The sequence below is a fragment of the Gorilla gorilla genome, chromosome 21 (genome assembly GCF_029281585.2).
Source record: "Gorilla gorilla gorilla isolate KB3781 chromosome 21, NHGRI_mGorGor1-v2.1_pri, whole genome shotgun sequence".
In the NCBI taxonomy this organism is placed as follows: Eukaryota; Metazoa; Chordata; class Mammalia; order Primates; family Hominidae; genus Gorilla; species Gorilla gorilla.
In genome coordinates, this window is record NC_073245.2 from 43,852,821 (window position 1) to 43,975,808 (window position 122,988).

General features: G+C 48.2%; 2 protein-coding genes and 1 long non-coding RNA gene across 19 annotated transcripts; 2 read left to right on the plus strand and 1 right to left on the minus strand.

Moving 5' to 3' along the window:
• The first annotated feature begins 20,218 nt into the window (after positions 1–20,218).
• Positions 20,219–27,409, plus strand: COX4I2 (cytochrome c oxidase subunit 4I2). Of its 3 annotated transcripts, none has more exons than XM_004061950.4 (5): positions 20,219–20,293; positions 21,349–21,430; positions 22,265–22,429; positions 25,743–25,874; positions 27,150–27,409. In XM_004061950.4, exons 2-5 carry the CDS (start codon positions 21,349–21,351, stop codon positions 27,284–27,286), a joined length of 516 nt encoding a protein of 171 aa, XP_004061998.4. In that variant the 5' UTR covers positions 20,219–20,293; the 3' UTR covers positions 27,287–27,409. The 3 variants fall into 3 exon arrangements, with proteins under 3 accessions (XP_004061998.4, XP_055229236.2, XP_055229235.2); XM_055373261.2 differs by lacking the exons at positions 20,219–20,293; positions 21,349–21,430 and adding exons at positions 21,441–21,611; positions 26,678–26,730 and having other exon boundaries at positions 27,150–27,224; XM_055373260.2 differs by lacking the exons at positions 20,219–20,293; positions 21,349–21,430 and adding an exon at positions 21,451–21,611.
• A 19,315-nt stretch (positions 27,410–46,724) lies between these two features.
• On the minus strand, positions 46,725–106,796 carry BCL2L1 (BCL2 like 1). 15 transcript variants are annotated; one of them, XM_004061954.4, is made up of 3 exons: positions 106,524–106,796; positions 104,445–105,120; positions 46,725–48,365 (listed from the first exon to the last, which is right to left on the minus strand). In XM_004061954.4, exons 2-3 carry the CDS (start codon positions 105,006–105,008, stop codon positions 48,228–48,230), a joined length of 702 nt encoding a protein of 233 aa, XP_004062002.1. In that variant the 5' UTR covers positions 105,009–105,120; positions 106,524–106,796; the 3' UTR covers positions 46,725–48,227. The 15 variants fall into 15 exon arrangements, with proteins under 15 accessions (XP_004062002.1, XP_063558272.1, XP_004062001.1 ...); XM_063702202.1 differs by having other exon boundaries at positions 104,634–105,120; positions 106,653–106,762; XM_004061953.5 differs by having other exon boundaries at positions 106,653–106,762.
• Positions 62,022–69,221, plus strand: LOC134757780 (uncharacterized). The gene is made up of 3 exons (XR_010132273.1): positions 62,022–62,160; positions 68,713–68,891; positions 69,115–69,221. It is a non-coding gene; the product is annotated as an uncharacterized lncRNA (long non-coding RNA).
• Positions 106,797–122,988: the final 16,192 nt, after the last annotated feature.

A 122,988-nucleotide genomic window follows, 5' to 3' on the forward strand; every position in this document is an offset into this window, starting at 1 on the left:
TGGCTAATTTTTTTTTCTTTTCATTTTTGTAGAAATGGGGTCACACTTTGTTGTCCAGGCTAGTCTCAAATTCCTGGGCTCAAGCAATCCTTCCAAGTAGGGCCTCTCAGAGTGCTCAAGTGATCCTCCCACCTCAGCCTCCCAAGTAGCTGGGACTACAGGTGCACGCCACCATGCCCAGCTAATTTTTGTATTTTTTGTTTCACCATGTTGCCCAAGCTGGTCTCAAACTCCTGGGCTCAATTGATCCACCTGGCTCAGCCTCCCAAAGTGCTGGGATTACAGCACCATTTCACTGTGATCTACTGGTTCAAGCAGTCACAGAAGCCCTCTCAGGTTCAAAAGGGAGGAGACATACACCCCCCTTTTGACAGGAAGAATGTCAAAAATTTGAGGCCATTAAGAAATAAAATGGCCAGGTGCAGTGGCTCACGCCTGTAATCCCAGCACTTTGGGAGGCCAAGGCAGGCGGATCACCTGAGGTCGGGAGTTTGAGACCAGCCTGACCAACATGGAGAAACCGCGTCTCTACTAAAAAAAATACAAAAAAATTAGCCGGACATGGTGGCACATGCCTGTAATCCCAGCTCTTCTGGAGGCTGAGGCAGGAGAATCGCTTGAACCCGGGAGGCGGAGGTTTCGGTGAGCCAAGATGGCGCCATCGCACTCCAGCCTGGGCAACAGGAGCGAAACTTTGTCTCAAAAAGAAAAAAAACAAAAAACAAAAAACAAAGAAAGAAAAGAAAAGAAACTAAGCCGGGGTGCCAGGGTGCATCTGTAGTCCCAGCTACTTTGGAGGCTGAGGGGACAGGACCACCTGAGCCTGAGCCCAGGAGTGGGTAACATAATGAGACCCTGTCTCTAATTATAAAACAAACAAACAAACAAAAACTGTCAGGCCGGGCGCGGTGGCTCACGCCTGTAATCCCAGCACTTTGGGAGGCCGAGGCGGGCGGATCACGAGGTCAGGAGATCGAGACCATCCTGGCTAACACGGTGAAACCCCGTCTCTACTAAAAATACAAAAAAAAATTAGCCGGGCGTGGTAGTGGGCGCCTGTAGTCCCAGCTACTCGGGAGGCTGAGGCAGGAGAATGGCGTGAACCCGGGAGGTGGAGCTTGCAGTGAGCCGAGATCGCGCCACTGCACTCCAGCCTGGGCGACAAAGCAAGACTCCGTCTCAAAAAAAAAAAAAAAAAAAAAAAAAAAAAAAAAAAACTGTCATGAGGATAATAAGCTATTCTAAGTGCAGTGTGTTCAGAGAGGTTCAGTTCCTTGCCCGGAGGACAATTACAGATGTGAATGGTGATAAAGAAGGAAACAACAACAAAAAACAGGTTGAAAGGAGATGGGGGCTGGCTGTGATGGCTCATGCCTTTAATAGCAGCACTTTGGGAGGCCGAGGTGGGTGGATCACCTGAGGTCAGGGGTTGGAGACCAGCCTGGCCAACATGGTGAAACCCCATCTCTACTAAAAATACAAAAAAACTTAGCCGGCTGGGCGCGTGGCTCACACCTGTAAAAATACAAAAAACTTAGCCGGGAATGGTGGCAAACATCTGTAATCCCAGCTACTCAGGAGGCTGAGGCAGGAGAATCGCTTGAACCCAGGAGGGGGAGGTTGCAGTGAGCCAAGATCGTGCCACTGCACTCCAGCCTGGGTGACAAAAGCAAAACTCTGTCTCCAAAAAAAAAAAAAAAAATTAGCCAGGCATGGTGGTGCATGCCTGTAATCCCGGCTAATTGGGAGGCTGAGGTAGGAGAATTGCTTGAACCTGGGAAGGTGGAGGTTGCAGTGAACTGAGATCATGCCATTGCACTCCATCTTGGGCTACAGGGTGAGACTCTGAGTCAAAAAAAAAAAAAAAAAAAAACAGGGAACAGAAGAATTATTCAACTATGCTCCACCTTAATCCCTGACCCACAGAATCTGTGAGATATAGTAAAACGGTTGTTGTTTTAAGCCACTAAATTTTGGGGTAATTTATGGAGCATTTGTTATGGTAATTTGTTGTAGCCAGAACCATCGTGTTTATTTGATTGCTTACCATGTTTTCTGTCTCTGGAATGGGTGCTCCATGAACTGCTGTGTTCTCTGCCATGTGCTCACTGTGCAGCCCAGAGCCTGGCACATAGTTGGTGCTTAATAAATATTTGCTGAATAAATGAGAGAGTGGATGAATAGATGTATGCCCACCACACTCAGGTTCAACTCCGTTCATCCAGCTGGGTAGAGTTTCTGGGATAATCCTGCATATGCCTTGACATTGGGAAGAGGGGCACTCAGGCACCTGCCATCCCCTGGCAGCCTCGTCCCCAGCCCTGGAAGGGGGTACTGAGAGTGGCTTTGGTCACCAAAACCTATTGTTGCATGAGGGCTCAGTTAGTGCCTACCTGCCATGACCTCCCTTTTCTGTTCCAACCTCCAGACTTTGCACAAATGACTTCCAGTGATGTCTTCCAAGCCTCATTTTTCTGAATTCACCTCCTCCAGAAAGCTGGTCTAGTTTGGAAACTCTCTCGGGCTCCCTTCCTGACCTCCAGAGACAACCCTCCTCTCTCTTGTTGACTACAGACAATTGCAGGGATTGCTTTAGGATCATTCCCACCCAGAGCCCCCAGGTGCCCCACATGGCCACCTCCCACCCTGCACAATTCAGTCCCCTAGCAGTGACATTCCCAAACCAAAATACCTGCTATGTGTCAAATCCTGTGCTGGGTGTTTTGCTGTCAGTATCTCGGTTCAACACACCTCCACAACTCAGTGAGGTCAGATCCATGATTGTCCCATTTTATGAATGAGAAAGGTGAGGCTCCAAGAGGAAAAACTAGTTCCAGGTACCTGGCTGGCAAGTGCTCTTCTAGGATCCAGTTCATCATCATCATCATCATCATCATCATCATCATGACTATAACTTACTAAGCACTGACAGTGAAGATAATGATCTACCAAAGGATGCCCAATTCAAGGGGTTAAACTTCAAGCAGAAAAAGGATATTTTCATAGTTTCAAAGTATCTCCCTAAGTATATTTAATAACTACACAGAGTAAAATAATTTTTTTTTTGAGATGGAGTCTCACTTTATCACCCAGGATGGAGTGCAGTGGTGCAATCTCAGCTCACCACAACCTCCACCTCCCGGGTTCAAGCAATTCTCCTGCTTCAGCCTCCCCAGTAGCTGGGATTACAGGTGCACGCCACCACGCCCAGCTAATTTTTGTGTTTTTAGTAGAGACGGGGTTTCACCACGTTGGCCAGGCTGGTCTTGAACTCCTGACCTCGTGATCCACCCGCCTCGGCCTCCCAAAGTACTGGGATTACAGGCCTGAGCCATCGCACCCGGCCTAAAATAATAATTTTACAGTGGAGAAGTCCAGTACATACTGCCCTAGATAACTGATCAAGGTTAACATTGGTGGTCATACATGTCAACATCAGGGCCTCTGCAAGGATGCACTGAGAAAGGCATGACACCACTTCTGTGACATTTTCCCCATAATTCATGACTTCAATTTGATCACAAGAAAATCTCAGACAAATCCAACTTGAAAGACATTCTACCAAGCAGCTGAATAGGACTCTTCAAAAGTGTCAAGGTCACTAAAAAGAAGGAAAGACCGAGGAACTGTCACAGATTGAAAAAGACTGCTGGTGCCGGGTGTGGTGGCTCACACCTGTAATCCCAGCACTTTGAGAGCCTGAGCAGGAGGATTGCTTGAGCTCAGGAGTTTGAGACCAGTCTGGGCAACATGGTGAAACCCTGTCTCTACAAAAAAATACAAGAAATTAGCTGGGTGTGGTGGGCTCACTCCTGTAGTCCGGGCTACTCAGAAGGCTGAGGTGGGAGGATCGCTGGAGCCTGGGGGGCGGAGGTTGCAATGAGCTGAGATCATGCCACTACACTCCTGCCTGGGCCATAGAGTGAGACTCTGTCTGAAAAGAAAAAACAAGAAAAGAAAAATCTGGTTTAGGCCGGGCAGGGTGGCTCATGCCTGTGATCCCAGCACTTTGGGAGGCCAAGGCGGGCAGATCGTGAGGTCAGGAGATCCAGACCATCCTGGCTAACATGGTGAAACCCCGTCTCTACTAAAAAAAAAAAAAAAAAAATTAGCCGGGCGTGGTGGCGGGCGCCTGTAGTCCCAGCTACTTGGGAGGCTGAGGCAGGAGAATGGCTTGAACCTGGGAGGTGGAGCTTGCAGTGAGCCAAGATTGCACCACTGCACTCCATCCTGGGCAACAGTGCAAGACTCCGTCTAAAAAAAACAAAGAAAAAAAAAGATCCTGGTTTGGATCCCAGAATAGAAAAAGGACATAAGTAGGAAAACAGATGAAATCGAAAAACTTCTGTACTTTAGTTCATAGTAATGTACCAAGGTTAATTTCTTAGTTTTGATAAATGTTCTGTCACTGTTTGAGATGTTGACAGAAGGGGAAGCCAGGTGAAGGGTATACAGGAACTCCCTGTACTATTTTTACATCTTCTGTAAGACTAAAATTATCTCAAAAGGAAAAAAGACATTAAAATAAAAGAGAAAGGCTGGGTGTGGTGGCTCACGCCTGTAATCCCAGCACTTTTCGAGGCCAAAGCATGAGGATTGCTTGATCCCAGGAGTTTAAGACCAGCCTGGGCAACATAGTGAGGTCTTGTCTCAAAAAAAGTAAAAAAATTAGCTGAGCATGGTGACACAAGCCTGTACTCCCAGATACTTGGGAGGCTAAAGTGGAAGGATCGTTTGAGCCCAGGAGGTTGAGGCTACAGTGAACCATGATCACACACCACTGCACTCCAGCTGAGACCCTGTTCCCCACCCCCCGAAAAAAAAGAGAGAGAGAATGGAGGCTAAAGTGGAGTAAGACTACCATAGCCCTCTCTCCCACTGATTACAACAAAAAACTCTGGACAGCCTGGGCACGGTGGCTCACGCCTGTAATCCCAGCACTTTGGGAGGCCAAGGAAGGTGGATCACTAGAGGTCAGGAGTTCGAGATCAGCCTGGTCAACACGGCGAAACACTGTCTCTACTAAAAATACAAAAATTAGCTGGGCATGGTGGCGGGCACCTGTAATCCCAGCTACTTGGGAGGCTGAAGCAGAAGAATCACTTGAACCCAGGAGGCAGAGGGTGCAGTGAGCCAAGTTCATGCCACTGCACTCCAGCCTAGGCTGCGGAGCGAGCCTCCATCTAAAAAAGAAAAAAGAAAACAAAAAACAAAAAACAAACTCTGGACAAATAGAGAAAGCAACTACTTAAGGAGGACCTCTGAAAAGTAAACAATAGAAAATAGATTGGCATAGGAAGTCAACATTTGAAGAACAGCCAGCATGGCAGTGGAAAGTTTCCTGGTGAATTTTCTTTCTGTATTTTCTGGCCTTGACCCAAAGGACTCTGAATCAGGAAACTGTGTTTGACACCAGCAGCAAAAACCTTCAAAATAAAGTTTAATATTCTGGCCAGAGAACCAGGAAAACGCGCCCCTGTTAGCCAGACAGTGTGAGGAAAATTTTGAGTATTTTGTTGTTGTTGTTTAAATTATTATGAATATTATTATTATTGAGACAGGGTCTGACTCTGTCACCTAAGCTGGAGTGCAGTGGTGCAGTAACAGCTCACTGCAGCCTCCACCTCCCTGGTTCAAGCAATCCTCCCACCTCAGCCTCCCAAGTAGCTGGGACTACAGGTGCATGCCACCATGCCTGGCTAATTTTTTTTGTATTTTTCTTTTTTTGAGATGCAGTCTCGCTCTGTCACCCAGGCTGGAGTGCAGTGGAGTGATCTCGGCTTGCTGCAAGCTTCGCCTCCCAGGTTCACGCCATTCTCCTGCCTCGGCCTCCCGAGTAGCTGGGACTACAGGTGCCCGCCACCACGCCCGGCTAATTTTTTTGTATTTTTAGTAGAGATGGGGTTTCATCGTGTTAGCCAGGATGGTCTCGATCTCCTGGCCTCGTGATCCACCCGCCTTGGCCTCCCAAAGTGCTGGAATTACAGGCATGAGCCACCACGCTTGGCCTTTTTTTTTTTTTATTTTTATTTTTCATAGAGACAAGGTTTCATCATGCTGCCCAGGCTGATCTCAAACTCCTAGGCTCAAGCGATCCTCCCACTTCAGCCTCCCAAGGTGCTGAGATGATGGGTGCAAGGTGCTGAGATGATGGGTGCAAGCCACTGTGCCGGGTCTTTCACAGGCTTTTAACAGGACCCAGAGTCTCACAAGACAATATTTTATTTTATTTATTTATTTATTATTTATTACTTTTTTTGAGACAGAGTTTCACTCTTGTTGCTCAGGTTGGAGTGCAATGGCACGATCTTGACTCATTGCAACCTCCGCCTCCCAGGTTGAAGCCACTCTCCTGCCTCAGCCTCTGGAGTAGCTGAGATTACAGGCTGCCACCATCACACCCGGCTCATTTTTTGTGTTTTTAGTAGAGATGGGGTTTCACCATGCTGGCCAGGCTGGTCTCGACTCCTGACCTCAGGTGATCCACCCGCCTTGGCCTCCCAAATTGCTGTGATTACAGGCATGAACCACCACACCTGGCCACAAGACAATATTTTATTTTATTTATTTATTTATTTATTTTTATTATTATTTTTTTTTGAGACGGAGTTTTGCTGTTGTTGCCCAGTCTGGAGTGCAATGGCGCAATCTTGGCTCACCGCAACCTCCGCCTCCCAGGTTCAAGCGATTCTCCTGCCTCAGCCTCCTGAGTAGCTGGAATTACAGGCATGCACCACCACGCCCGGCTAATTTTGTATTTTTAGTAGAGACGGGGTTTCTCCATGTTGGTCAGGCTGGTCTCAAACTCCCAACCCCAGGTGATCTGCCCTCGGCCTTCCGAAGTGCTGGGATTACAGATGTGAGCCACCGCGCCCGGCCACCAGACAATATTTTAAATGCTCAGGATACAACACAAAGTTACTCAACAAGGAAAATCTCAACAAATCTCAAAGAAAAAACAATCAATAGATGCCAGCGCGCGCACACACACACACACACACACACATCCAGCCATTAGAATTGACATACAAGGCCAGGCATGGTGGTTTACGCCTGTAATCCCTGCACTCTGTGAGGCTGAGGTGGGAGGATCCTTTGAACCCAGGAGTTCAAGACCAACCTGGGTAATACAGGAGACCCTGTCTCTGCAAAAAAAATTTTTTTTTTTGAGACAGAGTCTTGCTCTGTCGCCTAGACTGGAGTGCAGTGGGGCAATCTTGGCTAACTGCAAGCTCCACTCCCGGGTTCACGCCATTCTGCCTCAGCCTCCCGAGTAGCTGGGACTACAGGCGCCCACCACCACACCTAGCTAATTTTTTTTGTATTTTAGTAGAGACGGGGTTTCACCATGTTAGCCAGGATGGTCTCGATCTCCTGACCTCGTGATCTGCACGCCTCGGCCTCCTAAAGTGCTGGGATTACAGGGGTGAGCCACCATGCCAGGCCAAAATATTTTATTTAATAAAATAAAAATTTTTTAAAAGTTGAAATGATTATATTAATAACAAGTAGATTTAGAACAAGAAAAAAATTATCAGAGAAAAAAGGGCATTATATGATGATTAAAGGGTTAATTCATCAAGAAGACATGACAATTCTGAATGTGTATGCGCTTATAAAGTTCCTAAATATATAATGCAAAAATGATCTAAAAAGGGAAATAAAGTCACCATTATACTTGCGGATATCAACTCTCTTCTTTCAGTAAATGATAAAACAGAAAATCAGCAAGGACTGGGCACGGTGGCTCATGTCTGTAATCCCAGCACTTTGGAAGGCTGCAGTGGGCAGATCACCTGAAGTCAGTAGTTTGAGACCAGGCTGGCCAACCTGGTGAGATGCTGTCTCTACTAAAAATACAAAAAATTAGCCGGGAATGGTGGTGCATGCCTGTAATCCCAGATCCCAGCTACTCGGGAGTCTGAGGCAGGAGAATGGCTTGAACCCGGGAGGTGGAGGTTGCGGTGAGCCGAGATTGTGCCATTGCACTCCAGCCTGGGCAAAAAGAGCGAAACTCCATCTCAAAAAAAAAAAAAAAAAGAAAAAAAGAAAAAAATCAGCAAGGACATAAAAGAGCTGAACAACACTATCAACCAATTTAATCAAATTGTTTTTTGTTTGCTTTTGAGACCAAGTCTCCCTCTGTTGCCCAGGCTGGAGTGCAGTGGCGCGATCTTGGTTCACTGCGACCTCCACCTCCCAGGTTCAAGCGATTCTCCTGCCTGTGCCACCACACCTGGCTAATTTTTGTATTTTTAAACTTTTGTTTGTTTGTTTGTTTTTGTTTTTGAGATGGAGTCTCGTTCTGTTACCCAGGCTGGAGAGCAGTGGCGAGATCTCAGCTCACTGCAATCTCTGCCTCCCGGGTTCAAGCGATGCTCCTGCCTCAGCCTCCCGAGTAGCTGGGATTACAGGCACCAGCCACCACACCCAGATAATGTTTGTATTTTTATTAGAGACAGGGTTTCACCATGTTGGCCAGGCTGGTCTCAAACTCCTGATCTCAGGTGATCCACCTGCCTCGACCTCCCAAAGTGCTGGGATTACAGGCGTGAGCCACCACACGTGGCTGATTTCTTGATTTCTAGTGTAATTCCATTATGATCAGAGAATGTATCACCTACATTTTTAAACATTTTTTAAATATAAAGGCCCATAATATGGTCTATCTTGGTGAATGTTCCAAGTGTACTTGAAAATAATGTTTTGTCTCTACTAAAATGCAAAAGTTAGCTGGGCGTGGTGCAGGGTGCCTGTAACCCCAGCCACTGGGGAGGCTGAGGCTCAAGAATCACTTGAACCAGGGAGGTGGAGGTTGCCGTGAGCCATGATAGCACCACTTCACTCCAGCCTGGGTGATAGAGGGAGACCCTATCTCAAATTAAAAAAAAAAAAAAGAACTGAAAAATATCTGGAAAACCCCTAAATATTTGGAAATGAAGCAACACACTTCTAAATAAATCATGGGCCAGAGAAGAAGTCTCAAGAGAAATTAGAAAATATATACATGTGTAGTTTTGTCTGTGTGCATGTGTGACGTAGTCTCGCTCTTTCACCCAGGGTGGAATGAAGTGGTATGATCTTGGCTCACTGCAACCTCTGCCCCTGGTTTCAAGAGATTCTCCTGCCTCAGCCTCCTGAGTAGCGGGGATTACAGGCGCTTGCCACTGCACCCAGCTAATTTTTGTATTTTTAGTAGAGACGGGGTTTTACCATATTGGCCAGGCTGATCTCGAACTCCTGACCTCAGGTGATTCGCCTGTCTTGGCCTCCCAAAGTGCCAGGATTACAGGCGTGAGCCACTGTGCCTGGCCAGAAAATATTTTAAACTGACTTAATGAAATAAAATTACAACATATTAAACTTCATAAAATAGAGCAGAGAGAACTTTCTACTTTTTTTTTTTGAGACCGAGTCTCACACTATCGCCCGGGCTGGAGTGCAATGGCACAATCTCCGCTCACTGCATCCTCCGCCTCCCAGGTTCACACTATTCTCCTGCCTCAGCCTCCTAAGTAGCTGGGATTACAGGCGACTGCCACCACACCCGGCTAATTCCTTTTTTTTTTTTTTTTTTTTTGAGATGGAGTGTCCCTCTGTCTCTCAGGCTGGAGTGCAGTGGCGGGATTTCGGCTCACTGCAAGCTCCGCCTCCCGGGTTCCCGCCATTCTCCTGCCTCAGCCTCCGGAGTAGCTGGGACTACAGGCGCCCGCCACCATGCCTGGCTAAATTTTTTTCATATTTTTTAGTAGAGACGGGGTTTCACCGTGTTAGCCAGGATGGTCTCGATCTCCTGACCTCATAATCCACCTGCCTCAGCCTCCCAAAGTGCTGGGATTACAGGCGTGAGCCACCACGCCCGGCCTGTACCTGGCTAATTTCTTGTATTTTTAGTAGAGATGGGGTTTCACTATGTTGGCCAGACTGGCCTCGAACTCCTGACCTTGTGATCTGCCTTTCTCGGCCCCGCAAAGTGTTGGGATTACAGGTGTGAGCCACCGTGCCCAGCCTCAAATTTTCTGGTATTAAATGGGTATATGAGAATAGAAGAGTCTTAAATCAATAGTACAAACTTCCACTTTCAGAAACTAGAAAAATAACAGCCAATTAAACCCAAAGCAAGGAGACAGAAAACAAAATAAACACCAGAAGTCAATGCTATTGGATATAGAAAAACAATAGAGAGAAAATAAATGAAACAAAAGCTTGTTCTTTAAAAAGATCAATATGCATATTAGTGGTCTCCTTCAAAAAAGGGGAAATCTGGACACAGAAGTAGACATAGAGGGAAGATGGCGTAAAGAGACAAGAGAGGACAGCCATCCATAGTCCAAGGAGAGAGGCCAGGAACACATCCTCCCTCACAGCCCTTAAAAGGAACCAATCCAGGGATCTAGAACTAGAAATACCATTTGACCCAGCCATCCCATTACTGGGTATATACCCAAAGGATTATAAATCATGCTGCTATAAAGACACATGCACACGTATGTTTATTGTGGCACTACTCACGATAGCAAAGACTTGGAACCAACCCAAATGTCCAACAATGATAGACTGGATTAAGAAAATGTGGTACATATAAACTATGGAATACTATGCAGCCATAAAAAATGATGAGTTCATGTCCTTTGTAGGGACATGGATGAAGCTGGAAACCATCATTCTGAGCAAACTATCACAAGGACAAAAAACCAAGCACCGCATGTTCTCACTCATAGGTGGGAACTGAACAATGAGAACACTTGGACACAAGAAGGGGAACATCACACACCAGGGCCTGTTGTGGGGTCGGGGGAGGGGGGAGGGATAGCATTAGGAGATATACCTAATGTAAATGACGAGTTAATTGGGTGCAGCACACCAACATGGCACATGTATGCATATGTAACAAACCTGCACGTTGTGCACATGTACCCTAAAACTACAAGTATAATAATAAAAAATATATATATATAAAAGGAACCAATCCTACCAACTCCTTGATTTTGTACTTCCAGCCTCCAGAATTGTGAGATAATACATTTCTGTCAGCCAGTCTCTAGTACTTTCTTACAGCAGTCCTAGCAAACTAATATAACTAATAAATGAATTTAGCAGGGTTGTAAAATATAAGGTCAATATACAAAAATCAATTGCATTTCTTTTTTTCTTTTTGAGATGGAGTCTTCTTTGTCATCCAGGCTAAAGTGCAGTGGCGCCATCTTGGCTCACTGCAACCTCTGCCTCCCAGGTTCAAGTGATTCTCAAGTCTCAACCTCCCAAGTAGCTGGGACTATAGTCATGCACCACCACGCCCAGTTAATTTTTGTATCTTTAGTAAAGATGGGGTTTTGCCATGTTGGCCAGGCTGGTCTCGAACTCCTGACCTCAAGTGAACTGCCTACCTCGGCCTCCCAAAGTGCTGGAATTATAGGAGTGATCCACTGTGTCCAGCTGCATTTCTATATAAAATCAATGAACAATTGGAAATTGATTTTTTTTTTATTTTTTAGAGACAGGGTCTTGCTATATTATCCAGGCTGGGCTCAAACTCCTGGGTTCAAGCAATCCTCCCACCTCAGCCTCCTGAGTAGTTACAGGCACGCACTACCACGCTTGGCTTGAAATTTTTCAAAAGTATGATTTACAATTGCACCAATAGGCCGAGTGCGGTGGCTCATGCCTGTAATCCTAGCACTTTTGGAGGCTGAGGCGGGTGGATCACCTGAGGTCAGAAGTTCAAGACCAGCCTGGCCAACATGGAGAAACACTGTCTCTACTAAAAATACAAAAAAAAAAAAAAAAAAAATTAGGCAGATGTGGTGGCATGTGCCTGTAATCCCAAATACTTGGGAGGCTGAGGCAGGAGAATCACTTGAACCCAGGAGGCAGAGGTTGCAGTGAACCGAGATCACACCACTTTACTCCAGCCTGGGCAAAAGAGTGAAACTCTGTCTCAAAAAAACAAAACAAAACAAAAACAAAGCAATTGCACCAATAAAAATTAAGTAGCGAGTATCAGTGTAACAGCCAGATCCTACTTCATCCCCGTGTAGAGGTGGAGGGACTGAGTGAACAGGCTTGGTGTGCAGAAGATGCAGGCCAGGCAAGCCTGTGCATAATTTTGGATAATGAAAAATACTAAGAGGAAAATAAATCTAGCCAGGTGCAGTGACTCACGCCTGGAGGCCTAGCACTTTGGGAGGCCGAGGCAGGCAGGTAGCTTGAGCTCAGGAGTTCAAGACCAGCCTGGGCAACATGGCAAAACTTCATCTCTACAAGAAATACAAAAATTTTTGCCAGGGATGGTGGCACACGCCTGTAGTCCCAGCTACTTGGAGGGCCTGAGGCAGGAAGATTGCTTGAACCCAGGAGGCTGAGGCTGCAGTGAGTCAAGATCCCACCATAGCACTCCAGTCTGGGTGACCATATGAGACCCTGTTTAAAAAAAAAAAAAGAAAAGAAATCTAAACTGCATAGGGGTCTTAGGGAAGGTCTCTCTGAGATGACATTTGAGCTGCAATTTGAAGGACAATGGTTGGGGTTTGGATGTCAATACATAACAACTTCTTCTTTGCCCAAGTTCTGACACAACAGAGAGCAGATGAGGAATCAGGTATATTGAAATCAAAATAACACTTCCTTACTGTTCCATTCACTGTTCCTGCATGACAAACCACCTACAAACCACCTGGTGTTTAGTGTGCAAAATAACTGATGCTCATGGTTTCTGTGGGCCAGGAGGTCAGAGAGGGCACAGCAGGGATGACTTGTCTCTGCCCCATGAAGTCTGGGACCTCAGCTGGAAAGACTCAATGGCTATGAGGGCCTTGATGGCTGGGGCTGGAATCATCTGGAGTTGTACATGTCTGGAAATGGATGCTGGCTGTAGGCTGGCACCTCAGCAGGGTCTTGAGCCAGCACATCTACACATGACTTCTCCATATGGTCTCTCCACCTGGGCTGGCTTGGCTCCCTCATAGCATGATGGCTGGGTTCCCAGAGAGAATGTCCCAACAGACCACGTGGCTTTTTTTTTTCTTCTTTTTTTGAGATGGAGTTGTGTTCTGTTGCCCAGGCTGGAGTGCAGTGGCACAATCTCAGCTCACTGCAACCTCTGCCTCCCAGGTTCAAGCAATTCTCTGCCTCAGCCTCCCGAGTAGCTGGGATTACAGGCGCCTGTCACCATGCCTGGGTAATTTTTTTTTTTTTTTTTTTTTTTTTTTTTTTGAGACAGAGTCTCGCTTGTTACCCAGGCTGCAGTGCAGTGGTGTGATCTCAGCTCACTGCAACCTCCGCCTCCCGGGTTCAAGCGATTCTCCTGCCTCAGGTTCCTGAGTAGTTGGGGTTACAGGCGCCCACCACCACGCCCGGCTAATTTTTGTATTTTTAGCAGAGACAGGGTTTCATCATGTTGGTCAGCCTGGTCTCGAACTCCTGATCTCAGGTTATCCACCTGCCTCGGCCTCCCAAAGTGCTGGGATTACAGGCATGAGCCACGGCATTGAGCCTATTTTTTTGTATTTTTAGCAGAGATGGGGTTTCACCATTTTGGCCAGGCTGGTCTTGAACTCCTGACCTCACAATCCACCCACCTCAGCCTCCCAAAGTGCTGGGATTACAGGCGTGAGCCACCCCACCCAGGCCCACATGGCATTTTTATGATCTAGAAGTCACATAGCAACTTTCACCATATTCTGCTGTTTAATGCTGTCACAAAGGTACATCCAGGCTGAAGGAAGGGGGACATAGATCCCACACTCAAGTGTCAAGGTCATAATTGTACAATGAGCATGTCGAATTGGAGATATTGATAGGCTATCTTCTTTGAAAATACAATTTGCCACAATTCCTGATAAACTAGTTTGTAAAGCATAGCTTTGGTCTGTGGGTGAGAGGCCGGGTGTGTTGCTCTGGTAGAGCTCTCTCAGATGGAACAGGTGAGTGGGAATAAGACTTGCCCTTGAGAGAAGAGCATTTCAGCAGAGGGAAGAGCAATTACAAAGGCCCTGTCATGGGCAAGGTGGGTGTGTTCTAGGAACTGAAGCCCAGTGTGGCTGGGGCATGGTGGGAGAGCAGGAGAGGCTGATGAAGAAGCTGTGTTTGGAAGGTTTGGTAGTGGGGACCTTGAACGTCAGGCTAAGGAGTTTATTGGGAAGCCAGCGGTGCCAAGAAAGGCTCAAGGATGCCATGAGGCTGTCCCCACATAGGCTGTCCCCACATCTGGGGGCCAAATACCCATGCCCATGTGCAGGAGCCAATTGTGTCTCAGAGAAGACAGAAGCCCTGGCCTCCAGGATGTGAAGGCACTAGTGCCTACCCCTAGGGCTGATGTGACACCTGCACTCCCAGATCTCACCACCTCAGCCCTTTTGCCAGGTTGGACCCCTCCCTCAGCCCCACTCCTCTAGTGTGTCTGCCCTGGTAGGGAGGAGGAGACGGCAATGGTATTAAGAGATCTGACCTGCCCCAGGAAGTTTCCATCTCTAGGCCACCTGTCCCGGTGAAATCTAGCCAAGGGCATTCATCTACCCCGATCATGCTATGGGTTCTGCGGCAGGCCAGGAAACCTGCCATTAGTGGCCATCCACCCCTATGGCAGTCCCAGCTCAACGTCAGTTTGTTTTTTTGAGACAGGATCTTGCTCTGTCACCCAGGCTGGAATGTAGTGGTGCAATCACAGCTCACTGCAGCCTCGACTTCCCAGGCTCAAGCACTCCTCCCACCTCAGCCTCCTTAGTTGGGACTGCAGGTGTGCGCCACCACATTCTGCTAATTTTTTGATTTTTTTTTTTTTTAATAGAGACAACGTCTCATCATTTTGCCCAGGCTGGTCTTGAACTACTGATCTCAAGCAATCCTCCCGCCTCAGCTTCCCAAAGTGCTGGGATTACAGGGGTGAGCCACCATGCCCAGCCCTCAGTGTTGGTTCTGGCCTGGCGTGTCTGTCCACGGTTTTAGAAGCGCTTGCTGGACGGTCCACCAGAGCTGCGGGTCTTCCCGCGACATCCTCCGAGCCTGAGCTGCTGCCGAGACACCCTCAGTGTTCGGTGATTCCCACAGCTCCGCAGAGCCTCCGCTCCCACGGGTGAGCTGGGTGGGCCTTGCTCTCCGCTCCTGGCCAGGGCCCTCGGCTCACTGACCACGCCCATCGGCTCGCTGGCTCTGCCCCCTTGGCGCCTGGTTCCCTTGCTGTTGCCTGGCCCCGCTCCTTGTGGTTAGCTCTGCCCACTCTCGCCTCTCCCCGCTCCTCCTGTACTAGACCTCCTCCCTGGGTTCAAGGGGCTCCCGGGCCTCCTGAAGGGCTGGGGGTCTGGGTCTGTGATGCTTTGTCCAGCTCCTCTTCCTATTTTCACCTTAGGGTCCTGCGTGAGGCCCAGCTCTTCCACAGTATCCCCTCTGGGCTGGCAGGCCGGAGGTGGGTCCTGTGTGATACCTAGAGCCTGGCTGGTGGGGGGATGCTGAGGCCATGGCTCAGGTCTTTGCATCTGGGCAGAATCTGGGGGCTCCCTGGAGCTGATCAAGTGAGCGTGGGCTGCCATCCCTCCTGCTGGCAGGTCTCAGCCTATCCCAGAGCTCTCGGCATGTCGGGCCTGTCACGACAAGTGGACTGAATGCCGTGTCCGGAGTCCCTTCCACCCTTGGACCCACCGCGGTTCCAGGAGAAGACCCTTATTCCTTGGCTCTGGGACCCCGAGTGGCCTGCCTTAAGGGACAGTCCGTCTCTTCCCAGGTTCAGGACCTCGAAAGGAGGCTCCGCAGTCGTCCTGCAGGCTATATTCACCGTGAGCTACTCAGGGCGGGCCTCCACCCCATGGCCCTCAGCCCGGGGCTGGGCTTCCCCCACAGATGTTCCTTATCACAGAATCACTCAACTTCTGGAGCCTGATGTTCCCACAGAGGCGGGGGCGGAAGAGGGCAGGGAAGAACAGAGGGTCACCTTTCCCAAATGCCTTCCCTTGGGAGACCCTGTGAAACTGAGGAGATGGGGGAAACTGAGGCCCAGAAATGGTTACGCTTGGCCAGAGTGGCTGTAGTAGAGCCATGCACAGACACAGGCCACTCACTCCAGTGCAGCCACCGCCCTCCCAGCCACCCTGAAAAAGGTCTGGCAAGACTCATGACCTTCCACCTGGCGCAGTGGCTCACGCCTATAATCCCAGGTCTTTGGGAGACCAAGGCAGGAGGATCCCTTGAGCTCAGGAGTTCAAGACTAACCTGGGCAACATAACAAGACCCTGTCTCTACAAAGCTTAAAAAAAAAAAAAAAAGACAAGGCATGCTCTCCTCCAGGTTCTTAAAGAAGGAGTGTCTTCCCCTGTCCTCTGTCCATAGGGCTATTCTGTAGAACATCCTGCTCAGCGACCGAGGTAAGGGGTGGTCCTTTTTTTTTTTTTTTTTTTTTTGGAAAGGGAGTCTCACTCTGTGGCCCAGGCTGCAGTGCAGTGGTGCGACTTCGGCTCACTGCAACCTCCGCCTCGCGGGTTCAAGCGATTCTCTTGCCTCAGCCTCCCAAGTAGCTGAGATTACAAGTGCCCCCCCACCACGCCCAGCTAATTTTTGTCTTTTTACTAGAGACGGGGTTTCGCCATGTTGGCCAGGCTGGTCTCGAGCTCCTGACGTCAGATGATCCACCCGCCTTGGTCTCCCAAAGTTCTGGGAGTACAGGCATGAACCACGGCGCCTGGCCAAGGTGATCCTTTTGGGGGTCTCTCACGTTTGGAATTACCTTGGTTGGGAAAGGGGAGGAGCAGCTCCCAGAGTGACCAGCAGAGGGCGTTGGGCCCAACATGGTCAGTTCTGGGAGCTGGACTCTTGGAACTCGGGAAGACTCCCAAGCTGCCTTCTCAAAGTTTTGTCTCTGGCAGCGTCTAGAATGGAGGTGATGTGCACTCTAGGGTCCGTCTAACACCTTCCCTTGAGCCCCTCGCCTTCTAGGCTCATCTGCCCCCAGGACTAAGCCCCCTCCCTTTATTGATTGATTGATTGATTGATTGATTGATTGAGACAGAGTCTCGCTGTGTCGCCCAGGCTGAAGTGCAGTGGTGCGATCTCGGGTCACTGCAACCTCCGCCTCAGCCTCCCTAGTAGCTGGTACTACAGGTATGTGCCACGACACTTGGCTAATTTTTGTATTTTTAGTAGAGACAGGTTTTCTTCATGTTGGCCAGGCTAATCTCGAACTTCTGACCTCCAGTGATCTGCCCGCCTTGGCCCCCCAAAGTGCTGAGATTACAGGCATGAGCCACCGTGTCTGGCCAGCCTTTAGAAACTGTCTGGAGCAGGCCCCTGTGGACTCACTAGGGTATAGGAACCCTGATGGAAGGCATGGGGGCTGGGCATACCCCATGGACCTAGAGCCAGGAGACCTGGAAAGCTCTGGTCTCCAGGCCACCGAGGGGACCCCCAGCCCTCTCCCATTCATCCACCATCCGTATACTAACAGTCCTGGGACACATTTACTGAACTTGTGCTCTGCTTCATTTGAACACATCACTCCTCTTCTTAACTTTGGTTGCCTCCCACCTTCATTTTATTTTATTTATTTATTTATTTATTTATTGAGACAGGGTCTCATTCTGTTGCCCAGGTTGGAGTGCAGTGGTGCAATCTCAGCTTACTGCAACCTCCACCTCCTGCCTCAGCCTCCTGAGCACCTGGGACTACAGGGGTGTGCCACCATGCCAGCTTAATCACCTTCTTTAAATAAAATCCAAGCTCCTCACTACCGCCTACAGGTCCTTCTCGGTGGTCCAGCCCACCTCTCCCTCCATCCAGCCTCCCCTTTAACCATGACACTCTGGCCAAGATGACCTCTCTTCTTTTGTTATTGTTTTTGTTGTTGCTTTGAGATGGAGTTTCGCTCTTGTTGCCCAGGCTGGAGTGCAATGGTGGGATCTCGGCTCACTGCAACCTCCGCCTCCCGGGTTCAAGCGATTCTCCTGCCTCAGCCTCCCGAGTAGCTGGGATTACAGACGTGCACCACCACACCTGGCCAATTTTTTTATTTTTAGTATAGACGGAGTTTCACCATGTTGGCCAGGCTGGTCTCAAACTCCTGACCTCAGGTGATCCATTCGCCTCGGCCTCCCAAAGTGCTGGGATTATAGGCATGAGCCACCACACCTGGCTGTCTCTTCTGTTCAGTTGTTGTTTTTTGTTTTTTTTTTTTTTTTGAGACGGAGTCTCGTTCTGTCGCCCAGGCTGGAGTGCAGTGGTGCAATCTTGGCTCACTGCAACCTCCACCTCCCGGGTTCAAGCGATTCTCCTGCCTCAGCCTCCCAAGTAGCTGGGACTACAGGCACATGCCACCACCCCTGGCTAATTTTTTGTATTTTTGGTAGAGATGGGGTTTCACCGTGTTAGCCAGGCTGGTCTCAATCTCCTGATCTTGTGATCCACCTGCCTTGGCCTCCCAAAGTGCTGGGATTACAGGCGTGAGCCACTGCACCTGGCCTGTCTCTTCTGTTTTTTGAACATGCTGTGTTTTCCTGCCTCTGGGTCTTTGCACAGGCCTTTTCCTCTGCCTAGAACGGAATTGTAAGCCCTGTGGGGGCAGGAACTATGTCTGGTTTTGTTTGGCTCTATAGCCCCCAACATTTATCCTGGTAAACAAGTATGCAATAAATGCCAGCTGAAACAGGTCTTTATAAGTTTTTTTTAATTTTTTTTTTTTTTTTTTTTTGAGGAGTCTCACTCTACCACCCAGGCTGGAGTGCAGTGGTGCGATCTTGGCTCACTGCAACGTCTGCCTCCCAGGTTCAAGCGATTATCCAGCCTCAGCCTCCCGAGTAGCTGGAATTATAGGTGTCCCCTGCCACACTCGGCTAATTTTTGTATTTTTAGTAGAGACGGGATTTCACCACGTTGGCCAGGGTGGTCTCAAACTCTTGACGTTAGGTGATCTGCCCGCCTCCGCCTCCCAGAGTGCTGGGATTACAGGCATGAGCCACCACGCCCAGCTTTATAAGTAATTCTTGAATAAGTGCGCCTGAGGCTTGTCCATTTTTTTTTTTTTTTTTGAGATGGAGTCTCGCTCTGTCACTAGGCTCGAGTGCAGTGGCATGATCTTGGTTCACTGCAACCTCTGCCTCGCGGGTTCAAGCCATTCTCCTGCCTCAGCCTCCTGAGTAGCTGGGACCACAGGCGCCTGCCACCATGCCTGGCTAATTTTGTTTGCATTTTTAGTAGAGACGGGGTTTCGCCGTGTTAGCCAGGATGGTCTCAATCTCCTGACCTCATGATCTGCCCGCCTTGGCCTCCCAAAGTGCTGGGAATTTTTTTTTTCTTTTTCTTTTTCTTTTTTTCTGAGACAGAGTCTTGTTCTGTTGCCCAGGCTGGAGTGCAGTGGCCTGATCTCGGCTCACTGCAACAGCCGCTTCCCAGGTTCAAGTGATTCTTCTGCCTCAGCCCTCTGTGAAGCTGGGACTATAGGTGCGCGCCACCACGCCCTGCTAACTTTTTTTTTTTTTTTTTTGAGATGGAGTCTCGCTCTGCTGCCCAGGCTAGAGTGCAGTAGCCGGATCTCGACTCACCGCAACCTCCGCCTCCCGGGTTCAAGCGATTCTCCTGCCTCAGCCTCCTGAGTAGCTGGGATTAAAGGTGCGTGCCACCACGCCCAGCTAATTTTTGTATTCTTAGTAGAGACGGGGTTTCACCATGTTGGCTAAGCTGTCTCAAACTCCTGACCTCGTGATCTGCCTGCCTTGGCCTCCCAAAGCGCTGAGATTACAGGCATGAGCCACCGCGCCCGCCCAATTTTTCTATTTTTAATAGAGAAGGTGTTTCGCCATGCTGGGCAGGCTGGTCTCAAACTCCTGACCTCAGGTGATCCTCCCGCCTCAGCCTCCCAAAGTGCTGGGATTACAGGCGTGAGCCACTGCTGGCCTAAAAGATGCTTCTGGAGTAGGAGGCATTGGGCCTGGCTGGAAGGTTTGCGTCTGCAAAGGCCTGAAGAGAACATCCCAGGTGGGAGAAACAGCAAGGAGGGGAGGTGTGGAGGAGGCAGGGAGACCCTGTTCTTGGGACTACTGTCTGCAGAGGGTCTCCAGAGGCAGGACCCCGGTAGGGACACTGATGCAGGAGTCGCTCTGCAGTGCCTCCCCCCAAGCTGTGGGCCGGGGTGCCCCCAGGGACGCAGGCTGTGCGCTCCCACGCCCTGCCGAAGCAGGACGTTCCCACGCTGGGGCGGTCCCGAGAAAGGCTGTGGGGCGGGCCGGGGGCGGGCGCCCGCACTCAGGTCCCTCCGCAGCGGGTTCTCAGTTGCTCGCTGGGCAGACCCAGGTCGCGCTCCCACTGCCGAGCCCGCGAGGTGAGTGAGTTGGGGGAGGACCCCGCTACCCAAGCCCGCGCGGGTCAGGGGCGCGGCTCGGTCTCCTGCCTTCGCCGCTGGGTCACGCCCCAGTGGTCCCTGTCTTAGAGGGTTGGGGGGCTTCTTGTAGGTTAGAGTTGAAGACTCCTGGGGAGTCTGCATATGTGTGCCATCTCTTTCCCCAAATATAGATTACATCCTCCCTCTCTTGATATGTGGAGCTCTCCCACCCACTAATCATAATCACTGGCCGGAGCCCCTCTTTTCCAGAAGTGTGGGCCGCCCCCTCCCACTTATCACCTGTAGTGTGCCCCCTCCCTCACTCTATTTGTTGGGTGCCCCTCTCTCTCCCTAGATGTGGGACTCCCCTTCTTTTCCCCAGATGTGTGTCTCCCTCCCTCTGACCCAGTAAGTCCCCATCCTCTAAAGCCCCTCCCCACCCCCATGGATGCCAAACCCTGAGTCTTCCCTGGGGGTGGGAGACTGGGCTCAGCCAGACCGGCTAAGCCCAGTCCCCCACCCCCAACCAGATCCAGCAGAGCAGGCCTGTGTGCACGTAGGCAGCCAATTAGGGGGGAAGGGGTGGGGGCCAGACCGTCTGTCTGTTCTGCCGGTGCAGGGGCCTCTGGCCCCTGCAGGGAAGAGAGACTCAAGACCTGCTCCCTCTCCACCTGGACCCCACCCAGCTTCCTCTGGGGAGCAAACAAGTGAGCGGGGTTCTCCAATCTGGCCAGACTGAGCTGGGGCTGGCACCAGAGCCCAAGCCCTCAGCCTCAAACTCTTCAGACCCTGGCCCAAGACTAGGCCTCCTCCCACTTCTCAGATGGTGAATTGAGGTCCCAAGAAGGGGCTCCAAAGGTCTAGGACCCCCATTGGCCCCCCGCTGGGGATATCAGACAAAATTAGAAGGGTCAAGGGCATGAGGGTGACCTTGAAACCCTGGGACACCCCTACCACTACCATACCAGTGGAAAAGGATTTTTCCATCTGGCCCTGCGGTTTGGGGGCAGAGGGTGATGTGGGGGCAGAACTCATCTATACCTTCACGCCCCCAGATGCTCCCCAGAGCTGCCTGGAGCTTGGTGCTGAGGAAAGGTGGAGGTGGAAGACGAGGGATGCACAGCTCAGAAGGCACCAGTGAGACCTGGACTCCTTCCTCCCTGCCTAACTCCAGAGATAGGGGCAGGGGTCCCCTCTGCAGGCTGCCCGCTTTGCCCTTCCATGCCACCCTGGGCCTGTTCCTACCACACTTCCCATGTTCCCATGATCCCACTCCTTGGTCCAAGGTCAAGTTTCTCCAGGAAATGGAGTGCGTGGGGTGAGCAGACAGTGGCCATCTCCATTCCAAGCTTCCTTAGGAGCCAGCCCCCAAGCCTCAGGCCCCTAGACCTTTTGTTCTGAGGTGGAGGATGCTGACAGAACCTTGGACCCTGATTCCTCCTTTCCAGACCCTAGTTTCAATGCTAGTAAGAAGAAAGAGACCTAAAGTAGGAGAGACTTCAGCCAGATAGCAGAAGGGCCTTGCTGACCCATGGAGAATAACAAAGACAACATTTATTGAGCCCTTACTAGTACCCCAAGCTATTATAAACCTCCTTTTTTTTTTTTTTTTTTTGAGATAGAGTCTTGCTCTGTCGCTCAGGCTAGAGTGTTCAGTGGCGCAATGTCGGCTCAATGCAACCTCCGCCTCCTGGGTTCAAACAATTCTGACTCAGCCTCCCGAGTAGCTGGGATTATAGGTGCCCACCACTGCGCCCGGCTAATTTTTGTATTTTTAGTAGAGGCGAGGTTTTACCATCTTGGCCAGGCTGGTCTCAAACTCCTGACCTCGTGATCCACCTGCCTCAGCCTCCCAAAATGCTAGGATTACAGGTGTGAGCCACCAAGCCCGGCCACCTTCTTTATTAATATAGTTAGAGATAGGGTGTCCCAGGGGCAGCCTGGACTCAGCTCCCTCCATTGTGTCTGCAGCCCGTGGTGGGGGGAAGATGTCCCCCTACACCAACTGCTGTGCCCAGCGCTACTACCCCATGCCAGAAGAGCCCTTCTGCACAGAACTCAACGCTGAGCAGCAGGCCCTGAAGGAGAAGGAGAAGGGAAGCTGGTCCCAGCTGACCCATGCCGAAAAGGTGGCCCGTAAGTGTCAGGGTGGGGCTGGCTGGAGAGAGTGGGTTGGGGGCTGACTTTGGAAAGAATGGCCTGTCAGGGATCAGAGGTCAGAGAGAGGCCCCCAAGACAGCCAGAAACCTCCAAACACCTGAGGGGTGAAGTTCATGCATTTGTTCGTTTCTTTATTCACTCACCTGTTTGTGCATAGCCTGATGTTAGGCAATGCTGGGGACATGAAGTGAATCACCTGGATAGTTCCTGCCCCCATGGTGCCCCCGGTCCCGTGGGGAAAACCAATACAGACTCCAATAATTGTAACACAGAACATGTGGCTAGGGTGAGGTGTGTTCAAGCACTGTGAGATGAAATCTTGGTGGACCTCCCAGAGGAGGGCACATTCCAGCTGGCCTTTAAGGGTGAAGAGGAGGGCACTGCCAGGGAGTGGGAACTGCATGGGGAAGGGTGTCAGAGCAGGAGACTGTGGAGGGCCCTGGAATTGAGTGATGTGGGGGAGATGGGACAGAGAGAGGCAGGTGAGGCGGTTGGGGAGGAGCCCTCTGACCCTGGGAGGCTGGAGGGATGTGTGTTCCCTTGTCATGTCCACCAGAGCATCCCTGAGCTGACCCTTTGAAATTTGGAGCACCTTATTCTCATTCCATGAATGGGAACACTCAGCCTGACCTCCAAGATTTCAAGGGATTCCTAGTGGGGAAAGGTTCATGCTTCTCACATTCATTCATTCAGTCAACATCTTATTTGGCACCTACTACAATACCATGCACTGGGAATGCAGCTGTGAGCCAGCCAGGCTCCGTTCCTGCCTGTGAGCTTGCATTTCCAGCCCTCTCTCAGCACCTTTACCCTTTCTGTCTCTCTCTCTTTCTCCACACACACACACACACACACACACACACACACACACACACACACACACATCTTGGTTTTTTCTTCATCCATTTCAGAAATTGACACTCTTGGGGGGAGAGGGGAGGAATAGCATTAGGAGATATACCTAATTCTAAATGACGAGTTAATGGGTGCAGCACACCAACATGGCACATGTATACATATGTAACAAACCACATGTACCCTAAAACTTAAAGTATAATAATAATAAAATTTAAAAAAAAGAGAAATTGACACTCTTTATCTGAGCATGGTGGCACATGCCTGTCGTCCCAGCTATTCGGGAGGCTGAGGCAGGAGGATCACTTGAGCCCAGGGGAGCTGAGGCTAGAGTGAGCTGTGATTGTGCTATGGCATTGCACTCCAGCCTGGGTAACAAAGTGAGACCCTGTCTGAAAAAAAAAAAAAAGAGAGAGAGAGAGAGAAAGAAATGATGGACATTCCCCAAGCAAGATGATAATGAGCACCATCCCTAATATGTCCTGCACGCTTACATGTAGCAGGCACCGCTGTGGCGTTAGGTGCTCTCGTTAGCTCACATTTGAGAGACTGAGGCTCAGTGGCGTGCAGTCACTTGCAGTGGTCGCACAGCTAGAGAGTGGTGGAGGCAAGATTTGAAACCACATAGACAGGCACCAGGGGTTTCACCCTTAGCTGCTATACCACATTAGCTACACTGAAGGTTTGGTGGGATGCTTGGGGAGTTGCAGTGTAACCTCACAGCTCAAACAACTTTTTTTTTTTATTCCTTTTTTTTGAGACAGGGTCTCTGTCACCCAGGCTGGAGTGCAGTGGCCCCATCTCGGCTCACTGAAATCTCTGCCTCCTGGGCTGAAGCGATCCTCCCACTTTGGCCTCCTGAGTAGCTGGGACTGCAGGCGGGCGCCACCACACCTGGCTATTTTTTTTTTTTCTATTTTTTTTGTAGAGACAGGGTTTCACCATGTTGGCCAGACTGGTCTCGAACTCCTGATCTCATGATCCACCCACCCCAGCCTCCCAAAGTGCTGGGATTACAGGGGTGAGCTACCATGCCCGGCTATTTATTTATTTATTTATATTTCTGTAGAGACAGAGCAGTCTCACTATGGTTGCTCAGGCTGGTCTTGAACTCCTGGGCTCAAGCAATTCTCCTGCCTCGGCCTCCCAAAGCACTGGGATTACAGGCATGAGCCATCATGCCAAGCCAAATGCCTTGAGTCTTGTCAGACCTCTTCCAGGGCAGGCAGGGGTGGCAGCACTGGAGTGCATGGCCTGTGTCTATGCATGGCTCTACCACAGCCACACTGAGTGGCCTCCACTGGTTGATTTCATTGTCTCAGCCTGAACCGCCCACCCAAGTATCTTCCCAAAACCTAAGACAGTTCCCTCTTCCCAAGGAATTCTGCTGCCAGCTTTGATTTTCCTTTAGATATTTATTTTCATATTTATTTAATGTACTGAGAAAGGATTACACACATAGGGTAATTTTTTTTTTTTTTTTTTTTTGAGACAGAGTCTTGCTCTGTCGCCTAGGCTGGAGTGCAGTGGCATGATCTCGGCTCACTGCAACCTCCGCCTCCCGGGTTCACGCCATTCTCCTGCCTCAGCCTCTCGAGTAGCTGGGACTACAGGTGCCCGCCACCACGCCTGGCTAATTTTTGTATTTTTAGTAGAGACGGGGTTTCACTGTGTTAGCCAGGATGGTCTCGATCTCCTGACCTTGTCATCCACCACCTCGGCCTCCCAAAGTGCTGGGATTACAGGCGTGAGCCACTGCGCCCGGACTTACCTTGCTAATTTTTACATTTTTTGTAGAGACAGGGTCTCGCTGTATTGCCTAGGATGGTCTCGAACTCTTGGACTCAAGCAATCCACCCATCTTGGTCTCCCAAAATTCTAGGATTACAGGCGTGAGCCACCAAGCCTGGCCCCCTCCCTAATTCTGTTAGAATGAAATCCAAACTCTTCTCCATGGATTCTAACAAGGTCCTGTGTGAACCGGCTCTGCCTCTCATTTGAGAGAGCCAGCCTCTCATTTGCTAAATTCTCTCTCTTTTGCTCATTTCACTCCAGCTACAGTGGTCCTCACTTCACACTTTCCCTACCCACTTCCTGCTTCAGGGTTTTTGCACTTCCTTCCAGTTTTCACCAACTTTCTCCCATTGATTTTTCAAACCTCAGCTCCAATGTCACCTCCTCTGAGACACCTTCCCTGGCCAGCCAACTGTTTGCCTGAAGCATTTGCCATTGTCTCCCCCTCTAAATTCCACAAGGGCAGGGATTTTCATCTGGCTCATTCACTGCTGTCAGCTGTTCCTGGTCATGCTGTGCATATAGTACGTGCTCAGTAAGAATTTGCTGAATGAACAGCATCTGCTGCAGGGAGGGGGAAGCCGGGATCACTTAGAGTGGACGCACCTGAGGCCCCTTCCCCACACCCAACTGCCTCCAGTGTACCGGCTCCAGTTCAATGAGACCTTTGCGGAGATGAACCGTCGCTCCAATGAGTGGAAGACAGTGATGGGTTGTGTCTTCTTCTTCATTGGATTCGCAGCTCTGGTGATTTGGTGGCAGCGGGTCTACGGTGAGTGGCAACACCTCATCTGGCTGCAGTCCTGGGCCATGCCCTTGTGGTCACGGCCACCAGACAGTTTCTTAAAGGAACCATGATGGCACTCATCTGAAGAGCTGAAAATTTCTGAAGAGGTGTAGGGTGAAGGACAGAGCATGGCTGTCTAGGTTTGAATGCAGGAACTTTACCTCTCTGGGCCTCAGTTTCGTCATCTCTAAAATGGGAATAGTAATGTTCCATCTCAGGGTACTTAAGAGGATTTTAATGAGAGAGGGCTGTAGGCCAGTGTTTGGCTCATAGTCATGAATGGTGTTGTAACTGATTGTTGTGTATGAACTGTGTGTTTTTCAGTGTATATATATACTGAACTTCTGCCTCCCCAGTTCAAATGATTCCCCTGCCTCAGCCTCCCGAGTAGCTGGGACTACAGGAGTGTGCCACCACGCCCGGCTAATTTTTGTATTTTTAGTAGAGACAGGGTTTCGCCATGTTGGCCAGGCTGGTCTCAAACTCCTGACCTCAAGTGATCCGCCTGCCTCGTCCTCCCAAAGTGCTGGGATTATAGGCATGAGCCACCGTGCCCGGTGGCCTGTCCCCATATTTTTAAAGTGAACACTCTTACCTACTTCCTACTCTCAACCCTCTTAGAAAGTAAAAGGAATTACCTACTTCCTACTCTCAACCCTCTTAGAAAGTAAAAGGAATTATTTCATCCTGGACCCTGCCCAGCAAGTGGGAACAAACTCAGTAATTATATAATTATAGTAGGTAACATGTATCAGGTGCTTAATATTTGTCTAACATTGTGCCAACAGCTTTGGAAATACTCAGTCCCCACAATCCTAGTGGATAGGACCTCTTTTGACAGGTAAGGAAACTGAGGCTCAGAGAGATGAAGTGACTTGTTGAAGGTCACAGGGCAAGGGAGTGGTAGAGCCGGGATTTGGATTCAGGCAGTCTTCAAATCAGTGATCTTATTACCACAGACCACAGAGGTAGGTGAGGCGACTGAGTTGTGAAGGACCTTGACCCAGCTCCCACAGTCCTTGGGGTCTAAGGCAAAGCTGGGATCAGAACCCAGAGGTGCCTGGGACGATGCTCTAGGAGAAAGTCTGGGGTGCGGGGCTAGACAGGGTGGAGTGAGCTCCTCAGTGCAAGATACTTCAACCCTGGAGTATCTTGTACCGTCAGCCTTGCGAGTGGCTGGGAGGCTACAGGGTGGCTGGAGACCCTGGCTGGTGTAGGAAGACTGGCAGGATCCTGATCCACCCCATGCACTCCCTGCAGTATTTCCTCCAAAGCCGATCACCTTGACAGACGAGTGGAAAGCCAAGCAGCTGCAGCGCATGCTGGACATGAAGGTGAATCCTGTGCAGGGCCTGGCCTCCCGCTGGGACTATGAGAAGAAGCAGTGGAAGAAGTGACTTGCATCCCCAGCTGTCTCCCTGCGGCTCCGCCCTGGCTGGGAGCCTCTGGCGGCCCCTCCCCTCCCCTGCCCTTAACCCCAGTAAAGCTCCAAAAAAAAATTTATTCTCTTCTGCCTCTCACCACCACTTCAGACTTTACTTGGCACCTAAAATTAGGCATTTTAACAGGTGAGGGGCAAGAAGGGCTCAGAACTCATCTAGTCAATGAGGGCTTCCTGGAGGAGTGGGGGCTACAGCCAAGGCTTAGGTGGGATTAGGAAAGGCAAGAAGAAGGGAAGGCATTCGGGGTGGAGCAAGTGGCTTAATCAAAGGTGAGGACACTCTTTTATTCAGCTAATTAACAAATACTTGGCCGGGTGTGGTGGCTCACTCCTGTAATCCCAGCACTTTGGGAGGCCAAGGAGGGCGGATCACTTGAGGTCAGGAGTTCAAGACCAGCCTGGCCAACATGGTGAAAGCCCCATCTCTACTAAAAATACAAAAAATTAGCCGGGCGTTGTGGTGGGCGCCTGTAGTCCCAGCTACTCAGGAGGCTGAGGCAGGAGAATGGCGTGATCCCGGGAGGCGGAGCTTGCAGTGAGCCGAGATCGTGCCACTGCACTCCAGCCTGGGCGACAGAGTGAGACTCCGTCTCAAAAAAAAAAAAAAAAATACAAAAATTAGCTGGGTGTGGTGGTGCATGCCTGTAGCCCCAGCTGCTCAGGAGCCTGAAGCAGGAGAATCACTTGAACTCAGGAGGCAGAGGTTGCAGTGAGCCGAGATCATAACATTGCACTGCAGCCTGGGCAACAGAGCGAGATTCCATCTCCAAAAAAAAAAAAAAAAAAAAAAAAAAACTTATTGAGCACCTACTGTGTGCCAGGTTCTAATCCAGGCCCTGGGGATGCAGCAGTGAACAAACAGGCAAAGACCTTGGCCTCATGGAGGAGACATTCCTCTATGCGGGGAGATAGAAAAGTGAATATATAAGTGCAATAATTTGTAGGTTACCTGGTAATAAGTGCCATGAAGAAACAAAACAAGGCAGCACGAGGGGACAGGATAAAGGGCATTGGGGGGTGGTAGGTAAAGGCCTCTAGGAAGAGGTAGTATTTCTTTTTTTTTCGGTAGGGTCTCACTCTGTCACCCGGGCTGGAGTGCAGTGGCATGATCATGGCTCTGTTCATCCTCGAATTCTCGAGCTCAGTTGATCCTCCCACCTCAACCTCCCAAGTAGTGGTACAGGTATGCACCACCATGCCCAGATAATTTTTTTTTTTTTTTTTTTGAGATGGAGTTTCACTCTTGTTGCCCAGGCTGGAGTGCAATCTGGGCTCACCGCAACCTCTACCTCCCGGGTTCAACTGATTCTCCTGCCTGCCTCAGCCTCGAGAGTAGCTGGGATTACAAGCATGTGCCACCACGCCCAGCTAATTTTGTATTTTTAGTAGAGACGGAGTTTCTCCGTGTTGGTCAGGCTGGTCTCGAACTCCCAACCTCAGGTGATCCACCTCCCTCGGCCTCCCAAAGTGCTGGGATTACAGGCGTGAGCCACCTCGCCTGGCCTAATTTTTTTTTTTTTTGAGACGGAGTCTCGCTCTGTCGCCCAGGTTGGAGTACAGTGGCGCGATCTCGGCTCACTGCAAGCTCCGCCTCCCGGGTTCACACCATTCTCCTGCCTTAGCCTCCCACGTAGCTGGGACTACAGGCGCCTGCCACCACGCCCGGCTACTTTTTTGTATTTTTAGTAGAAACGGGGTTTCACCGTGTTAGCCAGGATGGTCTCGATCTCCTGACCTCGTGATCTGCCCGCCTCGGCCTCCCAAAGTGCTGGGATTACAGGCGTGAGCCACGGTGCCTGGCCTAATTTTTTCTATTTTTAGTAGAGACAGGGTTTCACCATGCTGGCCAGGCTCGTCTTGAGCTCCTGACCTCATGATCTGCCCGCCTTGGCCTCCCAGAGTGCTGGGATTACAGGCATGAGCCACCACGCCTGGCCTTTTTTATTGGTAGAGACAGGGCTCCACTGTGTTGCCCAGGCTGGTCTCGAACTCCTGGCTTCAAGTGATCCTCCTGCCTCAGCCTCTCAAAGCGCTGGGGGATTTTATTCTAAGTGTGATGGGAAGCTGTGTCCATTTGGGTTCTTTGAGAAGCAAATGCCAAGAAGGAATTAACCATGTGAAGAGATTTATTGGGGGTGATGCTGTGAGAGATAAAGGAGAGAGGAAGCAGGAGTAGGTTGGGAGAATCTTCAGACTGCGGTGCAGATCTGACACCTGTGGAAGAAAAGAAGGGAAGAAAGGAGAATTACATAGGAACAGCCTCAGACTTCAGGGCCTCTGGATCATTCTGAGTCCCATCAGGAGACAGAAACCACAAAGCAATTTAAACGGGTTGTTTAATATAAAAAAATTATTAATCTTACACAGGAGAGTAACCATAAAGATGCGAAGGCCGGGTGTGGTGGCTCATGCCTGTAATCCCAGCACTTTGGGAGGCTGAGGTGGGCAGATCACCTGAGATCAGGAGTTGAAGACCAGCCTGGCCAACATGGAAACCCTGTCTCTACTAAAAATACAAAAATTAGCCGGGCATAGTGGCACACACCTGTAATCCCAGCTACTCAGGAGGCTGAGGCAGGAGAATTGCTTGAACCTGGGGGACGGAGGCTGCAATAAGCCAAGATTGTGCCACTGCACTCTAGCCTGAGCAACAGAGCAAGACCTTGTCTCAAAAATAAATAAATAAATAGGCAAAGGCCGAGCACAGTGGCTCACGCCTGTAATCCCAGCACTTTGGGAGGCCGCAGCGGGTGGATTACCTAAGTTGCGAGTTTGAGACCAGCCAGACCAACATGGAGAAACCCCGTCTTTACTAAAATTACAAAATTAGCCAGGCGTGGTGGCACATGCCTTTAATCCCAGCTACTCGGGAGGCTGAGGCAGGAGAATCACTTGAACCCGGGAGGTGAAGGTTGCAGTGAGCCAAGATCATGACATTGCACTCCAGTCTGGGCAACAAGAGGGAAACTCTGTCTCAAAAAAAAAAAAAAAAAAAAAAAAAGGCAAAGAGACCTTTAAAAGGTACCCAAGGAGAATCCCCAAAGAAAGATAAACTTGATAAACTTGGAAGGGGGTGCCCTCCCCAAGTGAGGCTCAGACCTCACTGGAGAAGGTGTGGTTGGTTGCAGCCCACTGGATGGCGAGAAGTTGGGTGGCTTGCCTACGGCCAAAGCTGGTCCATAGTCCCCTGGGTAAGCAGGAATAACCCTCAGAGGGCTAAGGGAGCTGAGACTGGTGGGCGGGTGGAATTGGGGCACATTTGCAGATGTGAGGCCTAAGGCTTGAGGCATCTGCATCAGGAGGATTGCTGGAAGATGGTCCCCGGGCCTGAAGCCTGCAATGTTGCTATAGGCTATGCACACTGGGCTCATGGCTGGGGCAGATCACCACTAAATGTCCTCACACACACTGCTAAGCAACCAAAAAACAGGAGCAAGAACAGCATGTGCACACACACACACACAAACCTCCTCTCCTCCTGAAAGTCTCTTCTAGCACTGACTACTTGCAAAGCTCAGCATCTCACTATCAAGGAGTTCAGTTCATCTCCAGTGTGCAGAGCAGAGTGCATTTGGAGCTGAGCAGTAATACATTGATAACTGGCCCAGCATCTTTCAGAAAGTCTTGGCTAGGCCAGTGGGAAGTCCCAGAGCAAGTAATGCCCACTAGAGGAGTCCTGTATTGGGCAAAATTAATGCATCCCTAGTGTATTAGTCAGGGTTCTCTAGAGGGATAGGACTAATAGGATAGATGTATATATGAAAGGGAGTTCATTAAGGAGAATTTATTCACACGATCACAACGGGAAGTCCCACTATAGGCCGTCGGCAAGCTGAGGAGAAGCCAGTCTGAGTCCCAAAACCTCAAAAGTAGGGAGGACGATAGTGCAGCCTTTAGTCTGGCTGAAGGCCTGAGAACCCCTGGCAAATCACTGGTGTAAGTCTAAGAGTCCAAAAGCTGAAGAACAAACTTGGAGTCTGATGTTCGAGGGCAGGAAGCACCCAGCATGGGAGAAAGATGAGGCCAGAAGACTCAGCCAGTCTAGTACTTCCACGTTCTTCTGTGTGATTATTTATTTATTTATTTATTTATTTATTTATTTAATTTGAGTCAGAGTCTCTCTCTGTCTCCCAGGCTGGAGTGCAGTGCCGTGATCTCAGCTCCCTGCAACCTCTGCCCCCTAGGTTCAAGCAATTCTCCTCTCTCAGCCTTCTGAGTAGCTAGGATTACAGGCATGGGCCACCAGCCTGGCTAAGTTTTGTATTTTTAGTAGAGACGGGGTTTCACCATGTTGGCCAGGCTGGTCTTGAACTTCTGACCTCAGGTGATCCACCCACTTTGGCCTCCTAAAGTGCTGGGATTACAAGCATGAACCACCACACCCGGCCCCTCTGTCTACTTTTAACCCGGCTGTGCTGGCAGCTGATTAGATGGTACCTACCCAGATTGAGGGTGAGACTGCCTCTCCCAGTCCACTGACTCAAACATTAATCTCCTTTGGCAACACCCTCGAAGACACACCCAGGAACAATACTTTGCATCCTTTAATCCAATCAAGTTGACACTCAATTTTTTTTTTTTTTTTTTTTTTTTTTGAGATGGAATCTCGCTCTGTCACTCAGGCTGGAATGCAATGGCGCGATCTCGGCTCACTGCAACCTCTGCCTCCTGGGTTCACGCCATTCTCCTGCCTCAGCCTCCTGAGTAGCTGGGACTACAGGCGCCCACCACCAAGCCTGGCTAATTTTTTGTATTTTTAGTGGAGACGGGGTTTCACTGTGTTAGCAGGATGGTCTCGATCTCCTGACCTCGTGATCCTCCCACCTCGGCCTCCCAAAGTGCCGGGACTACAGACATGAGCCACTGCACCCAGCTGACACTCAGTGTTAACCATCACACCTAGTAACTCCATTGTGCTCAGTCCCTGGTTGGGAGCGGCCCAGAAAGATCATGGCCTCAGCATGAACACTACAGCAGGTCTGAAAGTGTGGCAGCTGGAGGTGGTCACACAACTACCCTCTTCATAGCAGGTTCTCTTGAAGAGTCTGAGTAGCACATCTCCATAGATGCCCTAGGTGCCAAGGGAAGAATTTAGCAAAGCAGTTGCAACAACAGTCATTCAACCAACAAATACTTGTGCATTTTAACTTAATCAGCTCATTTATTTATTTATTTATTTATGTATGAGACAGAGTTTCTCTCTTGTCGCCCAGGCTGGAGTGCAGTGGTGCGATCTCGGCTCACTGCAAGCTCCGCCTCCCGGGTTGAAGCAGTTCTCCTGCCTCAGCCTCCCAAGTAGCTGGGATTACAGGTGCTCACCACCACACCTGGCTAATTTTTTGTATGTTTAGTAGAGATGGGGTTTCACTATGTTGGCCAGGCTGGTCTTGAACTCCTGACCTCGTGGTCCACCCGCCTTGGCCTCCCAAAATGCTGGGATTACAGGCGTGAGCCACTGTGTCCGGCTTAATCACCTCTTTTAAAAGGTCTTATCTCCAAATGCAGTCCCATTCTGAGGTGCTGGGGGTTAGAACATCCCCATATGAATTTGGGGGAGACACAATTGAGACCACAATAGTTGGGCTCAGGGCTAGGCACAGTGGCTCACGGCTGTAATCCCAGGATTTGGGAGGCTGAGCAGGGCAGATCACTTGAGGCCAGGAGTTCGAGACCAGCCCAGCCAACATGGAGAAACCCCATCTCTACTAAAAATACAAAAATTAGCTGGATGTGTTGGCGCACGCTCGTAATCCCAGCTACTTGGGAGGCTGAGACACAAGAATCGATTGAACACAGAGGTGGATGTTGCAGTAAACCGAGATTGTGCCACTCCAGCCTGGGCAATAGAGCGAGACTCTGTTTCAGGAAAAAAAAAAGTTGGACTGAAGTTTATTCTGTTTGTCTTTTTGTTCTGGGACCAGTGGACACCTAGGGCATGTTCTTCTCATGGCAGAAGTCTGAGACTTTGGCAGGGCAGAGGAATGGGTGGGGACACTCTTAAAGTCCAGGCCCAAAACAAGCACACACAAAACTGCACCACATTCCACTGGCCAAGGTATTCCAATTATGATTGCTGCATTACAAACCAACCTGAGACTGACTGGCATAAAACGATTATTTTACTATGTTCAGAGATTCTGTGAGTCAGGGATTTGGGCTGGGTATGGTGGAAACCACTTGCCTCTGCTCTAGAACATCTGGGGCCTCAGCTGGAAACACTCAAGGGCTGTGACCAGGATTGACTGGAGGTGTTTTCACTCACATATGTAGTACTTGATGCTGGGACCACAGCTGGACCTGAGATCAACTGGAACACCACTTTGTGGCTTCCCTCCACAGTCAATCTGTGTGGACTAGTTTGGTCTCCCTTAAAACATGGTAGCTGGAGGTCGGGTGAGGTGGCTTATGCCTATAATCCCAGCACTTTGGGAGGCTGAGGTAGGCAGATCATGACATCAATAGATCGAGACCATCCTGGCCAACACGGTGAAACCCTGTCTCTACTAAAATACAAAAATTAGCTGGGCATGGTGGCATGTGCCTGAAGTCCCAGCTACTCAGGAGGCTGAGGCAGGAGAATCACTTGAACCCGAGAGGCGGAGGTTGCAGTGAGCCAAGATTGTACCACTGCACACCAGCCTGGAGACAGAGTGAGACTCGGTCTCAAAAACAAAAACAGTGGCTGGGTCCCAAGAGAGCGAAGGGGAAGTGCCTTGTCTTTCTTTCTTTTCTTTTCTTTTCTTTTTTTTTTTTTTTTGAGACAGAGTCTTGCTCTGTTGCCCAGGCTGGAGTACAATGGCGCCATCTCGGCTCACTGCAACCTCTGCCTCCTGGGTTCAAGCGATTCTGGTGCCTCAGCCACCCAAGTAGCTGGGATTAGAGACGTGCACCACCACGCCCGGCTTTTTTGTGTGTATTTTTAGTAGAGATGGGGTTTCACCATGTTGGCCAGGCTGGTCTTGAACTCCTGACCTCAGGTGATCCGCCCGCCTTGGCCTCCCAAAGTGCTGGGATTACAAGTGTGAGCCACCGTGCCTGGCCTGCATGGTCTTTTTATGATTCAGCTTCAGAAGACAAAAAGCATCACTTCTGCTGGAGCCCAGTGGTCAAGGCACTACCAAAGGTACACCCAGGTTCAAGAGGGAGAGGACATGGAGTCCACCACTCAGTAGGAGGACATCAAGATCCCATTGTAAAATGTGGTGTGCATGTGAGAAGGGAAATTTCTTCTTTTTTTTTTTTTAAATTTTATTTTAAGTTCCAGGATACATGTGCAAAACATGCAGGTTTGTTACATAGGTAAACGTGTGCCACGGTGGTTTGTTGTACCTATGAACTCATCACCTAGGTATTAAGCCCCGCGTGCATTAGCTATTTGTCCTGATGCTCTCCCTCCCCTCGCCCCCACAGGCCCTGGTGTATGTTGTTACCCTCCCTGTGTCCATGTGTTTTCATTGTTCAGCTCCCACTTACGAGAGAGAACATGCGATGTTTGGTTTTCTGTTCCTGTGTTAGTTTGTTGAGGATGATGGCTTCCAGCTTCATCCATGTCCCTGCAAAGGACATGATCTCATTCCTCTCTTTTTGAGACCAAGCCTCGCTCTGTCACCCAGGCTGGAGTGCAGTGGAACGATCATAGCTCACTGCAGACTCGAACTCCTGGGCTCAAGGAATCCTTCCGCCTCAGTCTCCCAAAGTGCTGGGATTACAGGCATGAGCCCTGCACCTGGCCAAGAGGGAAAATTTTTGAGATCATTTTCGAAAATACAGTCTACCACCCGAGGTCAAGCCCAATGTTGATGGACAGATAAATATCCTACAGCCAGGGTGTGCATGGAGGCATGAGGAGAGAAGGCAGAATTGTGAGCAGATAATAAAATATTCTACAGATGTGGAGAAATGACCAACACAAAATGAAGTTGAAGGCTGGGTGTGGTGGCTCACACCTATAGTCCCAACACTTTTGGAGGCTGAGGCAGGAGGACTGCTTGAGGCCAGGATTTTGAGATTAGCCTGGGCAACATAATGAGACCTATCTCATTACGGTTTTTTTTGTGGTTGTTGTTGTTGTTTTTTGAGACAGAGTTTTGCTCTGTCGCCCAGGCTGGAGTGCAGTGGCGCAATCTCAGCTCACTGACACTTCCGCCTCCTGGGTTGAAGCGATTCTCCTGCCTCAGCCTCCTGAGTAGCTGGGATTACAGGTGCATGCCACCATGCCTGGCTAATTTTTGTATTTTTAGTAGAGACAGGGTTTCATCATGTTGGCCAGGATAGTCTCCATCTCTTGACCTCATGATCTGCCCTCTTGGCCTCCCAAAGTGCTGGGATTACAGGCATGAGCCACCACGCCTGGCTGTGTCTCAGGTCTTAAGGTCCCTAGCTGGTCAGCCTTCTTTCCACTTTTCAGAGCTTCCTTTTCTTTTTCTTTTTCTTTCTTTCTTTTTTTTTTTGAGATGGAGTCTCACTCTGTGGCCCAGGCTGGAGTGCAATGGCATGATCTCAGCTCACTGCAACCTCTACCTCCTGGGTTCAAGCAATTCTCATGCCTCAGCCTCCTGAGCAGCTGGAATCACAGGCATGAGCCACCATGCCTGGCTATTTTTTGTATTTTTGGTAGATACAGGGTTTTGTCATGTTGGGCAGAATGGTCTCAAACTCCTGGCCTCAAGTGATCCATCTGCCTCAGCCTCCCAAAGTGCTGGGATGACAGGCATAAGCCACCGCGCCCAGCCTGAGTTTTCTTATTCTTATTTTATATACAGTGTCAAAGGTTCTTAGTTTTACTTAGCAGGAGAAATAGGGAAAAATACATCTGCTCCATCTTCCTGGATGTGGAAGTCCAGTGGTTCTTCCTAATATATATTAAAATATCTTTTGATATATAATCTCTCTCTCTCTCCCTACCCCTCCTTCCCCTTCCATTTCATTTGTTGAAAAAAATTGAGTCATTTGTCCTGAGGATTTCCCCCAGTCTGTATTTTGGTAATTGCAATCCCATGTGTCGCTTAGTATGCCCCTCTGTCCCCGGTGTTTTCTGTAAATGGTGATTACATTTAGAAGCTTAGACTCACGCTTGATTTTTTTGGCAATAATATTTTATGGGTGTGCTGTGTTCTCTTGGCAGGCAGCACATGACGCCTGGTTGTCTTTGTGTACCATTAGCAGCTTTCATTGGTCATTGTGTAGATTCATTAACTTATTAGGAGTACAGATGGCTTTCAAATACACGAAAAGATGCCAACCTCAATTAGATTTTTAAAAATGAAATTTTAAAGTATGAGTACTATTTTTTCATCTACCAGATTGACAAGGATCAGAGTGTTAACACGAATGTTGGCAAGAGTGCAGAGGACAGGCGATTTCATAGGCTGCCTGATTGGACTGTATCCATCAAAATGACTAATGTATACACCCTTTGGCCCAGCAATTCTACTTTTAGGGATGTACCCTGTGGATACATGTGCATATATGCAAAATGATGGATTGCAGTATTGTTTGGATTAGCAGGAGTTAAAGCCTGGGCAACATAGTGAGACCTTGTCTCTACTACAAATAAAAAAATATTAGCCGGGCATGGTGGTGCATGCCTGTGGTCCCAGCTACTTGGGAGGCTGAGGTGGGAGGATCCTCGAGTTTGGGAAGTCAAGGCTGCAGTAAGTCACGATCATGTCACTGCGCTCCAGCCTGGGCAATAGAACAGACCCTGTCTCCAAAAACAAAAACAGTAACAACAAAAGTTGAGAACTACCAAATTGTTCCACCTGGAGTGCTACAAATTATCACAACTTGTGGCAGACGCTGTGGGCAATGTGCCTGCAGGATGCTCTCCGAAGCTTTGGTGGACAGTTCTCATTAAAGGGAACAGCCACCTGTGTGTTTTTGACCAAGCATGGGGCAGGCAGGAAACGCCAAATGTCAAGGAGAAAGTCCTGAAGCAGCCCTCCTCAGCCAATGAGGGATGAGTTGGTGGATAAACACCTTGGTGTTCTTTTCCCTCAGTGATAGAATTTTGAGCAGTGTTCCACGGGTTTTTCAAGGGATGCCCTGGTGGAGGAGCCCCATTGCCTGGAGTGGCAGCTTACTCATTATTACACCCTATATTGGCTCCCTGTCCTTCCTTGTGTCACTTCCCTACTTAAATCATTTGCCCCTGAATCTTTATTCTAGGCTTTGCTTTTGGGGGAAATCTACACTAAGGCAGAGCTTGGTGGTGGTTTGGCAGCACAGTCTGATACAATTTATAGTAGTTACTATAAAAAATAGTACTTACAGCCGGGCACGGTGGCTCACGCCTGTAATCCCAGCACTTTGGGAGGCCAAGGTGGGCGGATCACAAGGTCAGGAGATCGAGACCATCCTGGCTAACACGGTTAAACCCCGTCTCTACTAAAAAATACAAAAAAATTAGCCGGGCAAGGTGGCGGGCACCTGTGGTCCCAGCTATGTGGGAGGCTGAGGCAGGAGAATGGCATGAACCCGGGAGGCGGAGCTTGCAGTGAGCCAAGATGGCACCACTGCACTCCAGCCTGAACGACAGAGAGACTCCGTTTCAAAAAAATATATATATATATAGTACTTACAGTGCCAGATACCATCCTTAAGCACTTTACGAGCATTAAACCTGTGTAACTACCTCATGAAGTAGGTATGATTAGCACCCCTATTTTTCAGGCAAAAAACTCAGCAACAGAGAGGTTACGTCACTTGTCCAAGGGCACCTGCCTCCCCTGGGCAGTCTCGTTTCAGGGTCCTGCTCCAAACCACTACACTATCCTTTCTCTGGTCCCCTGCTGCTCCACCAGCATGAGCTGAGCTTGGCCAAGGTTGGCCTCTTCATTTCTGGACCTCTACTGTAGTGGTCAGCTGTGGAGAATGGCCATCCACCTACCCTCTACAGTTTGTTTTCCAGGTGCCCAGAGAGCTTGGCACAAAGTTCAGGTAAGATTGATATACCCTTTTGGGGACAGCCAAACAGCTGTGGAGGGATGTTCCACTTCATAAATGGTTTGTAAACTACAGCCCTATCATTATTTTAATTTATTATTATTATTTTTACAGTGCAATCATAACAGTTATTTCTGGGGGAGGTTTGTTTGTTTTTTAAGTTTTTTTTTTTTTGTAGGGATGGAGTCTTGGTATGTTGCCCAGGCTGGTCTCAAACTCCTGGGCTGAAGCAATCCTCCTGCGTCAGTCTCCCAAAGTGGGATTATAGGCATAAGCCACCACGTCCAGCTTTTTGTTTGTTTGTTTGTTTCGAGATGGAGTTTTCGCTCTTTTTGCCCAGGCTGGAGTGCAATGGTGTGATCTTGGCTCACTGCAACCTCCACCTCCTGGGTTCAAGCGATTCTCCTGCCTCAGCCTCCCGAGTAGCTGGGATTACAGGCATGCGCCACCACGCCCAGCTAATTTTTGTATTTTTACCAGAGACGGGGTTTCACCATGTTGGTCAGGCTGGTCTCGAACTCCTGACCTCAGGTGATTTGCCCACCTCTGCCTCCTAAAGTACTGGGATTACAGGCGTGAGCCACCGCACTTGGCTGTGACCAGCCATTTCTATTATTTTCTTTTTCTTTCTTTCCTTTTTTTTTTTTTTGAGTTGGAGTTTTGCTATTGTTGCTCAGGCTGGAGTGCGATGGCGCAATCTCGGCTCACTGCAACCTCTGCCTCCTGGGTTCAAGTGATTCTCCTGCCTCAGCCTCCCGAGTAGCTGGGATTACAGATGCCCACCACCATGCCCAGCTAATTTTTTTGTATGTTTAGTAGAGATGGGGTTTCACCATGTTGCCATGTTGGCCAGGCTGGTCTTGAACTCCTGACCTCGGGTGATCTGCCTGCCTTGGCTTCCCAAAGTGCTGGGATTACAGGCGCGAGCCACCACGCATGGCCCATTTCTATTATTTTCTATATAGTAAGAAATAGTTCTTGTTATTTTTGCCTCATGACAAAGGCTATGATGGTAGAGATAGAAAAATAGAAAGCTGGGCATTATGTAATACATTATTTTATTGTACTTTGTGTGTGTGTGTGTGGTTTTTTTTGTTTTTGTTTTTGTTTTTGAGACAGCCTCTAGCTCTGTCACCCAGGCTGGGGTGCAATGGCGTGATCTTAGGTCACTGCAACTTCCACCTCCTGGGTTCAAGCGATTCTCCTGCCTCAGCCTCCAGAGTAGCTGGGATTACAGGTGCACGCCACCACACCTAGCTAATTTTTTTTTGTATTTTTAGTAGAAATGGGATTTCACCATGTTGGCCAGGCTGGTCTCAAACTCCTGACCTCAAGTGATCTGCCCGCCTCAGCCTCTCAAAGTCTGGAATTACAGGCGAGAGCCACCGCGGCCAGTCCATTTTATTTTATTTTCTGAGTCAGGGTCTTGCTCTGTCGTCCAGGCTGGAGTTCAGTGATGTGATCACAGCTCACTGCAGCCTCAACCTTCTGGTCTCAAGCGATTATCCCACCTCAGGCTCCCTATTAGCTGGGAATACAGGCACGTGCCACCATGCCCAGCTAATTTTTGTATTTTTTTGTAAAGATGGGGTTTTGCCATGTTGCCCAGGCTGGTCTGGAACTCCTGGGTTCAAACAAACTGCCCACTTCAGCCTCCCAAACTGCTGGAATTACAGGTGTGAGCCACCACACCTGGCCTATGTATTAAATTTGATCATGACGTAAGTTGCTGGTTTTTCTGCATGATTTGTTAATTTTTAAAAATTGCACAAGTGAACCAGGCACAGTGGTTCACATCTGTAATCCCTAAACTTTGTGGGGTTGAGGCAGGAGGATCATTTGAGCCCAGGAGTTCCAGACCAGCCTGGGCAACATAAGGAAACCCTGTCTCTATTTTAAAAAAAAAAAAAATTGCACAAGCAATACACAAAATTATTATCTTAAACTTCTATAGACCCAGAAGACTATAAAGAAGTGAAAGCTGGCTAAAAAGCTTTTTTTTTTTTAAATTTAATAAATCATGAACAGGTGTTGGCTGGGCACCGTGGCTCATGCCTGTAACCCCAGCACTTTGGGAGGCCGAGGCAGGCAGATCACCCGAGGTCAGGAGTTCGAGACCAGCCTCGCTAACATAGCGAACCCCCATTGCTACTAAAAATACAAAAATTAGCTGGACGTGGTGGCGGGCATCTGTAATCCCAGCTACTCAGGAGGCTGAGTCAGGAGAATCACTTGAACTCGGGAGGTGGAGACTGTGGCGAGTCAAGATGGCACCACTGCACTCCAGCCTGGGCAACAGACCGAGACTCCATCTCAAAAAAAAAAGAAAAAAATGAACAGGTGTTGAATTTTACAAAATACTATTTTGATATCTCCTGAAATAATCATAAGCATTTTCTTTGTTAATTTTTCAATACAATAAATTACATAGATAAATTTCTTGGCTGGGTGCGGTGGCTCACGTCTGTAATTCCAGCACTTTGGGAGGCCAAGGCAGGCGGATCACTTGAGGTCAAGAGTCCAAGACCAGCCTGGCAAACATGGTGAAACCCTGTCTCTATTAAAAATACAAAAATTAGCCTGGCATGGTGGTGCATGCCTGTAATTCCAGCTACTTGGGAGGATGAGGCAGGAGAATCACTTGAACTTTGGAGGCAGAGGTTGCAGTGAGCCAAGATGGCGCCACTACACTCCAGCCTGGGCTACACAGTGAGACTCCGTCTCAAAAAAAAAAAAAAGAAAGCGAAAGCAAAAAGAAAAAATTCCTATATGTAGTCAATCTTGTTTACCTGGAATAAACCCTACTAGGTTGTGATATATTATTCTTTTAATATTATGTTGTTTGTTAATATTAGGTTTGGTTTGTTAATATTATAACTTTGGCATACATGTTCATAAGTAATAGTGACCAATAATTCCCTTTCTTTTCCTTCCTTTCTTCCTTCTTTCTTTCTGTTTCCCTCACTCTCTCCCTTCTTTCCTTCCTTCCTCTCTCTTCCTTGGTGCTGTACAGCCTTGCCCAGTTTTTTTTGTTTTGTTTTGTTTTGTTTTTTTGAGATGGAGTCTCCCTCTGTCACCCAGGCTGGAGTGCAGTGGCGCGATCTCGGCTCACTGCAAGCTCTGCCTCCCAGGTTCATGCCATTCTCCTGCCTCAGCCTCCCGAGTAGCTGGGACTACAGGCGCCCGCCACCACGCCCAGCTAATTTTTTTGTATTTTTAGTAGAGACGGGGTTTCACCGTGTTAGCCAGGATGGTCTCGATCCCCTGACCTCGTGATCCACCCGTTTTGGCCTCCCAAAGTGCTGGGATTACAGGCATGAGCCACCGCGCCCAGCAGCCTTGCCCAGTTTTAATAACAGTTATAATGGTAAAGAAAGAAAGAAGAGTTTAAAAGATTTATATCTTTTCCTGTTTTCTGAACTCATTATTTTAAAATATTCAAAATGAAAACGTACATTTGGATTGATTTCAAATCCAACTGAATACAGGAAATATTAACATTAATTTGTCAGTTATAGAAAGGAAGAGCTATTAGAATGTTTAAATATAATTTCAATAGTAAGCTTTGGAATGGTTTACATTTTTCTCTTATTTCCTACTTGAGATTATAATGTCTCCTTTTTTCTGTTTTTTTTGTTTTTGTTTTTGTTTTTGTTTTTTTTGAGATAGAGTCTTGCTCTGTGGCCCAGGCTGGAGTGCAGTGGCACAATCTCAGCTCACTGCAACCTCTGCTTCCCTGTTTCAAGCATTTCTCCTGCCTCAGCCTCTCGAGTAGCTGGGACTACAGATGTGGGCCACCACGCCCGGCTAATTTTTGTATTTTTAGTAGAGATGGGGTTTCACCCGGGTTCAAGCGATCTCACCATGTTGCCAGGTTGGTCTCCAACTCCTGGGCCCAAGCGATCCTCCCACCTCGGCATCCCAAAGTGCTGGGATTACAGGCATAAGCCACCATGCTGAGCCCTGTGTGAGCCATTTCTTTCTTTCTTTTTTTTTTTTTTTTTTTTTGAGACGGAGTTGCGCTCTGTCACCCAGGCTGGAGTGCAGTGACACAACCTCGGCTCACTGCACCTTCCGCCTCCTGGGTTCAAGCAATTCTCCTGCCTCAGCCTCCAGAGTAGCTGGGATTACAGGCACACGCCACCACGCGACCATTCCTGGCTAATTTTTTCTGTTTTTTTTTTTTTGGTAGAGATGGGGTTTCACCATGCTGGCCAGGCTCTGGTCTCGAACTCCTGACCTCATGATCCGCCAACCTCAGCCTCCCAAATGCTGGGATTATACAGGCGTGAGCTACCGTGCCCGGCCGAGCCATTTCAATAATAAAACCTCATATAAAAAGTTGCATTTACAGGACCAAAGTCAAGTTTTTAAAGAAAAAATTTTAAAATATTTTATGTATTTAGATGTTTTAATCAAAGTTAAAACTTCATATTTTCTCTATGAAATATATTTCATTTCATCATAAATATGTAATATATGGAAATTGAATGAGTTTTTCACCAAGAACCACATAGAGAGTCCCAAACCCCCTCCAGCTTTCCCTTTGTGCAATTCCAAGCATGTTCCATGGCAATATATAAAGTTGGGAATCACTGAGCGTTCTGGTTAAAAACTTGTGGAATACCACAGAGCTAGAAAAAAAGAATACAGTTGACATCAGTTGGTAATTGTTGAAACTGCCTGGTGAGTACATGGGGATTCATGTGTGAATATGGAAACTTCTACAAGGCTGGGCTAGGTGGCTCAAGCCTGTAATCCCAGCACTTTGGAAGGCCAAGGTGGATGGATCACCTGAGGTCAGGAGTTGGAGACTAGCCTGACCAGTATGGTGAAACCCCGTCTCTACTAGTAAACACAAAAATTAGCTGGGCGTGGTGTTGTGCGCCTGTAGTCACAGCTACTTGGGAGGCTGAGATAGGAGAATTGCTTGTACCCAGAAGGTGGAGATTGCAATTCTCGAACCGGGAAGGTGGAGGTTGCAGTGAGCTGAGATCATGCCACTGCACTTTCGGCTTGGGCGACAGAACGAGACTCTGTCTCAAAGAAAAAAAAAAAAACCTCTACAAGATACAGTATGCAGGTGGAAAAAGCAAGGGAAAGTGTGTTTAGTATGTTACTATTTGTGTAAAAAATTAGTGGAGGATCAAAATATATTTATATCTGTGCCAATATGTGAAAAGATGTTTCTGGGCTGGGCACAGTGGCTCACGCCTGTAATCCCAGCACTTCGGGAGGCCGGGGCCAAGTGATGGCTTGAGACCAGGAGTTCGAGACCAGCCTGGGCAACATGGCAAAACCCTGTCTCTGCAAAAATACAAAAAAATTAGCCGGGTATGGTGGCGTGCTCCTGTAGTCCCAGTGGGAGGCTGAGGTGGGAGGATCACCTGAGCCCAGGAAGTCGAGGCTGCAGTGAGCTATGATCAGGCCACTGCACTCCAGCCTGGGCAACAGAGTGAGACCCTCTCTCAAAAAATAAAAAATAAAAAAATAAAAATAAATTTAAAAAAAAGAGCGAGTGAAGACATTTCTGGAAGCACATGGAGAATGTGAGGAAGAGACTTGAACCGCTATGGCTAGGGGCAGGAGCTGAGGACACATCGTGGGGGAAGGCGTGAGTGGGAGGCTGGAGGCTTTGGTCTTGAACCAAACAAGATGGCGATTCTAAGCTCCAGAGAGCCCATACAAGCTCTGAATCCAGTACCTAAGGGTTGGAAGTGTAGCTGTTTTTCTGGTGAGTAGGGTAGAGGATGGAGGACATTGGGGAAAGGTGGCACCCCGGCGAGAGAGGTCGTGTGCACTGAGCGGGAGCAGCTTGAGCTGGGGCTGGCTCTCAGGTCGCATCCTGTGGCCACCAGGGGGCAGTCAAGCCCCCTCCGAAAAGCGGGCGGGGCGGGGCGGGGCGCCCGGGGCATGTCCCACCTCCAGGCCCGCCCTCCAGCTGGAGCTCCTGACCGCTTTTCCCAGACCCCTCCTGGACCGCTGGACGCGGCCACGCGGGACTCCGAGAGTGCAGCACCTCCTCTCTTCTCCTGGAGAGCCCGGGGGGATGCCGAGTCCATCCCCGCGGTCACCCTCAACATCCAGTCCTCCTCCACTGCTTCTAGGTTATCTCATTCAATTGCCCATCACACCCATTTTGTAGAGGGGAAAGCTGGGGCACAGAGAGAGTAGGTAACTCACTCACTGGAAGCCACGGCTCGAGAAATGACGACCCGGGACACAAATCTGGCTGTCCATCCTCAAAACCGGAGCATTCATGAAACCATGGCTTCCTCACTGATCTCCGTGTTTCCACTCTGCTTCCCCCTCCGGAACCTTCTCCACCCATCAGCCAGAGTTTTGGGGGCTCTCGGGCTGTATCACTCCCTAACTTACCACCTTTCTCTGGCTGTCACTGCCCTCAGGATCAAGTTCAGTCCTCTCACCCCACCCTCTGTCATCATCTTAAACCCAGCAGCGCCCTCTCTCTTAGCTCTGGACACGCCAGCTTTTCAGCCTGAAGACAATGCCTGCTCATCTGGTGCATTTACTGCTTCTTCCCCAGGCCCACTCTCCTGCCTCCCCACTTAATTTTAAGTTAACCGTGATGCACTCTTCAGGCCCTGGCTCTGATGTCAATTCCTCCAGGGAGCCCTCCCTGACTCCTGATTCCCAGACAAGCTCAGATCGCACTTATTATCAGTCTCTTGGGTTGCACTGGCTTCAAACATGCACTTCATTTTTGCATCTATAATGGCATCATTATTCTAAAAATCTGTCATCCTTGAGTCTCTCTGAAGCTATCTCTACTCCATCTGAAATCCTGTGGGATGTGCCTTAAAAATCTGAAGTCTGCCTTCTTACCTCCTTCTCTACTAAGTCCTTCATGTCTTGGTAGAAGACCAAACCGCTTCCTCATGGTCGTTGCTTTTTCCTCCTTTGCCCTTACTGGGGCTTAGAAAACAATACCCCAAAGTATGGCACTTTGGCATACCGAATACTTTGAACTAAAGGAGGCTTGAAAGGCCTCAGAAACAAGATCTCTTGACTTTCTCCTGGCTTGCTGTCTCCCATTTCTCTTTCTCCCCTGAAGCAAGTAACAGAAACTAGCATTCATTCCTCTTCCCCAAGGTGGGTCGTAGAAACTAGAACTCCTCTCCCCAAAGCAACTCATAAAACACAGAAATATATATATATATATATATATATATATATTTTTTTTTTTTTTGAGACGGAGTCTTGCTCTGTCGCCCAGGCTGGAGTGCAGTGGCGCGATTTCGGCTCACTGCAACCTCTGCCTCCCGGGTTCACGCCATTCTCCTGCCTCAGCCTCCCGAGTAGCTGGGATTACAGGCGCCCACCACCACGCCCGGCTAATTTTTTTTTGTATTTTTAGGAGAGACGGGGTTTCACTGTGTTTGCCAGGATGGTCTTGATCTCCTGACCTCGTGATCCGCTAAAACACAGAAATATTACTGTAACCTTCCTCTGCTCTACTGTGTAGAAGCTGGCCACAAATTCTCGGCTGGGCGTGGGGATCACTGGAGGCCAGGTGTTCGAGACCAGCCTGGGCAACATAACAAGATCCCCATCTCTACAAAAAAAAATTTGAAAATTAGCCAGGCTTGGTGGCACTCACATGTGATTTCAGCTGCTCAGGAGACTGAGGCAGGAGGATCACTTGAGCCCAGGAATTTGAAGCTGAAGTTATCTATCACACTACTGCATTCCAGCCTGGGTGACAGGGCAAGACCCTCTTAAAAAACAAATAAATACTCTGACCTATGTCTTGTCTCCTGTACCGAGGAGGAAGGAATGCTACACAGAGGCCAAGAAGCATCTGGACTGGCCTTGCTGGGTTGGCTAATTTAAAAATTTTTTTGTAGAGACAGGGTCTCACTTTGTTGCCCAGGCTGATCTTGAACTCCCGACCTTAAGCAACCCATCCCCCACCCGCAAAGTATTGAGATTACAGGGTGTGAACTGCCACTTTGTTTTTCTTTTGTTATAGGAATGTCAGTCACAGAACCTTCTGATGGGTGAGGAAAGGCATCACACCTTTCCCCCACACCCTACAGCAGCTAGAGCCGTGCTTATGTCTGTCTCTTCCACTAGAATGAATGCTGTGTAAAGGCAAAGGTTTTGTTTGAAGAAGTCCCCAGTGCCCAGGACTATGTCTGTGTAGAGCAGAGCTCAGTAAACACTTGCCAAGTGGCTGTGTCTCCCACTAGAATGTCAGCTCCTGAGGGCAGAGACTGTGTCTGTCCTGTTCACATGCAGCCCCAGTGCCCAGCACACAGCATGTACTCAGTAAAACCCTGTCACCGTACAGGTGGATAAATTCAGGCCCAGAAGGAAGGACGGACTTGTCCAAGGCCCTCCCCTAAGGGCAGCAGAGCCAGGATCAGTACCCAGCTCTCCAGCGGCCCCTCCTTTCCCCATCCCGGAGCACACAAGAGCCCAGGCTCTTTGTTCACTGAGTAAACACAGTTTATTACTGAACTGCACTTTCACCTTCACACAGACTATTTCAAAGAGCTGGAACAAGTGTGGGGTGGGGGTTGGGGGAGGGGCAGGTGCCCCTCAGGAGCCAGGACCCTCGGCCAGCTTCCCTGGACCAGGGCAGGGGAGGGAGCATCAGGCCGTCCAATCTCCGGGCACCAGCTCTCCACGTGCACGCGCACTGCAAGCCAGCAGCTCCTCACACATAAATACAGACACGCTTAACAAAAATAGTATATCATCTTCACAAGGAATAAAAACTAGTCTCAAATATGTACAGCAGAGAGCCCGGGGTGGCTGGGACCCCTGGGGATGAGACAGGCCAAGGGTGGAGCAGAAGAGAGAGGGAGGCCTGAAGAGCTCCTGGCCAGGCCACTCTGACCTTGGCAGCCTGGCTGCCCAGGCTGGACAGGCATGGGGCACAGATCTGCCTGGCCAGGCAGGACTGGCCCTTCTGGTCAGCCCTACCCCACCCCACGCAGCAGGCTCTCCTTCTTGCCCTTCCTGCCTGAGGTAGGGAAGACCCTGGGGCTCCCATAGCTGTTCCTGATAGCTCCCTTTCACCTCAGGGCTGAGTCCCCTGAACCCGCCATGAGGAGCAGCCCAAGGCAAAGATGCCACAGGCTGCTCTTATAGGAAGTGAGGCAGCTGAGGCCATAAACAGCTCTGGGGCATCTGTCTTGGGCCCAGTTGGTCCCTCAGTATGGTCATGGGAGCCAGGGAGGGGAAGGGACTAGGGTGGTGCTGAACTGCAAGGGCCACCCTAGCTTTGGCATGGGGTGCTTCCTGCAGCTATAGCCCCCTCCCTCCTGGGTGGGGCTGGCCTCTAGCCAGAGGCTTCTGGAGGACATTTGGACTGGGAGTGAGGACTCTAGCCAGTCCAGAGGTGAGGAGGGAGTCCTGGTCCTTGCATCTTTATCCCAAGCAGCCTGAATCCCTAGTCAAAAGTGGCCCCTAAATGGCTCTTAGGGGGCAGGGATGGAAGGAAAGGGAACCCAGGTTAGTGTGGGGAGAGTGGGGGGAAAATGATCAATTCTGAGGCCACAAACATCAAAACAAAGGCAATCTAGTCTCCTTTCTGGGGAAGAGGTTCTGAAAACTTTCAAGCTCCCTGGCAGAAAAACATTTTCAGGGAGGCTAAGGGGTAAGGGTTGCACCAATCAGGTAGGGCCCTCCTGCCCCCAGCCACAAACCCTTCCATACCTGCCAGCCTCCTTTGGATAGATTTTGTGGAAATTTTGTGAATTCTGAGGCCAAGGGAACTGAGGTGTGGGGGTCTCACAGAAGTGTGAAAAATTCTAGAAAACTAACTGCAGGGGACCAGATCTGGGCCCAACCCTGTGATGGGCAGGTGGGCAGGTGGGCATGGGCTGCATGTAGTGGTTCTCCTGGTGGCAATGGCGGCTGGACGGAGGATGTGGTGGAGCAGAGAAGGGGGTGGGAGGGTAGAGTGGATGGTCAGTGTCTGGTCATTTCCGACTGAAGAGTGAGCCCAGCAGAACCACGCCGGCCACAGTCATGCCCGTCAGGAACCAGCGGTTGAAGCGTTCCTGGCCCTTTCGGCTCTCGGCTGCTGCATTGTTCCCATAGAGTTCCACAAAAGTATCCTGCAGGGAGAGAGAAGGAAGGCACAGTTTGAGTCCTCAGAGAGTGATGTAGGTGGGTGGGGAAAGGGGCCATCTGCATGCTATGACCTTGGTGATGTGAAAAACTGTAGCCATCCGTGCCCACTCTGGGCCAGGTAAAGGGCTAAGGGTGGTCCTCTTTCTTGACCCTCCACTGGTGATAATCAAACCATGTTACTGCTGAGAAACAGGTAGAGAGGAGGAAAGTGCCCTGTCTGAGGTCAGTCAAGAAGTAGCACTTATTCCAGAATCCAAGGTGGGAACGAGATGGGCAGGGTCAGGGAACTAATGGAAGCCAGGTGGCTGGAGCAGAGTGCAGGAGAGGAGGGCATGGGGGAGATGACGGTGCAGGGGTGAGCAAGAGCCAGACCATATGTGGCCTGGAAGCCGCAAGGAGCCTAGAGTTGAGTCTGAGGGTAGTGTGGAGTGTGGAGCCACTAGGCCTCAGATTTTCTACTGCTGCACCAGAGGGAGGGATAAGGAAGCCCGGGGCTAAATCCCCAGGGTCATTTGAGGCCAATTCAGGGGTAGAATGGGTCCTGGGACTTCAGCCAGAGGCTCCTCCCTCTGGAGGGAGCCTCTGGTGGGCAGGTTGGTGACAAGAAGAGCAGGGCAGAGGAGAGAGGGTAACAATGATGCAGGACTGACAGGCCTCCATCATGGGGTCTGTGAGGCCTTGTCCCGGACATCCTCCACTGCAGGGGGTGTGACTCTGGGCCCAGGAGGTTGTGATCAACAGCCCTCTGCCCTGAATCTAAGTCAGAAGGGAAGCACATGATAGGGGGAAGGAGGAGCTGTGGGCTAAATTACCCAGCCCAGGGTGCAGCAGCCTGTGGGGCAGGGAGAGGGACGCTTAGAACATAACTTTTATGAGTAAGCGTAGTACCCAATTTGTCCTTTAATCCTCCCAACAATTCTGCAATGCAGGCTGTCTCTCCCCATTTACAGCCCAAGAAGCTGTGCCTCTGAGGGTCCAGGGACTAGATCAAGGTCACCCAGCTGTGTCGGTGGTGGAGCCAGAATCTAAAACTGGCATCTGGCACCTAGAAATATGTAAGAAAGAAGTTCCAGGCTGGGTGCGGTGGCTCATGCCTATAATCCCAGCACTTTGGGAGGCTGAGGTGGGTGGATTGCCTGAGGTCAGGAGTTGGAGACCAGCCTGGCCAACATGGTGAAACCCTGTCTCTACTAAAAATACAAAAATTAGCCGGGTGTGGTGGCACGCACCTGTAATCCCAGTTACTCAGGAGGCTGAGGCACGAGAATTGTTTGAACCCAGGAGACGGAGGTTGCAGTGAGCAGAAATCGCACCACGGCACTCCAGTCTGGGTGACAGAGACTCCGTTCAAAAAAAAAAAGGAAGTACCGTAGTACCGTGTGTGTGTGTGTGTGTGTGTGTGTGTGTGTAAAATGAATGAGTTACTGGCTGGTTCTTGCCTCTCTACCAAGACCTCTGCCACACTGGGCCTACATTTCCAACCAGTCCCAAATGGCCGAGTGGCTGCTCCCTCAAGACAGGCATGCCATCTCCAGTTGGCCTCAGGTCTCACCTACCAATTTGCTCACTTGTGACCCCTGCCTTGGCCCACTTCCAGTCTTGACAACCCCCTCGGTCCATGCTCCACACAGAGATTTCTAAGAACACTGGAAGCCCTCCAGCAGCATTCTCCTGCACTTAGAAGGGCAGCATCATTTATTTTTGTATCCCTGGTACCTAGCAAAATGCCATGTGCACTGAGCTGCTAACTTGACTGAAGGAATCCTCAACATTAAGGCAGTAGAGAGCAGTGACCCATGAATCTCAGCCCTTGCAGAAGCACACTCCATTCAGTCACTCCAAGTTCTCAACCTTCCCAGGGCTTCCATCACACCTGAAATAAAGTCCCCACTCCTTACTCTGGCCAGCAAGGTCTAGTGGGATCTGGCTCCAACACTTTCTGGCCTCCTCCCCACCCCTGTCCCCTGAACTTCACTCCAGTCCCACTGGCCTCCTTGCTGTTCCTCTAATGTCTCCTGCCGCAGGAGTCTGCCGTTCCTGCTTGCCTGGAGCACTGACCCCAGGTCATCGCCTGCCTCACTCCCTCATTTCACAACCATGACTCCCCTCAAATGTCACCTCCTAGGGGAGGCCTTCCCTGACTGCCTTGTCTAAAACAGTACACCACCCCCGTCTCTCTCTGCCTGTCCCCTTACCTTCCTTGATTTTTCTTCTCAGTTTTTTTTTTTTTTTTTTTGAGACACAGTTTTATTCTGTTCCCCAGGCTGGAGTGCAGTGGCACAAACTGGGCTCACAGCAACCTTTGCTTCCTGGGTACAAGCGATTCTCCTGAGTAGCTGGGATTACAGACATGTGCCACCATGCCCAGCTAATTTTTATATTTTTAGTAGAGATAGGGTTTTGCCATATTGGCCAGGCTGGTCTCGAACTCCTGACCTCAAGTGATCCGCCCGCGGCCTCCCAAAGTGCTGGGATTACAGGCACGAGCCACCATATCTGGCCTTTTTTTTTTTTTTGGAGACAGAGTTTTACCCTTGTTGCCCAGGCTGGAGTGCAATGGCGCGATCTCGGCTCACTGCAACCTCCGCCTCCCAGGTTCAAACGATTCTCTTGCCTCAGCCTCCCAAGTAGCTGGGATTACAGGCGCGTGCCACCACACCTGGCTAATTTTGTATTTTTAGTAGAGACGGGGTTTCTCCATGTTGGTCAGGCTGGTTTCAAACTCCTGACCTCAGGTGATCTGCTCGCCTCGGCCTCCCAAAGTGCTGGGATTACAGGCATGAGCCACCATGCCCAGCCACCATTTTTTTTTTCTTGTTTTTAAAAGATGTGCCCAGACTGACTGTGAACTCCTGGACTCAAGCAATCTTCCTGCCTCAGCCTCCTGATTACAGGAACTACACTACACAGAATGACCACCATGCCAGCTTTTCTTCTCAGTGCTTTATTTTTTAATTTTTAAATTTTTGTGACAGTGTCTCGCTCTGTTACTCAGGTTAGACTGTAGTGGCGCAATCATGGCTCACCGCAGCCTTGACCTCCTGGGCTCAGATGATCCTCCTGCCCCAGCCTCCTGAGTAGCTGCCACACTACAGGCACACACCACCATGCCTGGCTAATATTTCTAAATTTTTTGTAGAGACAGGGTCTCACTTTGTTGCCTAGGCTGGTCTCAAACTCCTGGGCTCAAGGGATCCTTCTGCCTCAGCCTCCCAAGTGCTGAGATTACAGGCGTGAGCCACCATGCCCGGCCTCACCACCTCACCACATTTTTCCCTCCTTAAGCTGTACTTCTCATAACTAGATTCTGTACTTTGTTTTTGTTGTGATGTGTCTTCCATACTAGATGTGTCTTTTTTTTTTTTTAGACGAAGACCTGCTCTGGCACCTAGGCTGGAGTGCAGTGGTGCAATCTTGGCTCACTGCAACCTCCGCCTCCCGGGTTCAAGCCATTCTCCTGCCTCAGCCCCCCAAGTAGCGCCCGCCACCACGCCTAGCTAATTTTTGTATTTTTAGTAGAGATGGGGTTTCACCATGTTAACCAGGCTGGTCTCAAACTCCTGACCTCAAGTGATCTGCCCTCTTCAGCCCCAAAGTGCTGGGATTATAGGCGTGAGCCACTGCCCTCGGCCTATACTAGATGTGTCTTGATGAGGGCAGAGGTCCTGTCTTGTTCCTATACACCCAGTGCTCAGAACAGTGTCTTGCTCTGTAAATACATGAGAATACATGAGTTAACAAATGTATTGCATGTCTGCTACATGTCAGGCATTGGTATCCCATTTCATCTTCATCAGAATCCTGAGATGTAGATTTGAGCCACATTTCACAAATAAGATGCCTGAGGTTTAAAGCAGGGAACACTCAGCAAACAGATAGCAGAGTCAGGATCAAACTGCAAGACTGCCTAGTTTCAAAGGGAGGGCTGCTATGTCAGGACACTTCCCTGAAGTTCGAGGCTGGAGGGACCTGTCCTGTCAGTAGTGCTGAAAGGATGGATTTCCAGGAGAAGGAATGTGGGACCAGGGTTGAGGTGGAGGATCTGGGGAAAGGAGGGCACTAGGACCGTGACTATGCTTCCCTGTCTCCCGCTCCATCCTAGCTAGCCTCTGCGGGTCTTGGCAGACAAAAATATTCTTACAGGAGGTTTGATTTTGTTGCTCCCAAGTACATCCAGGTGGAGTCACAAAATAGGCTTATCTGTGATGGGGGAGAGTTCCACACTATGAAGAGCATAGGAGAAGGCCCTGGTTATCCCAAGAGGCCAAATGTCTCTCAAGAAACCAGGGACACTGGGGTTGCAGCCAAAATGGGAGAGGCCTGGCTCCCTTGATGGGAACTTTCCTGAAGTAGACGGTTGGCAGCCACAGGAAATTTTCAGCTCTGGGGCTGGGTTGGAGTAAACAGGCGCTGTCCCCACAAGGGCACAAAGCATTCACTGTCCAGGAACAGTCATTCCTGGGTGGAGGGAACATTCTCATTTCAGTGCCATAGAAACATTCTCATTTCACCTGCCCCAGCTTCCACTCATGTGTTCCTGGTCATGACAACCTTCATTTCCATTTCAGCTTCTTTTCCTGGGGAAGGGGAGTAGTATTTCCAAGGGGTGTGGATTCTAAGGATTGCTTTTGCAGAGACAGCATGAGCAAAATGGGGCGTGCTTGTTCCAGGGCGGGTGCTGGAGAGGCGGTGGCGTGGGTATATTTAGCCCATGGTTCACACGACACACTTGGAAATAAACAGAGCCATTTTCTCAGCAGGCGGCTGCTCTGGATAAATAAACAGGATTGCAGAGCAGCCCTGGTCTGGAAAAGCAGAGATAAGCCCCTACTGCACCTTGGGTGGCTCCCACTGGTTTTAACCAGGCTGGCATGGTAGGCAGGGGATGAGGTTTAAGAGTGGGTTGCAGGGAGGTCTCTGATGTCACAAAGGTTTCTAGGAGACCCAGGCCCAAGGGCCTGTCTGCATCCTCTGCTTGAGTTAGAGGAAAGTGGGGTAGCTGACTTCCATGTGGGGGTTTGTAGGGCCACTGGCGACAAGCAATGGCTAATGACCTCCACAGGAGAGTCATGGATTCCTAGCCAGGTAGGCCCATGAAGTCAGCAAGGCCAACCCACCTGCCCATTCTACGTTTCCACTGCTGGTTTGTAGTAGAGCCTACACTAGAAAACTGGGTCTCCTGACTTGGCCCCTAGGAGATGCCCAGGCTAGTATCACTTTCAGGGTCCTTCTTCCAATACTTCAAGAGGCTTCAACAGTCCTGGCCACCCACTTGGAATGGCCCCACACTACATACTCCTGAGTGCTTCAGGCCCTGGTGCCTTTGCCAACACTGTCCTTTAACTGGTCACTCCATATCTTCCTCAGTTAACCAACCCCTACTAAGCCTATAGGACTCCATTTTGGAGTCCCTCTTCCCTGCTCATCCCTCCCCAACCTCTGGGATGAATGTCTCCTTTCTGCTCCCAGACTCCTTGGACTTCTGTTTATACCAGGGGTATGCACTGAGGCTGGCATTGGAGACTCAGCCGTGAGCAAGGCTTCCATGGAGCTTATATTCTAGTCCATTCTCAATGGTGGTAAGATCACCTCCAATGGCGTGAAGTGAAGCATTCTTAGACATTACAGTGATTTGTGGCTCTCCACAGGGCCACAGCACATAAAGAGATATAGGGTATACAGTATATATAGTAAATACCTCAGCTATGCTATACTATATATACTAGTATATACTATATACATACTATACATACTATATATACAGTATATATATACTATATACTATATATACTATATATAGTATATATACTATATAGTATATATATACTATAGTATATATACAGTACTATATATACACATATACTATATATATAGTATAGATAGTGTATATATAGTATATAGGTATTGCCCTCCCATGAAATTTGAATACCTCAGCTATACTATACTATATATACCATATATATACACACAATATGTAGTATATATAGTACTGTATATACTATATGTACTCTACATATACTATATATATTATATATTATATATATCTATATCTATATATACTATATATACTATATCTAGTGTATATATACACTATATAGTGTATATATATATATAGTATAGTATAGCTGAGGTATTCAAATTTCATGGGAGGGCAATTAGGACAAAAAAATCTGAAAAAGACTCCTTGCAGGGGTGGATGATTAAAAAAAAAGGTTGAGAAACCCTGTCTTACTGGGAAGCAGAGAGGATAACAAGAAAAAAAAAAAAGATAATTTTAGAGATGATAGGGTTTTAAGTCCTGGGGAGGTGACAGAGAATATCTGGGGGAGCCGGGCACAACGACTCATACCTGTAATCCCAGCACTTTGGGAGGCCGAGGCAGGCAGATCACCTGAGGTCAGGAGTTCAAGACCAGCCTGACCAACATGGTGAAACCCTGTCTCTACCAAAAATACAAAATTAGCTGGGTGTGGTGGCAGGCATCTGTAATCCCAGCTACCTGGGAGGCTGAGGCAGGAGGACTGCTTGAACCCAGGAGATGGAGGTTGCAGTGAGCCAAGATCACATTATTGTACTCCAGTCTGGGCAACAAGAGCAAAACCCTGTCTCAAAAAAAAAAAAAAAAAGCCTGTTTTAGCAGAGGTAATAAGTGCAAAGGCCCTGAGGTGGGAGGGAGAGGAGGGGTGTTCCTGGGTTGATGGCCTCTGTGTGCCTGGTTTCCCCCAACAGTCTGGGGGCTCAGTGCAGGCAGGGACCAAGTCTGGCCCAGGACCTACTCAGATAGGCACAGACTGACTTCAGCTAGATCTCTGCCCAGAGGCAGCCAACTGAATGATGCAGGTCACCTTGTAGGTGCCTGTGACCCTGTAGAAGTCAGGTGAAAAGGTTGGCATGATGCCCTGAGGAAAGGGGCCCAAGTGCCAGGGGACCAGCCAGAGGCTGAAGTATAGTCCCTACTTGAATCTGATCTTTTAGTTCCCATCCTGGCTTCACTGCCCACATTTCCTTCTTTTTTTTTTTCTTGTAAATTTTTGGAGAGATGGAGTCTCACTACATTGCCCAGGGTGGTTTCAAACTCCTGGCCTCATCCTCCTACCTTGGTCTTCCAAAGTACTGGGATTATAGGCATGAGCAACTGTGCCCGCCCTTCCCACTTCTTCCAAGTAGTGTGACTTTGAGCAGGTTACTTCACCTCTCTGGTCCATGGTGTCCTTGCTTTTTTTTTTTTTTTTTTTTTTTTTTTTTTTTGAGATAGCCTCTCACTCTGTTGCCCAGGCTGGAGTGCAGTGGCATGATCTTGGCTCACTGCAACCTCAGCCTCCCAGGTTCAAGCAATTCTTCTGCCTTAGTCTCCCAAGTTGCCTGGGATTACAGGCACCCGCCACCACACCTGCCTAATTTTTTATATTTTTAGTAGAGGTGGGTTTCCACTATGTTGGCCAGGCTGGTCTGGAACTCCTGACCTCAGGTGATCCACCTTCCTTGGCCTCCCAAAGTGCTAGGATTAAAGACATGAGCCACCGCACCCAGCCCTTACTTGTTAACAGTAATAAAATACTTTAGGAGCTGAGGCAGGAGGATTGCTTGAGCCCAGGAGTCTGAGACCAGCCTGGGCAACACAGGAGGACCCTGTCTCTACAAAAAAATTAAAAAAAAAAAAAAAATTAGCTGGGTGTGGTGGTATGCATCTATGGTCTCAGCAACTCAGGAGGCTGAGGAGGATCTTTGAGCCTGGGAGGTCAGGGCTGCATTGAATCATGTTTGGGGCCACTGTACTCCAGCCTGGGCAACAGAGTGAGACCCTGTCTCAAAAAAACAAAAGATAAAAACAAAGAAACAAAAAACTATTATTATGACAGCTGACCATTACCAAACATTTCAGTGTTTCACCTGTGCTGGGCACTGAGCTAAAGCACTCTATGCACACTAGGCCATATTTCCCAATTACATGCACAATCATCATATTCACTTGAGAGATTATTTTTTGTCCTGTCTCCCCCACTTGACTGTGTGTGGCTCTGTCACCTGTATCTCTAGAATCTGGTGTGCTATACTTGGAACACAGCAGATGCCATTCTAAATAAATCTATTTTAGAAGAACAAATGAATGCTTTCATTTGATCCTCATAACATTTATCAATAGCCCAATTTTACATATGTGAAAATGGAGGCTCCAGAATTTACCCAAGATCCCTATCTAGGAAGTGGCAAGAGTAGGATCTGTCTGAGTTCTGGCCTCACACCATTCTTTTTCTTTTAATCTATCCAAGATAGTACTTCATTCACACTCATTCTGATGTCCAATCTTGCCATCTTAGACCCTGCTATCTCTACCCACAGAAAACCTGACTTCCTTAGTGACTTCAGCAGCAGTGCACACTTCCTGAGCACATACCCTGTAAGGTACTCTTCTTGGTTTTTTTGTAGATTAGTTCATTAGTTGTCTCTACACTCTGTCAGTGGGTACTACCATTAACCCATATAGCTGATGGATATGTGGCCCACAGATGATTTGTGAATTGCTCAAGGCCATGTAGTAAGCTGGTGACCTAACTGGGATGCCTACACCAGCAATCTGGTTCAGTGCCTTTACTCCTAACGTTGATGCAGCACTCTGCTCAGTTTCTAAAGGACAATCATGGGCCAGGTCCATGTACTTCTGTGGCTGAGGAAGGCCTTCATTCTAAGTCCAGGTAACCTGAGGCTCAGAGATACTGAGACCTAGCTAAAGTGGATAAGTGGCAGCTGGCTGTGATGGCTCACACCTGTAATCCCAGCATCTTTGAGAGTTCAAGGTGGGCAGACTGTTTGAGCTCAGGAGTTCGAGACCAGTCTGGGCAATATGGTGAGACCCCCATCTCTATAAGAAAAATCTTAGAAATTTAGCTGAGCGTGTTGGCATGCACCTATAGTCCCAGCTACTCAGGAGACTGAAGTGGGAGAATTGCTTGAGGCTGGGAGGTTGAAACTGCAGTGAGCTGTGACAGCACCACTGCACTCCAGCCAGGGCGACAGAATGAGACCCCGTCTCAAAAAAAAAAAAAAAAAAAAAAAGGAAGCCATTTTTAAGCCCCAGTATGTTTGGCAGCAAACCCCATATTCTGGGCCAGGGCCATGGCCCTGGGTCTGTCAAGGAGGGTAAAGTAGCCTGAGGCCATCAGCTGAATGAATAAGCACTGGCTCCTGCCAGCTGAGGCGAACTGGTGCCACAGGAAAAGGATGTGACGAAGACCAGGAGGGAAAGTGAAACCCTTCCGTCCTGGCTTCAGTGAGGAACAAGCATGCCTGTGCCAGACGAACCCTTCCTTCCTCTTGGGTGACTCTGGAGGGCCCAGGCCCACTGCTTCCTTCCTGCTTGGTTATTTCAGGAAAGAGGTAGGTGGAGAAGAGGAAGAGGCTACTAGCAGCCAGGAAAAGTGCCAGGGACACCAGAACTGTACCTTGTTCTGTCCTTCTCACATCCCTGCATTGGCAGGCTGTGAGTCACCTGCAGAGTCACCTTCTGCTCCTGGCCTCAGTTTCCCTGAGGGAGAGGCTGATAAATGCGTGCTGAATAGACAAACATGGCCTTGCTAGAAGATCGCTGGGAGATGGGAGGAAGGGGGTAGGGCAAACGGAGAGGCCTTATCACTCTTTTGGCAGGGAGTTGCAGGCGGAGACTCGGAAGAAGTGAGGTTTGTGGTTGGAATCCACTTCCTCTGGTTTTCCCAAGGGAGCTGTTGGCTCCCGAGATGTGAGAAGAACATGGCCTTTCTCCTCTCCCCCACGGAAACATAGGCCTGGAGGTGGGCAACTTGGAGAAGCAGCTCAGTGGAGGCAGGGCAAAGAGAGGGGTGGCAAGACTGTGTTGGGGTCAACACCTCAGTCCAGCCGGCCCAGGTATGGGTGGGTGCCACAGCAAGCCTTTTGGCTTCTGAGCCTCAGTTTCTCCTGCCTTGACCTCCCTAGCAGTAGTGGTGAGATCAGGGGGTGTCATACAGGGCTCAAGCCATCTGGGCTATAGGGAATATTTGGTGGTATCCTCACAACAAACTTCATGTTTATCTTCCTCCAACTCTGACCTGTTCAATTCAGCTGCCAGCCTCTCCTCCTCCACCTCCTCCCCCACCATTAGTTCTAAGAAGCTGTGCCTGACAGATGCACTTGCATTTCTCAGAAAAGGAAGCGGTTGTGCCGGGAGGAGATAACACCTCCGCTGGGGAATCGAGAAAGCTATCAGGCCTAGCAGTGCGAGTGTGGGCTCTCCATCTCTCTGGCTCAGAACCAGGGTGATGGGCTTGGGGGCAAAGAGAGAGAATTCAGAAAAGCATTTACTGGGGGCAGAGATGCTCATTTGGGGGCTCATAACCTCCTTCCCTGGAACTGATGGAGATAAAACAGCTGATGTTTACTAAGTACCAGGCATGGTGCTAAGTGCTTCGTGTGTAAGAATTTGCTTAATCCTCACAATAATCCCACCGAGTACATGCTGTTATTACTCTCCAGTTTACAGATGAGGAAACAGAGGCAGAGAGGACAAATCACCCTCCCAAGGTCACAGAGGCCACAAGTGGTAGAGTTGGGATTTGAATACAGGCAGTCTGTCTCCAGAGTCCAAACATTTAACTGTTCCTGGGTGGCTGCTATGTGCTCATATAGGCTCATCCCCTGGGATTCCGATGCCTCCCCTCATCTCAACTCTCTCATTTCAACCCTGGTGACTCCCTATTCTTTCGTAAGTAGATGGCCACAGCCCTCCATTCTTCTTCCAGTGTCCAGGGTGAGAAAGACCAATACTCACCCTTGGAACAGAGTCGGAGACTCCAGGGACCTTACAGCATGCCCATCCAACCTTCCATGTAATACTCAAGCTCACCACGAACACCCCCATTTCACAGACAGGGTTCAGAAGGGTGGAGTGCTGAAGTCCCACAGTGGGTCTGTTTCATTCTGATGGTCCACACCCATGGGAGTTGGTAGTCATCTCTAGGGCATTCTCTCCTTATGCACTTACGGAGAGCTCCCTCCTTCCTGGGTGGGACATTTCATCTTCGGACAGCCCAGTTGGAAAACTCTTCCCTGTCAGGGAGCTGATGCTCGTCTCCCTCTGTCTCCCTTGACTGGCTGGTCTTAGTTCTGCTCTCTCTCCGCTGCTGCTCTCCTGCTCTCCTCCAAGTATCAGTTGCCTCATTTGTGAAATGGAGGTGCTATCTGGATAAAGGCAATTAATTTCTACTTCTCTACCAAGTTGGGCTGCCAGAGCACAGACCAGGCAGAGAACCAATAAGTCTTGCAAACTAGATTAAGATATTTTGCTTTTGACCTCATCTGTAAAATGTGGATTAAAAAAATCCTTATTTAATTTTTTTTTTTTTTTTTTTTTTTGAGACAGAGTCTCGCTCTGTCGCCCAGGCTGGAGTGCAGTGGCACAATCTTGGCTCACTGCAACCTCTGCCTCCCACGTTCAAGTGATTCTTCTGCCTCAGCCTCCCAAGTAATTGGGACTACAGGCATGCACCACCATGCCTGGCTAATTTTTTTGTATTTTTAGTAGAGACTGGATTTCACCATGTTGGTCAGGCTGGTCTCAAACTCCTGACCTCAAATGATCCACCCACCTCGGCCCCCCAAAGTGCTGAGATTACAGGCGTGAGCCACTGCACCTGGTCCAAAATGTCCTTATTTCAAAAGAATACCATGAGGATTCAAATTAATACATGTAAAGGTCTTAGAACTGTGCATGGCACATAGTTAACTTTAAGTAAATGTCTGGTTTATTGTTCTTACTAGTAGACTATGGCTCAGCTTGTGTCTCGGAGCCTTCTCTATGGCCTACAAGGGCCTGCAGGGTTTTCTCAGCTTCACCTAGGGCCAGGCTGCTTCATTCCTCACATGCCATGTTCTGCTCAGACTCAGGACCTTTGCCCACACGGGTGCTTCTACCAAGCTCTGTCCCACTTATCTCTGAGGTCTTAATCCACAGGTCACTTTCTCAAGGAGCCTAGCTGCTCACTTCTTCCCCCATCTGACCATGGGCTCTGTCCCCTAGGCCTTGCCCAGTGCTGGGTCCAGAGAAGGTGCTGAAGAGTCTGGCTGAGTGTTGGACAGAGAGGAGGGAAGAGAAGAAAGGCCAGTTCCCACTCTCTTCATCCCTTTCCTCACTGCCTGGCAAAACTAGAAAGAGGCCCCAATATAGCAGGTGATTATGCAAGGTGTCCAGTATTCTCCAGACACTTTCTCTCAGGATAAGGAAAGGGGACAGGAAGCTTATGGGAAAGTTCTAGAAAAGGCATCTTTTGCACTGTGCTGAAGCAACAGGCAGGAATGGGGTAGCAATCTCCAAAAACTAGGACTTCTTTCTGAGGTCTTTGACCCCAAGTGCTCCATAGTCCAAAGCAGCTTCTCCTTCCTCCTCTCCGCCCAAAGCTATGGCGACTCCCTTGTCTGGTGCAGATCAGTGTGGGATGCTGTGGGGAAGAGAGTACTGGGCTGACAGTCAGTGGATGTGGATTTTGTTTCCCAGTTCCATCGCTGATTTGCAGGTGAGTCCTTTCCCCTGCCTGAGACTCTGGGAAAGTATGGGCCTTTCCCCAACTGTCAAATGAAGTGGAAATCATCTCAAAGGGCTCCGTCTAGGGCTGCAGCATAAGGAGAATGAAAGTAACTCATGCAGACAGATGAGTGACTACGGGATTCTCTCTCTCAGGGGTATCCAAAAGATCCAGTTAATTAGTGTGTAAATTGAGAAGCAACATTCTGAAGTAGGAGAACTTGTTGCCACAAAGGAGTCTGATCCTTCTCCACCTCAAAGCCTGCTGGGCATTGCTCTGAACCTGCAGGATTCCAAAGGAGGAGAGCAATAGGCACATCTATGACCAGGCAGACTCCTGGGCAAGGCTAGATCTTTCCACGCTCTAGCTCCTGTGGCCTCGACCTCTTCACCCCAGCACCGCCTCCAACTAGTCCAGACAAGTCCCAAGTATTTTCAGCCACCTTTATCTGATCGGAAATGTTTGGAATTCCACAGCAGAAGGCAACAGCTCTGGAGGATTTGGGGAAGGGAGCAAATCCCTGCAACACCCTTCCCTCCCCACTGTACAGATGAATGCTCACACCCCATGTAACCAAAAACTCAGGACTGAAGGCACCCACGGGGTTGCATTTCCTTCTATTCTGTGATGTGATGGAACTGGGAAACAAAACCCACATCCACTGACTGTCAGCCTCGTACTCTTCTCTGCAGCATCCAACATTGATATGTACCAGACAAGGGAGTGGGTTCCTTCTTGTTTTCTACCCTATTCATTTCTGCCCCAGTCCATTACGCCTTTAAGGTGCAGAACAGTAAGATGCCTGAGATGGTGAGAAGAGGGCTAGGGTACTTTGCCTGATGTCGAGGGAGGGGGCACCCAGAGGTGTGCTATTCACAGTCAATACCCAGAGCACTACCACCAGGAGGCCTGGAAGCAACTCACTGTCCCACTTGATGTGGCCTGTGGACCACCAGAAATTTCAGAGCGTCACAGAGATGTGTGGTTCGATCCTGAGCAGGTAAGAAACCGAGGCCCAGAGGAAGTGAAGGGACACCTCCAAGGCTTCATACAGGGACAGAGCAGAGTGTGGTCTCAGGCCTCCTTACCCTGGAGTGAGACAGTGTGGCTTCCAACCCTAGTTCTGTGACTACCTGGCTGCAGGACCTGGAGCAAGACACTTTCCCCCTCCAAGCCTGGTGTTCCGGCTGCAAAATGAAAACAGCTGTACCTACTTCACAGGCCTAGCAGCAGAGTTAAATGGTCCATGGTAAGTGTTCTGTAAATGTTAGCTGCTGCTGCTGCTGTTGTTATTATTATCGTTATTAATTGAGACGAAGTCTCACTCTGTCTCTGTCGCCCAGGCTGGAGTGCAGTGGTGTGATCTCTGCTCACTGCAACCTCTGCCTCCTGGGTTCAAGCGATTCTTGTGCCTCAGCCTCCTGAGTAGCTGGGATTATAGGCATGTGCCACCACACTAATTTTTGTATTTTTGCAGGCTAATTTTTGTATTTTTAGTGGAAACAGGGTTTCGCTATGTTGGCCAGGCTGGTCTCGTACTCCTGGCCTCAAGTGATCCGCCTGCCTCAGCCTCCCAAAGTGCTGGGATTATAGGCATGAGCCACTGCACCCAGCCTGTTTTTTTATAGCTAAAAAATCAGTGGCTCCATTTGTGCTTCTCATAGTGTCTCTCTTATTTGTAGCTATAAACAAACAAAAAGTAACAGCTAGTATATGCTGAACTAATATTTACTGTTTGAATTCTCAAAATCTTGCAAGTAGGTGCTGTTCCCATTTTACCAATGAGGAAACTAAAATTCAGCGAGGTGATGAGACTTTGCCTGAGGCCCCTGGTTACTAGTGAGGGCATTCAACTTCACAGCATGTTAAATTTACCAGTGCAACAGGATACATGAAGAGATTTTACTAAGACCTTCTTTCCTTCACCCTTTCACCTACCCAATATTTACTGAGAATCTGCTATTCTTAGGCCTTCGAAGTCAGAGATGACTTTAAGTACATGGAAGTAGCATTCCCCCCTGGTTCCCTGGGTGCCTCGAGGGGTGAGAAAGGGAAGAGTGTGCTGAGGCTACTCAGTGATGAACCCACTTTCCCCTAAGCCAGATCTGCAAGGACAGTACTTGCAGAGAGAGTTCCTCCCTGTCTGATCTTTATCTTGGAAACAAAAGTGATGCCACGTAGCTTTGGTGAAGCTATTAGATGAGTTTTCTAAGATGGGACATGACCTATTTGTAAGCCAGGCTGACCTATGGAGTTGTAGGAAGGCCCAGACAGGCTGCCTTGCCTAGCTTTGGACACTCAGTCATTCAACAAATCTTCATTAAGTGCCCACTAAGAGTCAGGCACTGTACTAAGCGCTGGGGATAAAGCAGTGACTAAATAGAATGAAAATTCGTACCTGTATGAGTTTATAATCAAATGGGAAGAGACAGGCAATAAACATGTCAGATGGTGATGCATTAAGAAAGAATAAATGTGAGAAAGGGGGTACAGAGAAACATGGAAGAAGGTAAGATTAGAATCCATGGTCAGGGACAACTTCTTAAGGAGGTGAATTTGATCAGAGACCTGAATGAAATGAGGGAACAGGCACTGCAAAGATCTGAGAAAGGGCTGTGGGAACAAGTGCAAAGGCCCAGAGGCAGGAACACGCTTGAGGTGCTCCAGGAACAGGAAAAATGCCAGTGTGGCTGAAGTCCAGTGAATGTGAGGAGACTGGTGGTGATGAGATCTGGAGGTAGCCAAGGGCCCGATTGTGTAGGGCCCGGTAGGCCATTTAAAGACTTGGGCTTGTCCTGGAAAAGCACTGTAGGGTTTTGAGCAGGGGAAGGACATGACCTGACCTTGGTGTTAAATAGCGTCCGTCTGGCTGCTGGGTGGAGATCTCCAGGGGTCTGGTGAGATAATCAGGAAAATATGACAGTGGCTTAGCCACAATGGTGCCAGGGAAGTTGGTGAGAAGCAGTCAGTTTCAGAATTTATTTTTTAAAGTAAGGCTGGGCCAGGTGCAGCAGCTCATGTCTACAATACCAGCACTTGGGAGGCCGAGGTGAGAGGACTGCTTGAGTCCAAAAGTTTCAGACCAGTCTGGGCAACATGGGAAAATCCTATTTTTACAAAAAAATGACACAAAGTAGCCGGGCGTGATGGCATGTTCCAGCTATTCCGGAGGCTGAGGTGGGAGGACTGCTGGAGCCCAGGAGGCTGAGGCTGCAGTGAGCCATGACTGCGCCACTGCACTTCAGCCTGGAAGACACAGAAAGATAATGTTCTTAATCAATCAATCAATCAAAAAAAGTAGAGCTGAAAGGATTTGCTGATGAATTAGATGTGGACTGTGGGAGTTGCCTGCCCTCTTGGCCCTGTTTCCCATCTATAAAAGGTGAGAGAAGAGGCCCTTGGGGATTTCTTTCCAGTTTGATAACTATGAGGACCTATATGAAGAGATAAAGCAACTATTTCTGCTGCTCTCATGGAAGCAAAATCATTTGCTCACCAGGCCTCAAAGTGTGGATGGCAATAAGATGAGGAAGGCAGAGATGGACAGAGACAGTGCAGCAAAGGGAGGGCAGGGCTCTGCCTAGGCTGTGGCTATTCCACTTTCAGCACACACATCACTGCCAGGCATATGCCAGGCCACAGAGTAGACAGGCTCCAGTGGGAGCGGGGGTTAGGGTAGCTTGCTTTATATTAGGAGAGAAGAAGCATCAGAGCTGCCGTTGTCCAGGGCCTACTAGGCAGAAGGTGCTCAGTGACTGACTGACTGAGTGAATGAATGAATAAATAAATAAGGTAATGCCAGAAGGCCAGTATATGTGCAAGAACTTCCCAAGTCCTTCCAAATTAACAGGAGGTAGGCCTGGTCCAAAGGATTGCTCTCCTGTCACTTTATCTGCTTATTCTAGGCTGAGCTTCAAGTTCTTGTTCTCTGTGAATGGGAGACTATGTGGTCTGAATCACTGAAGCAGGATTTTAGAGCTGGAAGGCAGCACAGACACATTTGGTCCACTCTATCCACAATTTCAGCCATCACTGCTTTGACCTTATATGTGATTCTGTTATTATTTACTTAACATTTTTCTTTTCAAGACAGGGTCTCACTCTGTTGCCCAGGCTAGAGTGCAATCGTGTGATCAAGGCTCACTGAGGCCTCAACCTCCCAGGCTCAAGCAATCCTCCTGCCTCAGCCTCCCGACTAGGTGGGACTATAGGTGTGCATCACCATGCCTGGCTTATTTTTTTTTCTTTTTCTTTTTTTGTAGAGATAAGGTCTCACTATGTTGCCCAGTCTGGTCCTGAACTACTGAGCTCAAGCTATTCTCTCGCCTTGGCCCCCCAAAGTGCTGGGATTATAGCTGTGAGCCACTGTGCCTGGCCTACTTAACATTATTCTATCAATTTACTTACTTTTTATAAATTTAAATACATGTACTGAAAATTCTCAATTTCTTCCCCAAACTTGTTCTTTCTGCATCTTTCTCATCCTTAAATCCCCTCTAGCACTCATCTGTCAATATATCCTGATGGATCTGTATTCCAAATTTATCTAGAGTCCCACCACTTCCCACCACCTCCACTGCTATTATTTGGTCCAAGCCAGTATCATTTCTTGCCTGCATTGTCCTAACAGCCTCCTTACTGGTCTCCCAGCTTCTTGGTTCCTTCACCACATGGCAGCCAGAGGGGTCAGCTAAGTCAGTTTCCTGTCTGCTCAAAACCCTCCACTGCCTTCCCATCTCACCCAGAGGAAGAACCAAAATGTCTCACCACTGCTCACACAAACTTTCCTTTCCAATCACTTCTCCTCTACTTACTCTGTTCTAGCCACACTGATCTCCCGTGCTCTTCCTCAAACATGCCAGGCACACCATTCCCACCCTTTGGCCTCTGCACTTGTTCCTTATGTCTGGAATGTTCTTTCCATAGACTGTTACATGGTTTCCTTCCTCAGACAGATCATGCAGATCTCTGCTCATATGCCTGCTCCTCAGAGGCCTTCCTTAATTATCCTTTATTAAAAAGGCAAACACATACCAAAAGCTGCCTACCACCGGCCACCTAATCACTCTCTGTCCTCTTAGAATGTAAACTTCATGATGGCCCAGCGCAGTGGCTCACGCCTGTAATCCCAGCACTCTGGGAGAACGAGGCAGGTGGATCACCTGAGATCAGGAGTTCAAGACCAGCTTGGCCAACATAGTGAAACCCCGTCTCTACTAAAAATACAAAAATTAGCTGGGTGTGGTGGTGGGCACCTGTAATCCCAGCTACTCAGGAGGCTGAGGCAAAAGAATCGCTTGAACCCGGGAGTCAGAGGTTGCAGTGAGCCGAGGCTGCGCCATTGCACTCCAGCCTGGGCAACAAGAGTGAAACTCCATCTCAAAAAAAAAGAGAATGTGAACTTCATGAAGGCAGGTATCCCCAGTAGCTAGAATAGTGGTTGGCAGATAGCACTTAGCAAATATTTGCTAAATAAATAAATGCAATGAAAAGGCAACTTATTATTCTTCCTATAAAGAGTATCATTTGCCCCAGATGGAAATCAACATAAAATACACTGACTATTAAAACAGAAAATGTCCATCTGCATATCACCTCTAAGTTACCTTGAAGATCCTGGTCTAACACCTTTACAGAGGAGATATTTGAGACCCAGGGCAGAGTCAGCCAGCTGACCGGAAGCCAGTCCAGAATGGCCCACAGGTACCCCCCAACATGCCTTGGAACCACAGCCCTGTCCCCCAGGGTGTGGACAAAGAGACTGAATCTCAGGAAAGGTACAGCTAGGTTGGACCAAAAGAACCTATCTGAGGGGCCAGAAAAGCCCTCCCTAGCAAGGCATAGAGCTAGCAGTTTTCCTGAAGAGAACAAAGGCCAAAGAGGCATGAGCGTGCCAGGCTGGGAGAGCCTCATGGGGCTGCACCGTGGGCGACAGGCACATACAAACCTATAAGTGAGGTCCACAGAGACCAGACAGCTGAGAGCAGAAATGAAAACAGGATAGGTCCCAAAGGGTGGCAGCTTCAATCCCGTAAACACCAGACAGGCGTGGGGTTCAGGTGTAGATCTGGGGACCCAGCTGAGCCCAAGGGAAGGATGGGACCTCCCCAGTCTCCTCCGTCAGTGATGATTACTCTAAGGTGAGCTGAGCAGAAGCACCACCAATCCAGCTATAGTCACACCAGACATCAGACATTAAGGAGGGAAGAGCCAGATCCACCCTTCTCATCTCCACATTCTGGATGGTCTGTATCCTCCCAAACCCACTCCACCCATATGAGCCCTTGGGGATCCAAACCCTATTAAGAAGGGACCATCCATTTCCCATCTTTGAGGGGCTTAGTGAACACGGCTACAGGTGCAGGGGTGAAGCTAGAGATGTTGTAACTGCCAAGCCAGCAATGCCTGACCTACATCTCCACGGTTGGTTGCATACAAAGAAAAATACCAGGGATTTCCGTTGGTGTTCACCACATGCAGCTGCCAAGGGAAGGCTGGGCCTTCTGAAGGCCTGTTGTGAATAGGGCAAGACAAGTGATAAGCTTGCTGGGATAGGCAAGAAGGCTGGCCTCTAAATTTACTGGCTCTGGGGACCTCCCTAGATTTAAGAGACTCTATATAATTTTTACTTGCTTTCTACCAAGGTCCTCCATTAAAGCTTTGTTTTTCTTCTTCTAGTATATTTTTATTAAGAATTGAGAAAGACAGCCAGGCGTGGTGGCTCACGCCTGTAATCCCACTTTGGGAGGCCGAGGTGGGTGGATCACGAAGTCAGGAGATCAAGACCATCCTGGCTAACACGGTGAAACCCCGTCTACTAAAAATACAAAAAATTAGCCAGGCGTGGTGGCGGGTGTCTGTAGTCCCAGCTACTCGGGAGGCTTAGGCAGGAGAATGGCGTGAACCCGGGAGGCGGAGCTTGCAGTGAGCTGAGATCGTGCCACTGCACTCCAGCCTGGGTGACAGAGCAAGACTCCATCTCAAAAAAAAAAAAAAAAAAAAAAAAAAAGAATTGAGAAAGAGAGAAAAAGAAGATTCTATTTGGAAAAAAGTTCCCCAAACTAAACGGCTGTTCTTATTGTAAACCACTGGTATTTTCAGTGAGGCTCTAGTTCCGCACAGAAAAAAAGGCAATTTGAAAGTTCCACATGGTCAGGTTCAAGAAACGTGAGCTTACTCCTGCTTTGTGGTGCCTCTATTTGGCTATGGTCCTGTCAATTAAGCACCACGGGCCTCAATTTTCTCATCTGACAAGTATGGAGGATGGATCAGATGATCTCTAAGGCTTTCTCTCCAGTTCCAAAGCACTAAGATCCTATCTCCGGGCCTTTTTTTTCCCCCTCAAGGGAGCAGTGGAGTGTAAGGGAAAAGTAAGCTTTCTTGGCAGACAAAAGACTGAGTTCTAACTCAGCAATGCCATTTATTAACTTACTGTGTAACAATGGCAACTCACTTCCCCTCTGGGGGCACCTCATTTTCTTCATATATAAACCAAAGACCCAAAAGTGCAGTGAACAGGTACTCTAGGAGGCCTTTAGCATTATTATTATGCCTCCCTTACATTGTTCACCCATTAGCATATCCTGGCCTCCCAAAGAACCTGTTCTTTACTTGACATTGCTCTGACTTGCAAACCCCTGTCCTTGAAAATTAACAGGTTCCAAGAGCTATGCCATAGGAGCCCAAATAGCCTCTGGGTCCCCAACCCCCTTCTGATGTCAATAAAAAGATCACTGCTATTTATTCAATGTTTTGTATATGCCAGGCCCTCATGTGTGTTTAAAATTCTTATTTTATGAAGACATGGACGGTCACAAAGGTGAATTCACTTGCTCAAGATCCAACACACACAAAATGGAAGTGGTTCAAACCCAGGTGTGTCTGACTGCAGAGCCTGTGTTCTTCCCAGTAGAGATGTGGATGCAGCACAACTGGTAGAAAGGACCTGAGACTTAGTCAGAAGACCTCAGTTCACCCAAGGTAAGAGGAAAACCCTATTTACCTCCTCCTAGCATTGTCAGAGGTTCAATGAGATAATGTGTGAACACAAGGAAGCACTAGACAAACTTCAGTTAATGATCCTACGCTATTATTTTATGACTCCAGCCTGGGTTTCACCACATTTGCAAAGAGAGTGGAAGTAGCAAGCTGTAATATCTTAGAGATGTTACAGCCCCACTTCTCTGTTTTGTGTCCTACTCAGGCTTTCTTTTCTTCACATCTGGTCCATCCTTCTAGATTCCTGTTACTTGGACCCTCCAGACCACCCAGCATGATACCCACAGTGTTCTCCCTGAAAGGCCACGGAACGGAGGGAGTAAGGGGTAAATGGAAACCACAAGTCTTCTCTAAAACAGTGTGAAGTAGATAATCCAGACTTACCTTCCAGAAAGGGCCTCAAGCAATAAGAAAAAATAAAAAAAGGCAGAGAGAGCCAAGGGAAGCCCATGGAGACCATAGTTAAGTGAGGGCTTTTGAGTCCAATATATTGGACTTGTATTCTGTCTTTATTAGCATTCAACCTTAGGACTATAATTTAACTTACTTTACACTCAGTTTTCTAATCTGGACAATGAGGACAATAACATGTTTCCCAAGAAGGATTATTGTGAAGATTAAAAATACTACACTGGCCGAGGGTGGTGGCTCACACCTGTAATCCCAGAACTTTGGGAGGTCCAGGAGGGAGGATCATATGAAGTCAGGAGTTTGAGACCAACCTGGTCAAGACAAGACCTCCATCTCTACAAAAACAAAACAAAACAAAACAAACTACACTGTACCTTACAGCATCTTGCACATGGCAGGCACTCAATAAATAGCAGCAACTATACTGTCATTAGTAAATTAAGCACAGATGGGTCATCCCTAAAGGACCCTCTGATGGCCAACAGATGCACACTGAGAACCAGTGACTTGAGGCTCTCTATAGCAAGTGAAGCTCCAAACGGAGAAAATTCTCGGTCGGGCGCGGTGGCTCACGCCTGTAATCCCAGCACTTTGGGAGGCCGACACAGGAGGATAACGAGGTCAGGAGATCGAGACCATTCTGGCAAACACGGTGAAACCCCTTCTCTACTAAAAATACAAAAAAAATTAGCTGGGTGTGGTGGCATGCGCCTGTAATCCCAGCTACTCAGGAGGCTGAGGCAGGAGAATCGCTTGAACCCGGGAGTCGGAGGTTGCAGTGAGCCAAGATTGCCACTCCACTCCTCCAGCTTGGCGACAGAAAGAGACTCTGTCTCAAAAAAAAAAAAAAAAAAAAAAGAAAATTCTCAAACTCTTTCCCTGGGAGGGAGGCAGGCAGCTCAGTGTAGACCAGAGGCCTCTGATCAGACATATGTGGGTTCCTCACAGCTTCCAGGCTGGCTGTTTGGTGGCCAGTTACCCTCTCTGAGCCTGATTCCTTATCTGTATTAGACAATAAGACCATATGTTCTTCCTCCTGAGAGGCAGGTAAGGGTGTACTGTAAGAGCACAGGCGTCAGAGGATTGAAACCTGGGCTTAATCCTAGCTCTGCCACTTAATAGCTGGACCATGACCATGGCACCCTATTTAACCCTTCTGAGCTTCACTTATCTCATCTAAAAGCCTTCCTCTTTGAGTAGTTATGAGGATTATCAGATAATGTGCTGGTGCCTGGCAAATAGTAACAATTTCACTTGATACATGAAAGTGTTTATCTTATATCCAGGGCCAGGTACAGGAAGGCACTCAAGAAATGTGCTGATGGCCGGCGCGGTGGCTCACACCTGTAAATCCCAGCAATTTGATAGGCTGAGGTGGGTGGATCACCTGAGGTCTGGAGTTTGAGACCAGCCTGGCGAACATAGCAAAACCCTGTCTCTACTACAAATACAAAAATTAGCCCAGCAAGGTGGTGGGCACCTGTAGTCCCAGCTACTTGGGAGGCTGAGGCAGAAGAATTGCTTAAACCCAGGAGGTGGAGGTTGCAGTGAGCCAAGATCGTGCCATTGCATTCCAGCCTGGGTGACAGAGCAAGACTCTGTCTCCAGAAAAAAAAAAAAAAAGAAAGAAAAGAAAAAGAAAAGAAAAGAAAAGAAAGAAAAAGAAAAAGATATGTGCTGAACCAAACTCTCCACTTGGGTGGAAGGGTGTTAAGAAAAAAGATTCTCCTGTAAACTGGTACCCACTGCTGTGGGCCCAGGCTAACTATCCCTATTAAAATCTCAAGTACACATAACCTTGGCCCCAGTAATTCCACTTTTAGGGATTCATCCCCCCCCAGATATACTGTATTCATATATGGGCCAAATGACAAATATACAGGGCTATTCATTGAGTGTCACTATTATAACTGCAAAAGACTGGAAGAAAAAGTGTCTACCAATGGGAACTGGTTAAAGTATAGAATAGTGCCCTGTGTAGAATACTATGCAGCATTAAAAAGACTGAGAAAGCTTTTATGTACTGACACAGAAAGATCTTAAGAGATACAACTTTGATATTTGCATCCTATGACAACAAAATAACACCACTACTGTGTAATCAACCACACTAGGGTTGCTACCATCTCTGACCCTTTGTCTTTGGATGCTGTTAAGCTAAAAGCGGACCAGGATCCATGATGAGGTTCCTCTATCCTCTGGGTTAAGTCTGTCCAGGCAAATTAATAGGGAAAGAAGAATACCATTAAAATAAAAATTGGCTGGACACAGTGGCTCATGCCTGTAATCTCAGCACTTTGGGAAGCCGAGGCAGGAGGAATGCTTGAGGCCAGGAGTTCAGGACTAGCCTGGGCAATGTGGCAAGACCCTGTCTCTATAATTAAAGAAGAAAAGGAAAGGAAGAAAGGGGAAGGGAAAGGGAGGAAAGGGTAGGGGAGGGGAGGAGAAGGGTAGGGGAGGGGAGGGGAAGGGGAGGGGAGGGGAAGGGGAGAGGAGGGGAGGGGAAGGGGAGAGGAGGGGAGGGGAAGGGGAGGGGAAGGGAAGGGTAGGGGAGGGGAAGGTTAGGGTAGGGGAGGGGAAGGGTAGGAGAGGGGAGGGGAAGGGGAGGGGAAGGGAAGGGGAGGGGAGGGGAAGGGAAGGGGAGGGGAGGGGAAGGGGACAGGGAGGGGCGGGGAGTGGAGAGGGAGGGGAGGGGAGAGGGAGGGGAGGGGCGGGGAGAGGGAGGGGAGGGGTGGGGAGGGGGAGGGGAGGGGAGAGGGAGGGGAGGGGAGAGGGAGGGGAGGGGAGAGGGAGGGGAGGGGAGGGGAGGGAAGAGGGAGGGGAGGGGAGGGGAGGGAAGAGGGAGGGGAGGAAGAAAGACAGCTGGGTGCAGCGGCTTATGCCTGTAATCCTACTAACACTTCAGGAGGCTGAGGCGGGTGGATTGCTTGAGACCGGGAGTTCGAAACCAGCCTGGGAGACATAGTGAGATCCCGTCTCTACAAAAAAAAGAAAAAAAAAAAAAAAGAAAGGAAGAAAATAAAAATTATCCCATGGTGGTCCTGGAAGAAACAAGGGAAGGTAGGAAACTTAATCCTAGAGGCAGTAGTAGTCAGGCTCTAGGAGAAGGGCTGGCAACGGCCTGAAAATCCCCTCCCCAGTCTTTCCTTACCACTCCCTCTCCTGTTTTCTTTAAAATCAGTCTCTTCCATGCCTGCTAAGACCACTTTATCAGGAACTCCTGAAAGTAGATGGAGACTAAATTGGCTCTGAAGAATACAAATGGCTAACAAAACGTTAAGAAAAGATGTTCTGCCAGGCGCGGTGGCGCACGCCTGTAATCCCAGCATTTTGGGAGGCTGAGGCGGGCGGATCACTTGAGGTTGGGAGTTCGAGACCACCCTGACCAACATGGAGAAATCCTGTCTCTGCTAAAAATACAAAAAATTAGCTGGGTGTGGTGGCACATGCCTGTAATCCCAGCTGCTCGGGAGGCTGAGGCAGAATTGCTTGAACCCAGGAGGTGGAGGTTGCAGTGAGCTGGAGATCGCGCTATTGCACTCCAGCCTGGGCAACAAGAGCGAAACTCCGTCTCAAAAAAGAAAAAAAGAAAAGATGTGCTACCTCACAAGTAGCCCTGGAAATAGTCCTTGGATATTTTTAACTTTTTTTTCCCCCCTGTGACAGGGTCTCACTCTCATCCAGGCTGGAGTGCAGTGGCATAATCATGACTCAGTGCAGCTTCAACCTCCCGGACTGAAGAGATTCTCCTATTTTAGCTTCCCAAGTAGCTAGGAAGCTAGGACTACAGGTGTGTACCACTGCAAACGACTAATTTTTTTTTTTTTTTTGAGAGACACAGGGTCTCACTATGTTGTCCAGGCTGGTCTCCAACTCCTGGGCTCAAGCCATCCTTCCACCTCGGCCTCCCAAACTGCTGGGATTACAGGTGTGAGTCACTGCACCTGGCCAATTTTAAACTTATTCTTATGATAATATTTAATCATGTACAAAAGTAGACAGAATAAAACGAACCCATCATTCAGCTTCAACAAGTACCAACTTGGTGCCAATCTGATTTCATCTGTTCCCCAACCACTATCTCTCACTCCAGTAGTATTTTGAAGCAAATCCCACACACAGGTCAGTATGTATTTCTTTTTTTTTTGCAGACAGAGTCTCACTCTGTTGCCCAGGCTGGAATGCAATGGCATGATCTCAGCTCACTGCAATCTCCGTCTCCTGGGTTCAAGCGATTCTCATGTCTCAGCTTCCCAAGGAGCTGGGATTACAGGCGTGCGCCATGATGCCTGGCTGTTTTGATAAACTCTCTCCCACATGCTGGCTTTGAGAATCAATTGAAAAGTTAAAAAAGAAAAAAGGAAAAAAAGCCCCAACTTTTTCCCAAAGAGGGTACCTTTGTTCATTATGAAATATTAATACAGTAGGCCAGGCACAGTGGCTCAGGCCTGTAATCCCAGCACTTTGGGAGGCCGAGGTGGGTGGCTCACCTGAGGTCAGGCATTTGAGACCAGCCTGGCCAACATGGTGAAACCCCGTCTCTACTAAAAATATAAAAAAAATTAGCCAGGCATGGTGGCATACGCCTGTAATCCCAGCTAACTTGGGAGGCTGAGGCAGGAGAATCGCTTGAACCCGGGAGGCAGAGGTTGCAGTGAGCTGAGATCATGCCATTGCACTCCAGCCTGGGCAACAGGGCGAGACTCTGTCTCAAAAAAAAAAAGAAAAAAGAAATATTAATACAGTATATACAATAAGCTCTAGGTACAACTTAAGTCATAAATAATTCAAATTTACAGCCTTTAACACCCTATGGAGGCCGGGCATGGAGGCTCACTTGAGGTCAGGAGTTGGAGACCAGCCTGGCCAACATGTTGAAACTCCGTCTCTACTAAAAATACAAAAATTAGCTGGGTGTGGTAGTGCATGCCTGTAATTCCAGCTTCTCGAAAGGCTGAGGCAGGAGAATCATTTGAACCTGGGAGGCGGAGGTTGCAATGAGCCAAGACTGTGCCACTGTACTCCAGCCTGGGTAACAGAGCGAGACTCTATCTCAAAATAAAAAATAAAATAAAATAAAATAAAATAAAATAAAATAAAATAAAATAAAATAAAATAAAATAAAACAGGCTGGGTGCGGTGGCGCCCGGTGAACAAATTAATCCCAGCTACTCAAGAGGCTGAGGCAGAAGAACTGAAAGACTATATTTGTAACATGCATAGACAAAGTATTAGTATTCAAAATATATTTAAAAAGCCTACAAACCCATAAGAAAAAGTCAAATCAAAAGGAAATGGAGCAAGGACTTGAACATTTTACAAAGAGGAAACATGAATGGCCAACAGATGTAAGAAAAGATTCACAGCCCCACTTGTAATCTGAGAAATGCAAATTAAAACCGCAAGATACCATCTCACACCCACCAGCTCCATAAAAATTTAAGTCTGACCATATCAAGTATTAACAAAGAGGTAAAGTAATGGAAAACCCATATGCTGTTGGTGGCTGTGTAAATTCACACAAACACAGGAAAACAATCTGCCATTACCTTCTGATCAAGCAATTCCACTTCTGTGTAAACCCTACAACGATTCTCAGTGAGTTCCCAGGACCAAGAGTGGCAGCATCAGCTGAGAAGTTGTTAGAAGTGCAAATTCTGAGGGCCCCAACCCTGACATACACAATCAAACACTTTGGGGGTGGAGCCCAGCAATCTGAGGTTTAACAAACCTTCCAGGTGATTCTGATGGGCAGCTAAAGTTTGGGAACCACTGCCTGGGAGAAGCTCTTGAACATGTGCATGTGCAGGAGACACAAACAGTTTTCATAACAGCATTGTCTGAAACAGCAAAAACAAGGGAACAACCCAAATAACCACTGATAGCAGAATGGATACACAGCTTGAGACATGATCATATAAATGGATACGAAAATGAACAAATTATGCTATGCAAGTAACATGGATGGATCTCAACCTTGAATGAAAAAAGGAAACCGCAGATGATAAACACAGCATAATACCTAAATGAAGTTTAAAAGTATGCACAGGCTGGGCGCAGTGGCTCACACCTGTAATCCCAGCACTTTGGGAGGCTGAGGCAGGCGGATCACGAGGTCAGGAGTTTGAGACCAGCCTGGCCAATGTGGTGAAACCCCATCTCTACTAATAATACAAAACTTAGGGCTGGGCGCAGTGGCTCACAGCTGTAATCCCAGCACTTTGGGAGGCCGAGGCTGGTGGATCACGAGGTCAGGAGTTCAAGACCAGCCTGGCCAAGATGGTGAAACCCCATCTCTACTAAAACTACAAAAATTAGCCAGGCGCAGTGGCAGGTGCCTGTAATCCCATCTACTCGGGAATCTGAGGCAAGAGAATCACTTTAACCCGGGTGGCAGAGGTTGCAGTAAGCCGAGATTGCACCACACTACACTACAGCCTGGGCGACAGAGTGAGACTCGGTCTTAAAAAAAAAAAATTAGTCAGGTGTGGTGGCGTGCGCCTGTAGTCCAGCTACTCTGGAGACTGAGGCAGAAGAACCGCTTGAACCCAGGAGGCAGAGGTTGCAGTGAGCTGAGGTCGCACCATAGCACTCCAGCCTGGGCGAGAAAGTGGGACTGTCTCAAAAAAAAACAAAAACAAAAACAAAAAAAAGCATGTAGAAGAATATCCTATATTGTTTAGGAATATATACCTACATATATATAGTAAAACTTAAAAAAAAAAAAAAAAAAAAAGGTAGCCAGGTGTGGTGGCTCACACCTGTAATCCCAGTGCTTTGAGAAGCTGAGGTAGGAGGATCGCTTGAGGCCAGGAGTTCTAGACCAGCCCAAGCAACATAGTGAGATCCCATCTCTAAAAAAAAATAATAATAATAATTAAAAAATTAGCTACTTGGCAGGCTGAGGCAGGAGGATCACTTGAGCCCAGAGGTTTGAGGCTGAAGTGAGGTATGATCATGCCACTGCACTCTAGCCTGGTTGACATGGTAAGATACCACAAAAGAAAACACAGAACTCAGGAGTATGGATGGTGGGGTAGCTGTGATTGGGGAGGGGATACACAGGGGGCTCTAAGGTACTCACGTTTATTTTTGTTTGTTTTTAGAGACAAGGTCTCCCTCTGTTGCCCACACTGGAGAACAGTGGCACGATCATAGCTTACTGCAGCCTTAAACTCCTGGGCTCAGGTGATCCCCAACTTAACCTTCTGAGTAGCTGGAGTTATAGGCGTGCACCACCACGCCCAGCTATTTTTTAATTTTAGTTTTTGTAGAGATGGTGGTCTCACTATGTTGCCCAGGCTAGTCTCAAACTTCTGGCCTCAAGCATTCCTCCTACCTCAGCCTCCCAAGTGCTGGGATTACAGGCATAAGCCATCATGCAAGGCAAACATATGTTTGATTATTAATTAATCTGGGTGATGAGTTTACAGGTGATGATTTTCCTATTTTTAAAATTGTACATATGCATTAGATATTCTCTGTTGTATTTATGATAAATTTCTTAAAAAAAAAAAAAAGTGTACTGAAACAGTGCAATACTCTGAGCCAGAACTGTAACAACTAACTCAACATATGCAGTGTCCAAAGGGTTAAGCCTGTTTCTCTGCCTGTGGGTGGGAGGGCAGGCAGCAGCTGGGGCACAGTGGGAGTTCCTGGCTCCAGCCTGGATCAAGCACCACGCCCAGGAACTGGCACCTGTAGGGGGGGCTTCTGGACAGGTGGCACCTGTAGCCCTTGGTGACCTGATACATGTGAGAGGCTGGGCCCAGTCAGATGGGTGGTGGGCTTCTGTCAGAGCCCCTCCATCTGGTAAGGAAGTTTGCTGGTGGCAGCTTGGAGCTGGTCTAGGACACAGGATGGGGGTGGGGAAGGAAGTGGGTGGGCTGGGCTCAGATACCAAGGGAGGGTGGTGGGATTAGCACCTGCTGAGAATGAGATTAGGTTTCTTGGGAAGGGCTCATCTATCTAATGCTCCCCGAAAGCTGTCTCCCTGTGGCTTTTCTCTGCTGGACAGATGGTGTCTGAGCTGCCTCTTGGAGGGTGGGCTCCTTGAGGGGGTGGTGGAGGTGGAGTGCGACCTGCTGCCTGCTTTCCAGAGGACCTTGAGGCCCTGGGACTTCTTGTCTTCCAACAATAGTAATAAGGATTAGAGCTAACTCTTACTGAAGGTTTACCATATGCCAGGCATTGTCCTAAGCCCTTCATACAAATTACCCCCATTTAGTTTTCACAGCACCCAACTGCCTATCATCTAGACAGTAGGCTTACATTGAAGGAAACTAAGGCTTGGCAAAGTCAAATACTTGCTCAAAGTCAAACAGTAAGCAGGGCCTGGTGGTGTACCTATAATCCCAGGAAGATAGAGGTGGGAGGATCACTTGAGCCCAGGAGTTCGAGACAAGCACAGGCAACATAGTGAGACCTCATCTCAAAACAACAACAAAAACAAAACAGTAAGCAAACTAGGACTTGAATGCAGGCAGTTCAACTCCACAGCCCTAGCAGGAAATCACTATCAGCCAAGGCATCTTCCCCTTATTAAACGGCAGTAAGGACTTTCCAGTTTCTTAAGCCAAAAACCTGGACTCCTCTCTCTCTCACCTCTTATCCAGCAAACATCAGCAAATCCAGTTGGTCCAACCTTCAAATTATATTGAAGCTCTGACCACTGCTCGCCACTTCCACCACCCATCCACCCTGGTATAAACTGCTGTTATCACCCACCTGGCTTCTCACTGGTCTCCTGCTCCCACTCTTACCCATAGAGTTTGTTCTCCACATCAGAGAGATCCTTCTAAAACCTGTCACTTCTTTGCTTAAAAATCCTCCATGCCTTTCCACTGCCCTTAAAGCAAGGTCCCATGTGGCCCTACAAGACCTGGCCCTTGGTGACGTCTCAGACCTGATTCCTACCACTGGCTTACTCTACTCTGGCCATACTGGCCACCTTGCTGTACTTTAAATATGTTGGGGAGTCTTTTTTTGTACTTGCTTTATTTTTTAATTTTTTTGAAACAAGGTCTTGCTCTGTCAGCCAGACTAGAGTGGAGGGACAGGATCATAGCCCACTGCAGCCTCAAACTCCTGCATTTAAGCCATCTTCCTGCCTCAGTGTCCCCAGTAGCTAGCTAGGACTACAGACATGCACCACTATGCCCAACTAAACTCTGGCTTTGTCGCTCTGGCTGATCTCAAACTCTCAGCATCAAGTGATCCTCCTGCCTTGGCCTCCCAAAGTGTTGGGATTATAGGCGTGAGCCACTGCATCTGGCTTTTTTTTTGTTTTACGGCTTGCTGTTCTCTATGCCTACAACACTATTCCCCCATATAACCGCACAGCTCATGCCCTCACTGCATTCAGATCCAATGTCACTTTATCAGAGAGGCCTTCCTAACTACCCTACCCTTCCTTTTCCCATCCCTAATCCCTTTTCTCTGCTTTATTTTTCCCTATAGCACTAAATACTACCTCACATGTTATTTATTTTTTAGAGGTGGGGTGTCACTATGTTGCCCAGGTTGGTCTCGAACTCCTGGGCTCAAGCAATACTCCCACTTCAGCTTCCCAAAGTGCTAGAATTAAAGGCGAGAGCCACCATGCCTAGCCCTGACATGTTAATTTACTTAAAATCTGTCACCCACCTTGGAATGTCCACTGGGTGAGAATAGGGACTTTGGTTTGTTCAGACTGTATGTCCAACCTTTAGCTCAGTCCCTGATATATGACAGGAATGCAATAAATACTTGTTAATGAACAAATGAATGAATGACCAATATCCCTCAGGAAATGACTCAGACTCAAAGGGGAGTAAGGCTGCCTGAGTGTCCTTGGCTTTCACAGTCCTGATGACCTTTGGTACCCCATGACAGTGGTCAACGTCCTTCCCTATTATGAAATGTCCTGGGTGCATAGCATCACCACTGTGTCATCTACTTGTGCCTGCACCCATGCAAACACACAGGGACACAAAGCTGGAACAGGGCTGGTTTTGAGAAGGAGTAAGCCTGGGCAGTTGAAACCCAGGTTCGGTGTTCTCTAGGGCACTTACTTCTAGGTGACTGTCCTTGCCACTGCTGGCCTACCAAGGTCTCCCAGTCATATGCCCATGCACTGTATACATTTTGGCATTTATTCTCATGAATAAAGCGTCATTAGAGGCCAGACACTGCTGGCTAACGCCTGTAATCGCAGCACTTTGGGACGTCAAGGTGGGAGGACTGCTTGAGTCCAGGAGTTCGAGACCAGTCTGGACAACACAGTGAGACCTTGTCTCAACTAAAAATTTAAAAATAAGCTAGTCGGCCGGGTGTGGTGGCTCACACCTGTAATCCTAGCACTTTGGGAAGCCGAGGCGGGTGGATCATCTGAGGTCAGGAGTTCGAGACGAGCCTGGCCAACGTGGTCAAACTCTGTCTCTACCAAAAATACAAAAATTAGCTGGGCATGGTGGTGGGTGACTGTAATCCCAGCTACTCGGGAGGCTGAGGCAGGAGAATCACTTGAACCCAGGAGGCGGAGGCTGCAGTGAGCCGAGATCAAGCCACTCCAGCCTGGGCAACAGAGCAAGACTCTATCTCAAAAAAAAAAAAAAAAATTAGCTAGGCATGATGGCATGTGCCTATATTTTAGCTTCACTATTTTCACATGTAAAATGGATGTCACAGGGCATATGGCTCCTTGGAATATTACATGAGATAACATATTTAAATCATTCAGCAGTATACTTAGCACCCATGGAGTGCTCAATGGATGGTAGCTCTGTAGATCAGCTCTCAATAGAGGGACAGGCCATTAGATAAGCTTGGGGAAGGCTTCCTGGAAAAGACTGGCTTGGTACTGGACTTTGGAGCCTGGATAGAATATACATGAATGTTGGCTGGAAGGAGCCTATTCAAATGGAAGAGGGAAGAGGACAGGCTTTGGATGCTGGCAGTTTGCTGTGTAATCTTTAACAGGTGACTTTTTTTTTTTTTTTTTTTTTTTAGACGGAGTCTCGCTCTGTCACCCAGGCTGGAGTGCAGTGGCACGATCTTGACTCACTGCAACCTCTACCTCCTGGGTTCATGCCATTCTCCTGCCTCAGCCTCCCAAGTAGCTGGGACTGCAGGTGCCCACCACCACGCCCGGCTAATTTTTTGTATTTTTAGTAGAGACGGGGTTTCACCGTGTTAGCCAGGATGGTCTCAAACTCCTGACCTCATGATCTGCCCACCTCGTCCTCCCAAAGTGCTGGGATTACAGGCGTGAGCCACTGTGCCCGGCCTAACAGGTGACTTTACCTCTCAAAGTCTCAGTTTTCTTCTCTGTAGAATGTGGATACCACTAGAGCATACCTCATAAAACTGTTGGGAGGATTAATGAGGTGCTATACTGATAAGTGGAAACCACTGAACAGAATCCTCAGCATGTGCTGTTGCTGTTTTTTTTTTTTTTTTTGAGACGGAGTCTCGCTTTGTTGCCCAGGCTGGAGTGCAGTGGCACAATCTCAGCTCACTGCAATCTCCACCTCCCAGGCTCAAGCAGTTTTCCTGCCTCAGCCTCCTGAGTAACTGGGATGATAGGCACACGCCATCATGCCTGGCTAATTTTTGTATTTTTAGTAGAGATGGGGTTTCACCATGTTGGCCAGGCTAGTCTTAAACTTCTGACCTCAAGTGATCTGCCTGCCTCGGCCTCCCAAAGTGCTGGGATTACAGGCGTGAACCATCGTGCCCAGCCTGGTGATCCTTTAAAAATGTATGTCGGACTGTCATTTCTTGGTTCAAAACCCTCCAATGACTCTTTTTTCTGAGACAGGATTTTGCTCTGTCGCCCAGGTTGGAGTTCTGTGAGATGTGTTCATAGCTCACTGCAGCCATGAACTCCCAGGCTCAAGTGATCCTCCCACCTTAGCCTCCTGAGTAGCCAAGATTATTGGCGTGTGCCACCATGCCTGACAAATTTTTTGTAGAGATGGAGGTCTCACTGTACTGCTCAGGCTGATGTTGAATTCCTGGGCTCAAGTGATCCTCCCACCTCAGACTCCCAAAGTTTTGGGATTACAGGCATGAGCTACTGGACCCAGTAGATTTTCCTTCTTTTTTTTTTTTGGAGACGGTCTCACTTTGTCACCTAGGCTGGGGTATAGTGGTGTGAACATGGCTCACTGCAACCTTGACCTCCTGGACTCAAGTGTTTCTCCCATCTCAGCCTCCCGAGTAGCTGGGAATACAGCTGCAAAACACCCCCGGCTAATTTTTGTATTTTTTTTTAGAGACAGAGTTTCGCCATGTTGCCCAGGCTGGTCTCAAACTCCTAAGCTCAAGCAATCTGCCTGCCTCAGCCTCCTGAAGTGCTCAGATTACAGGCATGAGCCACCACACCTGCCCTTTTTTGCTTTTCAATTAGTGAGTCAAGGGGAGATCTCCAATATATCTCCAATAGTGTGGTGGCTGGTCTGCTCTGAAATGTAAGCAGTTTTTTTTTTGTCCCCTTGACCAGACTCTAAAAGTCTTAAGGTCAAAAAGTCCACAAATAACGTTTCATTTACCCATCCTACAGTGCTAGGCCTAAGCCTCGGACTTAGGCAAAGGAGATCAGAAGGGTCATATGGCTAAATGTAGGTGGACAAGAGGGAGTCGGGGAGGGCCTTCCTGTGAATCCTCCTGCCTCTCAAGGACGCTCTGTTCCCTTAGCTTGAGAAGCCTTGAGGAAAGCTTTTCCCATGAACAAGCTTTTAAAAACCTTTTAGCTCTTTAAAAGCAGCAAGTACCATTCCAGTCATGACCCTGCAGACAGGTGGAACACCCATACTCCAGCCTCATTCTGAAGAGACTTGCAGAGCAGGAAGGAAGGGGTAATGACTTTCAGTTCCAGTAATGTATCTAGAAGCAGCAGCTGATTCAGCTAGATGATGTCACCTTCCCAAACCTCCTGACCAGCAGCTGAGATGGTAAAAGCAGGAAACGGGATACTCAGCTGGCTAAGTCCGAACATGCCTCTGGCAAAGGCCTACAGTAACCCCAGGCTCTGGAGGCATCCTCCTGAAGATGAGGAGAAAGAGTCCTCTCAGCTGGGAGTACAGTAGGTGTCCTTCAAGACCCTCAAACCAAGATGCTTCTCCAACTCTCCTTTTGCTAAGCAGCTTTCTGCACATCCTGAACCAACAATCCTTCATTTATTCCAAGACTGGAGCAGGGGAAAGAAGCCTGGCTTTAGAGCCAGCCCAATCTAGGTCCAAATCCAGGATTCACCATGTAAAGCTGCAGGACCCTGGCATGCAACTTCACTTATCCAAACCTTAGTTTCTTTACTGGAAAAGAAAGTAGGGCTAATGGACCATTTACCACACAGTCTAGGTGAGGGAATTCAATGAGAAAATGCATGTAGAGTACCTGACATGGGCTAGGTGCTCAATAAATGGTAGTCACCATTATCCCATTGGATCTCTGCAGAGGAGATTTGAAAGATCACCTCCATCTATAACACAAAAGGAAACAAAGGTACCAACTAGACCCAACAGTGTCAAAGCTGAGTAACTGAGTTGGCCCATGCATATAGTTGCTTCCCTAGATATTCCATTACTCAGTTTCATTTTCTGTACAGCATTTAACCCAATCCCTGAAATAATCTTGTTTGTTTCTTGGGCTAGCTGTCTCTCCCATTAAAGTAAGAGTTCTACAAGAGCAATGTCCTTGACCTTATCTTGTTTATCTTAGCATCTTCAGCACGTAGCACAGGGCCTGGCACATAGTTGGTGCTCAATAAACATTTGCCAAATCGCCAAATGAATAGCACCTGGGATGGCCAAAAGCTAAACTGACAATGGCCCCACACTTAACTCCTCCCCTCACTATTAGTTGAAGGCTCTGGCTCCCATTTCAGAAGCTGCCATTGCCACCTGGGAATCAGCAGCTCAACCAGTGGCCAGCATGGGCATTAGTCCCTGGGCACGACCTATCTATTGGGATACCAGGGCTGCCAAGGAGGGCCTTGGAATCCTCCCCCTGGCACTTGAAGATCCTACAAACCTGGTTCTAGCTGACCTTTTTGGCTTTATTACCTAATGAAAGAGACCCCTCCACATATGCCTAAAATTTGACTGCCACTGCCCACGGGTCTCTCCTTGAGAGTTGGTCTCAGCCTGCAAATCTTAACCCACGTTGACTCTCCTACTGGGAGCTACAGCCCCTCTTTTCCCTGCTTTGTGGTAAGGCTCGGTGTAAACCTCACCTCTTCTGTGAAGTCCTTCCCTCATTTGGCATTTAGCATTTATTGTTGGCTTTTACAAGATCTCCTTTCATGTATATTATGTCTTTTCTCTCTAATTCAACTGGAAGTATCTTGAGAGCAGAACTGGGTTTCCAATGGCAATATCTCAATTAATAAACCTTCTACAGAAAAGACTCCTTGAAACAAAGTTAGCTAGGTCCAGAGAGGACTGGAGAGGGGTCTAGGCTCCTCCCTGCTGGACCAGCCCCTTTGGCAAAAAGAGGAGATCGTGCTGCCTCAATCCAGGAGCCCAGCTGATGAGGCAGGAAGGGAGCCAGCAAATCCTAGACTATCAGGTGCAGTCTGGGACAATCCCAAGGTCATCTATGTAATTAGATTTTTTTTTTTTGGAGACGGAGTGCAGTGGTGTGATCTCAGCTCACTGCAACCTCCGCCTCCTGGGTTCAAGCGATTCTCCTGCCTCAGCCTCCTGAGTAGCTGGGATTACAGGCACACGCCACCACACCTGGCTAATTTTTTGTATTTTAGTAGAGACAGGGTTTCACCACGCTGGCCAAGACGGTCTTGATCTCCTCACCTCATGATCTGCCCGCCTTGCCCTCCCAAAGTGCTGGGATTACAGGCGTGAGCCACCACGCCCGGCCTGTGATTAGATTTTTTAAAAACCATCATTTTAAATGAATCTGGGCAATATTTAGTTATAAAGAATGGCAGAAAAACTGCTCAGTTCAAAGGACTTTTGTAACATACATTTGTGTGAACTAATTTTACTTTTGGCTCGTCTTCTTACCCATATTTTCATTTCACCCGACTCCCTTAGCTACATTATCCTTTTGGTTGTATGAATTTTCCTAAGTTGCTTCCAACTCTTTGTAAAACAGAGCAAGGTTCCAATAAAAAATAAGATTGGTCCAGTTTTCTTTTAAGTGGTACAGTGGTATATATAAAAAATGATGTTCCAAACAACTCATTATAACAATTAAGAATAAGTGGCAAAAATAATGCATGTAAATCACTGAATACAGTGCTTGGCACTTAATGAGCATTCAAAAGTAGGATGAAAGAACACTATTAATTCTCATTAGCTTCTCTTCTCTGGGCCTCAGTTTTTTCATGTCTTAGGTTTTGTTCATTTGTTTAATCATTTATTCAAAAAGTATTCACTGAATGTTTACTACCTGCAAAGAACAGCTGCAGACACTGGAGATACAATGATGAACAAACCAAACGCCCTATAATCATGGGGTTTATATTCTAATAGAAGAGACAGACAAAAACAAGTACACAAACAAAAAGAAAATTCCAGGTAGAGGTTGTTGCTATGACAAAACTACAAGAAGACTGGAGAGGGATTTAGAAATAGCATGGCTACTTTAAACTGAAGGTCAAGGAAAGTCTCTCAGAGGAGGTGACCAGCAAGCTGAACCAAATGTAGGACTCAGAAAGGAAATACTAGGGGCAGAACATTTCAGGCAGAGAAAAGAGCAACTACAAAGGCCCTTGGGCAGGAAGAAGTTATGCCAGGATCCAGGAGCAGCAAGGAACCCATGCGGCTTGAGTGGAGTAAGGGAGAGACAGAATGATGGAGGGGCAGCCAGGACCAGATCACACAGGCCTCAGAGGTTGGTAAGAAGTCTGGGTTTTGCTGGGTGCAGTGGATCACACCTGTAATCCCAGCACTTTGGGAGGCTGAGGTGGGCAGATCACGAGGTCAGGAGTTCGAGACCAGCCTGGGCATCATGGTGAAACCCCATCTCTACTAAAAATACAAAAATTAGCTGGGCGTGATGGCAGGTGCCTTTATTTTTTTATTTTTATTTTTTGAGATGGAGTTTTGCTCTTGTTGCCCAGGGTGGAGTGCAATGGTGCGATCTTGGCTCAACACAACCTCCGCCTCCCGGGTTCAAGTGATTCTCCTGCCTCAGCCTCCTGAGTAGCTGAGATTACAGGCATGTGCCACCAAGCCTGGCTAATTTTGTATTTTTAGTAGAGATGGGTTTCTCCATGTTGGTCAGGCTGGTCTCGAACCGCCAACCTCAGGTGATCCACCCGCCTCAGCCTCCCAAAGTGCTGGGATTACAGGGGTGAGCCATCGAGCCCGGCCAGTGGGCACCTTTAATCCCAGCTACTCAGGAGGTTGAGGCAGGAGAACCGCTTGAACCCGGGAGGCGGAGGTTGCAGTGAGCCGAAATGACACTTAACTGCACTCCAGCCTGGGCGACAGGGCAAGACTCCATCTCAAAAAAATAAAAAAAAGTCTGGGTTTTATTCTAACTACAGTGGAAGACCACTTGGAGGGTTGTAAACAAAAATGCAATAAGATCTGAACTTGGTTTTTATTTTATTAAATTTTTTGAGACAGAGTTTCGCTCTTGTTGCCCAGGCTGGAGTGCAATGGTGCAATCTTGGCTCACTGCAACCTCCACCTCCCGGGTTCAAGTGATTCTCCTGCCTCAGCCTCCCAGGTAGCTGGTATCACAGGCATGAGCCACCATGCCCAGCTAATTTTGTATTTTTAGTAGAGATGGGGTTTCACCACGTTGGTCAGGCTGGTCTCGAACTCATTACCTCAGGTGATCACCCGCCTTGGCGTCCCAATGTGCTGGGATTACAGATGTGAGCCACTGCTCCTGGCTAATTTTTTGTATTTTTAGTAGAGACGGGGTTGCATCATGTTGGCCAGGCTGGTCTCGAACTCCTGACCTCAGGTGATCCACCTGCCTTGGCCTCCCAAAATGCTGGGATTACAGGTGTGAGCCACCATGCCTGGCCTGAACTTGGTTGTTGTTGTTTTTTTTTTTTTTGAGACAAGAGTTTCACTCTGTTGCCCAGGCTGGCATGCAGTGGTGCAATCTCGGCTCACTGCAAACTCCGCCTCCTGGGTTCAAGTGATTCTCCTGCCTCAGCCTCCCAAGTAGCTGAGAATACAGTCATGCACCACCACACCCGGCTAATTTTTTTATTTTCAGTAGAGATGGGGTTTCACCGTGTTGGCCAGGCTGGTCTGGAACTCCTGATCTCAGGTGATTCGCCTGTCCTGGCCTCCCAAAGTGCTGGGATTATAGGCATGAGCCACTGAGCCCAGCCCCGAACTTGCTTTTTTTTTTTTTTTTTTTTGAGACGAGTATTGCTCTGTCACCCAGGCTGGAGTGCAGTGGTGCAATCTTGGCTCATTGCAACCTCTGCCTCCCAGGTTCAAGCGATTCTCCTGCCTCAGCCTCCCAAGTAGCCGGGACTATAGGCCCACGCCACCACACCTGGCTAATTTTTGTAATTTTAGTAGAGACGGGGTTTCACCATATTGGTCAGGCTGGTATCAAACTCCTGACCTCAGTTGATCCACTCGGCTTGGCCTCCCAAAGTGCTGGGATTACAGGCATGAGCCACTGCACCCGGCCCTAAACCTTTTTTTTTTTTTTTTTTGAGACGGAGTCTCGCTCTGTCACCTAGGCTGGAGTGCAGTGGCGCGATCTCAGCTCACTGCAACCTATGCCTCCCAGGTTCAAGCGATTCTTCTGCCTCAGCCTCCTGAGTAGCTGGGATTACAGGCGTGCACCACGCCCGGCTAATTTTTGTATTTTTAGCAGAGACGGGGTTTCACCACCTTGGCCAGGCTGGTCTTGAACTCCCGACCTGATGATCCACCCACCTCGGCCTCCCAAAGTGCTGCGATTACAGGCATGAGCCACCGCGCCCGGCCTGAACTTGGTTTTTAAAAGACCACTTTGGCTGGAGTATTGGGCAAGAGTGATTTTCTAAGGTCCCTTCCCAGCTTTTTCCCTGTCATTCTAGGCTGCCATGAACTGGTTGCCTGAGCCATAAAGACACAGTTTCTGGATTAGAGTGACTGAAGAGCTTAGAGTGGTTCCTTGCCCTTGGCCGGAGTAGGGAATCTGTGTCACCTTGTTCTGCAGGAGATGGAGGAAGTGACTCTCTCAGGGAGGGGTGGGAATCCCATCTTGGAAAACATCCTCAAACCACCTGTATTGTTTCTGCCTCCTGTGTGGAAGTTTCTGCCAATGACACAGTGCTCTCTGGAATGCACCCCCTCAACGCACACACCCAATCTTCCGTTTACACAGGCATAGCTGTACTTTGCATTCCTCCTAGGATTTAGTTCAAAGCTAGCCTACAGGAAATGGTCGATAAAGAGTTACTCATTGATTACTAAAGAGAGAATATTCTCAGCCATTAAGCAAATATTAATGAGTTCTATGAGTATTATGTTGGTCTCTGGGGGTGCAAGGTGATTAAATGGGTTTCTAGTCTTCACTGAGCTCAGAATTCAGTGGATAGACCAAAAACTACAGACAACTACAATGCTGGATACAATAGTTATAACAGCAACATTTACTAGGGCCTTCCTTCTCCAGGTAGGACAAGTTGGCTTTGGAGCCAGACTACCTGGGTTCAAATCATGGTTTTACCACCTACTCGCTGTGCATCTTTGAACAACTTTCTTAACTTCTCTATAGGAATAATAAGAGAACCTATCTGAGTGGTACTATTTTGAGAATTCAATGAACTATCTCATATAAAACACTTAAGTGCAAGTGCTCATTGTTAAATATTACTAAAATTACCTTAATACCGGCACCATATGATCTTACATACATTCTTACAAAAGGCTCTTAAATCCTTACAAAAACCCTATGAAGTATTATTATTATCCCCATTTTTCAGATAGGGGGACTGAGGCTCAGAAATGGAAAGGAATGCACCCAAGATCTAACAGCTGATATGTAATAGAGACCAGATTCAAACTCAACTCTGTCTGATTCCAGAGCCCATACTTCCAATTAACAAAATGATCCCCTTTTCATAAAGAGCCCCAGCACAGTGCCTAACACACAGCAGAGACTTTATAAAGGGAGCTATGGTTATTATGTCATTGTCCCTGGAGTTTCCAGCTGTAGATGCTGTAGAACCCAGAGGAGGGGACCTCTCTTTCACCCTAAAGGGATCTGAGAAGGGTTTAAAGGTGCTGGGTGCCAACTACAGGCTTTGCTTGGGAGTCCCAAAGGTTTCCCTCACTGGGGCTTGGGATACTAATATGGAACCTACACTAGCACCACTAAATCAGACCCAGAAAGTTCCCCCAGGTGTCCAAACACCTGCATGAACAGGCAGGCAGTTTCCTCTAGGTTGACTTCTTGTCTGGCCCTATACATCTCTCAGTTTCATCACTCAGCCACCAGCCCTGGGTCTCATGTGTGCACCTGCTGCTTGACCCAGTCCCAGGAGACACTGAGCCTTAGAATTGGGCTCCTTCTCTCGACCTTGCCCCAGAGGCTATTTCTGAGTGACTCCCTGGGACTTCCCTGACATGGTAACCCCTAGGGCTCCAACTGAACGTGGGTGCTGTGAGCAAGGGGAAATTCTTCTGAGCAGCAGATGGAGAGTGGGTAGAACAAGAGGCAGTTGTTCTGGATCAGAGATAAGCATGGGGTGAGAACCATAGTACACTGGATTTTATGTTTAAGCAGCACTGATCCTCGATAGTTCAGAACTCCCGCACTGAAGTCCAGCCTAGGCAGGTAAGGACAACCTGGAGCCAGGCATTAATACTCACTTCTACTTCCCATCTGAGTCATATTCAGAGTCTGGCCTTGCCTGGTACTTTGACTGCAGAAGGCAACCCATGGCTAAATCAAGGCACCTCAAGCCTCATAGAGAAAAGGGAAAGACTCAGCATTTGCTGAGCTTTTACTCTGCACTAGGCAATGTGTAAGTGCACTTTACATGTACCATTAATTATTAGGAATGTTTGTTAATCCAGTCACTAAACACTCAGCCACCAAGTACTAGGCCCAGCAGTAGCTGTTAAGAGTGAATAAGACATAGTTTTTATCCTCAGTAAGCTCAGAGCACCTCGTTTAGTCTTTCTCCCAACAACCCTCTGAAATGAGTATTACTTCCACTTTATAGATCTTCAAGTTTACAGAGGGAAGTAACTTGTCCAAATTCATGAAGCCAGTTAAGTGATAAGATATTTCTTCTACTCAAAAAATGCTTGTTGACTGAATGAATGAATGAATGACACAGCTATGGCTGTGACTTTAGTCAAGGAGTAGCAACAAGACCAAATATTTATAGTTCTCAAAGTGCTTTTTCATCTATCATCTCTTTGGGCCTCCCTGCTAGCCCATGAGGGAGGCAAGGCGGGTGTTATCTTTCTTCAACATATGAGGCAACAGGCAGAGCTTGGGCAAGAGGCTTGAGGCCACAGAGCAAACAAGGAGTGAGTGGGGCCATCCTGGAAAAACTCCAGAGTTCCCACAATGCCATGTTTAATCATTCAAACCCGTGTCAAGCACCTACTGTGTGCCAGGCATGCTCCTACCCACTTTAAATACTTAACTCATTAAGTCTTCCACTCAGTCAACAAAAAAGGAGGACCCTGGGAAGATAAAACAAAATATGCCCCATTGCCAAACGCCTAGTCAACAACACTGGCCAAACCTCTACTGTGTACAAGGTATGACTTGGGCCTTGTAGAGGAGGTAGGGGACAAGGTTGTGAGCCAAGGCCCCAAGCTTCAGGTACCTTAAAATCTCTAAACTCTTGGTCCAAAGATATCCACATATTCTGTCAGCCTGAAAGTTCACTCCTGGAGAGTAGATCCAATAGCAATGACAACAATTTGTTTACCAGTGATTGCAATGTGACAATAACAGTAATAATAGTAGCTTGTTATACTAAGTAATTACTATGTGCTGGGCTCCTTGGTAAGTGCTCCATGTATCTTTTCAACTATTTTCATGCTCTCAAGAGTGTTTCAAGAAAAGCGCTGTAGGCCGGGCATGGTGGCTCACACCTGTAATCCTAGCAGTTTGGGAGGCTGAGGCGGACAGATCACCTGAGGTCAGGAGTTCGAGACCAGCCTGATCAACATGGAGAAACCCCGTCTCTACCAAAAAAACAAAATTAGCTGGGCGTGGTGGCGCATGCCTGTAATCCCAGCTACTCAGGAGGCTGAGGCAGGAGAATCACTTGAACCTGGGAGGCGAAGGTTGTGGTGAGCCGAGGTGGCACCATTGCACTCCAGCCTGGGCAACAAGAGCGAAACTCTGTCTCAAAAAAAAAAAAAAAAGGAAAAAAGAAAAGCACTGTATATTGTTACCTCTTTTCCATACATGAGGAAACTAAGGCTGGGAAAGATTAAGTATTTGCCAAGGATAACTATTAAGCAAGTAAGACTCACCAACTCAACAACGGTTTGTCAAATTTCGTACCTGACTCTTAACAACGATGGAATTTCTCCCAAGGAGGCAAGGCAGACACCAGGAATACCAGGAGCAGCTGCTGCCTGAGAGAGTGGGGAGCCTCCAGAGCCCCCAGAAGAGTCTTCCTAACCCCTTTCCATCAGGTTTTAACATCACACTGAGATGGGGAGGTAAGGAAAGAATGGTTAGGTGTGCTCAGTCTATCCTTAGGGCAACAAGGGTCTGGCCCTCTTCGTTGACCCTCAAGGGAAGAAGTTTGTGACTTCCCATTTGTCACTCACCAACCCTCTAGAGAGAGACAGAAGGGGGCAAGGGCATGGGAGTATTTTCTCCCTGGGGTTGGGGGGTACACACAAGGGAAGAAGCAGCAGCCTTACTGGCTCTTTCCTCCCCTGGGCAAGAAGCCTGTACATGTGATACAGTGTATGTCATTCACATGGAACCCCCTTGGGGAAATGCCAAGGTACCTTTTGGACCCAAGAAGCCTCAGAGAGGAGAGACTGGCAAAGCCCTGAACTGCAAGCTAAGCTGACAATTTCTAAGCATTGTAACTAGGTCATCAGGTTCCTGGAGAAGCCAGCTGTGGCTGGGGGATGGGGAGGAAAATTTTGCAGCCTACCAAGATCCCTACTTCCCTTTAGGCCCCACCCTCCCTGAAATCTGCACCTGCTCCCAAACTGACCCCTCCCCCCAGCTGAGCCCAGCTGTCAACGGCTCCCAATGCCCCGCCCTGCCTTCCTTAGGCCAGAACCATGGGGGCCTCTTGGGCAGGAGGTACCTGATTGCCACCTGAGCTTTGCAGAGAAGGAGCTGTGGGGCAGGGAAGGATTGGCCTCTCCTAGAAGATATTTCTTGCTCCACCAGGGCAGCAAGAAAGTTAGGCCCCTTTGGGCCTACCTAGGGTACCCTTCCTGGCATTGTCACTGCAGGTGGCAGGAGACAGGTGATGTTTACCCTGCTGAGGCCAGAGTTGCCAAAAGGCTTCAATCAATCCTTTGAATCTGCACCTGGCCCTGAGTCCCAAAATAACAACCAGGGCAGCTTACCTGATCTGCAGGTTGCAGGTGCCTCTGGCTTTTCTCTCCCTGCAGCTCTGCCTGCTGAGCCCTGGCTGGCAAGAGATTCTTTTTCTCAGTTAGGGGTTACTGAGACCTAACTGCATCCCACAGGTGCTCTGGGCCTCTCCCCATTAGGCCCACCTCTACCATCAACCATCCCTCTGTCCAGAGGCCTCTGTCATCAGCCACCTGGTTTCTTCCCTGACCAACTTTATTGCTGACACAGACCATCTTCGGCTCTAGCCAGTCTGCCTCCTCATCATCTCTCAAATGCTTCATACATACTCCACCCTCCAGTTCTGTCTGGGTGGTTCTTACCCGTCTGGCCTGCTCGTGTGTGTGTGCGTGTGTGCGCGCGTGCACGCGTGTGTAACTAGCCTGATCTTTTTCTTGTGTGTGTGTGTGGCAGAGTCTCCCTCTGTCGCCCAAGCTGGAGTGCAATGGCATGATTTCAGCTCACTGCAACCTCCATTTCCCAGCCTCAAGTGATTCTCCTGACTCAGCCTCCCAAGTAGCTGGGATTACAGGCGCCCACCACCACGCCCTGCTAATTTTTGTATTTTTAGAAGAGACGAGCCGGGTGCGGTGGCTCATGCCTGTAATCCCAGCGCTTTGGGAGGCTGAGGTGGGTGGATCACGAGGTCAGGAGATCGAGACCATCCTGGCTAACACGGTGAAACCCCGTCTCTACTAAAAATACAAAAAAAATTAGCCGGGCGTGGTGGCGGGCACCTGTAGTCCCAGCTACCTGGGAGGCTGAGGCAGGAGAATGGCATGAACCTGGGAGGCGGAGCTTGCAGTGAGCCGAGATCGTGCCACTGCACTCCAGCCTGGGCAACTGAGCAAGAGCAAGACTCCATCTCAAAAAAAAAAAAAAAAAAAAAGAAGAGACAAGGTTTTGTCATATTGGCCAGGCCAGCCTTGAACTCCTGATCTCAAGTGATCCACCTGCCTCAGTCTCCCAAAGTGCTGAGGTTACAGGTGTGAGCCACCACGCCCAGCCACAGCCTGCTCTTGTTACATTCTTTTCACCTATTTAAACCCATCATGGTCCACATCTTCTTAAGACATAACAATGCCTAACATTGACTGAGTATATCAGACACTGTGTGAGGTGGTCTACACAGTCACTTATTCAACAAATATTTGCTAAGTGCCTCCTATGTACCAAGCACTCTGCTAGATGCTGGGGATGAGAGACAGGATAAAGCCCCTGTACTCTGAGAGCTTATGTTTTACTACAGGAGACAGATGGTAAACATGTAAACATGGCGACCTCTAGGGAGGTGATATCTGAGTTGATACCTGAATGATAAGAAGAGAAAGAGCCCTGATCAGATCCATAGGATGAGTGATACAGGCAGAGGAAAAACAGCAAGCCTATAAGGAAGAGATTACTATCATCTTCATTAAGAGATTAGTATTATCTCCATTTACAGACCAGGAAACTGAGGCCTCAGTGGAAATTGTACAAAGCTACGGTGCTGAGAAAGCTATGATTATTTAAGCTGTCAGTGACTTCTCTCCTTCCTAACCTTTCCACTGTTGATGCAGAAGACAGTCTGGATTGGCAATGCAGTTGGCTAGGGAAAGGGTGCAGGTTGATGATACAGGCTGAGGGTGGAGGCCTCTGGGCCCAGTAATCAACTGGGTAGCTGATGGTGGAAGCTGGCCCATTTGGCAGAGGCCCAGGGCCCAGCAATGCAGCCTCAAGCCATTCACCAAGTGTTTGGGGTCTATTCCTACTGCTTCAAATGAGTGGGCTTCCTTAGGGGCAGAAACTTTTTTTGTAGCCTAACCTGTATCTAATAATAACAACCCTTCATGTTCATTGAGCAGGCCCTGGCTGAGTCCTCACCCAACCGCGGGCCCTGAGCCAGGTAGTCAGGGTAAAATAAGCCAGTCTGGGCTTGTAAGAAGCAATGACGCTTTTGTATCAGACACATCTGAGTATAAGACCCAGCTCTGCCTCTTAGAAGATCTGTTACTGTGGACACATTAGGGAGCCTCTCTGAACCCTAGATTCTCCATCTTCACAGGAGAGCATTTGTGAGAACCAAGTAAGATGATTATATCGAGGGGATAAACACAGCACCTGGCACAGAGCAAGTAACTACTCAACCCATAGTATCTGTTATTATTACCAAAAAACACACTTACATTTCACTTTCTCATTCATGCCTCACTTACTCTGGTGGCTTGGCATTATTCTCTCAGGCTTATGGATGAGAATTTGAAGCTGATTTGCTTTGTGTTATGCCACCAGCAAGGAGTCAAGCTGTCTCAAATGTGAGGCCAGAGTTTTGTCTGTGTATGTGTTGAAGGTGATTAATACATATCAACTATAATGAATCTTGCCTGGTGTGTCTGGCAGCTGAGGAGAAGGATAGATGGCACATGTAGACTGATTCAGATGGCAGAGGGACACCAGCAAGACCCAAGGTGTGGAGTATGGAAACAGACCATTGAGGGATGGGACTCAGTCTCAGTTACCACAATATCCACAGTATCACTAGCATTTAGCACATTACAAAGCATTTGTCAATATTTGCTGATTTAACAAAAGAAATGAAACTCCAAGGACAGCTCCAAGCCACACATCCAGCTTTAGGAGAGGCAGACAGTATTGATAATACTGCGTTAAAAGCCAGAACATGAATTCTAAGTCTGATGCTGCCATTTACTGTGGGACAAGACCCCTTATCTTAGTTTCCCCTCTGGAAACAGGGCTGAACATACCCACCTCTCCTACTTCACTGGGAAATAACTTATAAAAGGAGTTTGGTAAATTGAAAGTATTATCATGCACATAAAAAGAATAATCATGACAATACAGACTACTAAGACAGTAGAGTGTGAATCCCAGCTCTTCTTGGTACTAGCCTGTGAAGCTCTGGGTATATCACTTTTCTCTGAGCCTCAATTTTCTCAACCATAAAATGAAGGTAACAACACCTACTTTGCAAGATTTTTAAGGACTGGAGATAAAAAGGACAGGCTTCAGAGTAAGAGAGACCTGGTTTCAAATGCTGACTCTGCCTATGGCTAACTATAAGCCCTCCCAAATCTCAGTGCCTATAATGATAAGGTTGTTGGGATAGTAACAGAGACAGTGTCACTAAAGGCTGTCACATAGTGAGCACTGGATTAATGCCAGCAGTCACCTAGACAATAGCGCACTGGACGAGGGAACACAGCGGAGTGTTTAAAAGGGGGAGGTTGGAAGCTACCCTCCCAGGCTTTGCCTCTTACTAACTGTGCTACTTTGCATAAATTGCTTAACCTCTCTGTACCTCAGTTTCCTCATGTGTGAAACAGGGATAAAAGAACCTACTTCAGAGTGCTGCTGTGAGAATGAAATCTATTAATACATGTAAAGCACTTTGAACAATGGCTGGCATAGAGTAAGCACTCAATAAGTGTTAGATACTATTAATAGTAATGTTAACAATAATATTAATCACCAACTGGAGTAAGAGGGAGGGACTGTTTATCCTGGGACATGGGTGTCCCATGAAATAATTACAGAGAAGTCTCAGCAGCTGTTTGTAGGCAAGTTTTTAGCCTCGAAGACTCTATGGAAAGGACACGAGGCTGGGGGCTCCTGAGCAAATATCCCAGTCCCACTGACCAGGAGGCCAGTCTCTAGGGAAGCGAGTCAGGCTCCTTGGAAGGGACACTATGTTCCTATCCCTGCCTGACTCGGGGGAACAAAGGCACGTGTGTATGTGTGTGTGGCCAGGGAGGAGGGAGGAGAATGTTTCCCTTTCAAGAGAGGAACAAAGGATCTGAGGCATAGTTGAGTGCGTTCCAATCCCCTCCCAGGCCAGCTCCCATTCCTCAGATGATTGTCCAACAAGGTTTTCAACCTTCTAGCTTCCTCCTCAAAGGTGACTGGGGGAGGGGAAGGCAGGCTCTGTTTCACTCCACCCTTTATCATCAATTTTCAAGAGGCAGGATTTATATGTGCCAAACCTCAAGTTATCTCTTAAGAATCCCATCCTATGCAGGGGTGGGGTGGAAACTCCTAGGGGAACTCAGGGTTAATGGATGACACAGGGCACCGCAAGCAACAGGTTTAATGCTTCCCCTGGACTCCAGGGGAAGTCCAGGACTGAAACTGCTAATGCGTGATGGAGCCAAGGAGAGAACCCAGGAATTCTAACTGACCTCCCTCACAGCCTAGCCTAGGGTAGGGATAATGGCCTGGCAGAACCAAGTAGAAAGGCATTTTCTAAATCTTGAAGGGATGATCACAGCTGGAGGGAGAAGCCAGGTGAAGGAGGAAAGGGTAGGGAGCAAAGAAAGTAATGGACAAGAGGAAAGGCAGGGACACATCCAAAAAAAGTAGTTTGGGGGGCGGACCTCTAGGGACATTGCTTTCCAGTTTCCACACTCTTGCCGGCAGGGCTGGGACAGGAAGCAGTCCATGGAAGTCATCGCAATGGCATTTCCTGAAGAGCTGGAGAAAAACCTCCAGTTCCGAGGGGAGCACTGGAGGCTGCCCAAAAAGCTGTGTGGCTCAGAGTTCGCTGTAAGGCTCAAGCTTGGCCCGAGAGTCTCATCAGGGATGAAACCAAATAGCAGACGGTCCCAAAGGCAGTTTCTTTATACAAAAACACAATTTCAAAAATCAATATGTAAAAAAAAGAGAAGCCAGATGATGTGAGTGAAGAGCCCTAGGATGATATGAAAGCCTTAAAAGAATGAATTAATTCACCCAATCTTCGGAAAAAGGTGGCATTATTATAGCCATTTACAAGTTAAAAGACTTGCCCAAGGTCACACAGCAAGCTAGTAGTCAAGTTCCAATTTGAAAGTCCAAAAACTGCCTCTTCCTCCTGATGTAACCTTGGGCAAGTCAATTCATCTTTCTCACCTGATTTCTCTCCTTTGAAACGGAGATGTCATCCTTCCTGCTCACCTCTCTGGGTGGTTATAAGGATCAAAAAGGCAAGGTGCATCTGAAAGTGCTTTGGAAGCTGTAAGGTGTTACATAAATATAGGGTACCACTATTGTGGGCTCAGTGATAAACTAGCCTGCCTTGACACTGGGTTTAGTTAAGGTGCTGACATATCTGTCAACAGGAGAGAGCCATTTTAAAATATAACTAATGTGAAATATGCTGTAATGGTGGAATCTGCCACAAGGCCTAAGGATAGAGAGAACCAGCATTCCTTTATTGCCTACCAAACCCTCCATCTTGCATAAAGGGAAACTGGGGACTGGGGGTGAAGTGACTTGGCCAAGGTGAGACTGAGAGTAGAACTGGGATTCCAACTCCAAGACCAGTGCTTACACCACCATTGCACACAAACACTGTGGAGCTCCTACCACAACAGAAATGCTGCAAGGGCCTGCTCTGAGATGTGCTGATGGGTCACTATGGTATTTAGAAAAAGGAGAGTGGATGCTCAAGATTCCGTGAATGGGTCTCTGACATGCGTTCTGTGGAAAGATAATAAGAATAATGATACCAACATGGCTCCAGGCTTTATGCATCTCAGGTATACCTCACTGTGTCTTTACCATCGCCCCCTGTGAGGCAGGTATTATTATTTGTCCCAAGATTCAGAGAGGTAAAAGGAGCTTGCATAGGTAGACATGGATGAGTTGGGAACTGAACTCAGACAAATTTCATTTACTCAGACAGAAATACTGTTGGAGTGGAAGAGGACCATTCATCAGGATATCACATTTGGAGAGAACTATTCCCAAAGAACATCTATCTTACTTAACTTTGATTCTAGGACCTCCAAGTAGTTGAAAAATATGGTTTCCAGGATGGCTGGACCCATCAATATACCATGTGCAAGCCTGGTCTTATTCTCCAGTCCCCCTCTCACTACACCTCCACCTCTAGGTCCAAGCCACTATTCTTTTTCACCTGGCAATTGCACCAACCTCTTCACTGGGCTCCCTGTTGCCACCCTTAAGAATACAGACCAGGCCTGGCACGGTGGCTCACGCCTGTAATTCCAGCACTTTAGGAGGCTGAGGCGGGCAGATCACGAGGTCAGGAGATCGAGACCATCCTGACTAACACGGTGAAACCCCGTCTACTAAAAATACAAAAAATTAGCCGGGTGTGGTGGCAGGCGCCTGCAGTCCCAGCTACTTGGGAGGCTGAGGCAGGAGAATGGCGTGAACCCAGGAGGCGCAGCTTGCAGTGAGCAGAGATCGTGCCACCGCACTCCAGTCTGGGAGACAGAGAAAGACTCTGTCTCAAAAAAAAAAAAAAAAGGAATACAGGCCATTCCACCAAAGCCAAATCCTCATCATGGTCTGTAATGCTGTATGCGATCTGGCCCCCACCTACTTCTCCATCCTCCTCCTCAACCATTCCCTCCCCACCTTCTACCCTTTTCCCCTTTGCTGTTTCTTCTCCAGCCACATTGACCTTCTTGCTCATCCTTGAAAATGTCAAGCATGCTCCCTCCTGAGTCCATTCCCTCTGCTTTAAACACCCTTTGCTGTAGGGTACCTACATCATCCACCGCCTTACCTCATTTAGCGCTTGGCTCAAATAAATTTAGGTAATACTTTTGTTGGGACTCAGGACATACCATCCCAAAATATGACTGTAGGAAAACAGAATATGCCACCCCAAAAATATACTTCTTTGGCATATTTTGAACTGGTTATTCTGAGAAACTGCAGACATAAGAGTAGCTCTGAAAAGCTGTCCTTTTGTAAAAGAAATTCACATCTAAAAAGGAAATCTACACTAGTAAAGGTATCTGTATTAGGAAGAGGGCTGCTCCAGACAAATTTTATTACCAGAGAGACTTTTTATTTTTATTTTTTGAGACAGGGTCTTGCTCTGTCACCCAGGTTGGAGTGCAGTGGCGTGATCTCGGCTCACTGCAACCTCCACCTCCCAGGCTCAAGTGATCCTCCCACCTCAGTACACCCCCTCAACAGTAGCTGGGACCACAGACACACGCCACCACCAATTCTTTCCCTCATCCTGCCATAACTTGGGTTGCTGCCACTCAAGCCCCTAACAGAAGTCCCAAGCCCCATATTCTTTTCTGTAGCTCAGGATGCTATATAAGCTTCAATTATCTGACCCTTCTTTGAGCCTCATATTTTGTAGGATTCCTGTGTACAACTATGTAGTTAATTATTTTTCCTCCAGTTAATCTGTCTATGTCAATTTAATTCTCAGCCCAGCCAAAGGACCTAGAAGGGTAGAGGAAAGCCATTTTTTTCTCCCTTACACCTTCTTTGATCACTCTTTTAAAACTGCAGCCCCACCCTCCCTTGCTAGACATGCCCTATGCCCCAACCTGCTTTATTTTCTTCATAGCATGTACAATCATCTGATATAAACATGTAATTATATATTTATTGCCTGTCACTCCTCATTGGAATGTGAGCTCCATGAGGACAGAAACTTAGTTTTGCTTACTTTTGTTTACTGCCATACTCCCAGTATCTAAGACTGCCTGGTACACAGTAGGAGCTCAATAAACATTGTTTGACTCAATGAATGAATTATTAGGTAAATAGCCACTCCCATTATTGTTATTCTGGCTTGACAAGGGTCTGTTTCTTCAGAAATTTAGTGGGTTTCTCTTTCATTAGGTATCTGCTATGCCCAAGGCCTCTGCTCAGTGCTGAGGAAACAAGCATGGACAAGATGTGGCCTCCACCCTGAGGAGCTCCTAAATCTAGGACAGAGTAAATCTGTTAGAAATGTCTTCTCTGCACATAATTTAAGCTCTACCAACTGTTAACTTCTTTTCATTTATCCAAGTTTTGCCAGGTACCATACCAATAAAAAAAGACCCAGTCCCTCTTCCTCCAGATATCTGAAGCTGGTGATATTCTCCTGGGTCTTCTCTTCCCCAGGCTAAACAAAAAGACCCAGTGGGATTGCCTGACTCAGGTCTGCCAACTGGGAACAAGGAAGACAGACTGTCGGATAGAGGGGCAGAAGAGAAGAGGATCCAGGAGTAGAGTGACTCCTTCAAAGAAAAAAGAGGGACTCCTTAGGGAGGACTCTGTGGAATTAGGTTGGAGGTTGGGTGGGGACAGGGCCTCTGCTTAATTAAGGCAGTAGGAGATTATACTTCCGTAGAAAAGCAGTACACTGGGAATTACCCCTATGTCTAGCCACATTAAACTCAGGCAAAACCACAGTTGCTTAAAGAAAGCCCCATGATGGAAGGCTGAGGGCACTGGCAAAACCAGGGAGACTGACACAGAGGAGGACGCTCAAGCCCACTGGCCTCAGGACAGATATCTGCTGGGGGAAGGGGCAGAGATAACAACTGCTGCTTCATGCAGCCCAAACAAATCTGGGGACACCCATACAAAAGTCAAGAAAACCCTCCAGGTTCCATTGGAGCCCCCTGAAAAAATACCCGGGTAATTTTTGACAGAAGCTAAAGGGCTCTGTGGGGCTACTGGGGAAATTATTCCTAGGAAGTCTGGAAAACCCTGTGATGGTAACAGAATTTTAAGAGCAACCTCAAATGTACACTCAGAAGAAGTAGGTGTTTCAAGGGGGAGCCCCTGAGACACTTCTACTTAATTTTGGGACCCGAATGAGATTACTAAAAATTTCCACATTTGGGGTTTCTAATGGGGTTTCCCCAAGAAAACCACAGAACTGCCACTATCTGCAAAGGGAGCTGAGGTGCTTCAACTAAGCATACATCCATCTGAAGAAGCCAGATTAGGCAATAAGAGATCTACAGAAACTCAGACCACTGAGCCATACAGCTTAAGAAAGGCCAAGTTATGTTTTCTCCCCCAACACACTGTTCATTGCTCCCAACAATTATGTTTCTATCAGGCTAAAGGATTTCTTCAGGGACAGCAATCCCAAAGTGGCAAGGCCCACCTGGGTCCCTTCCCACATTCCCATTGGAAAGCACCAGAAACACTTGTGTCCCTTCGGGGAAGGTCATGTATACAACATTCCAGGTAAGTATCACAGGGACTTTGTTTCTTAAGGAGAAACTCTAGGGGGAAGAGTCAGTTCTCTGAGGGAAGCTGCCCATTCATTAAAGGGTTTCCACCCTACAATTATGGCAGGAGAAGGGCTTTTGTGCTAGATCCTTTACTCGAGTCAAGCTATGGCAGCTGGCTATCATTATTCCATTTTACAGGAGGGAGAGACAGATGGACAAGACAGCCGAACAGGTTCAGCATTTCATCAGGTGACTCCAGGCAGGCAGTAATCTGGCTAAGGGTCTACACTTTCAGTCCTTGAAGCATCACTCCACCACTAAGTAGAGATACCTGGGGCAGGCCACCTTCTCCCCACACGCACACCGCTGTCATCTATTGGCAGGGCCTGAGAGGGTTTTAACAATGAAAAAATTGGCCGGGGCCAGGCACGGTGGTTCATGCCTGTAATCCCAGCACTTTGGGAGGCTGAGGCAGGCGGATCACCTGAGGTTGGGAGTTTGAGACCAGCTTGACCAACATGGAGAAACCCCGTCTCTACTAAAAATACAAAATTAGCCAGGTGTGGTGGCGCATGCCTGTAATCCCAGCTACTCGGGAGGCTGAGGCAGGAGAATCACTTGAACCCGGGAGGCAGAGGCTGCAGTGAGCTGAGATCGCGCCACTGCACTCCAGCCTAGGCAACAAGAGCGAGACTCCGTCTCAAAAAAAAAAAAAAAAAGAAAAAATTAATAAGCAGCTCACTCTGGGCAAAACCCTGATGCCCACTTGAAACCTGCCACGTCTTGAGTTTTACCAGTGCCAGAATCTGAGGCTACCAACACGCCTCTGGGAACCTGCTACTGCCAACTATCCTTCCCATAGCTACCTGAACAAAGCCAGTTATCAGTCCAGAGTGAGCACCTTCACAGGCATGGTTTGCTTGGCCCAACAGCATCTCTGGCTTTCTGGGCCAGCATGTCTAGGTCACTTTATTACTCCCTGGACAACTTGATAGGATGAAAAATGTTGGCTTTAGAATTATGCCAACCTTGGTGTAAATTCTCATTCAGACACTTAACTGGCTGAGGGATACCTGGGGTCAGTCACTTAGGCACAAAGACCTTCATGTGTAAACTGGGAATAAACTCACCTTCCTTGGAAGGTTACTGTAGAATATATGAAACAGCATGCCGTTTCCATGAAGGAAGGTACCATGTGTGGCTTATGGCCAGCACCTAGTACACTGCTAGCTTCACAGTAGATGCTCAAGAAACATTGGTTGCATAAGTAGAGGACCTAACACTGTGCCTAGTACTTAACAGGTACTCAATAAAGACTAATTTCCTTCCCCTTTCCTGTAGGGATGCTAAATTTAGAACATAGCCCTGAGTAGAATAGCCCATAACTCCTACCCTTAAGGATCTCCCAGCCGCAGTCTCCAGGATAATTACGCGATGCCACCACAGTAGCCAGTCGGTGCAGCTTGGAACAGGATAATACCTGAGAGGAAGGGGGCGGGTACCTTCTACCCAGGCTCAAAGGATCCTGAGTCAAATGTTCTTTACTCCCTGGCCTTAGGGAGAGAATGCGTGCTCAGAAATGGTTCTGATATAACTGGCTCTTCCACACACATCCCCTCTGTTCACCAAGAGGAAGTGACATGTGGTATGTTGTCCAACGGGCTCTGATGATTCTTAAGCAAAGAGATGGAAGATGGAATTTCAACCCCATGGAGATCTAATAAACTTACCCAGAGTTGCTGTGTCTAAGACCTCTTTCATATGCACCACTGGGCAGCTGGCAATTCTCTGGTAGGGGTAGTCTTCTGCAGAGGCTGGCTAGCAGACCAGGCACCTCTCCCAGACTGCCTTTTGTTTATAGCTGGCAACAACCCACCTGGTATTAGGACCACTGGCCAAAGACAATAGTCAGGCAAAGTGGGCAAGCAGCCTCAATCCCTACTTGGAGATGCCTCAGAGGGTGTGTCTGCAGTACTGGAATCCTGTCCCTCCTGTAATCAGCTGAACAAATATTTGCCCCAAAAGAGAATCAAAGCAGGAGGGAACAGGAGAGGTCACTGCACAAACCAACAGGAACTATTTAATCATTTATCCCCCCAGAGAGTTCATTTACAGAATGGCTTTCGAGTCTAGTCAGCTAGCTCAAGAGAACCCACCACCTTTACCTCCCCTGACCCCACCCCAGTTATCTGACCTCTATTGACTTGACCCCCTTGCCTTTTACAAGAGCTGGCACAGACGAGTTGAAATTGCAAAGAAATGCAAAATGAGAGAGGGGGTGGGGTTCCAGGGCAAACTCAGGAGGTCTCTTGCTCAGCGGTAAAGTGAAGTGCCTGCCACACCCTAGGCCCAGCCTATAGACAGTTGCATTCTTGACATTCCTGAGTCCATGGTGCATGTCCCCTTCCACCTCAGCTCCTTCAATGGATGACTTATTTTCCACAGCTTGTTGCTTTTCTGCATACTCTGAGGGGATAGAACATCTCTCATAAACCCTGCACCTCCGCTAGGTAGGGAGATAAGCAAGAAAACAGGACTGAATTCACTGAAGAGCAAAACTTGCCTACAGTGACCACTGGTAAAGAAGCTTTCACCACCATCTCATCCTGGCTCAGTGACGGGCAGGAGAACTCTCCCTCCCTGGAAAGGGAATTTGCTGGTGTCAGTCACTGTGCTCACACTATCGCCAAGATTTACAATACTCTGTAAGGCAAGGAGAGCTTGCCACATTTTTTAGTGAAAGAAACTAAGCCTCAAGAAAGTAACCCAGCCTGTCCAAGGTCACACAGCTAGTTACATGACAGAACTGGAACTTATACCTGCATGTGAAGTCTGTTACTAAATCTCAATGTCCCACAGAGCCCCAAAGACTAGGTTCTTGCTTTGCCAGCAAACAGTGCTTGAAGAGGCCCCTGGGCTCTGGCCGGAAAGTAACAGGCAGAGCAGCTGGAGCTCCCTAACCGACCCCAGGCAATGAGGTGCAAAGTCCCCTGGCTTAATGTGTGACACAGCAAGTGCTCCACAAACAAGGCAACCATGCAGAAAGTCGCTCACTTTGGGGGAAATGAACTTAGGGGGCGCAGTGCAAACACAATCTGCACAGCCTACACTGCCCCAAAATCTGACAATTCTCAGCCATTCAACCTAGTGGGAACTCCTGCCTATGGCTATGCCCTAGTCTGAGAGGAGAGTGCCATACACGCAAACTTTGAAATAAAGGGAACTTGATTTGGGGGAGAGAAGCCCAGGATAGGACTGAGACCCCTTGGGGGGAACAGATGGAGAGGTCTGTGGGTCATTGATGCTCATCATCTTCTCCAGGCATTACACTCATCACCCCTTTGTGTGTGAACCATTGTATAAGGTAAGGGAAACACCGAACTAACTTCCTACCCTCACAGGTTTGGGACTTAATGAACACATAGGCTAGTTTTCTTTGCTGAGAAACTGGAACACAAGTATGGAATAGTGGAGTCATGGGGGTGACCAGGGTGAAAGATGCCTGATCTCTGAAGCACAGGGTCATTTGTATTTCCAAGGAGTTAACCTCTTGTGGTGAAATGAGGCCAGTCAGGTTTCCTCAACTATCAACGTCTCCAACAATCACCCAACACAACAGAAAGAGATACAGAAGAAGGGCTGTTGGGGATCTCTGACCAGAGGCCAAAGAAAAGGGACACACAAGGGGCTTGGTTCTTACCCAGCCGCCGTTCTCCTGGATCCAAGGCTCTAGGTGGTCATTCAGGTAAGTGGCCATCCAAGCTGCGATCCGACTCACCAATACCTGCATCTCCTTGTCTACGCTTTCCACGCACAGTGCCCCGCCGAAGGAGAAAAAGGCCACAATGCGACCCCAGTTTACCCCATCCCGGAAGAGTTCATTCACTACCTGTTCAAAGCTCTGATATGCTGTCCCTGGGGTGATGTGGAGCTGGGATGTCAGGTCACTGAATGCCCGCCGGTACCGCAGTTCAAACTCGTCGCCTGCCTCCCTCAGCGCTTGCTTTACTGCTGCCATGGGGATCACCTCCCGGGCATCCAAACTGCTGCTGTGGCCAGTGGCTCCATTCACCGCGGGGCTGTCCGCCAGGTGCCAGGATGGGTTGCCATTGATGGCACTGGGGGTCTCCATCTCCGATTCAGTCCCTTCTGGGGCCTCAGTCCTGTTCTCTTCCACATCACTAAACTGACTCCAGCTGTATCCTTTCTGGGAAAGCTTATAGGAGAGAAAGTCAACCACCAGCTCCCGGTTGCTCTGAGACATTTTTATAATAGGGATGGGCTCAACCAGTCCATTGTCCAAAACACCTGCTCACTCACTGAGTCTCGTCTCTGGTTAGTGATTCTCTTCTAAGATCCAAAGCCAAGATAAGATTCTGAAGGGAGAGAAAGAGCTTCAGGAAAAAAAAATAATTAATATGCATGCCATTTACCCTAAAAATTCCATTCCCCCTCCAGGTACCAGAACTGGTTTCTTTGTGGGTCTTACGAAGGTCTGGGTCTAGGTTCCAAGATACTTCAATTAAGTCAAATCGAAAGCACCAGTGGACTCTGAATCTCCCACCAGCCTTTTCTACCCCCGTCTTCTCCGAAATGCCTTCCTCGGAAAGTCACTCCCTGGGCAGTCCCCCCCGCCCCACTCCCGCTCCCCCGCACCACCTACATTCAAATCCGCCTTAGGCAAAGGCAGGCAGGTGCAGCCCCCGGAAGATCTTTTGTATCACAGGTCGGGAGAGGAGGTGGCTGCGGGGATGCCGGTAACTCAGCCGGCCTCGCGGCGGCTGGCAAAAAAACCAGCTCCGACCGGAGGGATCATGCGACCCGGCAGGCTGGGAGCCCAGAAGGCGACACAGGAATTGCGAAGCTCAGGAACCAGCCCCCTCGCTTGCTTCCTCCTCCATCGCCCGGATCGAGGGCGGCCGCTCCGCAGCCGCGGCCTCCTGCCACCCGGGAGCCCAGCCCCCTCTCTCTTGCACGCCCCTTGGCTCTCCGCCTCCTACTGGGAGCCAGGAGTACTCTCCCGGAGGTGGCTGGTATGGATTTAGTTGGTTTTTGTTTTTTTTTTTCTATTTAAGCACCAGCCCAGGGTGAGGTGGAGGCGTCCGAAACCCTAAAGGGACTTCTCAATGGGGTTCAAGGTTTCGGTGAGGGACGCAGGGAGGGGGAAACTGCCTCAGATCTGCAATCTGACTTTGGGAAGGCCACCCCCAGGCCTGTCTGGGAGGTTGAAGGCCGGAGACCCCCAACAAATGCCGCTGGTTTGCTCTGAATTCCCCAAAGGCCCAGAACGTGGCAGTTGGGGATTGCCGGGTCCTCCATTCCCCGCCCGGACACAATGGCCGCCGGCGCCCTGCACAAAGACTGGGTGAGGGTGAGGCGCTGGGCCTCTCCTCAGGTCAGGAAGAGGGGTCGAGGCCTGCTCGACGGCCCCACAGCTGAGACCACGTTTTCCTGGGGACAGGCCCAAAGTGGCTTTCTGGCGCCCCCGGGAGGGCTCCGGGGCCCGGGGCTGCACCTCTCCGGAGCCCAGGGTGGGCCGGCTGCGGCCTAGCGCCTTCTCGCGCTCACTAGGCCGGGTACCCGCCGAGCCACCGCCCCGTTGCTAGGCAACCGCCCTCCCCCGAGAGCGCCCCCTAGACCTTTCTGAGAGGAGGGGCCTCGCCCCCGGCGCTCCGCCCCAGCGCAGCCAATCAGCGAGCCCAGCCGGCACGGAAGCGGGACGGCGAAGGCTCCTATTGGGCGCAACGGCTGTCACGCACAGGGGAGGCGGCGCTCTCACCTGCGAGCCCCGCGAGCCGTAGGGGGCCACATCCCCCTTCATCGGCCCGGTAGCTTCCAGACGCAAGAGCTCTTCGCGGCCGAGTTCCGCGCCGCGGACCCGGGCCGGCCTACCTGGCTGCCGGCCTACCTGGCTGACTGCTCGCGCCGTCTCTCCCGAACAAGCCGGCCTCAGTTTCCCCTGAAGAGACAGGGGAACTTGCAAGCTCAGTCACTTCCGGTGCCGCGGCAACGCGCGCGAGCCCGAGACGCAAAGGGAGTGCGCGCCTTGAGTGACTGGCATCAGGACCGGGGAGAGATCGCCCCCTCGCGGTAGATCTGGGGAATCGGGAGGCGCAAAAAATCAACATTTATAATCACATTTCCATTTATTCATTCATTCATTCATTCAGTCAGTCAGTCACTCATCAGTCAATCAGCCTATTTCATCCGTCCGTCAGTTTATATATAGAAGAAGCATCGCCTTGTGGTTAAGCACTTTGTCTGGATTCTAACTCTGCTAGTTAGGCAAGTTTCTCAACTGCTCTGTGCTTCAATGTCCTCAATTGTAAAATGGGTAATAGTACCAACCTCTCTCGTTGAGCTATTGTGATGATTAAGAGAGTTATTAATTGTAAACTCCATAGGACAGGCCGGGCGCGGTGGCTCACGCCCGTAATCCCAGCACTTTGGGAGGCCGAGGCGGGCGGATCACCTGAGGTTAGGAGTTCAAGACCAGCGTGGCCAATGTGGTGAAACCCCGTCTCTACTAAAAATACAAAAAATTAGCTGGGCGTGGTGGCGCATGCTTGTAATCCCAGGTACTCGGGAGGCTGAGGCAGGAGAATCGCTTACAGGAGAATCATTTACAGGCGTGAGCCACCGCGCCCGGCCAATTTCCTTACACCCTGAACCACACAGTGTGTTATCAAATGTTTTATCCTTGCCAATTAGATGGGTAAAAACCGAAGGCACTTTCATATTTCTTTTTTTATTATGAATGAAGTTGAGCAATTTGTCATATTTTTTAGTCTTTCTTTGGAGGGTGGTGGATCTTGTATTGGTGAATTCTCTTCATATTGTTTACCCCTTTTTCAGGTGGTCTTTCTGTTGAACTCTTTCCTCATTTTTTTTTTTTTTGTTATTGTTGTTTGTTCGAGATGGAGTCTTGCTCTGTTGCACAGGCAGGAGTGCAGTGGTGCTATCTTGGCTCACTGTAAACTCTGCCCGCCAGGTTCAAGTGATTGTCCTGCCTCAGCCTCCCTAGTATCTGGGACTACAGGTGCACACCACCACGCCCGGCTAATTTTTGTATTTTTAGTAGAGACAGGGTTTCACTATTTTGGCCAGGCTGGTCTCAAACTGCTGACCTCAGGCGATCCGCCTGCCTCAGCCTCCCAAAAGTGCTGGGATTACAGACATGAGCCACCGTGCCCGGCCTTTTTTTTTTTTTTTTTTTTTTTTTGAGACAGGGTATGTCACCCAGCCTGCAGTGCAATGGTGTGATCTCAGCTCACAGCAGCCTCGACCTCCCCATCCCAGGTGATCCTCCCACCTCAGCCTCCCCAGTAGTTGTGAATACAGGCTCGCACCTCCACACCCAGCTAATTTTTGTATTTTTTGTAGAGAATGGAGTTTCCCCATGTTGCCCAGGCTGGTCTCAAACTCCTGGGCTCAAGTGATCTGTCTATGTCGGCCTCCCAAAGTCCTGGAATTACAGGCATTAGCCACCCACCACACCTGGCTCTGATTTACATTTTTTTGTTGTTGTTTTTCGAGATGGAGTCTTGCTCTGTCGCCCAAGCTGGAGTGCGGTGGTGCGATCTCGGCTCACTGCAGCCTCCGCCTCCTGGGTTCAAGCGATTCTCCTGCCTCAGCCTCCTGAGTAGCTGGGATTACAGGCGCCCGCCACCACGCCCGGCTAATTTTTGTATTTTTAGTAGAGACGGGGTTTCACCAGTTGGTCAGGCTAGTCTCGAACTCCTGACCTCGTGATCCGCCCATCTTGGCCTCCCAAAGTGCTGGGATTACAGGTGTGAGCCAGCGCGCCCGGTCTGATTTACATTTTTGAACCTATGGTGTCACAATTATCTCAATGTGAAAACTATCATTATGGAAGCCTCAGTGTGCTTTGGGAGCCCAGCAGAGGGCAGATAAACTCTGTCCACAGATAGGGGCTTTACTGAACTGGCCCTCAAAAGAATAGAATTTTGCTTGGGTGAGAAAGGATGTAGGAGCATTTTAAGCAGAAGATATTGCTTGAGCGAAGGCCTGGCAGCCCAGCGTGAGAGCCCATGGTGTCCTGGAAATAAATTGGGATGGCTGAGGGGAGTGGTGGAGAGGGGATGGAATATAAATGTGTATCCATGCGAGCAGCACATCAAATAGCACCAGAGGAGCCAGCAAAGATTTTTTTAAACCAGAAAGAACATGAAGAAATTTATATTTTGGAAAGATGGATACAGTATTTTGGAAAAAGAATTTTGCAAGTCTTGAAAATGGCTCTCAAATGATCTTTGACTGGAATCTAATTTAAAGAAAATAAGTTACATTTAAATCTAAAGAAAATAAGTTTTCTTTTTTATACTTCTCTGTGTTGTCTACACATAACTTTGTATTTTTTTTCTTTTTTCTTTTTCTTTTTTTTTTTTTTTTTTTGAGATGGAGTCTTGCTCTGTTGCCCAGGCTGGAGTGCAGTGGCATGATCTTGGCTCACTGCAACCTCTGCCTCCTGGGTTCAAGCAATTCTCTGGCCTCAGCCTCCCTCTTTTTTTTTTTTTTTTTTTTTGATACAGAGTCTTGTTCTATCGCCAAGGCTGGAGTGCAGTGGCACAATCTCGGCTTACTGCAACCTGTGCCTCCTGGCTTCAAGTGATTCTCCTGCCTCACCATGTTGGTCAGGCTGGTCTCGAACTCCTGACTTTGTGATCTGCTGGCCTCGGCCTCTCAAAGTGCTGGGATTACAGGCATGAGCCATTGCGTCCGGCTATTATTTTTAATTATATAACACTATCTAAAAACATGCTAACTTTGGCCGGGCACAGTGGCTCACGTCTGTAGTACCAACACTTTGGGAGGCCAAGGCGGGTGGATCATGAGGTCAGGGGTTCAAGACCAGCCTGGCCAACATGGTGAAAGTCTGTCTCTACTACAAATACAAAAATTAGCTAGGCATGGTGGCAGGTGCCTGTAATCCAAGCTACTCAGGAGGCTGAGGCAGGAGAATCACTTGAACCCAGGAGACAGAGTTTGCAATGAGTTGAGAGCATGCCACTACACTCCAGCCTGGGCAACAGAGTGAGACTCTGCCTCAAAAAAAAAGAAGAATCCCAGAAACAGACCAGCCATGGTGGCTCACACCTATAATCCCACCACTTTGGGAGTCCAAGGCGGAAAGATGCTTGAGCCCAGGAGTTCAATACCAGCCTAGGCAATATAGTGAGACCCCCTCTCTACAAAATAAAACAAAAACAAAAACAGAAAAAGAACAATTAGCCAGGCCTGGTGGCATACACCTGTAGTCCCTAGCAACTGAGTAGACTGAGGCAAAAGAATTGCTTAAGCCTGGGAGGTCAAGGCTACAGTGAGCTGTGATCATACCACTGTACTCCAGCCTGGGTGACAGAGTAAGACACCCTCTCAAAAAAAAAAAAAAAAAAAAAAGGGAATCTCAGAAACATATTGAATGGAAAAAATGGCAAAAGAATAATGTAGGAAGATTCTACTTACACATAGTTTAGAAATAGGCAATATACAATTTAGAGTTTGTAGCATCTAGCTTCCTCCAAGATGGCACCTAAATATCCCTGCCTCTTCATATTCATGCCTTTGTGTGTTTCCCTCCCACACTGAACCACAGTTGTTCTGTGTGACTAACGACAAATTGCAGCGATGGAAAGTTTCTTTCCCTCCCTTCTTCTCTCTCTCTCTTTCTTTCTTTCTTTTCTTGACAGGGTCTCGCTGTTGCCCAGGCTGTAGTGCAGTGGCACAATCACAGCTCACTGCAGCCTTGACCTCCCAGGCCCAAGCAATCCTCCCACCTCAGCCTCCCTAGTAGCTGGGACCACAGGCATGTGCCACCACACCCAGCTAATTTTTGTATTTTTTTGTAGAGACGGTGTTTCGCCATATTGCCCAAGCTGGGGGTATGTCACTTTCAAGACTTTGTTACGAAAGATTGTGGCTTCAGCTGGGCGCGGTGGCTCATGCCTGTAATCTCAGCACTTTGGGAGGCCGAGGCGGGTGGATCATGAGGTCAGGAGATTGAGACCATCCTGGCTAACATGGTATAACTCCATCTCTACTAAAAATAAAAAAAACAAAATTAGCTGGGCGTGGTGGTGGGCGCCTGTAGTCCCAGCTACTCAGGAGGCTGAGGCAGGAGAATGGCATGAACTCAGGAGGTGGAGCTTGCAGTGAGCCGAGATCCCACCACTGCACTCCAGCCTGGGTGACAGAGGGAGACTCCATCTCAAAAAAAAAACAAAAAACAAAAAACAAAACAAAAACCCCCAAAAGATTGTGGCTTCCGTCTTTGTGTTTGTGGTCTCTCTCTCACTCTGGGGGAAGCCAGCTGCCATGTTGGGAGCAGCCCTATGGAGAGGCCGACAGTCGTGTGAGGATCCTCTTGCCCCAGTCAAGCCTTCAGGTGATGAAAACCTTATTAGAGACCCTGAACCAGAACCACTCCATTAAGCTGGATTCCTGATGCTCAGAAATTATATGAAATAATACATTATTGTGATTTTAAGCTGCTAAGTTTGGGGGGTAATTTGCTCTCCAATAGTAGATAACATATATATATATATATATATACCTTATATACCTACGTGGTAAGAGAATAACAAACACAAAAGTCATGATAGGCTGGGCGCAGTGGCTCATGCCTGTAATCCCAGCACTTCTGGAGGCCAAGGTGGGCAGATACTTGAGGCCAGGAGTTTGAGACCACTCTGGCCAACATGGCAAAACGCCATTTCTACTAAAAATTTGCTGGGTGTGGTGGTGTGCACCTGTAGTCCCACATACTCTGGAGGCTGAAGCGTGAGAATTGCTTGCATCCAGGAGGCAGAGGTTGCAGGGAGCTGAGATCCTGCCACTGCCCTCCAGCTTGGGCAACAGAGAGGGACTCTCTTTCAAAAAAAAAAAAAAAAAGTCATGATAGCTATTGGAGATTAATAGGAGAGGGTATTGGATTAACCTAGGGAACAAGATGAAATTGGAAGCTTCAAAAATAATGATCTCTGTCTGAAACAGAATAGTAGTAAACAATTTAAATAAAAAGGAACAAGGCCGGGTGTGGTGGCTTACACCTGTAATCCCAGCACTTTGGGAGGCCAAGGCAGATGGATCATAAAGTCAGGAGTTCGAGACCAGCCTGGCCAACATAGTGAAACCCCCATCTCTGTTAAAAATACAAACAATTAGCTGGGCATGGTGGCGGGTGCCTGTAATCTCAGCTACTCCGGAAGCTGAGGCAGGAGAATCGCTTGAACCTGGGAGGTGGAGGTTGCAGTGAGCCAAGATCGCGCCATTGCACTCCAGCCTGAGCGACAGTGCAAGACTCCGTCTCAAAAAAAAAAAAAAAAAAAAGAAACAAACTAAAAAGAAAAGACAATGAAAATGGTTTTCTTGTTGAATTGTACATATGTACAGAGACTTTTTTTGCCTCATTATTCTTTATACCTTTCATACATTGCATATATGTATTTGTATCTACTCTATTAATAAAATCAATGTTTAAAAGACAAGAGGAAATATACTAAAATGCTAATAGTAGAGATAGTGCCACTAAAGGCTACGTTATAGTTATTTTTCTTTATTCTTTATTATTTTCAGTATTTTTTCATATATATAACTTTTAAAAATTTCAATAGCTTTAGGGGTACAAGTGGTTTTGGGTTACATAGTAGATGAATTATATAGTTGGTGAAGTCTGGACTTTTAATGTGCCCATCACATAAAGAGTATACACTGTAATCAATAGGTGATTTTTAATCCCTTACCCTGCGTGTATTTTCCAAATATTAAAATAAGAAAGCATTACTTTTGGCCTGGCATGGTGGCTCATGCCTGTAATCCTAGCACTTTGGAAGGTCGAGGTGGGCAGATCACTTGAGGTCAGGGGTTCAAAACCAGCCTGGCCAATATGGTGAAACCCTGTCGTTACTAAAAATACAAAAAATTAGCTGGGTGTGCTAGCGGGTGCTTGTAATCACAGCTACTCAGGAGGCTGAGGCAGGAGAATCACTTGAACCTGGGAGGCAGAGGTTGCAGTGAGCCAAGATTACACTCTAGCCTGGGTGACAGAAGAGACTTTGTCTCAAAAAAAAAAAAAAACAAAAAACTTTACTTTTTAAATGAGAAATGTGAAAAACATATGAACACACACAGACATTATATGAATATATAAAAATGCGTGTGTGGATAGATATAGATATATGAGGTATCAGTATTTGCATTAAAAAGTCTTCGAATCATTCTTTTTTTTTTTTTTTTTTTTTTTTAATTGAGATAGGGTCTCCCTCTGTTGCCCAGGCTGGAGTATGGTGGCACAATCATAGTTCACTGCAGCCTCAAACTCCCAGGCTCAAACGATCCTCCCACTTCAGCCTCCTGAGTTGCTGAGACTGCAGGTGTTTACCACCACACCCAGCTATTTTTTTTTTTTTTTAATTTTTATAGAGACGGGGACTCACTGTGTTGCGTAGGCTGGTCTCAAACTGCTACCACCAATCTTACATGTGCTTACTGAAAATAACTCCCTGCGGCCGGGCGCGGTGGCTCACGCCTGTAATCTCAGCACTTTGGGAGGCCGAGGCAGGTGGATCACTTGAGGTCAGGAGTTCAAGACCAGCCTGGCCAACATGGTGAAACCCCGTCTCCACTAAAAATACAAAAAAAAAAAAAAAATCAGCCAGGCATAGTGGCCTGTGCCTGTAATCCCAGCTACTTGGGAGGCTGAGGCAGGAGAATCACTTGAACCTGGGAGGCAGAGGTTGCAGTGAGCCAAGATTGTGCCATTGCGCTCCAGCCTGGGCGACAAGAGCGAACTGTTTTAAAAAATAAAATAAAGAATATAATCCCTTGCGTTAACAGTCACTCCCATCCTGCCTCACCCCTACTGCCCAGCCCCTGGCAACCACTAGTCTACTTTCTATTTCCACACATTTACCTATTCAGAAATTTCATGTGAATTAAATAATACGTTATTCCTTTTTACTCTGGCTTCTTTAACGTAATGTTTCAGATTCACCTATGTTGTAGCATGTAAGAGTACTTCATTCCTTCTATTAAAGAATACTCCTTCACTGTATGAATATACCATATTTTATTTATCCATTCATCAGTTGGTGAAAACTTGGGTTGTTTCTTATAGTCTATTTTTTTTTTAGATGGAGTTTTGCTCTTGTTGCCCAGGCTGGAGTGCAATGGCATAATCTTGGTTCACCACAACCTCCACCTCCCGGGTTCAAGCAATTCTCCTGCCTCAGCCTGCTGAGTAGCTGGGATTATAGGCATGCGCCACCATGCCCGTCTAATTTTCTATTTTTAGTAGAGACAGGGTTTCTCCACATTGGTCAGGCTGGTCTCGAACTCCTGACCTCAGGTGATCTGCCTGCTTTGGCCTCCCAAAATGCTGGTATTACAGGCATGAACCACTGCATCTTGCCTTATATAATCTATTGTTTTTAATCAGTGTGCTAAGGTCTTTGTAATCCTTTCCCTAACATGAATCCCACATCAGCCATGAAGGAAGAGACCAAGAAACACTCAGAACTCCCTTTACTTGTGTAAGGAAGTTTAGACTTCTCCTCTGGAGGTTTGATATGAAGAGTCTGTTGCAATGAACTGGTAATAGACAGATTAATAGAAAAGGCATACTAATTTGTTAATGTGAACATGTGCAGGAGAGCCACACAAACTATGAGACTCAAGGGCCGGATGGCTGAAGTTTAAATACCCTCTTCATAGCAGAGAGGGAAGTGGGGTGTAGGCAATTTTAGAGGAAGAGTAAATTATATTTGGTAGTAATTAATAAGCCTGAAGAACAGACAATAGCCTGGGAAAAAGTTCCTCTGGGCTGTGGGCAGGTGGCAACAAGTTATGGGAAAGTGAGGGGCAGAACTGCACTGCAAACAATGGTTGTCTTATTATGCAGATAAAGTCTCCCAGGTTGAAAAAAAACAAGTTTAGGCTGGGTGCGGTGGCTCATGCCTATAATCCCAGCACTTTGGGAGGCCAAGGCGGGCAGATCACCTGAGGTCAGGAGTTCAAGACCAGCCTGGCCAACATGGTGAAACCCTGTCTCTACTAAAAATACAAAAATTAGCCAGTGTGGTGGTGCATGCTTATAATCCCAGCTACTCAGGAGGCTGAGGCAGGAGAATCGCTTGAACCTGGGAGGCAGAGGTTGCAGTGAGCCAAGATTGCGCCACTGTACTCCAGCTTGGTGGACAGAGCAAGACTCTGCCTTTAAGAAAAAAAAAAAAGGGCGGGCGCGGTGACTTATGCCTGTAATCTCAGCACTTTGAGAGGCTGAGGCAGGTAGATCACGAGGTCAGGAGATCGAGACCATCCTGGCTAACACAGTGAAACCCCGTCCCTACTAAAAATTCAAAAAATTAGCCGGGCGTGGTGGCAGGTGACTGTAGTCCCAGCTACTCAGGAGGCTGAGGCAGGAGAATGGCATGAACCCGGGAGGCGGAGCTTGCAGTGAGCCAAGATTGCACCACTGCACTCCAGCCTGGGCGACAGAGCGAGACTCTGTCTCAAAAAAAAAAAAAAAAAAAAAAAAAAAAGTTGTTTTGGAACAGTCTCTGGAAGAATAGGCAATAGCCTGTCTGGATGTGGTGGTTACTTTTAATCTCCTCTCTGGTGACTAATCTTCCCTGGTTGTTTGATGAGATTTCTAGGAAGAGAGTTTAAGACAATTGCATTTAATACAATTGGAAGAACTTCCCTCAGTCATATAAGGGAAAGAACTTCAGCAACTGCTCCCTCCTGCTCTTTGGAAGGGAATGATGGGGACAGGGAGCAGAAGGTCAGAGGGAGACCTTGTTTCTGAGGCTTATTTCTGAGGCCTTTCAATCTCCTTTGTTCAAAGCACCCAGCATGCCAAAGCACCATATTTTGGAGCATCATTTTCTGAGCCCCAACACTTGGTTGGATGGAAGACTGGAAGAAGAAGAAAAAAAAAAAAAACAGTGCCACAGTGCTGACTTTTCTGGGGAACCTTTTTTTTGTTTGTTTTCCGAGACAGGGTATGACTCTGTTGCCCAGGCTAGAGTGCAGCAGTGTAATCATAGCTCACTGCAGCCTTGACCTCCCGGGTCCAAGCGATCCTGGGGATCCTTTTGACAGCTGTCATCAATGATTTATACCTGCAACCTTCTCCAGAGGAGTGTCTTTGGGTGATCGAAGTCACCTCGTTTGGAGGTGTCTGGAAGTTAAGTCATCACCCGGAGCAAATGAAGTAGGAAGCCTCCATGAAGCTGGAAGGCAGGTCCAGATTTCTGGCCTAGTGACCACTAGTTAGATGGTGGAGGGACTAAGAGACACAGAGTGGAGGATCAGATTTGTTAGGGGCAGCAGTAGAGGCTGGTTCTTTCTTTCTCGCTCATTATTTATTATTTTTCGAGACAGGGTCTCATTCTCTCACCCAAGCTGGAGTGAGGTGGCATCATCACAGCACACTGCAGCCTCAACCTCCTGGGCTCAAGCAACCCTCTCATCTCAGCATCCAGAGTAGGTAGGACTATAGGCATGTGCCACCACACCCAGTTAATCTCTCACTTTTTCAAAACAGAGTTTGAGAGCTTAAATAACTTTCTACCTCACTGGCTCTTCCTTCTCTCTCCTTTGCAGTTTTACTATTACAAAAAAAAAAAAAAAAAGTCTGGGTGTGGTGGCTCATGCCTGTAATCCCAGCATTTTGGGAGGCCGAGGTAGGCGGATCACTTGAGGTTGGGAGTTCGAGACCAGCCTGACCAACATGGAGAAACCCCGTCTCTACTAAAAATAGAAAATTAGCCGGGCGTGGTGGCACATGCCTGTAATCCCAGCTACTCGGGAGGCTGAGGCAGGAGAATCGCTTGAACTCGGGAGGCGGAGGTTGCAGTAGCTGAGATGGCACCACTGCACACCAGCCTGGGCGACAGAGTGAGACTCCCTCTCAAAAATAAATAAAATAAAATAATTACATAAATAAAAAAGAGTGTTGCTGTGTATTATTTGGGTGATTTGAATTTATTTATTTTTATTTTTTTTTTGAGATGGAGTTTCACTCTTGTTGCCCAGGCTGGAGTACAATGGTGCAATCTCAGCTCACCGCAACCTCTGCCTCCCAGATTCGAGCAATTCTCCTGCCTCAGCCTCCCGAGTAGCTGGAATTACAGGCGCCCGCCACCACCTGGCTAATTCTTTTATTTTTAGTAGAGACGGGGTTTCGTCATGTTGGCCAGGCTGGTCTCGAACTCCTGACCTCAGGTGATTCACCCACCTCAGCCTCCTAAAGTGCTGGGATTACAAGTGTGAGTCACCGCGCCCAGCTAACATTCTTTTTTTTTTTTTTAATTAAAGACTCAAATTATCTATCCTTTCTCTGTATAAATCCAGTTTAACTTCTCCCCTCTGAATTTCCCATTCTTGTTAGTTTGTTATGAATTTTTCCATAACTTTCTCTCTCTATATACATCCACATAGGAGAGGCAGTCCAAGGCAATGGTTAGGGGATTGGTCTCTGGAGTAGGCCTTCCTGGGCTCAAATCCTGATTTTGTCACCACAAAAGCTGTATGATCTCAGATAAATTGTCTAATCTTTTTAAGCCTCAATTTCTACAATCTATAAAATGGGTGTGGTAACATTAACTATCTCATAGGGTTATTGTTAGGATATATGAGTTAATATGTGTAAAATACTTCTAATAGTGGTTAGCATGTGGTAACTACTAATGGTTACTTATACACACCCATGGGAAAAGTGGAACATTGTTTTGAGTATTTTAAAAACATAATGATGTCATAATGAATTTATGTCAATCAGCAATTCATTTTTTTGAGATGGAGTTTCACTCTTGTTGCCCAGGCTGGAGTGCAGTGGCGCGATCTCAGCTCACTGCAACCTCCGCCTCCCGGGTTGAAGTGATTCTCCTGCCTCAGCCTCCTGAGTGGTGGGATTACAGGCACCCACCACCACGCCTGGCTAATTTTGTATTTTTAGTAGAGACCGGGTTTCACCATGTTGGCCAGGCTGGTCCCAAACTCTTGACCTCAGGTGATCCACCTGCCTCGGCCTCCCAAGGTGCCGGGATTACATGCATGAGCCACCGCGCCCAGCCATACAATTTATTTTTTTAAACTCAAAAATATATCTCAAAGATCCTCTCCTGTCAGTCCAGATCCATGGAACTTTTTTAAACTGCTGCTTAGTGTTCCATTCTGTAGGCAGTTGATTGAAATATTCCCCGATTTGTGAAAATTTAGGTGGTTTCCAATTTCTCACAACTACATTGCAATGAACTACTAATTGATTTCCCTATTTCCACTCTTGTCCCCTTCCCTCGATGATAACTGAAATTGTGAACAGAGTGGACCAGATGTGTCTATCCTTCTTTCCAGCCCTGAAATTCTGCTTCAGTGATTCAGACCACATAGTCTCCCATTCACAGAGAACGAGAACTTGAAGCTCAGCCTAACATGAGCAGATAAAATGACGGGAGAGGAAACTGTTGGACCAGCCTTACCTCCTGTTCATTTGGAAGGAATTGGGAAGCTCTTGCATACATCCTGGCCTCCTGGCATTGCCTCATTCATTCATTTATTCATTCAGTCAGTTACCTTCTGCCTAGTAGTCCCCAGACAACGACAGTTCTGATGCTTCTTCCTTCCTAATATAAGGCAAACTACCTTTACCCCCACCTTGACCCGAGCCTGTCTACTCCATTGTTGGCAGGCACATGCCTGGTTGTTGGGTGATGTGGGTGCTGAAAGTGGGACAGTCACAGCCCAGGCAGACCCCTGCCCTCCCTTTGCCCTACCATATATCCAGCCCCTGCCTTTCTCCTTGTATTGCCATCCACACTTCAGGGCCTTGCGAGCAAATGGTTTTGCATTTATCACCTGCTAATACACTAGATCATTTACTTATTTATCTCATCTGGCATCTGTCTTCTCCCCTAGAATAACAGTTCCACAAGGACAGGAATTTTGTCTGTCTTTTTACTGTGGTATCCCCACACTTGGTATGGTGACTTGGCACATAGCAGGTGCTCAATAAATGCTGCAGCAACTGGGCCTTTGTGTGACTGGATGAGTGTTATCTCTTGGAATGAAACCTAGAAATGGAAGTCCTACATCACAGGGCATACTTGTTTGACATTTTAATAGTTGTCAATAGGCTGAGCGCAGTGGCTCACACCTGTAATCTCTGCATTTTGGGAGGCTGAGGCGGGCAGATCACCTGTGGTCAGGAGTTCCAAACCAGCCTGGCCAACATGGTGAAACCCCGTCTCTACTAAAAACTAAAAAATTAGCTGGGCGCCATAGTGGGTGCCTGTAATCCCAGCTACTCAGGAGGCTGACGCAGGAGAATCACTTCCCGGAAGGGGGAGGTTCAGTGAGCCGAGATCACGCCATTGCACTCCAGCCTGGGTGAAAGAGCCAAATTTTGTCTCAAAAAAAAAATAAAAAATAAAAAAATTAGCCGGGCATGATGTGAGGTGCTTGTAATCCCAGCTACTCAGGGAGGCTGAGGCACAAGAATTGTTTGAACCCAGGAGGCAGAAGTTGCAGTGAGCTGAGATTGTGCCACTACACTCCAGCCTGAGCGACAGACTGAGACTCTGTCTCAAAAAAAAAAAAAAAAAAAAAAGTTGTCAATAGTTGTCCACACCCATCTATACTCCTACCTGCTGAGTTACCTTACAAATTTCTGATACTATCAAACTTTTAATTTTGGTTAATCTGATGGGTAAAAAATGGAACTTTCTTGTTTAAATTTCCCTTATTCTAGTGAGGCTGAGCACCTTCATGTGTTTGATGGCCAGTTTTGTTTCTTCTTCTTTTTAGTAGGGGGTTGGGGGACAGGATCTTGCTCTGTCTCCCAGGCTGGAGTGTAGTGGCCTGATTTCAGCTCACTGCAACCTCCGCCTTCCAGGTTCAGACGATCTTCCCACCTCAGCCTCTGGAGTAGCTGGGACTACAGGTGAGTACCACCATGCCCAGCTAATTTTTGTTTTTGTTTGTTTTTTTTTGAGACAGAGTCTCACTCTGTCACCCAGGCTGGAGTGCAATGGCATGGTCTTGGCTCACTGCAACCTCTGCCTCCCGGGTTCAAGCGATTCTCCTGCCTCAGCCTCCCGAGTAGCTGGGACTACAGGTGCGTGCCACCATACCTGGCTAATTTTTGTATTTTTTGTAGAGACGGGGTTTCATTATGTTGGCCAGGCTGGTCTCGAACTCCTGACCTCGTGATCCACCCGCCTCAGCCTCCCAAAGTGCTGGGATTACAGGCGTGAGCCACTGTGCCAGGCCTATTAAGTTTTGTATTTTTTGTGGAGAAGGGGTTTTGCCATGTTGCCCAGGCTGGTCTCGAACTCCTGACCTCAAGTGATCTGCCCCCGCCCCCCACCCCCGGCCTCCTGAAGTGCTGGGATTACAGGCGTGAGCCACTGCGCCTGGCCTGCTAAATTCTGATATACATGAGTTCTGGATTTTGTTTTTGTTTTTAAAGACAGGATCCAGCTCTGTCGCCCAGGCTGGAGAATCATGGCTTGCTGCAGCCTTGACCTCCCAAGCTCAAGTGATCCTCATACCTCAGCTTCTTGAGTAGCTGGGACTACAGGTACGCAACACCTCACCTGGCTAATTTTAAAAGTTTTTTGTATCTTGCCATGTTGTCCAGGCTGATTTCAAACTCCTGGCTCAAGCAATCTTCCCGCCTCTGCTTTCCAAAGTGCTAAGATTACAGGCATGAGCCACCATAACTGGCTGAGTGTGTTTCTGGACTCTTAAACTCTTCTACTGATTTCCCCCACTTTTAACTTCTACGACAATACCATACTTAAAAATACCTTTATTTATTTATTTATTTTTGAGATGGAGTTTCACTCTTGTTGCCCAGGCTGGAGTGCAATGGCGCGATCCTGGCTCACCACAACCTTCACCTCCCGGGTTCAAGCGATTCTCCTGCCTCAGACTCCCGAGTAGCTGGGATTACAGGCGCCTGCCACCATGCCCGGTTAATTTTCTATTTTTAGTAGAGACGGGGTTTCTCCATGTTGGTCAGGCTGGTCTGGAACTCCCGACTTCAGGTGATCTGGCCGCCTTGGCCTCCCAAAGTGCTGGGATTACAGGCGTGAGTCACTGTGCCCAGCAAAAATACTTTTTCTTTTTTTTGAGACGGAGTCTTGCTCAGTCACCCAGGCTGGAGTGCAGTGGCGCGATCTTGGCTCACTGCAAGCTCCGCCTCCCGGGTTCATGCCATTCCCCTGCCTCAGCCTCCCAAGTAGCTGGGACTACAGGCACCCGCCACCATGCCCGGCTAATTTTTTTTGTATTTTTAGTAGAGACGGGGTTTCACCGTGTTAGCCAGGATGGTCTCAGTCTCCTGACCTCGTGATCCACCCGCCTCGGTCTCCCAAAGTGCTGGGATTACAGGTGTGAGCCACCGCGCCAGGCCAAAAATACCTCTTTTTAGACAAGGTGCCATGGCTCATGCCTGTAATCCCAGCACTGTGGGAGGCTGAGGTGGGAAGATCACTTGAGTCTGGGAGGTTGGGGTTGGAGTGAGCCGTGATTCTGCCACTGCACTCCAGCCTGGGTGACAGCAAGACCCTATCTCAAAATAACAAAACAACCACCACAACTACCACTCCCCCATCCCTTTGTTTTTGAGATAGAGTCTTGCTCTGTCGCCCAGGCTGGAGTGCAATGGCGCCATCTTGGCTCACTGCAACCTCTGCCTCCTGGGTTTAAGTGATTCTCCTGCCTCAGCCTTCCAAGTAGCACCAGGCAACCACCCCATTTTAACTGTGGAAAATTTCAAACTCATACAAGAGCATATGTATGTATTTATGTATCATGAACCCATCACCAGGTTCAACAATTATCAATTTGTAGCTAATCTTGTTTCATCTAAATCCCCACCTACTTATCTTCACTGCCTACTCCCAATTAATTGGAAGCCGGTGCCAGAGTAATTTCATCCCTACCATATCTATATGTATCTCTACAACACAAGGACTCTTAAAAAAGAAAACAAAAGGTGTGGTGGCTCACGCCTGTAGTCCCAGCACTTGGGAGGGTGAGGCGGGGGCATCACCCGAGGTCAGGAGTTCGAGACTAGCCTGGCCAACATGGTGAAACCCCGTCTCTATCAAGAAATATAAAAATTAGCCGGGTGTGGTGGCGCATTTTTAATCCCAGCTACTTGGGAGGCTGAGGCAGGAGAAACCGGGAGACGGAGGTTGCAGTGAGCTGAGATCACACCGTTGCACTCCAGCTTGGGCTACAAGAACGAAACTCCGTCTCAAAAAACAAAACGAAACAAAACAACAACAACAAAAAGAAAACAAAACCAAACTCTGGCAGTTTATGTTTTGAAGAAACTAAATTGTCCTGTGGTTTTCCTGTCTGGATTTTGCTGATTGCACCCCCATGGGTGTGAATTAACTGAACCATACTTTAAAAATTACTATAATTTCATGTCAATATGTACAAAATCTGTACATAAATCCCTCAATCTTTTTCAAAATTCAAGATGCCAATACTTGTGCTTTTGCTCTTCCATAGGAACTTTAGAATTAACTTGGCAAATTCCAGAACAGAACCCACTGGGACTTTCATTGGAATTGCCTTGACCTTTTTTTTTTGTTTTGAGACAGAGTCTCGCTCTGTCGCCCAGGCTGGAGTGCAGTGGTGCAATCTTGGCTCAATGCAACCTCCGCCTCCTGGGTTTAAGTGATTCTCCTGCCTCAGCCTCCCAAGTAGCTGTGATTACAGGCACGCGCGAGCACGCCCAGCTAATTTTTGTATTTTTAGTAGAAATGGGAGGGGGGGGGGTTTCAACATTTTGGCTAGGCTGGTCTCGAACTCATCGCCTCAAGTGATCTGCCTGTCTCGGCCTCCCAAAGTGCTGGGATTACATGCGTCAGCTACCGCACCCAGCCTAGGCTTAATTTTTGAATCTTTAGCTTTTGCTGGTATTATGAAGGGGGTTGTTTTGTTGTTCTTGTTGCTGCTATTTTCTAATTGATTAAAAAAAATTAAGATGGTGGGGGTGGTCTCGTTACGATGTCTACGCTGTTCTGGAACTCTTGGTCTCAAGGGATCCTTCTGCTTTAGCCTCCTGAGTAGCTGGGATTATAGGTGAGCGCCACGAAGCCCGGCCTCTAATTAATTATCGGTGGTGTATAAAAAGAACAGACCTTCTTCATTCGAATCCCATCTTCTCCATTTATTATGTGATTTTGGACATGTTTGTTCAA

Coding starts and splice junctions, on each gene's coding strand:
- COX4I2 (XM_055373260.2), top strand. CDS start 21,515: ATGCCACCCTGGGCCTGTTCCTACCACACTTCCCATGTTCCCATGATC. Junction 21,612..22,264: donor CAGGAAATGGAGTGCGTGGG/GTGAGCAGACAG, acceptor TTGTGTCTGCAG/CCCGTGGTGGGGGGAAGATG. Junction 25,875..27,149: donor TTGGTGGCAGCGGGTCTACG/GTGAGTGGCAAC, acceptor CACTCCCTGCAG/TATTTCCTCCAAAGCCGATC.
- BCL2L1 (XM_004061954.4), bottom strand. CDS start 105,008: ATGTCTCAGAGCAACCGGGAGCTGGTGGTTGACTTTCTCTCCTATAAG. Junction 48,366..104,444: donor TCCAGGAGAACGGCGGCTGG/GTAAGAACCAAG, acceptor CTCTCCCTGCAG/GATACTTTTGTGGAACTCTA.